The sequence below is a fragment of the Ricinus communis genome, chromosome 10 (genome assembly GCF_019578655.1).
Source record: "Ricinus communis isolate WT05 ecotype wild-type chromosome 10, ASM1957865v1, whole genome shotgun sequence".
Classification (NCBI taxonomy): domain Eukaryota; kingdom Viridiplantae; phylum Streptophyta; class Magnoliopsida; order Malpighiales; family Euphorbiaceae; genus Ricinus; species Ricinus communis.
This window is the reverse complement of record NC_063265.1, coordinates 4,350,121-4,494,299: the sequence shown is the minus strand read 5'-3', so window position 1 is coordinate 4,494,299 and position 144,179 is coordinate 4,350,121. Positions and strand designations below refer to the sequence as shown.

The 144,179-nt window shown below is 30.2% G+C and overlaps 13 protein-coding genes and 1 non-coding gene across 16 annotated transcripts in view; 11 read left to right on the top strand and 3 right to left on the bottom strand.

The window, feature by feature from the left end:
* Window positions 1–1,791, top strand: part of LOC8258381 (aspartic proteinase PCS1) — a 2,066-nt gene extending 275 nt beyond the window's left edge. The window contains exon 1 of the mRNA XM_002531514.4: window positions 1–1,791. This exon is cut by the window's left edge and continues 275 nt beyond it. Coding sequence (XP_002531560.2) covers window positions 79–1,407 — 1,329 coding nt within the window. The 5' untranslated portion in view covers window positions 1–78 and the 3' untranslated portion in view covers window positions 1,408–1,791.
* A 4,308-nt stretch (window positions 1,792–6,099) lies between these two features.
* LOC8258382 (laccase-17) lies at window positions 6,100–10,502 on the top strand. The gene is made up of 6 exons (XM_002531515.4): window positions 6,100–6,274; window positions 6,373–6,524; window positions 6,618–6,862; window positions 6,981–7,109; window positions 7,193–8,155; window positions 10,039–10,502. The coding sequence occupies exons 1-6, from the start codon at window positions 6,176–6,178 to the stop codon at window positions 10,167–10,169; spliced, it is 1,719 nt and encodes a 572-aa protein (XP_002531561.3). The 5' UTR covers window positions 6,100–6,175; the 3' UTR covers window positions 10,170–10,502.
* Window positions 10,503–12,909: 2,407 nt separating this feature from the next.
* On the top strand, window positions 12,910–15,691 carry LOC8258383 (laccase-4). The gene is made up of 6 exons (XM_025159520.2): window positions 12,910–13,272; window positions 13,402–13,553; window positions 13,667–13,911; window positions 14,015–14,143; window positions 14,238–15,206; window positions 15,312–15,691. Exons 1-6 carry the CDS (start codon window positions 13,141–13,143, stop codon window positions 15,440–15,442), a joined length of 1,758 nt encoding a protein of 585 aa, XP_025015288.2. The 5' UTR covers window positions 12,910–13,140; the 3' UTR covers window positions 15,443–15,691.
* A 19,990-nt stretch (window positions 15,692–35,681) lies between these two features.
* Window positions 35,682–39,810, top strand: LOC8258384 (probable protein S-acyltransferase 16). The gene is made up of 7 exons (XM_002531517.4): window positions 35,682–36,113; window positions 37,305–37,397; window positions 37,483–37,584; window positions 37,801–37,878; window positions 37,957–38,055; window positions 38,148–38,243; window positions 39,031–39,810. The coding sequence occupies exons 1-7, from the start codon at window positions 35,841–35,843 to the stop codon at window positions 39,142–39,144; spliced, it is 855 nt and encodes a 284-aa protein (XP_002531563.2). The 5' UTR covers window positions 35,682–35,840; the 3' UTR covers window positions 39,145–39,810.
* An 8,620-nt stretch (window positions 39,811–48,430) lies between these two features.
* LOC8258385 (protein FAR-RED ELONGATED HYPOCOTYL 1) lies at window positions 48,431–50,485 on the top strand. Of its 2 annotated transcripts, none has more exons than XM_002531518.3 (3): window positions 48,431–48,608; window positions 49,474–50,144; window positions 50,277–50,485. In XM_002531518.3, exons 1-3 carry the CDS (start codon window positions 48,568–48,570, stop codon window positions 50,348–50,350), a joined length of 786 nt encoding a protein of 261 aa, XP_002531564.2. In that variant the 5' UTR covers window positions 48,431–48,567; the 3' UTR covers window positions 50,351–50,485. The 2 variants fall into 2 exon arrangements, with proteins under 2 accessions (XP_002531564.2, XP_048226117.1); XM_048370160.1 differs by having other exon boundaries at window positions 48,593–48,722.
* A 411-nt stretch (window positions 50,486–50,896) lies between these two features.
* Window positions 50,897–50,967, bottom strand: TRNAG-GCC. The gene has a single exon. It is a non-coding gene; the product is annotated as a tRNA-Gly (tRNA).
* Window positions 50,968–51,299: 332 nt separating this feature from the next.
* Window positions 51,300–54,320, bottom strand: LOC8258389 (laccase-17). Its single transcript, XM_002531519.3, has 6 exons — window positions 54,019–54,320; window positions 53,746–53,897; window positions 53,340–53,584; window positions 53,126–53,254; window positions 51,767–52,723; window positions 51,300–51,662 (listed from the first exon to the last, which is right to left on the bottom strand). Exons 1-6 carry the CDS (start codon window positions 54,136–54,138, stop codon window positions 51,532–51,534), a joined length of 1,734 nt encoding a protein of 577 aa, XP_002531565.1. The 5' UTR covers window positions 54,139–54,320; the 3' UTR covers window positions 51,300–51,531.
* Window positions 54,321–58,395: 4,075 nt separating this feature from the next.
* LOC8258387 (cyclin-dependent protein kinase inhibitor SMR4) lies at window positions 58,396–58,980 on the bottom strand. Its single transcript, XM_002531520.4, has one exon. The coding sequence runs from the start codon at window positions 58,782–58,784 to the stop codon at window positions 58,563–58,565; it is 222 nt and encodes a 73-aa protein (XP_002531566.1). The 5' UTR covers window positions 58,785–58,980; the 3' UTR covers window positions 58,396–58,562.
* An 11,178-nt stretch (window positions 58,981–70,158) lies between these two features.
* LOC8260247 (probable WRKY transcription factor 49) lies at window positions 70,159–73,321 on the top strand. The gene is made up of 3 exons (XM_002530944.4): window positions 70,159–70,623; window positions 70,738–70,890; window positions 72,701–73,321. The coding sequence occupies exons 1-3, from the start codon at window positions 70,367–70,369 to the stop codon at window positions 73,179–73,181; spliced, it is 891 nt and encodes a 296-aa protein (XP_002530990.1). The 5' UTR covers window positions 70,159–70,366; the 3' UTR covers window positions 73,182–73,321.
* A 21,192-nt stretch (window positions 73,322–94,513) lies between these two features.
* Window positions 94,514–103,390, top strand: LOC8260246 (ATP-dependent zinc metalloprotease FTSH 10, mitochondrial). Its single transcript, XM_015726485.3, has 8 exons — window positions 94,514–94,755; window positions 94,847–95,138; window positions 95,252–95,323; window positions 96,486–96,625; window positions 97,617–98,099; window positions 98,382–99,149; window positions 100,419–100,646; window positions 102,768–103,390. Exons 1-8 carry the CDS (start codon window positions 94,708–94,710, stop codon window positions 103,245–103,247), a joined length of 2,511 nt encoding a protein of 836 aa, XP_015581971.1. The 5' UTR covers window positions 94,514–94,707; the 3' UTR covers window positions 103,248–103,390.
* A 15,956-nt stretch (window positions 103,391–119,346) lies between these two features.
* LOC8260245 lies at window positions 119,347–122,166 on the top strand. The gene is made up of 8 exons (XM_048370197.1): window positions 119,347–119,500; window positions 120,315–120,389; window positions 120,481–120,546; window positions 120,644–120,741; window positions 120,845–120,970; window positions 121,082–121,435; window positions 121,540–121,605; window positions 121,724–122,166. The coding sequence occupies exons 2-8, from the start codon at window positions 120,329–120,331 to the stop codon at window positions 121,874–121,876; spliced, it is 924 nt and encodes a 307-aa protein (XP_048226154.1). The 5' UTR covers window positions 119,347–119,500; window positions 120,315–120,328; the 3' UTR covers window positions 121,877–122,166.
* A 9,943-nt stretch (window positions 122,167–132,109) lies between these two features.
* Window positions 132,110–135,433, top strand: LOC8260244 (uncharacterized protein At5g02240). Its single transcript, XM_002530941.4, has 7 exons — window positions 132,110–132,582; window positions 133,310–133,581; window positions 133,673–133,709; window positions 133,808–133,905; window positions 134,082–134,143; window positions 134,862–134,985; window positions 135,127–135,433. The coding sequence occupies exons 1-7, from the start codon at window positions 132,324–132,326 to the stop codon at window positions 135,244–135,246; spliced, it is 972 nt and encodes a 323-aa protein (XP_002530987.1). The 5' UTR covers window positions 132,110–132,323; the 3' UTR covers window positions 135,247–135,433.
* Window positions 135,434–136,346: 913 nt separating this feature from the next.
* LOC8260243 (UPF0161 protein At3g09310) lies at window positions 136,347–139,350 on the top strand. 2 transcript variants are annotated; one of them, XM_015726484.3, is made up of 5 exons: window positions 136,347–136,959; window positions 137,037–137,096; window positions 137,173–137,313; window positions 137,431–137,523; window positions 138,241–139,350. In XM_015726484.3, exons 1-4 carry the CDS (start codon window positions 136,692–136,694, stop codon window positions 137,487–137,489), a joined length of 528 nt encoding a protein of 175 aa, XP_015581970.2. In that variant the 5' UTR covers window positions 136,347–136,691; the 3' UTR covers window positions 137,490–137,523; window positions 138,241–139,350. The 2 variants fall into 2 exon arrangements, with proteins under 2 accessions (XP_015581970.2, XP_002530986.2); XM_002530940.4 differs by lacking the exon at window positions 138,241–139,350 and having other exon boundaries at window positions 136,348–136,959; window positions 137,431–137,661.
* Window positions 139,351–141,042: 1,692 nt separating this feature from the next.
* Window positions 141,043–143,921, top strand: LOC8260242 (pentatricopeptide repeat-containing protein At2g37230). The gene has a single exon (XM_002530939.4). It carries the CDS (start codon window positions 141,284–141,286, stop codon window positions 143,549–143,551), a length of 2,268 nt encoding a protein of 755 aa, XP_002530985.2. The 5' UTR covers window positions 141,043–141,283; the 3' UTR covers window positions 143,552–143,921.
* The last annotated feature ends 258 nt before the right edge of the window (window positions 143,922–144,179 follow it).

Here is a 144,179-nt window from a genome sequence, read left to right as displayed (position 1 = left end):
CAGTCACCACTACCAAATCTCGATCTCTTCTCTTTTTCACACACCTAATACATTCTACCAAAATTAATATCCATAACCATGAACAGCAATAGTAATGATAATAATATTATTAATGCATACCCTTTTGTTCTTCTTCTTCTGTTTCACATAATGTTTATGGTTCACAAAGTTTCATCCGCAGAAATGCTCATTTTGCCACTCAGGACTGAAGAAATTCCATCAAACTCATTCCCTAGATCTCCAAACAAACTTCCTTTCCGCCATAACATAAGCCTCACTGTCTCTCTCACCGTCGGCACTCCACCTCAAAATGTCTCCATGGTTATTGACACTGGCAGTGAACTAAGTTGGCTCTACTGCAACAAAACTACCACCACCACTTCTTACCCGACCACTTTTAACCAGACCCGATCCATTTCCTACCGACCCATTCCTTGTTCTTCTTCAACCTGCACTAACCAAACACGAGATTTCTCTATACCCGCTTCTTGTGATTCTAACAGCCTCTGCCACGCCACTCTTTCTTATGCTGATGCTTCTTCTTCTGAAGGAAATCTCGCCTCCGATACTTTCCACATGGGTGCCTCCGATATTCCGGGCATGGTTTTCGGCTGTATGGATTCTGTTTTCAGTTCTAATTCTGATGAAGATTCCAAGAACACGGGGTTAATGGGTATGAATAGAGGCTCACTCTCTTTTGTTTCTCAAATGGGTTTCCCGAAATTTTCTTATTGTATTTCCGGTACCGATTTCTCGGGCATGTTGCTTCTCGGTGAATCCAATTTTACGTGGGCTGTGCCACTGAATTACACTCCTCTTGTTCAAATTTCAACCCCATTACCGTACTTCGACCGGATTGCTTATACAGTTCAACTTGAAGGAATTAAAGTGTCCGATAGGTTGCTCCCCATACCAAAATCAGTCTTTGAACCGGATCATACTGGGGCAGGTCAAACCATGGTTGATTCGGGCACCCAGTTCACATTCTTACTCGGGCCGGCTTACACTGCTTTAAGGAGCGAGTTCTTGAACCAAACAACTGGGTTTCTAAGGGTTTTAGAGGATCCAGATTTTGTGTTTCAGGGAGCTATGGATTTATGTTATCGGGTCCCGATTAGTCAACGGGTTTTACCACGGTTACCAACTGTAAGTTTGGTGTTTAACGGAGCTGAAATGACTGTAGCGGATGAGCGGGTATTGTATCGGGTTCCAGGTGAAATTCGGGGAAATGATTCCGTGCATTGCTTATCATTTGGGAACTCGGATTTGTTAGGCGTGGAAGCGTACGTGATTGGTCATCACCATCAGCAAAACGTGTGGATGGAATTTGATCTTGAGAGATCAAGGATTGGATTGGCACAGGTGCGGTGTGATTTGGCTGGTAAGAGATTTGGTCTGGCCCTGTAACGGGCCCACATGTTTAGGATCAGATACCCACGTGGGAGCATTAGGCAACACGTGTGATAGATTTTTGGAGTTTCAGTTGTGATTGATTGATGGGTTGTTAGGTTGTTATAATGTAGTTTAAGGGCCATGGTAATTAACATGCTCCTGCAAGTTCGTACTGTCCATCTCGTGGCCCCCACCAGATATGGAAGGCTTACACTGCTTTATTAGGGAAGCGGTGATGAAAATAATTGATTGAAAAGTGTTAAAGACATATTAGGTAACCGTTCAAAAAGAGAAAAAAACTTACGAGATAAAATGGGTAATTAGAAGATGATTTTCCCTTCTAATGTATAACATTGTTTAGTTTGTGATAATATTAGTAAAATTGATTTTGTTTTCTAACCGCTATAGTCTTACAGTTCGAAAAAAGAAATTATAATAAGATTTCTCTGTAGTCCTTATATTTTTAAAATTATCCTAACATTAGTATTTAGTTAATTAAAAATTATTTTAGAACTGATATGAGATTTATTTTATTAATAAAATTATCTAAGAATTTCTGTCTTTTAGAAATTCTATAAAAATAAATTAAATCAATCACAAACAGTCAAATAAATATATAATATATTAAATTAAAAAATAATATAATATCTTATTATTTATATTTTATATTTATTTTTATATATTTAATTTTTTTCATAATAATAAATTAGATATTATTTTGATAATAATTAAATATTATTATTTGTGTCAATAATAAATAGAATTTGATTTTTGATTCGCACTGAGTCAAACAATATGTAAAAGATAATTATACATATTTTCACTCTCATTTTTAACATTAAATTAAATGAGGCATTAGAAAAAAATTAATTTTATTACTATAAAAAAATTATAGTTTTTTTCTTATAACAAGTAGTATGAAAATAACTTTTTAATATTTAATATAATTAATTAATACAACATGTAAAAACTAACTAAACATATATGTTAAGATCTTCTTATATATATATATATATATATTATAAATCTCAAGGAAAATATTACATTGAGAAAAGGGATGACATAATTTTAAAATAATCTCAAAAATATTTTAACTTCAATAAAGTGTCTATTCTATAGATACATGTAAATCACACACTCATTTATCAGTAAAATCGGATTTATTTGAGCCAAACATTATAAGTTGTGTATTAAATTGATCTAAAAAGGTCAAAATGAGTTATTTGATCTTTTCCAATAAGTTTAGGGAGCAAGTTGAACCTTATTCCAAGAAATAAATTATAATATCAACTACTTTATACAAATGTCTTTTTTTGAATTTTTAAACCTTTAATGTAACATGTTATATATTCTTTTATATATATCTATAATTGTTACTATGTGGAGTAAATTTTCTTAAAATATAACCTAAAAGAATTAAAATTTATACTTATTTATAACTTGTTCAAATTAAGATTAAATTTTTTAATATTATATATAAATTATTTTTATATAATATATAACTATAAATAGGTTTTACTGTAAAAAAAAATTAAAAATTGTTCAATTAGGAGTAGAAAGAATCTTTTTATTTTTATTTGCTTGTAATTTTGATGTGCTTGCCATACTATCTGATATCAACCAAGAAAATAAAATGTTATTAATAGGTAAAAATAGACATGAATTGTAGTCTACTAAAAAAAAGACATGAATCTTAGTAAAATGTCTATGACTAAATTAGCAATAGATTGTGTTAGTCGTTAAGGTGGATAACTTGGTTGCTGATTTAAAAGACAATAGTTACTTCATTAGTTATCGGCAAACTATCCGTTGGTAATTATTGCGATAGCATTACAATTCATTACTAAATTAAATTTTTAGAAAAAAGAAAACATGATGGTTTCACATCCGAAACTTATTGAATTGAAACCATTAATTTCTTTTTCAAAACAAACTTCATACATCCCAAACTTATTGAATGGAGACCATTAGTAAAAAAAGAAAGAAAGGTAAATGGTGGTTTTACACAAATAATCTCCTAAATGTGTACAAAACAAAGGGAATGGGCATGGTAGGCCAGATTAAGGCATATCTTGGAAGGAATAGGGAAGTTTTGACTACTGCCAAACTGTAAATCACATTGTGGTGGGGGGAATTGGTAAAACGATGGCTCTCAGTCTGTGGGTTCCCAGAAAAGAACCCATCAAAAACTACTTTGGTCTTTGAGAGAAGATTTCTTGTAATGGGACATAGAGTTGGTACAACTACAAATTTTTTAACTTCGTGTGAATTTTGATAGTTTTCCATGAACATCAAAGATGGGCCGGAGATTGCCAACATCCTAATCAAAAACTCAATTTTTTTAATTAAATCTTCTCATTACTTCTTTTTAATTAATCATCAATTTGGTCCATTGCTTACAAATTCCTTCAAGCACAACTTCTCAACTAACAGAAGTTGTGTATTTAATTCTTATTTTGAAAACTGTATTTATGAAAGTGATAAGCTAGGACTAGCTAGTTGCTAAAATAACCAGACTTTAGGCATCCTAATCCTTATCCTCATAAGAAACAAAGATGTTGAACCCTAGCTTGATTAATAGCCAGTGTCCCAACACATTCAACTATCAATTACATGTTAATGTCCTGAAACGATTAGTTTTCATAAATATATAAAATATTTATTCAATATATTGTTTATAATATAAAATTTATTTTATCATAATTTTAAAAATAAAAATTTTATATATTAAAATAAATATAAATGTGTAAATATTTATCTAAGAAATATATATATATATATATATATATATATATATATATAATTCAAAAATAATTATAGAATTAAAATAAATCAAACTGAATTGAATTAAAATAGAAAAAAATCTTATTTTAATTATTATTTTAATTAAAATAATTACGAAAGTCGTATAACACATAAATAAACGATAAATTTTTATAAATATATAGAAATTTATTTAATATATAATTTTTAATATAATATTAATTTTATATATTTATATTATTATAATTTAAAGAAAAGGAGTGGGGACAAAAGTCTCCGCAGGTAAAATCTTTACAAAGAAAAGAATAAAGAAATAGAGATAAAAGTCCCCGCACATATATCATAGTTTTCTAATCCATGATACACGGTACAAATAACATTAAATAGTATTTAATTTATTATTTATTTAAAATATTATGAATACTTATAAAATATTAAAAATTACTTAATTTTATTTATAAACTCAATTTATATTATTAAAAGTAAATAATTATAAAAGTAGTACAAAGTGCAAGTAAAATTTAATTTTTATAAATTTAAAAGAATTTATTTAATATATAATTTATTTAATATAATATTAATTATATAATTTATTTTATCATAATTATAAAAAGAAAGAAAAGAAGCAAGGACCGTTGTCCTCGTACATATGACCTGCTTCCGAACCAGAGTGAAAAATGATTCGAGGTGCATATTATAAGAATTAGCGCCGGTCTTTAAACAATCACTAAAAAATTTTAAACTTTGCTAGTTTAATAATAATATTTTTATATTTAATTGTGGATAAAAATTTATGGATAACTTTTTGATAATTCTTTATATATAATCAAATCATAAAAATCAGGTGAATTCTAATGGTTCGAGCTTAGCAATAACTTGTTAGGATAAATTATATTGGTTGTTACTAAATTATGCATTTTGTAATAAAAAGATATTAAATTTTTAATTTAAACTAAAAAAATACTAAATTTTAATTTAAATAACATTAATAAATTTTTTCAGTAAATGTGAGAATAAATTACATGAGCGATCATCACACTTTTTAACAAAAAGATATTAAAATTAAAATTTTAAAAAATTAGTACATTTTTATAACAAATTAAAAGTTTGATATATTTTTATTACAAAGTACCGAATTGGGTCATTATTTATATAATTTATTTTTTAAATGTGTCGAAAAAATCTATCGGTGTTATTAAAATTTAATAACCATTTAATTATAAATAAAAAATTTAGTATATTTTTATTACAAAATGTAAAATTTGATAATCCCCTAACATATTGGAAATCCTACATGAAATGCACTTTAACCGAGTGTAGCTTTTAATTTTGCAATTCAATTTCTTGTCGAAGAATAATACACAGAAGAAGGAAATAATAGGATTTAACATGGAATCCTTCAAAATGCCAACAAAAGAAGAAGAAAAAAAAAGAAAAAGAAGAATACTTGGCTTTGAAGGGTAGGTAGATAGTAGACCGTAGATATGCAAATTTTCTGTGTTTACTTAAGTAGAAAGTAATTATTTAAGTAATTAAATCTGTCCATCTCACTCATCAAACACTATACTTTAGATGTTCGTTGTCAAGAATAGATTACTATGCACCTAAAACTAAAGAGAAAGATATTGTCTTTGTGCATCCATAAAAGAAGTAAAGTCATGTCTAAGCCCCTAATTAATTGGAAACTAGGGACTAGTGCATATTATATGGAAGGAAAGTTTACAGAGGAAGAAAAAAAAGGCAGGTCAAACACATAGATTTTCTTCGACAGCACTCTAAAGTTGTTCTCAAACTCAAGCACTGTCCTGTCCTTTTGAGATTTTAATTTTCCTTCATAAATCCATATATTGACTTAACACCTATTCTTGACCCCTCTCTCTCTCTCTCTCTATATATATATATATATATATATATACAATGTCATAAGCTTTGGTTCAATACATAATTTCTCAAGTTTGAGACCTACCCACTAGACATTGTTACCTTCTCTGCACAGGCAAACTCATCATCCTGAGAGAGAATGAGAGAGAAGATAGCTATTCTTCTTTTTTCATTCCTGAACTTGTGTCTGCTTAGTGAGCTTACTCTAGCTGGTCTAACCAGGCACTACAAGTTTGATGTATGTATAGCAGCCCAGCTCTATGTACAAAAGGTTTTCATTTTTCTTTGATTTATTCATTTTGTTTCAACAATTTATATGTTACAATTCATATGTAGATTAAATTGAAAAACGTGACGCGGCTATGTAACACAACGACTATCGTTACAGTCAATGGAAAGTTTCCAGGGCCTCGGATCATTATCAGAGAAGGTGATCGCCTTGTTGTCAAAGTCGTTAACCATTCTCCGAAAAATGTCTCCATTCATTGGTATAATAATTGTTCCAAAAATTTAATCTTCTGCTACCAAAAAGCCTTTACTCGAACTAACCATAAGAAATGATTAATTCTGCTCTTAAACAGGCATGGCGTTCGACAGCTTCAAACTGGGTGGTATGACGGGCCAGCTTATGTAACGCAGTGTCCTATTCCGCCGGGTCAAAGTTATGTGTACAACTTTACCATTACTGGCCAAAGAGGCACATTATTTTGGCATGCACATATTACATGGCTAAGAGCCACTCTTTATGGCCCCATTATCATTCTACCAAAACTTGGTGTCCCTTATCCATTTCCTAAACCTTACAAGCAAGTCCCCATCATTTTTGGTAAGTAGCTCCTGCCAGCAAAAAGTAGATGACTATATTGTTGCTTTATGATCACTAACATTTAGACAGTCAGTTAATGTTACTGATATATTATGTATGCGCTTTGCTTGCCTTACAGGAGAATGGTTTAAGACAGATCCTGATGCAATAATTAACCAGTCCCTGCAAACAGGCGGAGGCCCAAATGTTTCTGATGCTTATACCATTAATGGACTTCCAGGGCCATTATATAACTGCTCTGCCAAGGGTATAGACGCAGTAGTTAGATTTATTTTGGTTACTGATTAATTAGATTTATTTAAATTGGTGTTATTGATTATATCTTGCCAGATACATACAAGCTGAAGGTTAAGCCTGGAAAGTCCTATCTTCTCCGTCTGATCAACGCAGCACTCAATGACGAACTTTTCATCAGTATTGCAAATCATACAGTGACCGTAGTTGAAGTTGATGCTACTTATGTCAAACCTTTTGAAACAGATAAATTCCTCATAACACCAGGACAAACTATGAACGTTCTACTTAAAACCAAACCCTTTTTCCCTAAGGCTACCTTCTTCATGTCAGCAAGACCATACGCAACCGGGAGTGGCACATTCGACAACTCCACTGTTGCTGCTATACTTGAATATGAACCACCAGCTCATAGTCGTCTATCAACTAACCAACTTCCTCTTTTAAAACCAATCCTGCCTGCTTTTAATGATACTCCATTTGCTTTCAGTTTTTCGAACAGGCTGCGTAGTTTAGCAAGTGCTGAATATCCTGCTACTGTGCCTAAGACAGTGGATAGACGTTTCTTTTTCACTGTAGGATTAGGAACTAATCCTTGCCCAAAAAACCAAACTTGCCAAGGACCCAATGGAACTAAGTTTTCAGCTTCTGTTAATAATATATCCTTTGCACTCCCTACTTCAGCTATGCTCCAATCCTACTTTTTTGGGAGATCCAACGGTGTTTACACTACAGACTTTCCTAGTAAGCCAATTATCCCGTTTGATTATACGGGTACTCCGCCCAATAACACAATGGTGATTAACGGAACTAAGGCCGTTGTTCTTCCATTTAACACTAGTGTGGAATTAGTGTTGCAGGATACTAGCATTCTTGGTAATGAAAGCCATCCTCTCCATTTGCATGGTTTTAACTTCTACGTCGTAGCATCAGGATTTGGAAACTTTGATCCGAATAATCATCCTACAAAATTCAACCTTATTGATCCTGTTGAAAGAAACACTGTTGGTGTGCCTTCTGGCGGTTGGGTTGCGATTCGATTTCAAGCAGATAATCCTGGTGAGCATGAAAGAAAAGTTAATTATCATTAATACTATTTCCTGATAGATATATGATGCTCACTAATTATTATGTAGCTAGAATAAGATGACTAAAACATCAAAGAAGTCCATAATCTACTGTAGTTAAATCGAATTGTATCTGTCACCAAGCTTTTAATTTTAGTTTTCAAAGGTCCCTCTTCACCTACATGGACAATCAGCAAATGATTAGATTCGGAAAGATCGATGAAACATGACACTTGACAACAGCTATGCTTATACCGTATTTCCAAATTTCTCCTATAGATTTCTTCTACAAGAAAATGTTAGTTCTTTATATTTTTAATGGTTACTTCTTTTCTTTTCTTTTTTAACCAGATTTTAATATTTACTTCTATTAGTATCATTTTTTTAACTAGAGGATATTAATTAACTCAGTCGATGCAGACAAAATATTATGCTCTAATGATTCAGCTCCTCTCAATTTATATATATTAATTTCTGACACTTAATTTTTTTTTTATATGTATGCTTAATTTTTAATACATAAGTTTTTCTATTTTGACACATGAGATTCAAACTTATTTATAATTTTATAGTTTTTCTATCAATTTATTAATTAATAAGTTACATTCCTAACTAAATTCTTATTGTAATCCTAAGACATAACATATTAATAATAAATTAGTTTTCTAATTAGATAATAATTCTAATTATAGAAAATAATATTTTTAAATACTATAATAAATTAATTAGTTTCTCAAATATTTTTTTTGACATGTATGATTAATTTTTAACATATAAGATACGTATAATTTTATAGTTTTTCTATTAGTTTATTGATTAATATGTTATATTCTTAATTAAACGCTGATTTTAATTCTAAATAGTAATATATTAATAATAAATTAATTTTTAATTAGATAATGATTAGTTCTCTAATTATAGAAAATAATATTTTAAATATTATATTCACTAATAAATTAATTTTTAATTATATAATATTTTTTAATTTTAAAAGAAGTAGTAATATTAATTATATTAATAGTATTACTTTTTAATTAATAATATTAAATTCAAAATTTCTATTTTTTAAAAGTAGGCTAATGATTTGATCAATTTTCCATAGAAAATTTATTTCTAAAAAGATTCTACTACATATTTGAGGAACATATAAACACATTAAAAATTGTCTTTAATTGCGTATTTTCCTTTAAATAACTTTAAAGTATTTTCTTTGTAATTTATTTAGATAACTTTTAAGGCAAATATGAAAAATATCAAAACATGTAGATTAATGTGAAAATAAAAACAAAAAAAACTAATATAATTGAACTAATACATTTTAGTAAAGTGAAACATATTAGCAGCAAACATCAGGATTCAATTCGCACCACCTAAAACAAAAAACTAATACATGCACCAAATGAAGTGCAAATATAAATAAATTATAGTGCAAAAATCTCTACCCATATAATAATCAATTTAGGAAAAAAAAGTTAAACATTAATTTGCTGAAACATATGAATTGTACAGTTAAAAGCTCTAACTATAGTTTAATTTGGGAACTGTAAGATATATTAGATTACATTAACTCTCTAATTAACTATATAGATTATATTGATTCACCATGTAGTCAAATAATAGCCTTGTTTCAAAGTATGTGGTCCCTATATGGGAAATGCTTAAGGGATCAAATTGGGTCCAAATTAACATTATTAAAGAATTGATCATTATTATAGATGCCGTTTTTTTAAGGGAATAAAAATATATTAATATCAAATTAAAGTAGTATTGAGAAGAAAGTTTAATTAGAAAATTGTTTGTCCATGTCATCTCATAATTTTTTTTTATAAGGAGCAATAATGATCCGAGTTTAATTGTTTAATGATGGTAATACAGGAGTGTGGTTAATGCATTGTCACTTTGACGTCCACCTGAGCTGGGGATTGAGAATGGCTTGGATTGTATTAGATGGAAAGCTTCCTAATCAGAAACTGCCTCCTCCTCCAAAGGATCTTCCCAAGTGTTGATGCCAATCCCTCTCTGCCATCACCTTTCACAACTTTTCTGATTGTGATTTACTTTTATTTTTTTCCCGGCATTTCAGCTTCAGGCCCAGGCACTTTCCAATTTTTCTTTCTTTCCATTTTTTTACCCTTAAAGTTTCTGGGTCATCATTCCTGTGATCATTCCTGTGCCAGGGAATAACTTGATTCGTGCTTTTTCTTTTTTCCTTGTTATACACATAAGAGTTGTTTGACCTCTCCCCTTTGAGGAAAGCATGATACATACAGGCTATATATGAAAATAATTTTGTGTCTTTATTATTTTAATTGAGTGAAATTTTACGGTTTTAATTGTCTGTTTTGTTCTCTGTACTTGGCACTTAAATTTTATTCACTATACTGATTAAGATCTTTCTATAGATTATGAGATAAGAAGTGTAGACCCTTCATGATGGATCGAATATAATTATAATAAATATTTATTGACGATTTTAATACCTCTATAATTACAATAATTTGAATTGTATTTCTTTGACAATCTCATTAGTTTAGAATTATGTTTAATTTTTTATTTTTTATTCTTATTAAGTTATTTGTTAAATGATCAGATTTTAGATAATTAATGAACTCAGCTCAATTTCATTGACATGAACAGATTTTTGCTAATTTTTGCATTTTTTCCTTATAGGTTTTGTTTTAATCTTTTTAGTGCATCATGTAATCATTGGGTTTTTATTTAAAAGAAAATTAATAGTTATGAATAATTAGACTCATTGTTATTTTCCTAATAAAAAAAAATCTTTACTTAATATAAAATAATGTAATTTTAAGTATTGCACGTGACTCTTTGTATTTATAATATGCAAATTATTTTGTTAAAATTGAATTTAGAAAGTAAGCAAATTGATATACAAATATTATATTTTCATATTTAAATGAAATATATAAATAGTTAAATAAAATATACATGGCAATATATAATAATTCATTTAAGATTGACTAAAAATTAGAAAATATAAAGTCAAGACTTAATAGTAATTTATATACTAAAAAAAATTAATGTCGCATTAGATATATAAAAGTAATAGCAAATTAAAATTTTTTAATTTGAGAAAAATACTATTACTAATATCGAATGGAAGGAGCAACTCTTTTTAGAAAAGAATATTACTAGGAATTAGTAATAATTAAATTCTTCTAAATCATGTTTTATTTCTTCAATTTGAATCTTGATTCTCATTTGATATTTTAATACATGTAGTAATAATGTACTTTTACTCTTTTCTAAACCTCCAAATTATCTACCAAAATTAATATTTTATATATTAATTGTTAATAATCTCTTAAACATAATTAATTTTAACTAATATTAATGTTTAATTACAATCAGTTACTATATAAATTTTATTGTTTATACCATATCTTAATTTTAATGCCTTATTGTTAATTTTCTTAGTATGATTCTTTAAAAAGCAATTTAAGCCATTGGAGAAAATAATTTAAGTTGAAAAATACATTTTTGTATTTGTTATCATCAATTTTAGATGAGATGTGACACGTCAGTTTTTCATCTATCAATTTAACGGAATTAGATAATAGGAGATTTAGTGCTACTCTAATTAAAATTTAAAAAATTTAGGGTTATAAATTAAAATTTAAGGATTTTAATGATATTAAATTCAAAATTGAGGGGAGGTTTTTACCCTGAATTTTAACCATATATTTCTATTTGTTTGAAAAAAAATAAGAGATTTTTTTACTTATCCCTTTTAATATATATATTGTATTATATATAAAAAAGCTTATTACGAAAACAGTTAAGAATATTTTATACTGTTATCATTTTCTAAAATATGATAAATAAATTTAGAATTTTGGATTTCTTGTACTAAATATATTCTACATCTTACTGATAATAATGAATTTGCTATGCATTATTATAATATAATTATTTTCACTAAGATTTGCATTAATCGGTGGCGTATTATCCCTTCTCTATGAAGTAGCTAATATATGAACCATGTATGGGCCAATAATTTCTTAAGAATTAACAGGATTACCAGCTTGAATTTGGAAACCACACCAGGATCAACAAGGCTGAAATTTTGAAGGATCCTTATTATTTTCTGTCATTCAGATCGAAGTTTCCAAATCCTGATGCTAAGACGTACGATAATAATACCATGCAAGTGAAGAGGATGGCTTTCGTTACCAAGAAAGAAGACTGACCAAATTCTAGTTCCGGTTTAAGCCTAGTGGCGATGGTGGGATTTAAGACATGAAACTCATATGGATTTTTATAAGTCGATCGTTTTTTACCCTTCACTGACAAAGTTCTCGGAGAGCAAAAGGCCAACCAACATGAGAAAATCAACGCCCAAGTAACATCAAAATCTGTTAAAGAGTTTTCCCGAAAGTAACAACCAACAACTAACAAGATCCATCAGCACCATTGCTTACTCTTTTTTTTTCCTTTACCCTTGATTACCAAGTATTAACTGCAAGAGGTTGAGAGGCTCCCATTACCAAGCACCACATGGTCTTCACGACTTGCGATTCTAATAACAACATGCCATGGAACCACCAAGGAAAGTTCTTGTTATAGTTCACAACAGTTGGACTAATCCTCATTTTTCCCATTGTTGTTGAGTTAATTCTCAGGTGTCAGCCCTTAAAATCTATCTATCCTAGACACTAAACTAATCTATATAGCTTAGGTATCACTCTAATATTTTGGTTGACCAGCTGCTAATTCTACCCAATTTGCAATTTGTTGCTGTAAGGCGTAGGCATTGCATAATCTGTAGTCACCTAATAACAAGCCTGATGCCACCAGTTAGGAAACACACTATAAAAGCACAGTCTTTTCGTCTTTCTCTGCATCCAATCATCTGTGTTACAAGCTTGGACAGACTCCTAGCTTTAAAAATTTCTTACGATCATTTAATTTCCTTTTCTTCTCGAGGGAAAATATCAGAAATCTTCTTTCAGAGAGATGGGTTTTAACAGTCATCTGACAAGAGCCATGTTAATAAGAGCTACTGTGTTCGCTCTGTTTAGTCTCTGTATTTTTCCTGAGATGATAGTTGCAAAGCATGCAGGCATTACTAGGCACTACAAGTTCACTGTATGTATCATTAATTTGCAGCAACGTATATGTACACTGAATTTCATGCCTACATTGCTCTTAAGGAATTTTCAAACTCTTTTTCTGTTTTTTTTTTTTTTTTTTTTTTTTTTTTTTTATCTTTTGCAGATCATACTGCAAAATGCGACAAGATTGTGCCAGACAAAGAGTATTGTCACTGTGAATGGGCAGTTCCCTGGACCTAGAATTATAGCAAGGGAAGGCGATAGACTCTTGATTAAGGTCGTTAACCATGTTCAGTACAATGTCACCCTCCATTGGTATGAAAACCAAATAATCCTCACTTTTTCTTTTCAATAGAAAAAAAAGAAAAAGAAAATTGCATTTCTCAATTGTTCTCTATATTAAAAAAATTTAGTTGTTGAATACATAGGCATGGAGTTAGACAACTGAGGAGCGGATGGGCAGACGGACCTGCCTACATCGCACAGTGCCCAATTCAAACAGGACAGAGTTATGTTTACAATTTCACAGTAACTGGTCAAAGAGGAACCTTGTTTTGGCATGCTCACATCTCTTGGCTAAGAGCGAGTCTTTATGGTCCCATTGTCATCCTACCTAAGAAGGATGCTTCTTACCCATTTCCCCAGCCTCACAAAGAAGTCCCTATCATTTTTGGTAATTCAATGTGAATTTACATTCGCAATATTATTCGTGCTATTTCAATAATCCAGTTTTGTATTTGTATTTTCCTAACAGTAAAAATTACCTCAAATTGCAGGGGAATGGTGGAAAGCAGACACAGAAGTCATTATAAACCAAGCAATGCGAACAGGAGGAGCACCAAATGTCTCTGATGCCTTCACTATTAATGGTCTTCCAGGACCTTTATATAATTGTTCTGCCAAAGGTATTGGCAACTAATTTATAATTTTTATATTAACATGTATGAACACGTCAGGATTATTTGGAATAAATGATGGTGACTGTCGTATTCCTTGTAGATACATTTAAGCTGAAGGTGAAGCCTGGAAAAACATATATGCTTCGTTTAATCAATGCCGCACTGAACGATGAACTCTTCTTCAGCATTGCAAACCACACTCTCACTGTTGTTGAAACTGATGCAGTTTATGTCAAACCCTTTAAAACCCACACCGTCATAATCACTCCAGGACAAACCACAAATGTCCTCCTCAAGGCCAAAGCCAAGGCACCTAATGCTACCTTTTTAATGGCAGCAAGACCTTATGCCACTGGTCCAGCTGCTTTTGATAACACAACCACCGCTGGAATACTAGAATATGAGAATCCTTCTCTCTCAAGCTCCAAGAACAAGAGCAAGAAATTTCCACTTCTGAAACCTTCACTTCCAATGTTTAATGACACCGCATTTTCCATGAGATTCTCTAAGAAAGTCCGTAGCCTCGCAACTGTAAAATTCCCAGCTAAAGTCCCCCAAAAGGTTGATAGGCATTTCTTTTTCACAGTTGGGCTAGGGATACTCCCTTGCTCAAGAAACCAAACCTGCCAAGGACCCAACAACACTAGAGTAGCAGCTTCTATCAACAATGTGTCATTTGTGCAGCCAAACATAGCTCTTCTGCAAGCTCACTTCTTTGACCAATCAAAGGGTGTGTATACAACTGATTTTCCGGCCAACCCACCATTCAAATTTAACTACACAGGAACACCGCCCACCAATATTATGGCAACAAGTGGCACCAAGGTGGTTGTACTGCCTTTTAATACCAATGTGGAACTAGTATTGCAAGACACTGGTATTATTAGTGCAGAGAGCCATCCTCTGCATCTCCATGGTTTTAACTTCTTTGTAGTGGGACAAGGTTTTGGCAATTTTGACGCCAAGAATGACCCTGCCAAGTTCAATCTTTTCGACCCTGCTGAGAGAAATACTATAGGTGTACCTTCTGGTGGTTGGGTTGCTATAAGGTTCCTTGCAGATAATCCAGGTTAGCTATTAGTCATTGTTTTCTTATTTGCATTACTTGTAATCCGACAAATTTGTCTCATTTATTGTCCAAAATCTAAGTTTTTACAATTTTTGAATGATACAGGCGCTTGGTTCATGCACTGTCATCTAGAAGTACACACTAGCTGGGGCCTCAAGATGGCCTGGATTGTGACAGACGGGAAGCGGCCTCATCAGAAGCTGCCCCCTCCGCCCTCTGATCTCCCCAAATGTTAACTTTCCCACAAATTTAGCTTTGTGACTTATCAAATTTTCTTTACCTCTTTCTCATAAACGTTTCTTCTAGTTCCCAACAAAGGTAAACCATGAAAGATTTGTAGGGTCATTGTTTATGATAATTACTCTCCTGTACCAACCCAGTGAAAGAAATGGATGGGTTTTAGAGTAGCCTATTAAACTTTAACACTGTTCATTCAATTATTGTATTTGGGAAAACATATTGAATAAGATACCATTCTTGCATGTCGATTGTCTTCCAAGACTAATTTGAGCTCTGTTTTTGGTGTAATTTTATGCCGTTTCATTTTCTTTTCTTGAAATAAATTTTCAAAACAATTTCTCAGAAAATGCAGTTAGTAATTAATGCGTTGTCACCTGATGTAGAGAATGGGAGATTATTAGTGGATTTATTCTTTTCTATTGGTCCAAAATAAACATATATATAACTATCGTTTTCATCAGTTATTTAAATTCAAAAACTTTATTTTTTAATTTTCAACTTAATTTTTTAATTAGTTTTTTAAAATAAACAAATGAAATACGAGAATTAATAGTTTTTATTTTTCTTTAGAAATGTGAGAATAAAAGTTAAAATTAAAAAAAATCTATAAGATCTATATAAAAAAAATGGTAAGTTTTCCAATGAGTTTCTATGTGGCAAAATTTTATGAAGTCAATGTCATATTGTTTTTCAATAAGAAATGACATATGGCAATATTCATACAAATATTAACTTATAAATATTTATAAAAGAATTAATGTGATCTTAAACAATGCTAATAATGAATTTAGTATTTTTAATTTATTTAAATATAAGATTACTATATTCTTAAAATGATTATAATGAAAATAATTAGTAAAGGTACTCCATATTAATAATAAATCTTATTATCTTTCTAATATATATATATATATAAACAAAAAATTAATGAAATAGTAAAAGAATAGAAATTTATATTTGGATCATAAAAATAATTAAAAGAAATTCGTGACATATTAAAGAATTTATTAGTCCAATATAATAAAAAAAAATTAATCTATATATATATGATATAAATAAAATAATAAAAAAATAAATAGCAAAAATTCTAACAATCTTATTTATTGAAATAAGTATTATATAAATATATGAGAACTTATTAGTGTAATGAAACAGTTAAGTGTAACACCCCCATCACATGTTAACCAATAAACATTAGCCGGGGAAGCATACAAGCGTCGTAGAATATATACTACACGTAGATAGGTCAATATGTAGGTTGATAAGAATCCAGGACACAAGGTTATTAACATATAAACATATGATTATACTTAAACATCATTTAACAAGTATTACAAACATCTTCTTATGCCTTATAAGACATACTTCCATATATATCACATAACTGCATACAAAAATGCATCGGGAGGAGACTTCACAAAACGGCCCAACTTGAGCTGCTAAAAGCTAGACTTCGCATACAACCAACGGATGCACTACTATTTACAAACCTGAAAAGAAAAATTTTGGAGAGGGGTGAGCCTCCATTTCGGTAAATAAATAATCAACATAATCTATATCACATACACTTAATACAATTTCCACCCAATCACATAATTTTCCATGATATTCATAGTTTAGGTATAAAGTCATACCATTCTACTCAATTCATTACAACCATCATAGAAGAAATACAATTCAACAATTATGGTTAGTTCTCATAGTTTGTGGATCCCCTTTAATGTGCTGCTCCGCCTCATCCTCACATATCACACACGTAAGCTGCTCCGCCTCATCTCACATTATACACTTTTATAGCCTCTCTAGGCTTTAGCCTCCCAAGGCTTTATATATATATATATTTTTTTTTTCACAGGGGAATCCACCATTCACATGCACATATGCACTTAACATCACAATTCAATCATTTCACTTATATCATATTTCAGCAATAACAATTGTTCCACTCAACACCAATCATTTCCATCTCAGTCATTCAAACATAAACAATATTAAGCAAAACGCAACCATTTCGCGGAACATTTGATTAAATATATGAACATAGCAAATATTAACTATTTACTTACTCAAAATATACTTATTCCTTTAGCATATAAGAACCTCCTTTCTCCACAACTTCCTTTCCAGGCCTTTGAGTACCTGTCAACACATTCATCAATTCACATTTCATGCATATTACAAATATTCATGTAAATGCGAGTTCTAATGCATTACAAAATCATCCCCTCTCTAATTCATAGGTCTAACTCTTCCTCTAAGACTCTCAATTACTGTTTTAATATCCTATAAACATTTCCCATCTAGTTAAATACCAATTTAACTCAAATTAACATCAATAAATTGCATAAAATTAATCTCCAACATTTCTGTTTTCTAGACAGAATTTAGTACCAAGGTATATTTATTGCTGGGCAAAATTGGCTTAATACAAAAATCTCATATTAAATAAAAATATCCATTTATGCGTCTAGTTTCATCTCCAAGAAGAATTACTTAATTCCGACTTCTATAGATTTAATTATTTTCAAATTACTGAGCAAGGGTCATACAGCTACTTGTACCCGAGCAGCAATCTGTTTGCTCAATTTAAGCAACCAAAACGGCAAAAATAGCGAAATAACAAAACTAAAAAGTTATAGAGGACTCTTTAAAATTTCCATAGATACCAATTAAGCTTAATTTGGACTTATATAACCCATGTTATGCCTAAAATACAGAACATCAAGGTTGCTGGAATTTTGACAGTTTTCTATCTTAACATACTTAAACTTAAATCAAGCTTAATCTTTATGCAATCATTCAATACTCTACTAATTCATGATAATCAGACCTTTAAATAATCAATGAGAGCATCAAATAAAGTTTTTCCAATTTATAATCAAGAACCCTAATGACAAATTAATAACACTCAAGTAACAACTTACCAATTTCAGCTTTTGGGTTGCTAATATGCTTAAATCCTTTAGCTTTAGCTTGGCTCCTTCAATAGTTGGCAAAATCCTATCTTAATCTTAATTTTTTCTAGGTATTCCACTCCTCTCTCTTATTCCAAATTTTGTGTTTTTGGCCATGTACGAATTTTAGAGAAATGAAGAGGTAAAATGAGCTTGCTCATGGTTCCAATTCCAATATTCCTCTCTTAATGCCACCACCTACTAAACTATTTTTATCACCCTAAATTAATTCTTACTAACCATATATAGGTACTAACTTTTAATTGTATCTTTTAAGTCCAATCTATTTACCCAACCTTCAACTATTGGTTCAATTAAGTCTTAAGGCTTAATACACATAACCCAAGTACTTAATCAACTTATCTAAATTAATAATCTAATATCATGCTTCTTATTCTCTACTTATAATTAATATATATATGTTCTCATAAAATAAAAATATCATTGATATACCATCATATGCCCAATGATTAAATGTAAATGCACATAACATGGATGATGAGAAAATGCGCTATAACTCTCCCTTCCTTAAGAAATTTCGTCCCCGAAATTTTAACAACTCACCAACATTACAATGGAATAGATGCGGATACTTCTGTCTCATATGCTCTTCTACTTCCCAAGTTTCTTCTCTTGGTGAATGATGACTCCACTTAATTTTGACCATAGGAATGTCTTTCTTTCTCAATTTCTTAACCCTTCGATCAAGAATTTTTATCGGCTCTTCCACATATGTCAACTTTTCTGTGATTTCTATCTCTGGCTCTAGAATGATATGACTAGGATCTGATCTATATCGCCTCAACATAGAAACGTGAAAAACATCATGAATAGAAGACAACTCTATAGGTAATGCTAACCTATAAGCCAATGGTCCAACTCTTTCAATAATTTCATAAGGTCCTACATACCTCGGACTCAATTTTCCTTGTTTACCAAACCTTAATATTCCTTTCCATGGTGATACCCGTAAGAAAACTTTATCACCCACAATATATTCCATTTCCCTTCAATGCAAATCAGCATAACTCTTTTGTCTGTCCTGTGCTACTTTCAAATTCTTTTTAACTATCTCTATTTTATCCACTGTTTCTTGTACCAATTCTGGACCTTCAAGCTGTCTTAAACCTTCAACATCCCAGCAAACTGGACTTCTACATTTCCTCCCATACAAAGCTTCATAAGGAGCCATACCGATACTAGAATGAAAACTGTTGTTATAAATTCCATCTGTGGTATGTAATCATCCCAGTTACCCTTGAACTCAAGTGTGCAAGCCCTCATCATATCTTCTAATGTCTGAATAGTTCTTTCTGATTGCCCATCTGTTTGAGGATGAAAAGCTGTACTGAAATGAAGCTTAGTACCATATGCTTTCTGCAAACTCTCCCAAAACGAAGTAAATCCGGGATCCCTATCGTCAATAGATATAGGCACACCATGCAATCTAACAATCTCGGAAATATACAATTCAAGCAAGTTTATCAAGTGAATCATTTTGCTTCACAGGGTAAGAAATGAGCACATTTAGTAAGTCGATCAACAATTACCCAAATAGCATCATGCTTGTTAAATGTACGCGGCAATCCCATAACAAAATCCATAGTAATCTTATCCCACTTCCACACAGGTATAGATAAAGAATGAAGTTTACCTGCGGTGCACAGTGCTCTCCTTTCACTTCGACATGTCAAACACTTACTCACAAATTCGCCACATCCTTCTTCATTGCCACCAATAATAAGGCTTCAAATTTTTGTACATTTTGGTACTTCCAGGATGCATTGCATAAGGTGCATAGTGCGCTTCATGCATGATTTCCTTTCTCAAATTTCCTACATCAGGTACACATACATGATTTCTATTCAATAACACACCATCATCTTTCAACACAAATTGTGTATTCTTTCCTTCTTGTACTCTACCCTTCATCCTTTGCAAATAAGAATCTTCACACTGTGCATCTTTAATTTTATCTCTAATCAAAGGCTTTACTTGTAATGTGGCTAACAGATCATCATCATAAACATAAAACTTCACATCCATAGCTCTAAGTGCAACTAAATATTCTACATTGTAACAAATCATACTTGAAAAATTTTCCACTGACTTCCTACTTAAAGCATCAGCAACAACATTTGCTTTTCCAGGATGATAATCAATAGTGCAATCATAATCCTTTAGAAGCTCAATCCATCTTCGTTGTCTCATATTCAACTCTTTCTGCGTAGGGATATATTTCAAACTCTTATGATCAGTAAATATCTGAAATGTCTCCCCGTATAAATAATGTCGCCATATCTTCAATGCATGTACAATAGCTGCTAATTCAAGATCATGTGTAGGATAATTCAGCTCATGAGGTCGTAATTGTCTTGGAAGCATAAGCTATAACCTTCCCATGCTGCATTAAGACACATCCAAGTCCTTGCCTAGAAGCATCGATATACAACATAACCTCCATTTCGGATGGCAATGCGAGTATCGGTGTAGTAGTAAGCCTTTTCTTCAACTCTTGAAAATTTTGATCACATAACTCCGTCCACCGGAATGGCACATTCTTCTTTACTGTTAGAGGCTTAGCAATAACCGAAAAATCTTTTACAAATCTTCTATAATAGCCTAACCCAAGAAAACTTGAACTTGGGAAACATTTCTAGGCGGTTCCCATTCAATAATTGCTTTAATCTTTGATGAATCTGGTTGCACTCCATGTTTAGAAATAATATGCCCTAAGAATGCAATTTCCTCCATCCAAAACTCGCATTTGTTGAATTTTGCATACAACTCATTTTTCCCTCAAAATATGTAAAACAATTCTCAAGTGTTGTTCATGCTCTTCCGGGCTTCTAGAGTAAATCGGAATATCATCAATGAACACAATAACAAAGTGATCTAAATATGGTACGGAAAGTCTTGTTCATCGATGACATAAAAGCAGGGAGCATTTGTTAAACCAAATGGCATCACAATAAATTCATAGTGCCCATACCTTGTTCGAATCTTTGTCTTGGCAATAGATTTCTCTTGACCCGGAGTTGCCAATAACTGATCTTAAAACAATTTTAGAGAACACGGTTGCACCTTTTAACCGATCAAGCAAATCATCAATTCTCGGCAATGGATATTTATTCTTCAACGTAATCCTATTCAATTGCCTATAATCAATACATAATCGCATACTACCATCCTTTTCTTCACAAATGGTGCTCCCCAAGGGTGAAGTACTTGGCCCCGATGAAACCTTTATCAAGTAACTCTTCTAATTGCTTCTTTAATTCTTTCAATTCTAATGGAGCCATTCTGTATGGTGCAATGGAAATAGGTGCGATACCGGGGATGATGTCAATCTCAAAATCAACCTCTCGATTTGGTGGCAAACCGGGCAAATCATCTAAGAATATGTTAGGAAATTCTCCGACCACTGGAATGTCTAATACCCTAGTGACCTTAGTAGTATCTATAAAACTAATTAGATATGCTTCACATCCATTTTAATTAAGCGTACATGATCTTCGAAATCAAACAATTAGGAATTGTCTTCCTTTCACCCACCATTACTATTTTCATTTCTCCTTGTATTTCCATAGCCACTTCCTTCGTTTTACAATCAACAATAGCATGATTTCTTGACAACCAATCCATCCCCAAAATAACATCAAACTCTCTAAGATTAATAACAACCAAATCTGCATGTAGTTTGACATTATCTACTACTACAGGACATGATCTCACTATCGTATTTACTGTGATAATACCCCCAGCAGGCATAGATACATATATATCATAACCTAATGCCTCTATATTAGCATGAACATGCGATGCAAAATCATTTGATATGAATGAACATGTGGATCCAGGATCAATAAGAACATGTGCATCAGAATCATGAATAGAAGGTATACCAGTAACAATTTCAGGTGCTACAAATGCTTCATTTCTAGTAGTAGCAAATACTCTAGCTTGTGCTTGTGGTTGACCAATTTGTTCTGATGGTATTGCTGAAATAGTTAAACCTCCTCTGCTACCCCTTCCTCTGCCTCTACCTAAACCAACTGGAATATTTTCACCAACACTACTCTAACCCACTGTATAAGATTCTCCAGCATTATTTCTTCTCATAGGACAATCTCTAGAATAATGTCCTGGCCTACGACAAGTAAAACATACTACTGGTCTAGGTCCCCAACATTCTCCAGTATGTCTCTTGTTGCACGTGGGACAAACAGGGAGCAAACCCTCTTGGGCTGAAACTTGTCCTCCCTCAAGTCCTGGATGAATTGTATCCACCTCTACTATAAGGTACTGTGGAGGATCTACTAGGCCCGACCACCAAACCCTCGTCCACGATAACTACTCCATTTGTGAATTAGAGCCTCTAAACGAAGAAATACTAATATGTCTTGGAGGATTACTATAAGCATCAATGATCTTCTTCTTTTTAGCTTCCATAATATTCCTTTCAAATGATGTTTCTTCAGCTCTCAAAGCAGCTTCAATTAAGGCATTGTAATTATGAGGTTTCAACGCCATTTTCTCACGAATGTCAAGCCTCAAACCCATCTCAAATTTCTTCCTTTTCAGTTCTTCAGTGGCTATTTCTTCTGGTGCATACTTACATAATCTCACAAATTGAACTTCGTACTCTGCAATTGACATATCATTCTGTTTCAAATCAAGAAATTCAAGCTTCTTTCTGTCTCTATAAATTTCACGGAGTATACTTCTCAAAGTAAATTCTCTCAAGAAATCATTCCAAGTCAAAGTCATTGGTCGATCTTTGCTTCTTAAAACTGTTTCCCACCAATCAAGTGTATCTTTTCTATTAAAGATCACGTATATAGAAGCCTTTGTTCGGATGTGCAATTAAATCTATCCAACACCCTTTCCGTATTTCGTAACCATTCTTGACCTCAGTAGGATCGGTAGTACCTTGAAAACATTAGCACCTTGTTTCCTAACTCTTTCATAATTCTTATCTATCACGACCTTTTGTTGTTGAGTCCGGTGCTTGTTGTTGTTTCCGTTGCATCGGAAAATTCATAAACTGCTTCCATAACATTTTGTACATTCGATTGTGCGGCATTTTCGAATGTAGCTCATGCTCATCATGTCGATCATGTTCGGATGCATTTTCATGACCATGCAGGACTCTAATGACTTATCCGGGCCGATTCGCGTGTTCTCCTTGTCTCTCCATCTATATATATGAAATGCAAATATTCAGTCAAGTTCAAAGAACATATATCATATGCTTAATAATGTGCAACATGAATCTACTCCCAATGAATCTAATCCCTGCTCGATACCACTAAAATGTAACACCCCCATCACATGTTAACCAATAAACATTAGCCGGGGAAGCATACAAGCGTCGTAGAATATATACTACAGGTAGATAGGTCAATATGTAGGTTGATAAGAATCCGGACACAAGGTTATTAACATATAAACATATGATTATACTTAAACATCATTTAACAAGTATTACAAACATCTTCTTATGCCTTATAAGGCATACTTCCATATATATCACATAACTGCATACAAAAATGCATCGGAGGAGACTTCGCACAAAAGCTAGACTTCGCATACAACCAACGGATGCACTACTATTTACAAACCTGAAAAGAAAAATTTTGGAGAGGGGTGAGCCTCCATTTCGGTAAATAAATAATCAACATAATCTATATCACATACACTTAATACAATTTCCACCCAATCACATAACTTTCCATGATATTCATAGTTTAGGTATAAAGTCATACCATTCTACTCAATTCATTACAACCATCATAGAAGAAATACAATTCAACAATTATGGTTAGTTCTCATGGTTTGTGGATCCCCTTTAATGTGCTGCTCCGCCTCATCCTCACATATCACACACGTAAGCTGCTCCGCCTCATCTCACATTATACACTTTTATAGCCTCTCTAGGCTTTAGCCTCCCAAGGCTTTATATATACATATTTTTTTTTCACAGGGGAATCTACCATTCACATGCACATATGCACTTAACATCACAATTCAATCATTTCACTTATATCATATTTCAGCAATAACAATTGTTCCACTCAACACCAATCATTTCCATCTCAATCATTCAAACATAAACAATATTAAGCAAACGCAACCATTTGCGGAACATTTGATTAAATATATGAACATAGCAAATATTAACTATTTACTTACTCAAAATATACTTATTCCTTTAGCATATAAGAACCTCCTTTCTCCACAACTTCCTTTCCAGGCCTTTGAGTACCTGTTAACATATTCATCAATTCACATTTCATGCATATTACAAATATTCATGTAAATGCGAGTTCTAATGCATTACAAGATCATCCCCTCTCTAATTCATAGGTCTAACTCTTCCTCTAAGACTCTCAATTACTGTTTTAATATCCTATAAACATTTTTCATCTAGTTAAATACCAATTTAACTCAAATTAACATCAATAAATTGCATAAAATTAATCTCCAACATTTCTGTTTTCTAGACAGAATTTAGTACCAAGGTATATTTATTGCTGGGTAAAATTGGCTTAATAGAAAAATCTCATATTAAATAAAAATATCCATTTATGTGTCTAGTTTCATCTCCAAGAAGAATTACTCAATTCCGACTTCTATAGATTTAATTATTTTCAAATTACTGAGCAAGGGTCATACAGCTACTTGTACCCGAGCAGCAATCTGTTTGCTCAATTTAAGCAACCAAAACGGCAAAAATAGTGAAATAACAAAACTAAAAAGTTATAGAGGAATCTTTAAAATTTTCATAGACACCAATTAAACTTAATTTGGACTTATATAACCCATGTTATGCCTAAAATACAGAACATCAAGGTTGCTGGAATTTTGACAGTTTTCTATCTTAACATACTTAAACTTAAATCAAGCTTAATCTTTATGCAATCATTCAATACTCTACTAATTCATGATAATCAGACCTTTAAATAATCAATGAGAGCATCAAATAAAGTTTTTCCAATTTGTAATCAAGAACCCTAATGACAAATTAATAACACTCAAGTAACAACTTACCAATTTCAGCTTTTGGGTTGCTAATATGCTTAAATCCTTTAGCTTTAGCTTGGCTCCTTCAATAGTTGGCAAAATCCTATCTTAATCTTAAGTTTTTCTAGGTATTCCACTCCTCTCTCTTATTCCAAATTTTGTGTTTTTGGCCATGTACGAATTTTAGAGAAATGAAGAGGTAAAATGAGCTTGCTCATGGTTCCAATTTCCAATATTCCTCTCTTAATGCCACCACCTACTAAACTATTTTTATCACCCTAAATTAATTCTTACTAACCATATATAGGTACTAACTTTTAATTGTATCTTTTAAGTCCAATCTATTTACCCAACCTTCAACTATTGGTTCAATTAAGTCTTAAGGCTTAATACACATAACCCAAGTACTTAATCAACTTATCTAAATTAATAATCTAATATCATGCTTCTTATTCTCTACTTATAATTAATATATATATGTTCTCATAAAATAAAAATATCATTGATATACCATCATATGCCTAATGATTAAATGTAAATGCACATAACATGGATGATGAGAAAATGCAGGCGTTACATTAAGAGTTAAAATTGATAAGAATATATATATATATTTCTTATGTTTATTTACCTTAGCATATTGATAGGTCCATATTATGTATATATATTTAAGGTATTTTAGTGATTTATTAGTATGTTTTATATACATGATATATGCTTATTATCTCACTTTACTCTTATTGTCTAATTTTAGGTGTTAATAGCCAAAAAAGGAAAATATGAGCTAAATATACATAAATGGGCTTAAATTGGACCGTTGCTGCGAAGGCTCAAAATAGAACGCGTGAACTACTGATAGCTGAAAAATACAAGGCCACAAGGAAAAATTAATTAGTTATTATATAATTAAGAATAATTACTTTTAAGTTGTTTATTTTATTTAGGATAGTTAAGATGATAACTATAGAAGTGTTGTGCTTAGAGAATAACTCTAAAAAAGAAATCTCTATAAGTGGTGGAGACCAATTAAACAAGAAAAAGTTTACACATATTTTTTTTTTCTCTCTGCAAATTCTCTGCAATTCATCTTTTACAAACACTTTAGTTAGTTTTGTATTATTCTTTCAAGATCGAAGGAGCTTTTCAAGACGCGAAGAGTGAGGACCAATCATCTCCATATCTTGAAGAACTTCTGGAACTTGATGGAGCTTTAGTTTTTCTTTTATTTTCTATGTCTTTCTATTTAATTACAATGACTTTTGGATTAAATATGTCAAGCTAATTTCCATAAGTGTTTAGTTTAGCTTTTTACTTATGTATGAACCTTATATATTTATGAGTTAATGAATGATTTCTTTACCTTCATAACTTTATTAGTTGCATCTATTATTGTTAATTGACCATTATATCAATTTAATAATAATATTCGTTATGAAAATCTTTAAGTTAAAAGTATTAAAAACACCATCTTTACTTTAATCATGTTGGTATAAGAAAACCTAGGTTGCATCATTAGCTTGAGTGACTTAGGAAAAATACACATCGCCATCTCATTCATTAGATTTGGACTTAAGGAAAAATAAGAGGATTATTAAGTATAGACTAGATTAAATACTATTTTATTATATAATTTACATTAATAATTCTATTTCCATATTACTTTCTAGTTTATTTAATTTCTTTTACAAAACCTTAAACTATTCTCAAAATATTAGCCGAGAGTGTTTAGATTTATTTTTATTATTTTTATGTGATAGTTGGTCTTTATAGAATTTACTCTATAGTTCTTGGTGAGATCGATCTCGTGGTGAACTTGCCCATACTATCATTCGGTCCGTACACTTGCAAGTACTAAGTTTGAGACATCAAATTTTTAGCGTCGTTGCCGGAGAACTATGTTAATATTATATTGATTAATTTTCAAGTTTTGTTTCTTATATTTTTTTTGTGTTGTATGTTTATGTGTTTTTATTTTGTCTTTAAATTTTACTTGTAAGTTTTTAAATTTAAAATTTTTCCTTTGATTTTGTATGCCTAGCAGGAAAACACTATCATGTGATTCATCAACTCAAAATTCTTATAACTTGAGATCAATTATTAAAAAGGCAGAAAAAGACCAAAACGTAGAGAGTGAGTTTGTACCTCCAAAAAAAGAAGAAGAATTTGAAGAAAAGCTAGAAGAAGAATCTGAAGAAGAGGTTAAAAATAATGGCTAATCATCAAAGAAAAATAGTTGTTGAAAGGCAAATGACTATGACGGATTATGCTCGGCCTATAATTGGTAACACTACTTCATACATAATTCTAGGTGATGCATCTAAAAATTATGAACTTAGGAACATCCATTTTAATATGCTCTGTTCATTTTATGGTATGCCTAATGAAGATGCATTGACATTTTATTAGGGAATTTTATGCTATAGTTCATACTTTTTCATTATCTTGACCAATTAAGGATGAGATGTTTTCCTTACACATTGAAAGAAAAAGTAAAGGCTTGGTTGATGACCTTGCCTCCTAATTCTTTGAGAACTTGGGATGAAGTATATAAAAAATTTATGAGTAAATTTTACTCACATCAAAAGACCAAAGAGTTAAGTGCTGAAATTTTTAACATTTATCGAAAGGATATTAAATCCTTTCATGAGGTATGGGATCGCTTCAAGTCACTTTTATTGCAATATCCACACCATGGATACCCACTTCCTGTAACTAACCAATCATTCTATGATGGTTTAATACAACAATATCAATGTATGATTTATAATGTAACTGGGAGTGCTATGTTAGAAAAAATCGCTGATGAGGTTTATAATATCTTTGAGATATTAGGAGCTAATTTGCAACAAAAGAGTGTGAGAACAAAAAGAGTAGGAGTGAATGAAGTTGTGTCTAATAACGAGATGGCTATGCAAATAGCTGAATTAACTAAACAAGTTAAAATACTTGCTTTAACTAATTATGTACTAAGCAATGAAGTTTATGGTATATGTGATGTTTAAAGTCATGGTGCTAATATTTTCTCATCTAATGAGAATTATGAAAGAAATGATTATGAACAGATTAATTTGATGGAATCTTATCAGCCTAGGCAACCTAGGAATAATCCATATTCCAATACATATAATCTAGGTTAGAGAAACCATCCAAATTTTTTCTAGAGAAAAAATGACCACAATCTACCACAGTTATTGAGAAACCAAAATCAACCCTAGTATCAAACCTAAGAGCCTCAATACCCTCCATTCCAAAATCAATGACAAGCTCCTTAAAGAAAACCAAGCTTAGAGGAAACACTCCAATCTTTTATGATAGCTACCCATGATAGATTAGAAAGGAATGAAAAGAAAATTGATCGCATTGAAGCTTCAATAAAGCGATTGGAAACTCAAATTAGGAAAATTGTTGAAGCTGTATAAGAAAACAAGAAATGAAAATTACCAAATCAACTTGAGCAAGTTAAAGCTATCACCATTCTAAAGGATGGTGAGTTATTTGATAATAATATTGAAACCTTAATAGAGAAAGATTCTTCTTATACAGGAATATAAAAAAAAATGGACTAGTTAATATGGAAATAACTGAAGGAGGTGTACAAAATGAGAGAAGAGTGAAGCCCAATCTTAGGCAAAAGAAGAAAGATAAGGAGGTATTTTCAGGACCTGAGTTCCATAAGGCAGCTAAGCCTTATAAGAAAGCAAACAAGATAAGCAATTTTCTGAAATCTTTGATATACTTTCTAAAGTTAACATTAATTTGCCTTTGTTGGATGTTATTAGAAGTATGCCAGCTTATGCCAAGTTCTTCAAGGAGCTTAATTTCAATAAAAGGAGATATAGGAATAATAAGAAAGTTATGGTCTCTGAAACAGCAAGTACCGTTCTCCAACAACAACTACTCCCTAAAATGAAAGATCCTAGAAAGTTGCTAAAGCCATATTTGATTTAGGAGCAAGCATGAGCTTGATGCCATATTCAATATATGTACAAATTGGCTTGGGAGAATTAAAACCAACTACTATGTCTCTAAAACTAGCTGATAGATCAATAAAGTATCCAAGAGGCATAGTGGAGGATTTACTTATTCAGGTAGAAAAACTGATAATCCCTGCCGATTTTATAGTTCTTGACATGAAAAATACACCAGCAAGGGATAAGGAGCAAACAATACTCCTTGGTAGATCCTTTATGGAAACTACCAAAATAGTTATTGATGTGCACAATGGGAAGCTGACTATGGCAGTCTTGGGAGAGAATATAGAATTTAAAGTGTTTATTTCTCTAACTCTATCTCTTAGCACTTCAATTGATGAATGTTCATATGTTGATTGTTTGGATTATTTTGTTTATGAAACATACTTACAGGATAGGGACGATAAGTTAGAGGTTGCATTAATATTGGAAAGAATAAAAGAAAACTTAGATGAGGAAGTCTTACACTTTCATGATAAGTTAGATGAAGCTATTCCAATGTCCCTTAATGAAAGCACCATTGAACCTTTAGATTCTCCAGTCGAAAATGAAATAGAAATTATTAATGGACCACCTAAACTTGAGCTTAAGGAGTTTCCTGGCATACTTAAATATGTCTTCTTAGAAAAAGGGAATACATACCCAATAATTGTAGCTTCTGATATTTTCCCTTAAGAAGAAGAGGCAACTATAAGAGAATTAAGAAGACTTTAGAAAGCCATTGGATGAGAAATTTCTGAAATCAAGGGTATTAGTCCAACAATGTGTATACATAAGATTATTGTAGAGGACAATGCCAAGGCTATTAGAGATACCTAAAGAAGGCTTAATCCTAGCATAAAAGAGGTGGTGAAAAAGAAAGTCTAAAAACTATTAGATGAGGGTATTATATATCCTATACTTGATAATAATTGGGTAAGTCCTATTCACGTAGTGCCTAAAAAGTCAAGTATTACAGTTGTTAAAAATGAAAAAGGAGAGTTAGTTCCCATAAGAATGACTACAGAGCGGAGAATGTGTATTGACTATAGAAAACTAAACGCTGCAACAAAGAATGATTATTTTTTCTTTCTTTTTATTGATAACATTTTAGAGCATTTAGCAAGACGTGGATTTTACTATTTTCTTGATGGACTTTCAGGCTATTATCAGGTACCCATTGCACTTGAAGATTAAGAAAAGACAACTTTCACATTGTCATTTTAAAACTTTTGCATTTAGAAGGATGTCATTTGGACTTTGCAACGCACCTGCAACATTTCGGAGATGTATGTTTTCTATTTTCTCTGATATATTAGAAGATTGCATCGAGATATTTATGTATGATTTTTTAGTTTTTGACTCCTCCTTATTTGATGCATGTCAAAGTAACTTGACTCGTGTGCTTGAAAGATGCATTGAGTGTAATTTGACTTTGAATTGGAAAAAGAGCCATTTTATGCTTAAACATGGTATTGTGCTAGGACATGTGGTTTCTAATAAAGGTATTGAAGTCGACAAGGCAATGATTGATTTAATTACTAAATTGCCCCCGCCTGCTTCAGTAAAGGGCATTATAAGTTTTCTTGGCCATGTAGGATTTTTATAGGTGTTTTATTAAAGACTTTTCTAAAATTGCTCGTCCTTTAACTGAGTTCCTGGCTAAAGAGTTAACTTTATTTTTTATGATGCATGCCTTTCTACTTTTAATACTATGAAAGAAAAGTTGACTAGTGTACCTATTATTATGGCACCTGATTAGTCTTTTTCCTTTGAAACAATGTGTGATGTATCTGATTATGCTATAGGAGCAGTTCTAGGCCAAAGAGGTGATAAAGCTTTACATATCATATATTATGCTAACAAAACTCTTGTTGATGCCTAAATGAACTATTCAACAAATAAAAAAGAATTCCTACTCGTAGTATTTTCACTATAAAAATTTAGATCTTACTTGGTGGGATCTAAATTTATTATGCATTCAGATCATGTAGCTTTGAGTTATCCTTTAACTAAGTCTAATGCTAAACCATGACTTATTAGGTGGGTGTTCTTATTGTAAGAATTTGATATAGAAATAAAAGATCAAAAGGATAGTGAAAATGTGGTTGCTAATCACCATTTTAGGTTGATTTCCGACTTTGATAATCTTGGTTCTAAAAAAGTAGTTAATGAGACCTTTGCTGATGAACTATTGTTTGATGTAAATCATGAGCCATGGTATGCTGATATTATAAATTACTTAGCTTGTGGTATTATGGGACCTGATTTAACATGGCAAGAAAATAAAAGATTTTTATCTATTTGTAGGCATTATTATTGGGATGACCTCCATTTGTTTAAACATTGTTCGGGGCAAATGATTAGAAGATGTGTTTCTGAAGATGATCAACAAAGTATTCTTGCTTTTTGCCATGTCTTTCTATTTAATTACAATGACCGTTGGATTAGATATGTCAGGCTAATTTCCATAAGTATTTAGTTTAGCTTTTTATTTATGTATGAACCTTATTAATTTATGAATTTAATGAATGATTTCTTTACCTTCATAACTTTATTAATTGTAGCTATTATTGTTAATTGATCATCATATCAATTTAATAATAGTATTTGTTATGAAAATCTTTAGGTTAAAAGTATTAGAAATACCATCTTTACTTTAATCTATGTTGATATAAGAAACCTAGGTTGCATCATTAACTTGAGTGATTTAGAGAAAAGGCACATCACAATCTCATTTATTAGATTTGGACTTGAGGGAAAATAAGGGGATTACTAAGTATAGGCTAGACTAGATACTGTTTTGTCATATAATTTATATTAATCATTCCATTTGCATATTTACTTTCTAGTTTATTTAATTTTTTTTATATACCTTAAACTATTCTCAAACTATAGGCTTAGAGTGTTTAGATTTATTTTTAGTATTTTTGTGTGAAAGTTGGTCTTTATAGTATATGCTCTATAGTTCTTTGTGAGATCGATCTCATGGTAAATTTATCCGTACTATCATCGGTTCGTACACTTACGGGTATTAAGTTTGAAACATCACATATAAAAATAGAAAAATTTCATAATAATGTATTATGATTTTTATAAAATACTAATATATATATATATATATATATATATATAAATATCATCAAATAAAATAAAAAATTATTTTTATACTAATATAATTATAAATTGAATTATATAATATATAAAATAAAATTTTTAAATACAAAATAAGAAATTTTATGTAAAAAAGAAGGTACTTAAGAAAGAAAAAAACACCTTAAGAGAAAAAAAGAGAGAACTTAAGAAAGCTAAATACCTCATAAAAGAAAGAAAGTTAAAAAGTTTAGGTGAGATAAAGTCTCGTAAGTAACTCATTTTAAGAGAAGAAAGAGGGAGCTTAAAAAAAAATTATAAAAATAATTGATATAAATTAAGAGAAATATTTTTAAAAATAGGCTAAAAACTATTTTATTATAGATAAATATAGATATAGATTTATGCTTTGCACATAACTTAATTAAATATTTTATTAGTAAATTATTTATGTTTTATTTATAATTAATCTTATATTTATACTTTATGGTTAAATTTCTTATACTTTCTATAATAATTATGTTAATAAATTTTTATCTAAATTATTATAATTTTAACATAAATTAAATAATTAATAGAATATATGTGTTAAATATTTTCTATTGATATTAATTTGTATATCAAATATAAATATAATAATTATCCTAGCATATATAAAAGTAGACGTTATGGCAATGGATCCGCCTGGTTCTCGGTCACAGTTCTAATTTCAACCGGTTCTAACCAATTTTTTAAAAGTAAAAATTAATTAAAATAATTTATTTTATTTTATGAGTTAGAATTAGAACCAATAGTTTCAGTCTTAGCTAAGGAAAAACCTATCTTGAACCAGTCTCTTTATTTTAAGCCGATTTTGATCCATTTTGATCTGTTCTGTTCTGTTATCTAACTTATAAATTATTAACTTGAATGTTGGAAATTAATATAAATAATGTGAGAATATATATGAAATATAAAAAGAAATTAAAAAATTATACTTAAGCTTTAATTTCATTGACAATATAAATTATGCATAAACAAATATAATTAATTATTCAATACTAATTAACTTTGCATAATATATAAGATATATAGAAGCATGGAGAGAAAAAATAGTTAATACTGTTTAAGAAAAATTTAAATAGCTATAATACCTTCATACTAAAATAAATTTTCTTTTTTCCAAGACAATTATAGGTAGAAATCATAAAATATTATAAAATTATATAATATTTATAGACAATTTTTCTATGATTAATAAATAGAAAAATAAATCACTGAAAAAGAAAAAATAAAAAGCTATAAATAAATATAAAGTTTGAATTAAAATGAATAATATAAAAATAAAAAATAACTAAACTATAAAAAAGTACAAAACTCATTAACGAACTCAAATTAGTAAATAAAGAAAAATATAAATAAAAAAGATATTTATCAAATGAATAATTAAGTTTAAAGCAAAATTTAATTTTATAATATAACAAGAAATATCATGAAAAAATAAAATAAAATAAAATAAAATAATTAATTAAAATAATAACATAAGAAGTGCATGTAAAAATTTAAATTTAAGAAGTTGTTATTTTTAAAATTATAGATTGAAATAAAAAATAATTATTATTTATAAATTAGTATTTATAAAAAAAAGTGATAAATGTTATGTTTTAGTAATCTTATGTGGCAAGTTTTGGTTAAACCATTATCTTTATTTTAGCTTTAATAAAATAACATCATGCATTGCACGATTATTTCAATTATAAAATCAAGTTAATAGGTACAATTTAATAAAAATTTTAGTATTTAATATTAATTATAATATTTTAAAATAATAGTAAATTAATTATTTTTAAATATTCTTTTTAATTTTTTAAAATTTTATTATTATATAAATTAATATAAATTAATACTATTAATATAATTGATATTATTATTTTTTTAGGATTAAAAACTTATTATGTAATTAAAAAATTAATTTAATTGTTCAATATAATATCAAAAAATATAATTTAAGATGCCTATTTTTGAAATTAGAATTATTATCTAATTAGAGAATTAATTTAATTAGTTAATATAATATTAAAATATAATTAATATGTTATTTCTTATGATAGAATTAGTTTCATTATTTGATTAGGAAACTATTTATTAGATAATATAATATTAAAATATAATTAATATGTTATTTCTTATGATAGGATTAATACCATTATCTGATTTAAAAACTATTAGTTAGTCAAATATAATATTAAAATATAATTAATATATTATTTTTTAATATTAGAGTCAATATTTAATTAAAAATATTACTTAATAATCAATAAATTAATAGAATAAACCATAAAATTATATGTAAGTTTGCTTTTTATGCATTAAAAATAAATATACATATCAAAATAAAAATTTTATGTTCAAAAGTTAAGTACACATATTTAAAATAGTTAATATATAAATTATGTGTCAAAATAAAGATTTTATGTGTCATTAACCCCTAAGTTTTTATGTGATATATAAACTGCACTTATATTTTATTTATTGCACTAAAATATTTTTACATTTTAGAAGTCAATGTAATCAAATATCTAAATTGATAAAAAAATAATTTGATCTTCAAATTTCTTATCAAAGTTATAAGTCTAATATAACAAAATTAATAATAATAATAATACTATCTATTTTATTTTAATAATTTAAAATTAAATCATATGAATTTTTAATATTTTAATTAATATAAGTACTTTTAAAATATTTAAATTTTACTGGAATTTAATTATGCTAAAAATTAAAGTAATTATTAATTAATTATTTTTACAAACATTAAAATTGATTTTTATATAAAAATTAGATAATGGAGTTTTAATATAACAAATAAACTATAAGGGGAAATTTGTATATTACATTAAAGATCAAAAGCAAATAATATAAATCAAACCTAGTTAATGGTTGTTTAACGAAAATTTAAACGGAAGAGGTTTTTAGTATAAAATTATAAAATAAAAAAATAAAAAATATAATTTTTAAATATTAAAAGTAATTAGTATAATATACACAAACGAGGGGGGCAAATAGTAAATTATTCCTTATTTAAAATATAAGGTTATATTTTGGTCCAAAAAGAACTTCAGGGTCCCATTTAACAAATGGAGTAAAGCATCAGGATCATTTTTCAAACTAATCGACTCTTCAGACTGTAAAAACAAAGAGACCCAAAGGCTATTTAAGTAATAAAAGAAGAAACTAACGCAGCATCTAGAACGCACAGACCGCCAACAACCCCTTCACCTCCATATTTCCTGTCCCCCAACAAAAAAATAAGAAATAACGAATCCTAACAAGGAACTCAGGGGACGCCGTCGTTTCGGACGCCGGTGCCTCTGGTGACCAGTTAACAAACAATGAAGCGAAGTTCGGGTTTCTCTGTACCGGTAACCGTCGTCGTTTTGGCAATAATCTACATTTACTTTTCGACGCTGTTTGTGTTTATAGAAGGTTGGTTCGGTCTTATGACCTCGCCTGGAATCATGAACGCCGTTGTCTTCACTGCTATGGCTTTCATGTGTATTCTCAACTATGCTTACGCTATCTACACGGATCCGGGTCGGGTCCCATCAACTTACACGCCTGATATTGAAGATGCCGATAACCCTGTCCATGAGATCAAACGCAAAGTACTGTAGTTTAATACTTTATCTTTGTTTATATATATATAATGTAAATGTTTAATCTTTTCAATCGTTATATTTACGTTTAAACATTTTGTTTTTATCAGTTTTGGCTGATTTTGTTAAAAGAAATCAAAGGGCTCCTTTTTGTGTTTGTTATTATTTTGTAGAAGATTTTAAATTTACTGTGTTAGGAGCCAGATAGGTATTATTTATTTGAGAAATGGTAGGTTCCATAGTATTTAGAATCTTGGCAATCTTAAATTCCTAAAAACGGTGAAATGTTTTTTAGATTATGAACATTTCTGATCCATAAATGGAAGAAATGTTTTTGTTAAAGGACTTCAAATAGAATTAGTAAAGAAAGTTAACTCTCTTATTGGCCAGCTGGATCTTTAGATTCTTTAATAGGTTAAGTCCGTCAAATTGTTAACTTATGATCCAGGATCGTGAGTTAATGTGATATTTTCACCTGTCATTTAGGCTTATTGGTGTCTAGTTTTGGTTCTTGGATTTACCTTTATATATCACTGTTGTAACTTTTGACGGATGACAGTATGTATTAGTGATTAGCCATGGAAGAAAGCATTTGTCTTCATATGCTGCAATGCTACTTAATTGCTGATTTGGAAAGTTAACAGATTAGAACAGTTCAGTTGTATTTTATTGGTATTTAATTATAGCTTTTGTCATTTTGAAAACGATGCTCTTGGATTGATGATATAATAACAATTTATTAATACTGCAAGAGGTGCTCGCATAAATGGAGGCCATCACATATTCTTGATACTGTGCGTTAATTAGGCTTCTAGAGATTTATGGTTTGGACACTAATAATCTCTTAAGTTGTGCCTTTAAGCAACCAGCCTGCCACATGTTTTTGTTCAAGTTTAAAGTTTCGTATATATGCTCTTTGTTGAAATATATGAATAATCTATCTGGAGATTGGATTTCATTCACCATCCGAAAGTGGTGGAATGGTCAGAATATATATTTTTTTTTATTGGGATCTATTGCTATCTTAATTTTCTGCTGTTACCATCATAACTTGTGGTTGTTTTATCACATCATGATTGCTCTGGACTGATTTCTTCCAATGAGTTATTGAACTATGCTACATTACTCTTGCTTATCTATCTTTTTATCAGTGTGTAATAGTCCTTCATGCAAGTATTGTCTATTTTGTTATTGTTGCAGGGGGGAGACTTGCGATTTTGCCAGAAGTGTTCTCACTTTAAACCCCCCCGTGCTCATCATTGCCGTGTTTGCAAAAGATGTGTGTTGCGAATGGTACGCTTGATCTATGCTTTCATTTATGTGTAACTACAAATATCACTGGTTTATGTATTGAAGTGCGTCTCCTATTGATTGTAAGGACCACCATTGCATTTGGATAAATAACTGCGTTGGCCATGCGAACTATAAGGTGTTCTTCGTGTTCGTTATATATGCTGTGATTTCATGCATCTACTCCCTGGTATGTCTTTTTTATCACTCCAAACATGAATTTAACTCCTGCTGCAGTTGCTGTTCCTCTATAATTGCGTTTGAACATGTGGCTTGTCATTATCCTTCATTTTGTGAGGGATTGGATGTTTCCTCATGATTTCTCACATTACTGATTAGCAATTCCATAACCATAAATTCTTTGTCCTAATTTTACTTTTATCATCCACTTGAACAAAATTTTCAGGTCTTGCTCATTGGTAGTCTGACTATTGACCCTCAAAAGGATGAGCAACAAAGCAGTGGCTCTTTCAGGAGTATATATGTATGTGCCAATAATCATTCTTCTGGTTGTAGCTAGTACTTAATAGATTGGTCAGTCACTCTTCATTTACTATTTCAGGTCATATCTGGGGTGTTGTTAATCCCCCTAAGTGTGGCACTTGGTATTCTTTTGGGTTGGCATGTCTACCTCATTTTGCAAAATAAAACCACCATTGAGGTCAGTAAGATTAATTATCTCTGCTATAGTGTTCCTTTCTAATTGTCTATCTGATCTAAGCATGGATGGTGTTGGTATTTGGTATTTGGCAGTATCATGAAGGAGTCAGAGCTATGTGGCTTGCAGAGAAAGGAGGGGATGTCTATAAGCATCCATATGATATCGGAGCCTATGAAAACCTGACAATGGTAAGAATGTTATGCCCTTTTTCCTTTTCTAATTAAGTAAAAGTGTAAATAATGTATTTTCATTTTGACATATCCTGGAAGATTTAAGAATTTGGAATCCAGCATAATGATCAAAATGTATGTGCCACTGTATTGCTATTTCATCCATTTCCCCTACTTCTGCTTCTTCATGATCATGACAAATGGAAAATTTTTAGCCGTTAGGTTGTTGCTTCTGCATTCACCCCACATCCAATTGAGTCTGCACAGATCTGCTTTAGCTATCTTAACCGTCTAGTGGCATAGCAGTGAGCCTGAGAAAAATTCAGACTTAAAATCTAAGAAGTTGGTTCTTAGTATGAATTTCGTTTTTTATTATTCTTGCCTTGTAAAACAGATTCATCATTCTAGCATTATGGTGGACTCTGCCTTAGACTCCAGTTTCCTATATACCTAGTTGCTTGCGCGCATTTTCACAAAACTTGAAGATTTTGTATTGCATGCAAGTATTGCACTACTCAGTTCTATTATACAGATTGTAAGTGGCCTCACAAACTGTAGAACTGCACATGCTTTATTGGCAAGTAAATGAGCGTCATCTCGTGCACTATCTCTTGCTGCCTGTCCTACCATGGAATGACCGATTGGCTTCTTAGACATGGTTCTAGGTTGTTGTTATATATTGTCCTGGGTCAAGGCCTGTGCCTGCCTAGGCATGTGTCTTGTAATTTATTAAAACTGATTTAATTTACTCATTGCTAAAGCCTTGTTTTGCATTTTTAAACTGATTATTGTTGAATTGCTTCAGGTACTGGGTCCAAGTATCTTCTGTTGGGCATGTCCCACATCAGGACATGTTGGCTCAGGTCTTCGCTTCAGGACAGCCTATGATAATCCTACTGTTGCATCCACATCCAAATAAAGTTCCATTTTGCTTGTGTCGTCTCATCGGATTGGCAATAGCACAATGCGGAGTCTTTAACTGCCAAATGTTGGGTGAGTATTGATGCTGAGATTATAATATCCGGCTGTGTGTCCTACCATGTGTACTTTTTCTTAAACTTGCCTGCCTTTCTTGAGGAAAAAAGAAAATCTTTTAAGTCGTAACAGCAGCCAGGGTCTGGTAAAAGATGTCTTCTGCAAGTTAGGTGACACAAGGAGAGGAAATGGGTGCAAAGTGTCGTGGGTTTTCTTTGACTCGAACTGAACCAAATACTGCAAGGGCTTGTTAGGTCCAAATCAGTGAGATGAAACCTGTCAATAGTTGAAATTAGGTGTGCAGGCTTGGAAGGAATTAGGGATAGGGAAGCAGCTTTTACCATTATACGGTTTTCTTTCTTTCTTTTGTTGTTTTGGGTCCTGTGGGGGAGTTTTTGGAGAATGTAGATCCTGTAAAGCTGACAACTATGCGTCCAGTCAATACTTTTGTGTATAAAGAGGGTATGTGAAAACTGCTTACCAACAAGATTACTTAGAAGAGATGATGAGAGCCTGTAACAACAAGTATATTATCCTTGTAACTTAGAATTGTGATCTTTGTAACATCGATCAATAAATGAAAGCTGTGAAGCAGTTTTGGTTGTTTGCATCCTCCTACATCATCACTTTCAGAAGAAATCTCCTACAATTTTTGCTAGAACAAATTTGAGCTTCACTAAATTTCTACATGATCGGCCGTGCTCCTTCCGGGATGGGCAAAAATTTTCAAGGGGCTTGGAGGAAAGAAAATTATACCTCAGGATCATTTTTTCGTTTCCTGTTAAATCATTAAGAGGTAAAACTCCTCTGATACCAATTCATACTTTTGGAGGGCTTTATATCTCATTAGACTTGTTCAAAGTGAGGGCCAGTTCCATCCGAGCTCGAGAGCTTTGCAACACTTACCATATTTGTATCAACACTTAATTTAATTTGAGTCTATCTAAGAATTATTCCAACAGGATAGATAACTGAGAATGAATTTGTGGTGTCCAAATTCATGAACAAGTTTATATTTTAATATTCAGAAATCTTTATCTGCTAGTATACACAGGATAACTATGATTTCTCCCTTCAGCTTTAACATATTAGACTAATCAGGAACTTGCTTTCAGTATTATACTAATCCTCTCTTATAATTTATCATAATATACTAACTCTTTCTTCTATTAATTTTTCCATATGTTTTGCTGTTAAGAAGGAAAAAGAATTAAAAATCATCTAATTGACTCGAATAAATTATAACTAGGTAATTACTGTTTTTTCTCTCGGATTTGCATATTAAATTGGTCAACTCAAATCTCTTATACTTTGTAATAAAATACTAACCAGATGTTTTCTTGCACGTTGTACGACTATTATAATTATTCTAACTATAAATAATAATATAAATTAAAATTATAAATACAAGTTAATAAATTTTTAAGAAAAGTAATAATAAACTAAATATTTTTTTAAATATTTTTTAATATTTTAAAATTTTATTGGTTTTTTTAAAAAATCATTAGTGTAATAATATGATTTTTTAAAAATGTTTATTAATTGAATTTTATTATTATGTAAATTAATATTATAAATATTAATGTATTCTAGAATTATAAAATTTTTGTATAATAAAAAATATAAAGTTAATAAAAATATTAAAAGTATAATTAAAATGTTATTTTTTAGAGTTGAAGTTATTGTTTAATTAAAAATTATTTATAAGTTAATAATTTAATAGAAAAAATGATAAAATTATATAAATTATTCAAATTTGAATTTTATATATTAAAAATAAATGCACATATCAAAAAATTTATGTTTTTAATTTTATATATATATATATATATATATATATATATATATATATATATATATATCTGTTTGTCACGTTCTTTTTATATTTTTATATATGTATATTTTTCAAATAATGATGTAAATCCTATCTATTTAATAACTAAATTAGTATTTTTAATAAAATATTAACTAATTATATTATATTAATTAAATCTTATAATTTACTTAAATTATATAAAACTATACAATAAATAAATAATGTAAATAAGTAATAATTATGTTAATGTTGTTAACATATGAATTCTAATTGTTACATATTTAAATCATAATTCTGCTTAGAGTAAAAACTAAATTACTTTTAATTATTTTGAGAATTAATCGGTACATATTATGTATATATATTTAAAGTGTTTTAATGATTTATTGGTATGTTTTATATACATAATATGTGGAAAAATATGTTTATTACCTCAGTTTAGCATTATTGTCTAATTTCAGGTGTTAATAGCCAAAAAAGAAGAATATGAGCTAAATATATATAAATGGGTTGAAATTGGACAGTCAATGCTAGGGTTCAGAATAAAGATGCGTGGACTATTAATTTCACAAGCCTAGCCGAAAAATATAAGACCCATAAGGAGAAATTAATTAGTTTATTATGTAACTATAGATAACTACTTTTAAGTTGTTGTTTTTTTAGGATAGTTAAGAGGATAACTATTGAAGTATTGTGCTTAGAAAAGGACTCTATAAAAGAAATCTCTACAAGTAGTAGAGATCAACTAAACAAGAGAGAGTTCAGTCTGCTCATGTCTATCAGTCTTCTCTCTGCAATTTCTCTACAGTTCATCTTCTACAAACACTCTAATTAGTTTTTCCATTACTCTTTAAAGATCTAAAAAGCTTTTCAAGAAGTGGAGAGTGAGGATCAATCATCTTCATACTTGAAGAAATTCTGGATTTTAAGGTAGCTTTAATTTTCAGTTTTATTTTTATGTCTTTCTATTTAATTGCAATGATCATTGAATTAAATATGTCAGGCTAATTTTCATAAGTGTTTAGTTTAACTTTTTACTTATGTATGAACCTTATTTATTTATGAGTTTAATGAATGATTTTTTTACCTTCATAACTCTATTAATTTCATCTATTATTGTTAACCATCATATCAATTTAATAATTATATTTGTTATGAAAATCTTTAGGTTAAAAGTATTAAAGACACCATATTTACTTTAATCTATGTTGGTATAAGAAACTTAGAGTACATCGTTAGCTTAATTGACTCAGGAAAAAGGCACATCACCATCTCATTCATTAGATTTAGGCTTAAGGGAGAATAAACGATTACTAAGTATTGGCTAGACTAAATACTATTTTATTATATAGTTTTCATTATCATTCCATTTGTATCTCTACTTTATAGTTTGTTTAATTTCTTTTATAAACATTAATCTATTCTCAAACATTGGCTTAGAGTATTTAGATTTATTTTTCAGTATTCTGTGTGTGATAATGCTCTACAGTTCCTTATAAGATCGACCTCGTGGTGAACTTGCCCGTACTATCATTCGAGTTCGTACCCTTACGAGTACTAAGTTTGAGACATCAAAAATCTTAGTGACAACTAAAATTTTTAGTAAATAATTAGAAATTTATAATCTTAAACATATTGCTAAAATAATTACTGATTTATATTTTAATTATTCTTTATAAATTTAAATAATTTTAGTAAATTATTCAGGTTAATGAATCTGATATGAAATTTGATAGGTTAATAATTTTATTGCAAGATATTCAATCTAATCATTAAACTTAAGAAATATATATTGTAAATTTAAAATATAAAATAAAAAAATTAAATTGATTAAATTAGGAAAGTAATGCTTCAGCTAAAATAAGTCGAAATTCATAAAAGAAATAATAAAATAAACATATTATTTTTTTAATAATTAAAATTGTTGGATCAGATTAGAAGACTCAGAGGCCTGAAGGAATTACAAAGAAAAAAGAATAGCAACTAAAGGAACTATTAGGCCCATAAGGGACAAGTCTCGAACAATAACAATAAAAAAAAATTCAATATTAAAGGGTACAAACCCATAAAATGGGGCTTATACCCAACTATAAATCGACACAAAAGGTTACATATGCAGAAAACTTGCATTTTAGCCTTTGAAAAACTATATCTCTCTAAAAAAATATATTTCTCTTTCTTTAGAAACTCTATCAACACCAAATCCACAGTCTCAATCCTTCTGTTGCACCCATTTACTAAGAAACTACCAGGACTTGAACCAAAATAACAAAAGCACATAGTTTGTAACACTAAAGCACATCCACCAGAAACTATTTGAGACAGTAGAGAGCTTGACGCATTGTCATTAGCTAAACCACCATAAGATCTCTGATTTTGGAGGAACAAAGCTAAAAAAAAAAAAGTAATCGATCTGGATAAGATCAACTTCTATTTCTATTATTGCGACTCCAATAGCTTTACCTCTCCTTACCATATTTTCTAAGTGACTGATTATTAATGTCTTTACCTGCATGTGCACAGGATAACTAAATATAAGATAGTGAATTAAGGTCAATCCCACGAGGATATTATCTATTACTCGTCTAAGAATTGTGTGAAATGGTTAATGAGATTTAATAAATAAAAACTCTTTAAAACTAAGAAAACAAAAAAAAAGGTAGAAACTCATAGATTATATTACTAGATATCTGAATTTCATCTAATGGAATTAACTATGAATATCAATTTATTTTCCAACTCTCAAATGCAATTGTTCCATCAACATACTAATTTTTTTTTCAAGTAATTAGAGTGTAACTAATTAAGAAACTATCAATTCTCAAAGATAATTATCTAATCCAATCTATTGAGCAACAATTATTGCATTATAATAATCAAATATATTTCTTTACCTAAATTATTATGTCTATTCTTCTAAATCTAGATTCATATTTCTCCTTTCAGTTCATCATATAAACCTTAAGATAAAAATACCATGGTGGCTAATCAAAACATTTACAATAAACATATGAATAAGAAATCAAGAAAAAAAAAACTTATATTGAATTCATAATCAATTTATAGATTACATCTTTCTCTTTAGTATGAGAGATTAGTTATCCATGATTAATAAACAACGAAAGTATAAAAGAACTAAAGAAAACATATCAAGACAAAAGTTTAGTTAAATACTACTTTAATTTCCAAAAGTTGAAAAATCTTCTTCAATCTTGTAGCAATTGCAAAATCTCTTTTCAAAAGTGTTTCTCTCTAAAAGTTGAATAATTCCCTAAAACTAGCATAAAAGATAGTATTTATAAAAACAAACCTCCAAACCCTTTTAAAATAATAAGATATACAATTAAAACACATCTCGTGATAACCATCCTAATATCAATATGTCCTAATTTATCTATGTGATGTGAACCGGTTGATAAACCGATTAAGAACAATAAGAAATACCCTTCCTTGACTGAACATAACCAGTGTCGGCTCACTAAACTAACCAAAACCGGTTAAGCACAAAAAACTATTAATATCTCCTAATATTCAACTAACACTGGTTCATCTTCTTTCCATAAAACCGGTTGTAGGACCGTTTCACTTCAACAAGTCTCTTATGGCTTACTCTCAGCTTGATCGATGCTCCATAATTCTTTCGGATCGGATCATGAATCTGTTTACCTTAAAATATGATTTATGACTCAATTTAAAACACCTTGCATCCATTCCTCAATCCTCCACCCATCCATACTTGAGTTACTCTTCTATATGTCATTAAACGTCCAAAAACGTCTGATAAAGACAAATAACACATTAAGTAATAAAATACACTTAAACTCTATAAATATAAGCATATTACCTAATAAAACACGCCAAATAACAATACTTATATGCTTATAAAATGGAGTTATCATCTACAAGTTCTTAAAGACACTGACGGGCTTGCGATGTAGAAAAAGCTACACTACCAAATCTAGTAGCAGTTAGAACATAGCAAACCTGCAACAACGGTTATGGTAACATCAAGCTTCTTTATGATATCTATTTTATTCCTAGTTTTTCATAAAATTTTTGTTAAGTGTTGGATAGTTAGGTAATGGTTATTCTCTCTTATTTAATGATGGTACATGTGTTATAAGAGACAAAAAAAATTAGGTCATATAATAGATGATGTTTTTATAACTAAGAATAAGTTGTTTCCTCTTAAAATCTCTAGTGTCAAGAGTCATGCTCATATTGTGAAGGAGAATAATGAACATAGAATTGGCACCTACAATATGAGCATCTAAATATCATGGGTTAAAATTGTTGCGTTAGAAGAAGATAATTTTTGAGTTGCCAAAAATTGAATCTTTAGATTTATATGAAGGGAGTATTTATGGGAAATAAAGTAGAAAATTATTTCTCATAGAAAAATCTAGAAGAGCCTCAAATTGTTTTGATATTGTTCATGCTCAGCTTTGTAGGCCTATGAAAACAAAACCCTTTAGTGGACATCGATATTTCTTCTATTTACAATAATTTCAGTTGGATGGGTTAGGTGTATTTTTGACAAAACAATCAAAGACGTGTGAAACCTTTAAAAAATTCAAAGCATTTATTGAAAAGCAAAATGAAATAAGCATAAAGACCTTACGGACTGATAGAGAAGGTGAGTTTGTATCTCGTAATTTAAAAAAAAATTGTGAAGAACATGGCGTGCATAGAGAAGTGACAACACCTTATACGTTGGAGCAAAATGACGTTGCTGAAAGAAAAAATGGCATAGTTATAGAGATGGCAAGAAGTCTCTGGAAAGCCAAAGGACTTCGAAATACATTTTGGGCAGAAGCAATTACCATAACCATCTATTATCGTAACCGTCATGAATCAAACACCATATGACGCTTGGAATGGTTGAAGGCCATGGGTAAGCCACTTGAAGATTTTTAATTGTATTACCTATGCTTTGGTAGATTCTCACAAGCGTAGTAAACTTGATGAAAAATCTGCCAAATGTATTTTAGTTGGTTATTGCTCTAAATCCAAAACATATAGGTTATATAATTCTGATAGTGGCAAAGAAATTGTAAGAAAAAAATGTTATATTTGACGAAGAGGCTAGCTGGAATTGGGGTGAAAATAAAGAAGTTGTAAAAATTGAAATTGTAATGAAAGTGAAGATTCACTAACTACTGCAGCAAATCAAACTCTTACAAGATCACCAAGTTTGTCATCATCTTCATCAAGTAGCAGAATTTCTACTTCTTAAGCATCCTGAGGTGAAACTCTACCAAGAAAGTTCATATCATTAAGAGACGTTTATGAGATTACACAAACTTGGTTTCTATATGATCCTATATGTTTTAGAGAAACATAGACGAAGAAGAACGATAAAACGCCATCAAAGAAATGTTAGAGGAGATTCAAAAAAATGAGATGCAGGAATTGGTGGACCTGCTTGAAGGATAAAACATGATTGATGTCAAATGGGTATTTAGAATGAAGTACAATGCAGATGGAGAAGTTTAGAAACATAAGACGCAACTTGTGGCAAAAGGATATTCACAGCAGCAAGGTACAACGAAACTTTTTCTCCAGTAGCACAGTTTGAAACGGTAAGAATGATTCTAACCATGGTTGCACACCTGAGGTGGTATGCTTACCAATTTGATGTAAAGTCTGCATTTTTGAACGGAAACTAAAAGAAGAGGCCTATGTCATCCAACCATATGGATTCATTATTCACGGTGGAGAAGAAAAGGTATACAAATTAAAGAAAGCATTCTACAGCTTAAAGCAAACTCTACGAGCATGGTACATTAAGATAGACTCTTATTTTTATCAAAATGGCTTTGAGAGGAGTAAGAATGAGCCCATATTTTATTTGAAGAGAAATCGTGACAATAAACTTTTCATTGTTTGTTTACATGTTAATGATATACTTTATAGGAATAAGTATATAAAAGTATCTTGTGGTTTCATCATTTGACAACTTTGAGTATGTGGTTTATTTTTTAAGCAAAAAGAGGTATATGATTACAAATCATGACAAAAAAGATACCTCACTATTAAAAAGTCTCGATTTGCAATGATCCAGCCACCTTTATGCCAATCAGCCATTATTATCATGTTCTCTATATATGATAATGCAAGTTTGGAGCTTAACAATTTATAATTTCGATATTTGACCGTTAAATAGTGATTTAAGAAGTCATTGATCCAATGATATTAATTAACTATAAAACAATGGCGTTTTGAGTTGTTAACCTCTAAACCCATATTATCGAAAACGAGACATATAATAATGATGGCTGATCGAAATGAAGATGGCTAAATCCTTGCCAATTGAAACTGTTTAACAGTGAGATTTTTTTTCTTGACATAATTTGCAACTACATTCCTTTTCTTGTCTGAAAAAATCACATACTTAAAGTTGTCAATGATGAAACTACATATTACTTTTATATACTTATCCCTGATTTATATTTGCTCTTCTTCTTCTCTCATTGAAGAGTTTAAATTTTGCATTTTGAAAAAAAATTGATATATTATCTAACTTTATTGCATTATTTTCTTAGTTTGGAAGTGCAACAAGCTAAAGAAAGGAAATATGCAACTAAATTTCTTAAGAGGTTTAACATGTTCAATTATAAAATTGGCCACACTAATGAATGTGAATGAAAAGTTTCAACTTAAACGATGATATTGAACCAACAAATGCAAAATACTTTAGAAGTTTAGTGAGAGATATGATGTATTTAACTCATACTCGGTTTGGATACAACTTTTCTTATTGGAATAATTTCCAGATTTATGTATTCTCCCTTAAAGCATCATTTTAGAGCAGCAATGAGAGTTTGGCGTTATATAACTGGAACACTTGAATTTGGATGATATATAATATTTTAATAATATTTTTAAATTTTTAAATTAATTTTTTAATATTTATTTATTTATTTCTTCATTATTAATATCACAAAATCAAATAAAATATAATATATAAAAATTTAAATGTGTTCTAAATTCATTTTCTTTTAAAATTATATTGAATGTACATATTTTTTTTTAAATATTCAACATATATTTTTCCATCTAAACAATTAAATCAGATATTTTTATAAATAAAATTTTATTTTAAAAATATTTCTACAGACAAATTTTTTTTAATATTTTTATAAATAAAATCTTATTTTAATATTTTTATTATCAGTAATTTTTATAGATATCTTTATAATTATCTTTATTTTTATGACATTTAAAAAAATCCTTTGAAACAGCCGAACGGGGCCGATATATCGAAGCAGCTCACGTGCAGACGAGGTGGTCTTATCCAGGGACAGTATTACTTGTACGGGCTTATGACACGAGACAACGCAAACTAGTTGGAGATGATATGGTAGCATATGATTGGGACGTGTAATAAACGCTCCACTGAGAGCATAAACTTGAAGTGTGAATTAGCTAGTTGCAGACAAACAGATGATTGAGATAGAAAAAGATAGAAAGAGAGGGAATGCTTCATGAAGCAGTGAATTCTTTCATTTTCATTATCTTTGTTTCAATAATCTCTACCTGACTGAGTTAATGGATGAACAAGATAACCGAAACCCATATGCAACTAACAGGTTTCTCTCCTTTTCCTTTTATCTCTGTATATTTTCAGTTTTTCTTGTTTCTTTTTATTATGAATGTTAAGTATTTACTGCGGGAGTGAGACCTCTGAATTATGATCCCACAGGGTATGAACATTTTTCTTTGTTATTATGATTTTATCTCTTTATGTGTTTCCAAATTGATTGTTTTTAGTTTGTGATATCATCATCAAGAAACAGGTAGTAGCAGCATGGGAGACTAAGATCCACTTTTTAAGTGATTGGATCTTGTTGCTTGATTCCAATTTATGTATTCCCAAAGACCCTTTTCTAGTGCTTTTACTGAAATTTCACTTTTCTTTCTCCCCTTTCCTTTTTTTTCTATTGGGGATTGTCTTTAATTTGCCAAGCAGAGAAAGATGTACGGAGAGCAGCTTTAAGGCATGTTTTTGCGGTGTAATAGAATGGGACAATTCAGTAGGCTGATATAGTGATATGTCCATGAATTATAGCTTAGTCCTCCATCTTGTTTGGTTATCCAAGGCTTGTTTGAGTTCACTTCAGCTAATTGTTAGCTTCTTATGGTGCTGTCGTCTACCCTTGACCTAATTCAAAAAGTTATAAAAGAAGAAGCACTAATTAGTAATTCATGGGAGAAATTAACTCTCTTCATATTTATGATTCAGTTGGTTTCTTGGTGGTCTACGGTTTCTTTACCTGGAATGTATATTTAAAATGGATTTTACAGTAGAGTTGGATGCAAAATGCCTTGAAATATCAAATAATGAAATGACTGTTGATCTATTAAACTTGTTATGTGCTCTTCGCCATGTGTAATATTGCGAGTATAGGTGCTGGGATACTGTTTTTTTGCCTCTTACTGTATCATTCTTTTCAGCTTCCATATCAATAAAGCACTCAATGGGAGCATGTTTGACTTGAACAAGAAAAGAAAGCTACAGGCTGAGCAATTGGTTTTGCCTATTTCAAAGCATAAGTGCTGGGATCATCGCATAATCTACAGGCCCCCCTCAATACTGGAAGAAAACCAAGAAGCAGATGACTTGATCGCACACGTAACTCAGGAAAATGCAGAGAGACAAGCCATAGAGGATGTATCAGATCCTGAATCAGCAAAGGATAGCAATAGTTTTGTTGGTGATTCTGAATCTATCATGTCTGTACATGGTGAAGCAAAATTTGAAACAGAGGTTTCAAAGCAATGGCCTCCTCTTAATGGACCTTCCGCTTCATCTAATTGCGGCTGCAACAATTTGAAGGAAACTCAATGTTCTATGGACGATGTTACACCAACAGGAGGCACAGGCAAAGATGAACTGCCTTTTTTAGCAGGGGAGCATGATCTCTACCATCATTATAATGAATTACATCAGAATCTTGAAGAGGCCACTGAAGAATTCAGGAACCATTCTGACTACATGTGCTCAGAACATGGTATTGAGAGCATTGAGCCATGTACAGATAATGTGCCTGATGATATGCTCTCTGCCAACGAGGCGAATCCGAATATGTTCATTCTGTCATCAGGAAGATGGACGGTTAACCAAGGTAATGGAGTCTTCGCATGCTGGGGTTAATTTATCCCATCTTCTTCCTACTGTTTTGTTTGCTTAAATGACTTCATAAATCTGAGTATCAGCAACTTTTATTCTCCTTAATTGGCTGAAATTGTGAATGCAGATGCTCAACCAGGCACTATAAAACCAACAATTGATCAAGAATTTGAGCAGTACTTTTCAATGCTTATGCTGTAGCAGAGAACACTTCCATGGAAATCCGAAATGTATAATCTTTCTTAGTACACATCTGTTGTATGCGATACATTAGACTCGAGTAACCTGAAATAAAAAAGAAAAAAAGAAAAAAAAGTAGCTTCTTGTTTCTGGTTATCATAGTCTCTGAAACTTTAATAATCGCCAGAATTTTATTCAGAGGTGTCATTTCAATTTTGTTCTAGAACAAGAGTTTGGTGGGGAGCATGCATGGCACAAAGATTCTACAATGAAGTGCTTTTTTCACCCAATCTGCTTGACCATTGTCTTGCCATTTCCTTCTGCTAGACTTGTTAGCAAAGAGAATCTTATCTTACTATGATAATAAGCTCAAAGCAGAACGTCCTTTCTACTCTAAACCTCTGTCCCAACCAATGCTGGGGATTGAGAATTATTTGATGTTTGTCTTTCATTTGAGGATGAGGATTCCATTTTTCTTTTCTTTTTAGTAACGTTTCTGCTTTCACTGGGATTATGAAAAATTGCAGTTCAGAACTTGGAAGAGTCAGGAAAGAAATAAAATAGAAATGCACCAGCCGGGAATCGAACCCGGGTCTGTACCGTGGCAGGGTACTATTCTACCACTAGACCACTGGTGCCTCTTTGAATTTGATATTGAAACAAATCTAAAAGACTTTAAATAGAGCCAGAAAATAGCTTCCACTGCTAATTGTTTCCTCCTCACTTTTGTTTATATTGCTATCGACTCGTATTAAATGTATCCTGTTGGTCTTTCAGATTAGGAGCAAATGTGACTGTTAATAAACAAAGTTGAGGTCAATTAGGACTAATCCAGATGAAGACAATATGCTTATTTTAGGCATTAATTTCACCTTTTTCTAGCCTTAACAAGGGAGTTTAATTCAGTATCAGTCTAATCAAGACTCCTTCAGTTAAAAGCAAATAAGTACAATTAGGAAGGAATTTAGAGTTAAAATTGGGACAACCATAACAAAAATCTTATTGATTAACCCATCCGATGTTTACAACTCAGCTGCTCTTCCCAACTCTCTGTCTTTGACTTTCGACCAACTAAGGTGCATGTTACAACCAAACAATTCAAAAACCTTATTGGCATTACAAAAAATAAAAAATAAAAAATAAAAAAAAAAAAGACAAAAGAGTAAGATTGCCAATCCAGACCATTAATGGTCAATCAAAAATCAACACTTCGGAAGATCAGACGGTGGTGGTTGCAGCTTCTGATTCGGTTGTGGTCCATTCAATACTAGCCATGCCATCCTTAGTCCCCAGCTTGTATGAACATCTAGGTGACAGTGCATGAACCACACCCCTATTCACAAGTTTTTCAGTAAGAATCATAATGATTAATAAGAAACGTTTATAGATGGGAAATAAGAGCATAATGTAATGGAATGTAATCAGGAACATGGATACCTGGATTGTCGGCTAGGAAGCGGATAGCAACCCAACCTCCAGCGGGTACTCCGACAGTGTTTCTCTCCATGGGGTCGACCAAGTTAAAATTGGCAGGATCTTTGTTGGAATTATAGTTTCCAAAACCTTGTCCAACAACGAAGAAATTGAATCCATGCAGATGTAAAGGGTGGCTTTCGGCACCAAGTATACTGGTATCCTGCATTACCAATTCCACACTCGTATTGAATCGTAACATCAGTGCTCGTGTTCCATTGCTGACATTAGTATTGTTTGGTGGTGTACCAGTGTAGTTGAATGGTGTGGGTGGGTTTTGAGGAAAATCAGCTGTAAATATGCCGTTAGATTTACCAAAGTAATAGGATTGGAGAAGAGATACAGAAGGCATTAAAAATGATACGTTGTTAATGGAAGCGGAAAATTTGGTGGTATTGGTAGGTCCTTGACAAGTTGTGTTGGCAGGGCAAGGATTAGTTCCAAGTCCTACTGTAAAGAAAAATTTCCTGTCCACATTTTGTGGTACATTAGCAGGAAATTTTGCATTTGCTAAGCTGCGGAATCTCCTGGTGATATTGGCAACAAATCCTGTAGCATTGATTGGTGGCAGAGTGGGCTTAAATAAGGGAAGTTGTCTTGAGATATTTGATGGGTGCTTGTATTCAAGAATGGCGGCAGCGGTGGAGTTGTCAAAGGTTCCTTGGCCTGTGAAATACGGCCTAGCTGCCATTAAATAGGTTGCATTAGGGAGACTAGGCTTGGTTTTGAGGAGAACATTTGTGGTTTGGCCTGGGGTAATGAGGAGTGTGTCAGTCTCAAAAGGCTTGGTATAAATGGCATCGGCTTCAACGACAGTCAGAGTGTGGCTAGCAATGCTGAAGAATAGCTCGTCGTTGAGTGCAGCGTTGATTATTCGGAGAAGGTAGGTTTTCCCTGGCTTTACTTTCAGCTTGAATGTATCTGCAACATTAAAAAAAAAGATAACATGTGCATTGTTTCTTTCTTAAAAATGTGACAAGTCCAGCATTCCCCCTGACTATTCCTCAAATACTAAAATTGATTGCCGCATTTGCTACTCTCAAACAGAACCCTTTGCCCTCCGACTACTCTATTGAGACAATTCTAGTTGCAAATGTGAATTTGATTCTTCAATCATACTTTTCCTTGGTTTTTTCTTTCATCTATTACAAGAACCTTGTATCTTAAGGTTCCTTTTTAAAAAAAAAAAAAAAAAAAGAACACTTTATGTGCGATAGCATATAGTATATTACTGAATTGGCATGCAACGCAAGAGAACTAGTGCCTATGAGAATGCCAGATTAAGCTGCATTACATGTTAATATTAAGCAAGTGAAACTGTACCCTTAGAAGAACAATTGTATAAGGGCCCTGGGAGGCCGTTGATAGTGTATGCATCTGAAACATTTGGACCAGCTCCTATCTGAAGAGCCTGTGCAATTACAGCCTCTGGATCTACGTTAAACCACTCTCCTGTAATTCCAAATCCTCTATGCATATGTAAAATGACTAAATTAAAATCTTGAAACCCATATTAACAATAAAAAACTGTAATTACCTAAGAGGATGGGGATTTCCTTGTAAGGTTTCTGAAACGGATAAGATTCATTGCGCCTGGGGAAAATAATAATGGGTCCATAAAGAGAAGATCTTAGCCAAGAAATGTGAGCATGCCATAAGAGAGTTCCTCGCTGCCCTGTAATGGTGAAGTTGTAAGTGTATGACTGTCCAGTTTGTATAGGACATTGTGTTATATAGGCAGGTCCATCTGCCCAACCGGTCGTAAGCTGCCTTATCCCATGCCTGTGTATCCACACCACCAGAAAAGGAAAAATGTCAAAAATACTGTACTTAAGGCAATGGTCAAGTTTTTATCTAATATAATATAAGAGGTAAAGAAGGGAAAAAAAAAACAAAATCAATGTAATGCAATAAATTAAGCTAAGTGCTGGATAGATTCATACCAGTGGATGGTAACATTGCTTGAAACATGATTAACAACCTTGATGATAACACGATCACCTTCCCTTGCTACCAAGCGAGGCCCAGGGAACTTGCCATTTACAGTCAAAACACTCCTTGTATGGCATAATCTCGTAATGGTTTGGTTTACAATCTTTAGTTAAGGGAAAGAAATGAATCAGAATATAGAAAAGAAAAAGGAAATACTGAATATACGTTACGTAAATAATAATAATAAGTTCAATGCTTTTAGTAGTAGTAATTAGTGAATGTACGTTGAAGGTGTAATGCCTAGTTACGGCCACTGCAAAGTTTGGCAACAGTGACAAAATGCAGAAAGTAAAGGCCAGAGCTGCCGCCATGGAAGGAAATGAAGAACGATGGGAGTTACCCATTACTCTCTATGCACTCTTTGATCTTTCTCTCTCTCTCTCTCTCTGTTTGGTGTAGATATGGAAGAGCAGTGAAGAAGCAAATGTGTGAGGAATATTGGGACAGCGAAGGAGTCTTTATAGTAAGTATTATAGAGAGATTAGGTGAGAAGACTAACATATGTACAACACAAGGAAGATTTTATGGAACTAAATTCCATGTTCGATGGTTCAGATTGGTCACTTTGTATCCATAGGTTTGCTTTTGTTTTTTCTTTTTTTTCTTTCTTTTTTTTGGTTGAGCTGAATTTTAGAGTGCTGATTAAGTAAGAAATATTTTTCCTAAATTTTGATTATCAGAATGACCTTAGCTTATTGGAGCGTTCTAGTATCATGAAGTAGACTGCAATAACAAAGTATGCAAAAACTGTCTTCACACATAAATATATTTTGTTAGTGATCAAGAATGACAGACTTGTGCTCTTCACCAAACTAAGTAATAAAGAAATTATAATCTCAGGGTATCAGTTATAGCCTTTTGGAGTTCCAGAAAAATAGAAGTATACATTTGCATCCAAGGAGGTTGGTGAGTTCAAAGAAACAAAAAAACAAAAAGAAAAATCCAAAATGCTACACTTAAAGGAACATGATCACCAATTTAGTTTATTTAAATCATATGGGAATTGCAAGGATGTTGATGAATCCTTCAATCATGTCCTTCCATGAATACATGAGGAATAATAGCTAAATAATCAGAAGTTGACATAATAAGCCAGATTTTTGAATGGAGACAACTATATCAAATTCAATATATAAATATATATATATATAGTAGAGGATAATGAGAGCGTAGCTTGTTTGTGAGGGTTGCTGGGTAGCTGAAACCTACTGGGGTAAGCTGATATGTAACATTAATGCTGCTTGTTTCCATAATAGTATCAAGCTTGGAGTTGGAGCACATGGTCATCAGAGACACGAACATAATGGTGTTCTGATGGTTTGTGCTGAGGCACAGAGGCCGTTGGCCTTCGTGAGGCACTTTCGTGGGTGTTTTCTCTGCATCTTCATAATGTCCTGTTTGAGCTTGACTGTGGGAAGGTTGTGGATGATGTTCTCCCCTACTGCTGTTGATTTGACTGAGTTGGGTTCTGTTATTCCTGAGTTTAATTTGTTGTGTTCTTTTTTAGGCAGTAATTTTCTCAAGTTTCCTTCGTTAACAGACAAAGCTAATGCATCCTGTCTAGTTGGGCCTTTTCACACCTATTATGTCTTTGAAACTAAGGAATATTATTAATTTAATTTCTTTAACTATTTATTTTTTGAACGGTAATGATTACATTCAATATTCGTCAAAATTTATAAAATATAGTATGATTTTCATATAAGCAAGCGAAACATATATGTATAGTTAGGTTCACGTCCAACTAAAACATCATCGGTCAAAAATTCCTAAAACATTTCTGAATAATAAGATTTTATGAGATGTTTCACCTTGTAATTCCCTGCACATGTCTGATATTGATTGTGCTTTTTTCTTTTTTAATTGTGTTTGAACCAATTAAAGACAAAAAAATCTTTAGAAAAAAAAAAAAGAAAGAAGAAGAAAAGAAATCATAGTCACTTAATTGGTAATATATTTTTAATGTCATTGTTTTTGTCGGTGATGTTCCTTTGTGGTAACTCGTTGGGAGAGAGTGATGTGTCAACTGAACCTTGTCATGGTTCGGTTCCACGGTTGTAATTTTTGTGGAGGGTTTACTCTCTTTACATCTTCTTCTTTTTTTCTAACAGTCGGGAGTGTCACGGGTGATCTCATGACTCATAGCCATAGAGGGGTGAAATTAACACAGCCTTCCTTAGGTTTACCCTAAAAGAACATCTTATTTAAGAAATACACCTGATTTAAGGGCGTCTTTAGAATTGTTATTGGGTATTAAAAAATAATTTTAAATTTTTTATTTAATATATTATAAATTATTTATTTCATCCTGTTTTTTGAAGAGGTTTTAATTTATCTATTTTTTATAAAAACTATTTTAAAAACTAAAAAATAATATACAATAAGAATTTTGATTAGAAAAATAATTTTCTAACTTTAATGTCAAACACAGTTTAAGAGGACGTTTGGTTCAGAGATTTTATGCAACTGGTAGTTGTTTCTCACTCAACAGTTATATTAAGCGTTTGATAAAGATCTAAAAATCACCAGCTGATAACTGATTTAGAGGGTGTTTGGTTCAGAGGTTTGATGCAGCTGATAGTTATTTCTTATTGAACAGATATATTAAAACGTTTGTTAAAGATTTAAAAAATAACAGCTGATATTTGATCCCAATCAATTAATAATTGTATCCGCTCTATTTTAAAGCTTATCAGCTATCTGATTTGGTTTTTTATTTATTTGGACATTATTATCTTTATTAAAACTTATGAACAATAATTTATTTTAAATTGATCTCATATAATTAGAATTTTATATTTTAAAATAAATAATTATTATTTTAAATTTATATTTAATAGTTAAATAATTATAATATTTAAAATTATGATATTTGAAATTAGAAATTGTTATTAGTAGAATTTAACTTTAAATTTCTACTTTTAAAATAAATTTTATAAATATTTTTAATAATAAATACAATTGAGCTAAGGAAAATTAACTATAAAATTTTTAATTTTTACAAGTTGCTTTTATTAATTTGTACCATTAAATATAATATAATAAAATAGAATATGTTTAACGGTAAATAATACATTCAATAGTCATTTAACATACTAACAGCAGCCGCTAATAAGATTTTACCAAACAATTTAACTTATCAATCATCAACTACTAGCTATCAGCCACCAGCTACCACCTATCAGCCGTCAGCTACCAGTTGCTTTGATCAATTAAACTAAATAAGCCATTAATTCCAATCAGTTGTTGATTACATTAACTCTATTTTATAGTTTTTTTTCTTATCAACTGATAGTTGATTTAATTTTTTATTTATTTAAACGACAATATCTTTATTAAAACTTATTAATAATAACTTACTTTAAATTGATCTCATATATTAATTTTTTATAATTCGTAATAAATAATAATTATTTTAAAATTACTTAATAGTTCAATAATTATGATGTTTATAATTACGACATTTGAAATAATTAATCTTTTATTAATGAAATTTAAATCTTGATTTCTACTTTTAAAGTAATTTTTATAAATATTCTTAATAATAAATACAATCTAGCTAAGTAAAAATTAGTTATGATATTTTTAATTATTATGAGTTATTTCTATTGATTTGTATCATTAAAAATAATAAAATAAAATAAAATAAATTTAAATATAAATTATACCCTTAATAATCTTTTAACATACTAACGGCAATTATTTAAAAAAATTTATCAAACAATTTAATTTATCAGCTATCAGTTATATTGATCAGCCGAACTAAATAAATCTAAATCTTGTAAAATAGTTTTAGTCTCTCGAATTCTCCGCAGACATTTTAATTTTAATTTTATACTCAACAATATCTTTTTTTTTTAATATTTTATTTCATTAAATTCTTTATCAAAATGTTTTCTTTTTAAATTTCCCAATTATTTACTTTATAATAAGACTAACAAGTTTTACTCTCTAATATCAATTAATGCAATTAATCGTAAAAAGAAATAGAAAGAATACTTAAATAAATAACTTTTAATATAGATTATAAATGAAAAAGATTACAAGAAATATAATCCTGGGAGAGAAACCCAATTTGTTCAATTTAGTGCATAATTACTATTACTGAAGTAAAACTAGACTACTACAACCTTAACTTCCTTCTTCATAACTTGAAGATTTGGGTCAGTTGTCAAAATCTAGAATTTAGATATTATCAAACCAACCTTAAGCTAAGCGTGTTTGAAGTTTTGCTTAAGATCGATGCTCTAATACCTTTTTTATATTATTATTATTGTTTATTTCCAAATTCTGAAACTTTTCAATGGTAACCTCGTTCTTTCCACGTCAGTTTAAAGATCATGAATTAATTAAGACCATTAATTATAGAAACCAAATGTCTTTTCTTTCCATCAAAGAAACTTCCACCGCTGAAAATGCTGAGATTTCACCCAACTCTATCTAATTATTTCCCCGCAGTTGTGTCCGTATCACATTACACAAAGATTACTCCTGATTAATTAGTCACTTCTACTCTTTTATATTTTCATTTAAATGACAAGCACAAAGGAACATCAGTTTATTACAAACAATTTTTGTTTTTCTAAATTAGTGACACTATCTGAAGAGGAAATTATATTATTATCTTCCAACTGAGTCTAGAGTTTCTAAATATGGAATAATAAGGTACCAAAACGAATCTATATACAGAAGGTAAGCATAATTCAATACTGAATCACAAAAATAAGTAATTATAAGGCATAAACAACATATAGAAACTCTAAGCTAATTAAACCCATGCTTTGCGTGGCGGCACAGAAAGCAGAAGATCAAGATCAGGCGGTTGAAAATACCCGTTCTTAGGTGGGTCTCGCTTCGTTCCAGTTGCAGATTTCTTCCTCGGAGGCGGCGGACAAACAAAAACAAGCGGTATCCGGCATTCTCTGCTCCTCGGTGTACGACACTCTTCTCCTCCTCCGTTACTATCACGAAACCTCTCTTCTATATTCATTTTGAGAAGCAGTTAATGAATATTGAAGAGGAATGCAAAATTTAAATCTCATCTGAAGACTTCAAAATTTTGAAAATGTGGAAAGCGAGGGAATTGAATTTTTTGGGGGTGACAGACTGGAAACGGATGGTGGTGGTGGCACCGAACCGACGTGGGCTCTAAAAACTTGCAGGTCTGGGGTGGGTTACACTTACAGACGTGTCCCAATCATAACCGCGTTTTGGTCATATTTTATTTATTTTTCTATTTTTCTTCTTTATATATGGCGGCGCCAGTGTTCGCGCGGGAAAATTAATGGGCTTTTGAATTATGTTATTTTTTGGGATTATGGGCCGTAGGTTAAGAGTGAATTGTAGAGGGACATGATATGATTCTACTGTCATCAATCGGCCCATTTTCTACTGTGAAATAAATTATGGCCCAGGCCATTATCCTCAATAAAATTCAAATTATTTCAGTGACCAGTTTGAGCCAGGCTCTGAGTTTGTCATACTTGCCGAAGCATCACAAGGACAGCTCTAAAAATCCCATTTCGTAGAACTCCAAACAGATGAAATTCTCTTTGTAATTATTGACTGGTAGTGCTGAGCTTTGTACTAAAGGAAATTCGTTAAAGCTTTCAATTGTTAAATTAATGTTCTAAACAATATGCTATTTTTTCAATTTGAATGATTCGGATTTTTATAATCTTCTACTCATTCTAAATATACTATAAGAATTTGTCAATTTAGAGGTGGATTTTTCTGTCGCTGACTGGAGTAAATTCTACGCTAATTAGACTTAGAGATGGATTTGCGGCAGAAAATCCGTCACTAAAATGCTCATCACAGCAAAAGAACGATATATTCTTTTATCACTATAATTACCGATAGAATAATGACAAATTGTCTGTCGTTAAATGGCAGGCGAGATAAATCTATCGCTAGAAGTTATGATATTTCTATAGTACACGAGCAATTTAGTATATTGATATCGTTCTCACAAGAATTGTAGTTTATCCACCTATATACTCAACTTTTAATTGTTTAAGGCTAACAACAAGTGATAAAGATTCCAATACTGGGAACAAAATAATTTAAATAATTAACAATTTACTTAATATAACAATAGTAAAAATAATTTAAAAAATATAAAATTGATGAAAATTTTAAAATTTCATTTTTATTATACAAAATAATTTAATTAACTATTTTCGACTCAATATATCCTAAAGCATATTGACCCCTCTCTAGAGGTTTACTATGATAAACTAAAAGAATAAAGTTAAATCTTTCGATCTTCAACTCAATTCCTCTACTTTAACACATTAAGCTATTATGTAATTCTATAGATAATTGATGAGAAAATTATGATCTCTCTATAAGAACCTCACCAACTAGTTGTCCATAGATCCTACTATACATCTAATTTTCATTGACAAGTATAATATAAAATAAAGAATCAAGTACAATGAACAACACAAACTTCATTAATTAAAATACAAAACATAAAAAATAATTCAAGATGAAATTCTTAGAAAAGTAATTTAGCCGTATGGGTAACATTTACAACATACTAATTTTTCTTAAAATGAAAAGAATAGTAAATTTAAACTTGTTATAAAGCTCAGAAAAAATTGAAAGAGAAGTTGTTTTTGCTTTTGGTCTTCCACCCCTTCTTATTGTCCTTTTGCTTTATTCTTTAGCCTTCTTATACTTGTCAAGAATCTCTTCATGTTCCTTGAGAGAGTAGTTAGCTTCTTGAGGAATTTGTAATTGAAAGTGCAACGAAAATTCATTATTAAATTTGTTGAACTTTCCAGTCATGGTCTTGATTAAAATCGTGATATCGATAGAAAATTTTGGCTACTTTCTTTTTTTGTCACAATCTCGATTGAGAATTTTAGTTTTCAATACTTACTATCTTTTAAACATGATTACAACTCATGCATTAAGCATCAATTACCACCATATTTAAGTCCATATATAACTCAAATCACTTTTTTATTCTTTTTAACCTACACATTCATATATTTTACTAATTACACACACATCACCTGCACATAAATCACCTAATTAAATAAAATTAACTTAAAAATACACTAGTTAATATTAAATCACTAGATTTAGCAACGGATTATCTGTCACTATACTTAGCAATAGATAAATTTCATCTCTGTATTGGTGACCGAATAATTTTGTTGCTAATTGGGCTAGGACCAAGTTGTATTTAGTGACGAACAAGCGTCGCTAGTCCGTCACTGTTTTGATATATTTTTATTTTTATTTTTTAGATATTATTTATAATATTTTTAAATATTGATTTATAGATATTAATTAATAAATTAAATTTCATATAAATATAAAAAAATCTAATAAAGAAAAATAAAATCTAATAACAAAAAAATACATAAAATATTATTTAGACTATGTAGCATATAAATCCGGCCATATATACAAAGAACAAGAAAATAACATATATTACCAATGTTTGTTTTATTGCCCCTTGTCATCCTACTGCTGTTGTACTACATCGGAGGAGGATGTGTCCGGAGTTAAAAATCAGTGAAGACCTCTTTGATGAGCTATCTGACCTTTGTCCACATACCAAAGGTAACCTCTTTCTGCTCCTAGCAGGAGATAAGTCTCTCTTCATCTAGCATAGACCGCACCTGCTGTTGCATGGTCTTGATGACTCAAGACTTCATAAGATCTAGTATGTTTGCTATATGGGACCTAACAGTGAAGCTGCAAGAGAATCCATGTCCGAAGTTATAAATCTCTTCTTCTTCTCTTTCTTCTTTTTCTAAATCTAAAATTAGTGCAGAAAAATACATTATAGATCACAAAGATTATTTACCAAATAATTTTTAATATTTATCTCTTTTTCTGCTTCTTCTCATTTTTCCATAATTTAAATTAAAAAAGTTATATTAAATTGAAAAAAATCACAACAAAATAGAACTTAACTTTTTCTTTTTTTTTTCTTCTTCTTCTTCTTTTTTCACTGTCATTGGCACTTCTAGAGAGAGAGAGAGAGGTCAAAAGAGAAGAAAGACTGAAAGACACAGAGAGAGTGCAAAAGAGAGAGACACAAAAGGAGGCAAGAAGGAATTTAGGATATTAATTTAGAGAATCAGAGAGGATAAGAAATTTAAGGATTTTGAGGTGGGGAAGACGGGCTGTATTATTTTATCTATTCCCATATTTGTCTGTCGCTAATATGGCAATAAGTAAAATGATGCATTTACTTATTAGCTCGCAACAGATTAGATCCGTCATTAACTACAATCCCAAGTAAATACACTTGCATTATTAGCGACGAAAAAAAACATATGTCTGCTAACATAGTTCGTCGCTATATAATGATTGTTACTCTCTCGCTAACATTTTTGCCATTTGTTGGTGCCAACATTAGTGAATGATCTCATCCATCGCTATAATCCGTCGCAAATTCAGAAGCATTCTATTGCTAAAATCTTTTTCATTTTCTCTATAATAGTCTGTTATTAGCTCCTTTTCTATTCCTTCACTAATATCCTGTCAGTAAACTGCCAGATTTTAATATTGATAGCGTCTCATTATAAGAGTCTAATTAGTTTAGTCGTCGATAGTAACCAATAGTTGGTAGCTGATTAAATATGAAATATTTAATAAAATTAGTTGTTGCTATTAGTTTATCAAATGACCGTTAATAATATGAAATTAGTTAAAATAGAATATACAAATTAAAACAATATAAGTATTTCTATTGCATAATATCATAAAATTTAGGTTATTTTAAAAGGGAGTGTCAAAAATTTCAAACTTTAACATTATAAATTTATTTGTCTAAAAATTCTATAAATATAATATCATTATTAATAAAATATTATAATTATATTTATTATGAATGAAAAAATTAATTTATTATTAATTATTCTTGGTAATGATGATATAATTCAGAAGAAAAAGAATTTCAAATAAGCTACCACTTAATGGAAAATTGAAGTTGAAAAATAGATATCAGATAGGTTACCAAATATCGGTTGCTAGTCTTTTAATTTACCAAATAGTTAAATAGTTGTTAGAGAAATAAATAACTATGAAATATCAAACACTTACCTATGTTACAGAGAAAAATACAATATCTAATGGTTACATGCACGGGCAGAGAACCATGTATAGTGTTGACTTTTGAATCAAAATTGATTTATTTTACTTGATTATCATTGTTGATTTAAAGAAAAAAAAATAAGGTTAAATACTATTTACCTGAATAGTTTGGTCCAATATATAATTCGGTTCTTATATTTTCTATTACATTAATTTTTTTTTTAAGTTTTAATAAAACTAACTATTACTAGCTTTTGTGTTAATCAAATGAATAAATTGGTAATTTAATATTAAAATTTAATCATTCAACTTATTATTAAATATTAAACTCGTCCAAAATAATTTTTAACTATTTATTTTATTTAAAAATCTAAAATTAAACTATAAAGTAATTTAATAATACTAAATAAAAAATAATTATTTTTAATGTGTTTAATTTTTTCTTAGAAGTGAATTATTCTAAAAGATTAAAAGATATAAACAAGTTAAATAATACTAAATTTACTATTTTAATTAGACACTAAATTAAATTGTGTTAAAAATAAGATTTTACTTTAATTTTTAATTTTAAATGAGTTTATACTTGATAATAAGTTTTAAAGATCAAATTACAATATTAAATTACCAGTTTAATCATTTGACTAATACTGAGAAAGAGATAGTAGTTAATTTTATTAAAACTCAAAAATTATTTTAATATAATAAAAAATATAAAAACTGAGTTATATATAAGACCAAATCTTAAGAATAAATAATATTTAATCCAAAAATATATTATCTTTTAATTAATATTCAGGTAAGTTGGGCTAATCTCATATTAATAATTTTTATATACTTAATATAAAATTTAATTTTGAATCATTCAATTTAAACTGAAATCAAAATCATTGTTAGATTTTTTGAAAAATCTATAATTTTCTATTGAAAAATTTAAATCATCAAATACGACTCTAATAATGTTATTATATATCGAATAACACGTTAAAAAGAAAATCATTTTCACTTGAAAGTTTACACGTACATGACATCTAAAATTAAAAAAGATCTCACTGGGTTATCAACTTTAAGTTATTTTTTATTTTCAATTGTCTTGTTTTAGTTCCCCTTAAGGTTGAATTTACTTGCGGATCTATGGCTCTAGGCTAGGGGGCCTTGTCGAAGAAGGGAGGGGAAGACGTTGAACCGCTCCATTCTTCTGTTGAGATTCCACATGTGAAATTCAGATCCAACACACACGAGTCCTCACAATCAGAAACACACACGGTCCCACCTAATTAAGTGTTGACTTTTTTTTCTTTTGTAGCAGATGTGTAGAGGAGTTATTGGTTTTTCTTCAATCTGCGCCCACTTGTGGTTTTGTCTTAACAAACGACGCCCGCACCAGCAGAAACCCAAACCTAAGCCCACTTCTGACAGTCAACCTCACAAACAAACAAATGAAGCAAACGTTTTTTGTCCCTGTGCATGGAGGTTGGCTGTGTTCTAAAATCTTTTCACCATTTCTCAAAAGTCAAACCCACATACAGCCATAACTTCCCTCACTTTGAAGCAACCACTCGAGGAATCTCCATTTCTCTCTCTCTCTCTCTCTCTCTCTCTCTCTCTCTCTCTCTCTCTCTCTTTTCTTATTTCTATATTTTTTCTGTTGAGACATAAAAGATTTTTAGTATTTAGGTTGCAAGCTTATGGTTAATTTAACATAGTGGGTTGAATTCGTATCCTTTCTGTAGATTTTGCCTCAACTAAGACCATTCTTTTTTAGTTGTCCATTTCTTCAAATGCATATGAATTCGTGTGCCACATTGCCTATAGTATATATGCCTTATCTACTCAATTTTATTATATGGGTTTGACTTTGGTTTTTTATTTTTGTCTTTTCTGTGTTGAAGTGAAAGTGAAGTGCAAATTGATGCAGTAATTCTTTCATAAGTTTTTTTACTGTTTAACTTTCACAAGTGTTAATTTTTCCAATTGAATTTCTTTTTAATAAAAAAAAGACAAATACGATTGAATACCTTTTACATTAATATATGATTAGCTATATACTAACTGCTTAAATTTTGGCTACATAAGAATTCTTTTGAACTCATTTGGCATGTGTATATAAATAAACTACGGACTAGCTTAATAAAACAGTAATAATTGGATTTTATTATTTATAATTATAATAAATATCCATCTAAACTTAATTATTACATGCACACACACACACACACACACACACATATATATATATATATATATATATATATATATATATATATATATATATATATATATATAACTTTAGAATATGTACTGCAAATATAATATAATGAATTGATAGTATATGAAACATATGATTACAAAGAATCAATCTTCCTAAATATATTATAAATTTTACAATAAATAGTTTACTTGTTTTACGAATTGATTAAAAAAAACTATGAAATTTTTTCAAGAAATATTCTAAAATTAATAAAATAATATTATTTTTATATAAATTTTTTCCAAAAATATTATTTTTTAACTATTTTTAAAATTTATTTTTATTATTTTTCAGTTAATTTTTTAGTTATTTTTCTAAAAAATAATAAGAGAAAACTAAGAATCAATCAAAATTCTAAATTTAAAAAATTAAAACTGTAGTTTTAATATTTTAACACAATAAAAATTAAAAAATTAAAAAAATTTGTAAACTTTAATAGATAAATTAAAAGAACATATTTCTGATATTTTTCCTAAAATTATTTGCAACTAAATTCATTGAACAATTTTGGTTCAATTAAGAGCCATGAATTGTACAAGTATATTGGAATCTACTCGACTCAGAACCCTATATGAAAGCCACATGTATCAAGCTGACACAGAGAATTGGCTGAAAAGTGTCTTCTCTAAGACTGCTTCTTTTAAAAAGTCTTTGCATAATCAAAGGAGACAAAATCTTGTAAATGAAAAAGAGAGCAATCATAAGATAAAGAAACATAAAGTTCATTCGGTATAAGAAAGAAGATAAATATACGAGACATTAGATAAAACAAGCTGAGAAGTCCCATAATTAGCATTATATCTAATACCATTAAAAATGACATTTTTCAATTCAAGAATACGAAAGGATAAAAGTTTTTTCTAGTTTAATTAAAATTTCAAATTTAAATTTTAATTATCTAGTTGCATTAATACTGTTAAAATAATATTTTATTATCTGTAATATATTTTAAATTAGTTTTAAATATATGCACACTGATAACTTCCACGTCGGATGCAATTTGGCATGTACCCGAGACAATTAGACCTGCCTCCAAATCTGACCCTTAAATCTGAATCAAATTGATAGCCTGGATACACTCTTCACCACCACAATCTCTTGCCAATAGCAAACCTTCCTTCGCAATGAGTTCACCGATTAGAATAGAAAAACACTGCAGCACAGGTTATGCAGTAGCCACTGAATAATTTTTATTATATTTTATTATATTTTTATTATTTAGAACATCGTTTTAAATTTTATTAAATTTAATATTGCATACTTGAATTTAATTAGTTTATATTTTTATATTTATTAATTTTTATTAATATATTTTAAAATTTAATTATTATAAACGGGTTCGGTAAATAAATATCTATTTAATTACTCGAATGTTCATATAAATAGATACAGTGTCCATTTAGACTATGTTTAATTATTTTTTTATGAAATTTTTTATGGAAAGAAATGTAAAAGCATTTGATTGCAAAATTTTGAGAAGTCAATTTTGATAGGAAAAGTGTCAGGTTCATATAATTTTATAAAGTCAGACACAGAAGATATATATATATATCGGTTTTATATAGCTTTAGACTATATTTGGTATGATGTGATAAAATATATAATTAAATTACCATTACATTACATGTTTCATTACTTTATTTATTATTATTTTTTGAATATAATAATGACAGATACATCATTTATCAATTTATTTATAATTTGATGTAATACTTAATACATACAAAATTTATATAATCATAATTATTTATAATATATTTATATTTATTTATTTTATCTATATAATTTAAATACCTTTAATCACTACCCACATCGCCACCATCCGACAGCCAGTAATAGAGGATTCCGATGGCTGACCAAATTTCAAAAACCAATAATATTTTAAAAAATAATAATTTTAATATTTTATTTCCATATTAACTATTATAAATAAATTATATATTAAAATATAGATTATAATTATATTACATTACATATTTTTTTGTTAAATTACATATTATATACTCAATCACTTCTTTTTATATATATATATAATAAAGGTGGAAAAAATTCAAAAAACTAAGCAGCAACTAAGAATATCTGCACTCCGTTACTTTTTTGATTTTATTACTTAATTGAGTATATTACATTTTATTACGCTCTACCAAACATAATCATAATGTCAATCATAAAATATTAGAATGTCTCTCATGATTTAAACCTATTTGCACTTTTTATATTACTTTTATAGTTTTTTGCATCTAATAATAATAAATTAAATATAATTATATTTTTCAAAAACTAAATATTATTTTAGTGTCAATGATAAATAAAATTAGATTCTTATTTCACACTTAACCAAACTATATATATATATATATATATATATATATATATATATATATATATATATATATATATATATATATATATATATGTAATTGTTTATATTGCATTCTTCTTTATTTCTATTTCCATTTCTATTCTCGTTCTCAAACAAAATGAAACGAGTCCTTATTTTCTATATGCTTACCTCAAGCATTACATTCAATTTTAACAAAGTATATTTTTAAATTCTTAAATTTTTCAGTTTTACTTCATTGAGCCATTTAATTTTTATTTTATTCCATTAAGTTATTATACTTTTATATTTACTTTTATTGAAGACCTAATAGTCCTTAATCAAAGCAAAAATAAAATTTCAAAGTCCTCAATAAAACAAACAAAAGTCTTATGAAATATGTATAAAAAGTTCTTAATAAAACTATAAAAAAAAAAATATAATGGCTCAATAGAATAAAATAAGCATTTAAGGACTCAAAAGAATAAAATGGAAGATTCAAGGACTTAATAATGGATTTTACCTTCAATTTTCAAAATAAAGATTGATGTCCTTATTGAAACAAAAGTTAATAATTTATGAACTGAAATATGAATTTTGCCCTTATTAGACGTGAACTATAAAATAATTTGTTTAACCTGTTTAAATTTTCTAAGTCAAAATAGATATTTATATGATATAAGCACATTTAAAATTATTTTAAACATGTTTAAACATAATAGTTATACAAAATATAAATAATATATTAAATAAAAATATAATTAAAATAACATATAATAACCCATTGATTGATTCGAAACGTTTACTCTTATATGATAAGAAAATAAAATATCCATATAATGTAAGTCTAGAATATTAATTTATCATGTCTTACATAAAATTTCAATACCAAAATAGTATGGCCCCGAAGAAAGAAAATGGAGAAGACTTTTGTTTATGTTACATTTATATTCATGAGGTGGAAATTACCCGTCAAAATTGGGGGCAAAACGAATTTTCGATTGAAGTGAATTAGGTATTGCCAATTTACCATCTCTACCTCCTTTTATTTGTGGTAGAGGTGAAAAAAAAAAAAAGAGAAATTATTTTTTCCGATGGCAAGTTTTAAATCACATTGCAGTATTATATATATATATATATATATATATATATATATATAAAGAATGCTAGTAACACTTTTTCTTAAATACTTTTTTAGATAATTATTTTTATTAATTTATTTTATTTAAATTTTCAATTAAATAACTTGCTATCTAATTAACGAGTTAAACTAATTTTATATTTTTTAATAAATAAAAATAAAATAAATTTATTTACTAACGATCAATTTTAGAAATATCTCATTATGTAAATTTTTAGTTTTAAAAATTTTAAATAGATTATATTTTTATATAAATTATTTTAAAAGTATAAAAATTATTAAAAATAAAAAATATTATTATTTATGTAATAAAATAATTTTAAAATATGAAATTCACATAGTAAATTTTAAATTATAATATATTGAATATGTGAAAGAAATTTATCTTTTCGTTAGTAAATAAATTTATTTTACTTATATTTACTAAGAAGAAATATAAAATAAATTTAATTTATTAAATAGGTAAAGTTAATAAAAAAATAATTGTCTAAGAGAGTCTTACTAAAGAAAAGTGTTACTATTTATATACATATATATAATATAAAATGGGAAATTCAACTGCCCTGAAGAATTTAGCAAAGGACAAAACACAAAACTTATGCATACAAGTTTCAAAAATAGATTTATAAAATCATTCTTTAATGGTTGACTCTGATAGGTAGGGTGAGGCTGAAAGGTCCACCTTAATTCACTTATCCCATCAAACCATTACAACAAAGACAAACAACACACTAAATGAAAATCACAGCTACCGTAGATGCCAAAGTCCAACACATTAATCACCGTACGAAAATGTATGCAAGAATTGCAAGGACTGGCTACTACCCTCTCTGTTTAGCATGAGTTTTAATAGTAAATAACTTTCTAAATACAATTTATGAGGTGGTGACCCATTGTACATCCTTACAGGGTCACGGAATTCTCATCAAAGTCAACGTAGAAAATATTATTCTATTATCCCAATTAAATTTCTATTTCTAGCTCGAAGCTTCACAAATTTGTGTTTGAATTTGCTAATTAGGGGTCATTAATTAACACTCCAACCTAACTAATTAAATTGGTTTTCAAAAGAGCAGCTATAGCTGTTACTTGATGCACAATCTCTCAAGAAATTTACTAACAGTGAGCTCACTATTCAAATTTGATATTAAAGTTTTGGTATTAATTTTATACCCTTTCTCAGAGTGAATAAAGAATTTTGAATTGAATTTTAAGTCTTAATATATGTAAGTAGGAATCAAGTCTTCTCTTCTTTTGTATTTATATGTATTTATTTATAGAAATTTTTTATTTATTTCTAATATATACGCTACAATTATAAGAGAATGATACGCATGTATCAGTATTTTTAAAATATATTTTATTATTTAAAGTTAATAAATATATGACAATTATCTAACGATTTAATATATAAAATAAAATATACACTAAAATTAAGTAATATATTTTCTTTCTTTATTGAGTTTACGAATAATGGTAGATTCATTCTATTCAAAGAAAATTATTTTGACTTAGATTTATACAGACTTCCAACAAAATATTTTTAAAAGAAAAATGAAATATCTAAAGTTCAACATGGCACGTAGGCGTCACAACTCTCTCTTCATCTACTCCACTCTCTCATATCCTACATAAAAACCTTTCTCTTACAATACTCACTTCTTATCACTTTCTTTTGGCTTCTTCTTGTGCGAGTTAGTAGTGGCTACAAGTAGTACATATATTCTTCTTCTTCTTCCTCTTACTGATGAACAACTAAATTGAGTTGGCAAAAGCAACAATAATAGTATAATAATAATAATGGAAGAAGTAAAGGAGAACTGGGTTATTAATGGGTCTGAAGATGAGCTTATTGTAAGAGAGCTTCTTGATGATGAGTCTCCTTTCTTTCTTTTGCCAAATGAACTTCCTCTTCAATCCAAACTCACATCTCCAGATGACCATACTAATCGCCTCATCTCCACAGTCTATTCTGGGCCAACAATTCATGATATTGAGAATGCTTTATCGTTCACAGCAAGCCACAAGGATCACTCCCAGGCAATTTCACAAGCCAGGTTTGCTCTCAATCTCATTTTTATATAATTTTTATACAAGGGGTCACAATCTCCTTGTACTGATGAATTTCCTGTTATAATGACTTTGAAGCTAATTGTTCCTCCTTGTTACAGAATTTCGATATTGGAAAAGGGTCTGGGATTGAGTAAGACTGATAATAACAAGTATACTCTGAAACTCAAGACCTGTGGCAATGGGATGGCTGATGATGGTTATAAATGGAGAAAGTATGGCCAAAAATCTATTAAGAACAGTCCATTTCCTAGGTAACTGCTATTAAACTATTCTATTTTTATCTCATAGTTAACATAACCTTTTTTTTTTTAAATATGTATCCAAGCTCACCCACGTTGATTAAAAAAGAAAGAAAGAATAGTAATAATCATCATCATAGTGACATAAAGTTTGACCTGAAGAAACACCTTTTTTTTTGTTATCCTGGTAATAGAGTTCTCTCATTTTTCAAGTCAATGCCAGTAAAAAAAAGTTACAAATTTACCCATTAGGTTAATTTGACATTAAAATTAATTCTATGCTTCCTTCATTTTCATGTGCATCTCAAAAGAAAGGAATCTTTTTATTATTGTCCCTGAATCGTCTCTTTCATTCTTCTTATGGTAACCTGTGATAATGTTCTACCACACCTCACGTGCATTTTGGCCACCTTCCTATGTAGTAAAACATTATTCATTTATGATTGCTGTGCATTCATTTGGGTGAATAGCAATTGACAATACTATCGTCAAGCATGTGTAAATGAACAGTTTGGCATGCCTTGGTTCTTTCTTGAAAGAAGTTTACCATGACTTAACAAAGAATATTTTTGAAAATAAATGTTTGATATGCCAGGATTGAATTAATGGAGCATTCGCTGTACAATAAAAGATAATTATTCCTTTACATTCATTATAAAAGTTATAGCATGTAGAAAGAAGAGGTTTTCATCAAAATAAAATCATTTCTTTTAATTCATACTTATCATAAATATTTAATCTATTATAATATTTTTATACCGGAATGCATACGCAAACACTTAAATTTTAATCATTTAATTTTTTGAACACTTTATTTTTAATTTGATTTAAAAAAAATCTGAATTCTATTTTTCAAAACCTTTTAAATGCCTTTGATTTTTTTATTCAATGCAACAGACATCTTAGTTTTATTTTTTAAATAACTTTTACATATGTATGCATATTATATATAGGCATTTTGAATAAACCTATATGTCAAAGAGTATTGAAATATCACAGGAAATTAAGTTGAAATGTGTATCAAATTATATCAAAAATTAAAATGTTATGAAATATTCATTTGGCCTATTTTTATTTCCATCTATTTTCCAATGTCACTGTTGCATTAATTGGTACTCTTCTTTAACTTATTTGCAAAAAAGGGTCAGAACAGAAGAGAGGCATAGAAGAATGATATGACATCTTAGTTGACTTATAAGATGTGGACTTGGGGACCTTCCTAATGTATTCAACTTAGAATTTAAAGCATGATATATATATATTATGAACTGTTTCATTATCACTTTGTGTTAAATTAATTTACTTCTGAACTTGTAATCAGCTTTTGGACTTACATTTACCTTAATTAGTGACAGTAAAATACATTAATTACACAGTAATTAATTAACCCCTCCGCCGAGTTAAGTATGTGGGCAGTGTACTAAATGATCCATAATTTTTATAACATTGATAGTGGGTTTCAGTATTACTGCTAAAGGTTGGTGTTACACCTAATACTTTGTCATTATTCATTCATCAATTCTGCTCATCCATAGCATTACATTGAATTAGCAATTTAATTGTTAGACATTTATCCTGAAATAAATGGTAGCTGGTTTGAAAATGCAGTTGGCAAGACCATTTTAAAATTTACTTTTAAAGAAAAACAGGTATATTAAGTATAATATTTGATAAAAATAATTATTAAAAATAAAAAATAATATTGTTAATAAAAAAAAGTAGACATGTTCTTTAACACCCAACAACAATCCTAAGATGCAATGAAAGTAAAATAAAATGACATATTTTCTTTTGGTTGTTGACATTTTTGTTATGGTAACAGGAGCTATTACAGATGCACAAACCCAAGATGCAGTGCCAAAAAGCAGGTAGAAAGATCAAGTGAGGATCAAGACACACTTGTAATCACTTATGAAGGACTCCATTTACATTTTGCTTACCCATATTTTCTAGTAGACCAAGCTAATCATCTTAAGCCCCCATTAAAAAAGCCCAAGAAGAGCACATCAAAAGCTGAAGAAACCCAACAAACACAAGAGGATGAGGCCCAAGAATGTCCATCACAAGAAGCAAGTGCAACCCTAACTAGCTCACTTGATGACTGCCCACAAGGATCAGGAGGTCCTCAGGGCCTGCTTGAAGATGTGGTTCCTTTCATGATCAGGAATCCATCAAACACTAACAATATTGCATCTTCCATGTCTTCTTGTTCGCCTCCTACTTCACCTTCTTCCCTGTCTTGGTCCCCTATTCAATCCCATTCATGTTTTGATTTTGGCATAAGCACTAGTATTAGCCATTAGGTGAATGAATGTACAATTATATGTGTGGGTCGAAAGCCCCACAACCCCTCTACTTTTTGGTTTGTTATGGATGATAATAGTTTGTTCTAATAATGTAAAATTTTATTAATTAGATATACATTTCATTAATTACAAAGCTATATTCTTTAGTTATGCTGGTTTATGGTGCATCGTCAAATCATAAATAAGACGAATTACAATAATTGTAATGCACATAATACTTATATTATTTATCATTAGAAATGGTGAACAATCGATCGGTTCAATTCAGTTTTGATAAAAATTGAATAATTAAATATTTTAATTTTATTAATTGATCAATAATGATAAAAAGTATTTAAATATATAAATAAATATATTTTTATATCAAATAAATTAATTTTTATATAGACAAATAAATAAATAATATTTTAAATATTAATAAAAATTTCGGTTGATTAGATTTTGGGTAAAAACTAAACCGAACCAGTTTTAGAAATAATCAAATTTCAGTTTAGTTTAGTCGTATTAATAAAATTAGCAACTTTGCCTGCACATTGCGCGATTAGTATAATTTAAATATTAATAAAATAATTTAAGACATTCAAATTTTATCATATGATTATATATTAAATAAAAAATTTCATATATTGATAAGAATTTGTTATATTAATTATAAAATTTTAATATCAATAAAAACAAATCAAATTATTATTTCAATCAGTATTTATTCTAAAAAGATAAATATTAACTATTTATTAAAATTATTGTAGCTAAATTTTTGATAAAACATAATATACTAAAAAAGATATATTGTTACTTATTTATGCTTGAAGAAAAATGATTATTTTTATTACCTTTAACAATACAAAAATAAATTATACAATATCATTAATATTACATGTATAATTTTTAATTTTGAACACATCAAAAAGGATTGTAGCTAATCATCTGTACTTGATAGAAATAATTGTTTATAATATATATATATATATATATATATATTAAATTGCATTATATTGTATTAGTTTGGTGAGATAATAATTCTCATGTGGCATCATGGTATATTAAATTTTAATTATAAATAATTTATTAATTTTCAAAATTTTTTAAATATCTTTATAAGATCCCATCTTTTTTTGGATGTATTAATTCTAATCATATTATTTTAAAAATATTTTTTAATATTTTTAACATAAAGCAAATAATTAATTAAAACTATGCTTTACTTTGTGTATCTATTGCATAAATAAAATAGCATATTCAAAAATAGAATCAAATTAATAACCATGTAATCATCATCAGAATTTCATATTATCAAAGTAAAAACCAGGTGATTGATGGTCTAAGAATCATAAAAATTATACTAATAGGAGCTAAAGAAAAATAAAAAAATTTAATTTTTGAATGTTAAACGGAATAAGGCATGAAAAATAAGTAAAGAGATCTCTAATAATGACCCAAGGTTTCTTATGTGATGTGGATAACTAACTACTAACAATTTTGTTTAGTATTATTATTCTTAACAAGTAATATTTAATTATCATTGATGCATATAAATAAAGATGAATGCATGAGTGTAAAGATGGATTCAAGAGTTAAGGACTTAAATACTCGAGTCAATATGACCATTAAGATAAAATCATGAAGTAATAAAGATGACAAGAGTAATATAATATATAAGCGCAAAGCAAATAGCATGTGGAGTCAAAAAAAACTCATGTGAACAAGTATGATCTCCATGGAATAAATCGATTGCTAAAGTTTGAAGAATAAACTTATTACTTGGAAGAGTTTATGAGGGCAAAGCCATATATGGATGGATAGCTACATTAGTCCACTTTCAGGAACAAAAATTAGAATAATTTTTGGAGCTAGAAAAATTGAGTTTTGGATTTTTGGGTAAATTATGCTCAAGCTGTCATATCGGATTGCAGCATATAAGATTAATTAGAATTAGTGACATTATTTTTATAGGAGGAATTCTAATATGCCTTTCTCCAGATTTATAGTCCTAGGAGTATAGTTTCATATGGAAAAGGTCTTACATCAATCCAAAGTGTATGGAAAGCGAAATGGCCGAAATACTGAAGCATGTCCAAAGTGCCAAGACTAGATGAGCAATAAAATGTTCTGATTTTTTGAAGTATGAAGACTACTGATTTTTTAAATGGTCACGCCCGTGACTAAACAATAGAAAATCCACAAAAGCATTCAGAGCCAACCTTCCCACTCGTGAAAGTAGACTTTCACGACCATGAACAAATCTTTCTAGGCCATGAAAAAAAGAATCCGAGCTGTGAACAAAGATTTATGCCCGTGAAGAACTTTTTGCTCACAAGTCCAGTAGCTTTCAGGGCCAAAGTTCACAGCCGTGAAAGAAGACATTCTTGGTCATGAAAGCCAAAATTTCCAGCCATGAAGAATTGTTCATGGCAATGATGGGTTGTAGTTTTCAAATATGTTTTTTGTGCCGAGGCTTCACGGTCGTGAAGGATTGTTCTCACCCGCGAAGCTGCATTTAAGAAGGTCGTTAAAATGGCTATATTTTTATTTAATGAAGGTAATAACGTCTTTATTTCACCTAGGACTATTTAAGCTTCATTTTTAATGGTTCTAGGTCAAGCAAGAGCATTGACTTGAGCCTCCTATTATAATATCTCTCAATAAACTTTATTTATTCATTAAATTCATTTTGTATTGAAGATTCAAAAGAGGGCTTGAATCATTGAGTAGTTGAGTGATTGATATATATATTCAAAGTTCAAAAAGGTTAGGTTGAGCATTTTGGTAAGGGATTGATTACTCTTGTAACTAAGACTAAAAAGTTTAGATTAGGTTAGAGTTTGAGCCTTGAGAAAACACTTGGGTTAGAGTGTTAGCTATTAGAACACTTATAAGAAACTTGAGTGTGAGCTTGGAAACACTTGAGTTTGATCTCGCACTCATAAAAGGATCATTGATAGTGAAAATCTCAAGTACAGCTTGAGGAGTGGATGTAGGCAGGAGTTGGCTGAACCACTACAAACTCTTGAGTTTGATTTTCTCTTCCCTAAGCTCTTTTATTTTACTTGTGTTTACTTTATTGCTTACATTATCATATTGAATTGGTTAATTGCTTCCGCTAATATTATTTTTACTACTAAAAATTTTTAGTTAAAATTGATTCTTGTAAACAACCAATTCACCCCTCCCCCATTTTGGTTGCCATAAGGTATTTCATTAATTTTAAGAGTCCAACCTTTTATGCTTTGATTTATCATTTGATCTTACAATATTAACAAATAGACAATATAACGTCATATCTTTTGGTAATTAGTTTGCATCTTAAGGAAAAAGCCTCAAATTTGAATTTCTTATGAACTCTATAACCACATTACAACATATAAATATTATAATTTGCAACAATTGAGTTTCAGATTTTGAAACATGTCAATTCCTGTAGAATTTTTATGGGAGATACTTGCAAAGTTACCTATCAAGTCTTTGATAAGATTCAAGAGTGTCTGTAAATTTTTCCACTCCATATCATCGACCCAGAATATTGTGAAATTGCACTCTAGACCAAGTAGATTGTCGTTGGTTACGTATAGTTCCGAATTGGAATACGTAACCATTGAAGCACTTTTAGAAAATAACAATGTCAACCATGTAATAAAGACTCTTGATGTTCCTTAGAACAAAGATTTGCCATATGGCATTGGTTTCTTTTTGCATGGTTCATGCAACAGTTTGATATGTTTAAGTGTAGATGAGTGGTTAATTTTAACAAAATAAATAGTTTAGATGATTGGTTTAATTTAGATGGTGCATGCACTATTGTTGCAAAATTTTATTTATGGAACCCAACAATAGGAGATTTTATGATATTGCCTACAACATCTAATGTTTCTAATGATTATAACAACAGTTTTGGTTAAAATAAATCCATTGATGATTACAAGGTGGTGGCAGTAGATTATGACAGAATGTCATACGATTCTCAAAAAAAGAGAATTTATAATTTTCTCTCGAAACAAATTCTTGGAGAAGGAAAGAGATTTAGGATTTGAAATACGACAATATTCAATCTGAAGAAAGGTTCCTCTGCAATGGTGCTCTTTAGTCGATTACTTGTTCTAAAACCCATGGGAGGTCTGTTTTGGCCTATAATTTGGCAAAGGAGGAAATGGTGGAGCTACCGCAACCAGATACTAATAATGTATTATATGATGTAACCACCATTGACGACAAGATTTTTCTATGCTATGAGCTATCTAATCGGAGTTGGAGTCGGAGCTATGAGATGTGGATGATGAGGGAGTACGGTGTAAAAGCCTCTTAGACCAAGTTGACGGCTAATAAGGTGGATAGGAAACTATCCCAAATGGTACCATAACTATTTAGTATATATCTAATTGGTACCAGTTTTTTAATTTTTTTCCAATTGGTAACTAACCTTTAATTTTCATTTCAATTAGGGGTAGAAAAGGGCTTTCCAGCCAATTTAATATGATATGGCAATCAGAATATTTAAATCCCTCAAATCATCGACACATCAGTATATATTATTACTACCTCAATCCATAATATTGTAAATTACTATTTTTACCTAAACTTAAAAACCCTAAGTTGTCCATCCCTTATCATCTCTCTCTTTGTAATTGATTTATGTTAATCCCTAAATTAAAGTAAACAATCAACAACTATTTTGCACATATAGATATGGAGGATGAATCAAGTGAGTTGCTTGATGCTAGAGATATAATTGCTAGAATGCAAGTTTCTCGTTATGTTTGTGGTAATCGGCCTCGTTTGAGAATCTTAAGGACTGAAAAAAAATCCTAGTCCTAAATTTTGGGGATGCCCTTACACTAATGTAAGTTAGTTGAAATTGGTTGTATTTTCTTACAATATTTGTGTTTTGAAAGAGTTTCCTTTTTGTTTGAAGGCTTCTAGTTGCAAATTTTTATGTGGCATGATGAATGGGTTAATGAGAGGAATTTAATAGTGCTAACAAAGCTTAGGAGGCTAAATTCATTCATGGAGAGGTTTTAGACTGAATTTACGGTGTTGCTTCAAGTGAGGACTCAAGGGCGTTGAAGATGGAAAGTAATATCCTAAAATCGAAGTTGGAAAATATAACAAATGTTGTGGGGGAAATGAAGGGAAGAAGGGACTTATTTAGATTAGGTTTTATGCGATGGCTGGTTTATTTGTGTGAAATATGTATTATCTTAAGATTTAATGAAGTGTTTTGTACTAGTTATGAGCCAGAATTAGCAATTGGGTATGCGTAGCATGTTATGAACTAGTATTTTGTATTGGTTCTATATTTTATCATTTTACTTTGATATGAATGAAATTGCTCCTGTTTTCACCTAATGTTTGAATTTAGTCATCTAACAAATCTATAATTTAATCATATAACATAACTGAATAAGAAAAATGAGACAGATATGTTAACAGCAAAATGGAATGGTCCATTCATTAATAAAATAATTGGGACCATAAAATATATTCATTGTTGGATTCTTGTGTAATAAAATATGCTAAACATATCAAAATACATAAATAAATCTTTCTGAAAAGTACAAGACCATCAAAGAATCTTTAAACCAGAAAAGACACGTCACAAAACAATAAAGGTATGCCACCAACCAAGAAAACAGTCAAGTAGTGAGTATTTAAAACAAAATATAGGTCCCCGCATGGTTGTCATCTTGCAAAAACCTAATATGGAGGCAAACAAGATTTCTTGTCTTTCCCTTTCTCTTCACAAGCCTTCTTTTTTGGAGGTGCTTCCTTAAGCTTATCTTTTTCTTTTGTTTTAGGAGCAACTGTTTTTTGTTCAATTTTAAAGAGGGGCAATAGCTTTTGGAGCTGTTGTTAGAGATACTTGAGCTTGAGAAGCTTGCTTCATAGATCTAGCAAGTTGCTTCATAGAAGTAGGAGCTTGCTTCACATATCTTTCAGCTTGAAATTGTTGTTCTCTGCTCTTTTATGTTTCTTTGTATTTCATGTTAGTAGCTCTGTCCTTTGTTTTAAATTTTGTGGTAGTAGATGCCTTTTGGACTTGTCCTAATAGTTCATAAATGCTCTTCATGTGAGTTGGTGTCATAATTCCTGGATTATCAATCGTAAATTCTAGTGTCATCACATGTTGCAATTCAGATAAGTCCACCATATGCCTAGGCAGTACGTGTAGTAGCTTTGGTTGACTAATGTTAAGATTGGCAAGCTGTAGGAACAAAAATACATTTAGTGAGATGCTTTAACTAAGTAACTTAATATTTTATGCCTATGAGCTTGGGATAATGGGAGAGAGATTTTCTAAAGTAGAGGCAAGTAGTTCATCATGATTTAGAGGTGTAACTTCCTCTTGGTCTGGTGTTGTGTTAGTATTTTAAGCACTATTTTTTCTAGTAGTCTACTTTCTTTTAACTTTTCAATAATTTTTTTGCATTACAGATATATGGAATTATCGATACATTTTCTGTCACGACCCCATCCGTGGGCCCATGACCGACACTAGGGAATGGGTAGGCGTAAGGCCACCAAATCCTGTAGTAAGCCTGACACTCACTAACTCAAACCAACCTCAACTCAAATTTTACTATTATTAATATCACAATTTACAGTAACATTAAATTTTACACAATTAAATCGGTCTGCCAGAAGAATTAGGCGAGACCCGAAACTACAAAAAATTACCACTGATATCCCTACTATTACTACTGCGGAGAATCTAAGATTTACCAATTTACATACCAAATCAAACACCACCGGATGATGAAGGAGTCGGGTTACTGAATAAGAGTCGCGGGAAGACTAACAGTCACGAATATGAAAAACAGTAAATGGAGACTGTCACTCTCGAGAGTGAGCTAAAATCATATATCTAAAACAGTTTCAAACATCTCAATATCACATTATTTAACTTTAAAAATAATTAATAAATCATGCTAACTATACGTGTCATGCATGCTTACCCAAAAATAATTCCACATGCAACGGGACGGAGTACTTCAGTAGAACCTTAATCCCAACTCTAACATCTCGATTTATTTCAACACTTATGTTTCAACTAACCTCAACTCTAACATCTCAAACGTCTCATTCCAATAGGACTGGTGCCTAGAGAGCAAAGCTCGACCAAGGACCGTACCTCTAGTCCGGTCACTTAACTCTCAGCCTTAGCCTTTCGGCTCTCTTATCCAATAAGACTGGCGCACAGAGAGCATAGCTCGACCAGAGACCTTACCTCCAGTCTGGTCACTTAAATTTCCAAATAAGCCGGCACCCAGAGAGCAATGTTCGACCAGGGACCTTTACTCCGGCAACCACACTCTACTAAGCCTAGAGAGCGATGCTCGACCAGGGCAGATCCTAATCTTTCTTTCTTAAAACTTTACCTATTTGTCCTTTCTCTATCTCATCTCTCTCAGAGTTATACTGCAACACTCATCCAACTCCTATGTTCTACTGCCGTCCCATCCCGAGTCATCATGCATTATTAAAATTGGTGATAAAGGAAAAACATATTTAAATGGTAATTAAAAGCATCATACAAATAATAATAATAATAATTAAATGAAAGATTGAAATTGCAAATGAATAATCACAGTAACAAATCAAATTTTATGCATGACACATGCATAAGCGATATATGACTTTAACTCACAGATTTGGCGACCTCCTAACTCTCCTCTGGCGCCTCGGTTGGAGCGAGCCGAACAAATGGACTATCTAGTCACGGAAAATAATTTATCAAAACGCTGAAACAATCGATCATTAATCCTAGGTCTAGACTCCTAGGACTGACTGTCTAAGAATCTCGACTCGGGAGAATTCTACCGAAAATCCGGCAGAACCTCCCCTACAACACGGACATTACCCCCCGTAAAAACGGGTCCAGGACCTGCCAGAAAAACACTTCAAATATTTAACAATTCAAACAATAGGAGTCGGGTCCCCAAACTTCACTATTTTTCCCGACTCCGCCACACAGCACAAAAACACAACTATGGCAGGCAGTCCGACAAATAATTATTTTTGACTCACAAATATCATCAAATACTCAACACAATCAATAGACACACAAATTAAATCCAAGAATTCCAAAATTACGGGCCAGAGAAAAATTACCGAGACGCTCGGTCGCTCGGTCGACTCGCCTCCGGCCGCCGAAGTTCGATCGACGATCCAAACACACCATCGGACTCACAACGACGCGCTGATGACGATCCCCACTTCCGATTTTTCGATCTGACACCCGATCATCCGGAGAAATTTACGGACGATCTCGGCCGTCGATTTGCAAATGAAGTCCGATCGCCACGAGACTGGTGCCATTTCGAAGCTTGAGCTGAGAAGAGTCGGGATATGTTATCCGATCATCCATAGCTCGCCGAAAATGCCCAAAAACCTCGGCTGCTTCCATTTTCTCTCTCCACTGTGAACCTCTGTTTCCGGCCACCATTGTCTACACCGCCGCCGCAAAAACAAAGGTAAGGCCAAGAGGAGTCGATCGGCACCAAGATCAGCGACCACCGCCAAGCGGCCAAGGAAGCCATCTTCCTCTTCGCTCGCCCGTCAGTGTGCCATGACCCCCCGACGGATGGCCCCGACGCCGCAGCTCCTTCCTCCGCGCACTCCTCTCTCTCCCCCGACATCTCTCTTCCTTTTTCTTCTTCTTTCCCGATTTTCTTTCCCTTCAATATCGACATTTGACCCCTGAACTTTTTATTATTACAATTTAGTCCCTCAACTTCCTTAATTACTTACAATTTCATCTTGCAGAATTTCAATTTAACCCCTAAACTTTCCTTTATCCTTTCAATTAAGCCTCTAACTATTTAATTTGGGCCAAATTAGAATTATTGAAAATACACAATTACATAAATACCCCTGACCGACATATTTATTTACGAAAATACCAAACTCACAAATTTTCATTAAAACCCCATAAAAATAAAATTATACTTTCAATCCTTATTCCAAAATAAATTTCCAATTTAGTCCTAACACACAATTAAATTAAATAACCAATTTACTAATTATTTTCCAACTTAAATTTTAATACCACTAGTTAATTAAAATACAAATTTCTCCAAAATTCTGTTATAAAAACATCCTTTACAATTTCTTCCAAAATTTTCCAATATATATAATTTTATTTATACATATACATATACATTGGGGAAATATTAGAATAACCAAAAATATATTCTACCCTTTAAATAATTTACTTAATTAATTCTTAAAATCTCAACTAATTGGATATAGAAAAATAATTCATTTAATTGACTAACCTCATTAAATCATTTCAAATTAAACCAAATAAAAATAAGGTTAAATTAATTTAAATAAAAACTCATTTATTAATCATTATTAATATTATCTCTATTAAAGAAAAAAATTCATGTATTACATTCTCCCCCCCCTAACAAAAATTCGTCCTCGAATTTAAAAGAAAAGGGGCTTCACTCAAGACTGAAACTAATTAAGAACCTCTCATCTCCACTCGGCTTCTCGAGAACTTTTCCTCGGCAGAAATAAACTCAACCACAAGACTCATCGACAAAACCCTTAAACATAACTCGCGAACCTGAAAATTCGCGATCCTCACTTACTACTCCTTGGAAACCAAATCTTCACTTGCTTCCACGCACTAAGGGTCCAACACGAGCAAAAGATCGAAAATACACTTCCTCAACTCAGACTTACAAACAACAGGATTGACCTCAGAGAACATTACTTGGCAGCAAGTCCAACTTACATGCCACCTCACCAACCTGCCGACAAAACCAAGGGTCTCCATAACAAGAAGGGCCAACTGTGATCCTGCCAAAAATTCACTCACCAACTCCCTTTCTAATGACATGCCCCTTGCACGCGCAAAAAATTCTTAACATCCACATCACATCATCCTCGACATAACATCCATCTGATCGCATCAACCGACACAACCCATGCCATCTTGACACAAGATTCCTCTTTGACTAAAATCCAAAAGCCTCCTTTATAATCCAACATGGGGCTTACAGCTCCACAGACTTACTCTCTCAGCAACTCAGCTCGTCATCGAGAGAATTCCTAAGCTAACACAATTTACTTTGAAAAATTTACTTATTTATTTACTTTATAATCATCACTGATAAAGCTTTATCATCTTGGAAAAACACTTTTGTAAAATCATAAAATCTCCAGCCATTTCTCTTTATATAAAATTCTACAATATCGCCCACCAGGGTGATGATGCCCCTATCACCAAGGGTTGCAATGCATGATGTATGATGCATGCCTAACAGTGAAATGCCATAATGCATTCTTATGGGACTGGGCGCAATATTGTATTTTAAAATACTTGTTCTACTTAGAAAAATAAATAATGTTCGCTTAAGTTTCTCTGGATTCCGAGCATCCGAAAATACTCCTGCCACCTTTCTTAAGCTTCTTACAATCAGCAACTCAACCATAAAAGCTCTGACATCCGCTCGACTTCCCAGGAACTAACTTCGGCGCTACTCAATAAGGCGATGCCTGATGCGATGTGAGGCCCATGACACGATCGCAACCACGCTCAAAGATCGAAATAACAATCAAAGCTTCCAAAGGCGGATTGCACTAATCACTTGATGAAAACGGCACGAGTCTACCATGCTTCGGATCTTCCCATCGCTACAAAGCTCATTCTCAGCACAGTATCAAAGACAAGCTCACGAAAAAAGAATGACAGACTCTCTAATAGAGAAGCCTGAGACACTAGAGTCAATGAAAATAACAAGACAGACTTGATCCTAGCTCCACAGTACCAAGAAAAATCTTAACTTAGGTCGAAGGAAATCTAAACCTAAGCTCTGATACCAACTTTATCATGACCCCATCCGTGGGCCCGTGACCGACACTAGGGAATGGGTAGGCGTAAGGCCACCGAATCCCGTAGTAAGCCTGACACTCACTAACTCAAACCAACCTCAACTCAAATTGTACTATTATTATTATCACAATTTACAATAACATTAAATTTTACACAATTAAATCGGTATGCCCGAAGAATTAGTCGAGACCCGAAACTACAGAAAATTACCACTGATATCCCTATTATTACTACTGCGGAGAATCTAAGATTTACCAATTTACATACCAAATCAAACACCACCGGATGATGAAGGAGTCGGGTTACTGAATAAGAGTCGCGGGAAGACTAACAGTCACGAATATGAAAAACAGTAAATAGAGACTGTCACTCTCGAGAGTGAGCTAAAATTATATAACTAAAACAGTTTCAAACATCTCAATATCACATTATTTAGTTTTAAATATAATTAATAAATTATGCTAACCATACGTGTCATGCCATGCTTACCCAAAAATAATTCCACATGCAATGGGACGGAGTACTTCAGTAGAACCCTAATCCCAACTCTAACATCTCGATTTATTTCAACACTTATGTCTCAACTAACCTCAACTCTAACATCTCAAACCTCTCATTCCAACAGGACTAGCGCCTAGAGAGCAAAGCTCGACCAGGGACCTTACCTCCAGTCCGGTCACTTAACTCTCAGCCTTAGTCTTTCGGCTCTCTTATCCAATAAGACTGGCGCCCAAAGAGCATAGCTCGACCAGGGACCTTACCTCCAGTCCGGTCACTTAAATTTCCAAATAAGCCGGCGCCTAGAGAGCAATGCTCGACCAGGGACCTTTACTCCGGCAACCACACTCTACTAAGCCTAGAGAGCGATGCTCACCGTATGATCCTAATCTTTCTTTCTTAAAACTTTACCTATTTGTCCTTTCTCTATCTCATCTCTCTCAGAGTTATACTGCAACACTCATCCAACTCCTATGTTCTACTGCCGTCCCATCCCGAGTCATCATGCATTATTAAAATTGGTGATAAAGGAAAAACATATTTAAATGGTAATTAAAAGCATCATGCAAATAATAAAAATAATTAAATGAAAGATTGAAATTGCAAATGAATAATCACAGTAACAAATCAAATTTTATGCATAACAGGTGCATAAGCGATATATGACTTTAACTCACAGATTTGACGACCTCCTAACTCTGCTCCGGTGCCTCGGTTGGAGCGAGCCGAACAAACAGACTATCTAGTCACGGAAAACAATTTATCAAAACACTGAAACAATCGATCATTAATCCTAGGTCTAGACTCCTAGGATTGACTGTCTAAGAATCTCGAATAGGGAGATACCAACTTTGTCACGACCCCATCCGTGGGCCCGTGACCGGCACTAGGGAATGGGTAGGCGTAAGGCCACTGAATCCCGTAGTAAGCCTGACACTCACTAACTCAAACCAACCTCAACTCAAATTCTACTATTATTAATATCACAATTTACAGTAACATTAAATTTTAAACAATTAAATCGGTCTGCCCGAAGAATTAGGCGAGACCCCAAACTACAGAAAATTACCACTGATATCCCTACTATTACTACTCCGGAGAATCTAAGATTTTTACAATTTGACATTCCAAATCAAACACTACCCGATGATGCTACTAAGTAAGAGTCAGCGGGAAGATTATGGAGTCCGAGAGTGAGCTAAAATCATATATCTAAAATAGTTTCAAACATCTCAATATCACATTATTTAATTTTTAAAATAATTAATAAATCATGCTAACCATACGTGTCATGCCATGCTTACCCAAAAATAATTCCACATGCAACGGGATGAAGTACTTCAGTAGAACCCTAATCCCAACACTAACATCTCGATTTATTTCAACACTTATGTCTCAACTAACCTCAACTCTAACATCTCAAACCTCTCATTCCAACAGGACTGGCGCCCAGAGAGCAAAGCTCGACCAGAGACCTTACCTCCAGTCTGGTCACTTAACCCTCAGCCTTAGCCTTTCGGCTCTCTTATCCAATAAGACTGGCGCCCAGAGAGCATAGCTCGACCGGGGACCTTACCTCCAGTCTGGTCACTTAAATTTCCAAATAAGCCGGCGCCTAGAGAGCAATGCTCGACCAGGGACCTTTACTCCGGCAACCACACTCTACTAAGCCTAGAGAGCGATGCTCGACCAGGGCAGATCCTAATCTTTCTTTCTTAAAACTTTACCTATTTGTCCTTTCTCTATCTCATCTCTCTCAGAGTTATACTGCAACACTCATCCAACTCCTATGTTCTACTGCCGTCCTATCCCGAGTCATCATGCATTATTAAAATTGGTAATAAAGAAAAAATATATTTAAATGGCAATTAAAAGCATCATGCAAATAATAATAATAATTAAATGAAAGATTGAAATTGCAAATGAATAATCACAGTAACAAATCAAATTTTATGCATGACACGTGCATAAACGATATATAACTTTAACTCACAGATTTCGCGACCTCCTAACTCTGCTCCGGTGCCTCGGTTGGAGCGAGCCGAACAAACGGACTATCTCATAACGGAAAACAATTTATCAAAACGCTGAAACAATCGATCATTAATCCTAGGTCTAGACTCCTAGGACTAACTGTCTACGAATCTCGACTCGGGAGAATTCTACCGAAAATCCGGCAGAACCTCCCCTACAACACGGACATTACCCCCCATAAAAACGGGTCTAGAACCTGCCAGAAAAACACTTCAAATATTCAACAATTCAAACAATGGGAGTCGGGTCCCCAAACTTCACTATTTTTCCCGACTCCGCCACACATCACAAAAACACGACTATGGCAGGCAGTCCGACAAATAATTATTTTGACTCACAAATATCATCAAATACTCAACACAATCAATAGACACATAAATTAAATCCAAGAATTCTAAAATTACGGGCCATAGAAAAATTACCGAGACGCTCGGTTGCTCGGTCGACTCGCCTCCGGCCGCCAGAGTCCGATCGACGATCTGAACACACCATCGGACTCACAACGACGCGCTGATGAAAATCCATGCTTCCGATTTTCCGATCTAACACCCGATCGTCCGGAGAAATTTACGGACGATCTCGGCCGTCGATTTACAAATGAAGTCTGATCGCCACGAAACCGGTGCCATTTTGAAGCTTGAGCTGAGGAGAGTCGGGATATGTCCTCTGATCATCTTAGCTCGCTGGAGCTCGCCGGAAATGCCCAAAAACCTCGGTTGCCTCCATTTTCTCTCTCCACCGTGAACCTCCGTTTCTGGCCACCATTGTTGACACCGCTGCCGCCAAAACAAAGTTAAAGCCGAGAGGAGTCGATCGCGCGGTGGTAAGGAAGCTTCACCATCTTCCTCCTCGCACCACTGACCCCGCGCCCGGACGGACGGCCCCGACGCCACAGCTCCATCCTCCGCGCACTGCTCTCTCTCCCCCGACATCTCTCTTCCTTTTTCTTCTTCTTCCCTGATTTTCTTTCCCTTCAATATCGACATTTGACCCCTGAACTTTTTCTTATTACAATTTGGTCCCTCAACTTCCTTAATTACTTACAATTTCATCCTGCAGAATTTCAATTTAACCCCTAAACTTTCATTTATCCTTTCAATTAAGCCTCTAACTATTTAATTTTAGCCAAATTAGAATTATTGAAAATACACAATTACATAAATACCTCTGACCGACATATTTATTTACGAAAATACCAAACTCACAAATTTCCATTAAAACCCCATAAAAATAAAATTATACTTTCAATCCTTATTTCAAAATAAATTTCCAATTTAGTCCTAACACACAATTAAATTAAATAACCAATTTACTAATTATTTTTCAACTTAAATTTTAATACCACTAGTTAATTAAAATATAAATTTCTCCAAAATTCTTTTATAAAAACATCCTTTACAATTTCTTCTAAAATTTTCCAATATATATAATTTTATTTATACATAAACATATACATTGGGGAAAATTAGAATAACCAAAAATATATTCTACCCTTCAAATAATTTACTTAATTAATTCTTAAAATTTCAATTAATTGGGTATAGAAAAATAATTCATTTAATTGACTAATATTAAAATTCTCATTAAATCATTTCAAATTAAGCCAAATAAAAATAAGGTTAAATTAATTTAAGTAAAAACTCATTTATTAATCATTATTAATATTATCTCTATTAAAGAAAAAAAAATTTCGGGTATTACATTTTCATAAAATAAAAATAGAATGCAAATCACTTACATGAAGCTTTTGTCTAGTATATGAGGTCTATAATGGGGGTTGTGAGGGGGTTTATGATGTTGTATTGTTCTTTCCATGGAACCTCTTGTTATGTCCTTTTGTCTCACATATTGTATAGGTCATAATTAATCCTTTCATCTCTACTTTTTCATTTTTATCAATTATTCCTTCTCCTCATCTTTCATTCTTCTCTTTGTAGGCATTTTTCCTTTTTTTTGGTTGAACAGGTATAGGTGGAATGCTTGGAGGGCTAGTAGCTTTTGGCCAAAATTCCTTGCTGGTGGTTGGGTTAAGGAGGTGGCTATAACACCATAAATATGTTTCGACATTATGATAGTGATCTAAAAAGTTTTTAGGCTTGTCATTGTTGTACCAGATGTCATTCATAGCATGACAACATGGAATTCTTATTAAATTCCATCTTCTACATGTACATGTCGTCTATTTCTTGTCTACAACAAACCGACCTTTAGGATCTACCACTTGAGATTTGTCACCCCCAAACCATTATGCTTTGTACATCCAACTAAACTCTTTAAATTTCTCTAATTTCTTCAACATTTTTAGGCAATAACCAATGGCAACTCTCCTAATTGCATCTCTTTTTTGTGAATTCTCTTCATTAGCTTAGTCATAATGATCTCATTCATAGTGATAACTCCTTTTATTCTAGCATTTAAGATGAAGCTATTAACACACTCGCAAAGGTTATTTAAAAGCATGTCACATTTTGGAGTTGGTCGGAAATAGGACCTAGACCAATAATGAGATGCAGTGTTGTTCATGTAATTATGTGCATGTTTGGAATCCTTAGCTATAGTATCCATAATCTTTTGAAAGATCTGCACATAGCTAGCTAGCTCTAGCAGGTCCAAACACAAAGCCTTAAGCCCTAATTTGTGAAACCTTTTCCTAAAATTGGTGTATATATACCTAATGCAAAACCTATGTTTAGAGTTGGGAAATTGTTCTTCAACAACTGGTATGAGTCCCTATTGTGTAGGATATAACAAATCTAATGTATTAATTATTATGTAAAAGATATGCTTTAAGAATGAAATTCACATGCATAGGCAGAAATGGAAAAAGGAAGCTAACCTTTTGTCTCTCACTCTTCCATGCCCATTAATAATTATTGTTTATGTCAAATTCATCAGCAAGTAGTTATAGGAACCATTTCCAACAGGCCTTGTTCTCTTTCTCTACCACAACCCATGCCATTAATAATTCCCATTAACACCCACAGCTGTAAAAAGCTACTCCTCATAAATGCCCTTTAGCCAACACGCATTAAAACTAATCAATGGCATGCATGTTTCCTTTAATCCATTTTTTGAAGTAGCAAAATAGACATACATGCCTTTCAAGACATACTCTTCAAACTAAAATACTATAGTATATCCTGGATTACTCCTCAGCGGCTCTAACTTATAGTTATGCAATCTTGCAAGTTGTAAATTTTTCATCCTCATTAATGAATTTCAAAGTAGTGTTCCTAGCCCTCTATGCTTTAGCCTAGAAACATCAATCTCCAAATCTTCTTTCATTGCTTGAATGATTCCATCTATTACCAAAGTAGGATTTGCCCTAAACCTTTCAACATAGTGCTTTGTTAACCATTTTGCCTTTACATGCCTGTTGTATTGCTCCTTCGAGCAACTATGTTGGAAATTGGCATACTTGATTTGCACTATACTCTTGTCCCTATTCATAGTCTAGGCCCAAATGAAAAAAGGACAATTTCTCTTACACTTTGCTTTACATTTTTACTTTGTATTAAGCCCAAAGATTACTTAATTTCTACTCATAATAGAACTCTATTTCACAACTTCTTTAAATTGTGCGAAAGAACTAAATAACATCCCCAAGCTTCAATCTAAGGTTTGCCGTATCATTTTTCTCATTAAATTGAGGCCGCCTATGCCTCTTTGAATCTCTAGTAGATTCATCAGTAAATGAACATCAGAGTAACTCATCTGCATTAACATACACAATCTCATCAGAATCAACATCTTTTGTTCTCTCTTTATTCCTATTATTGCTCATCTCAGCTCTATCTCTTTTTTATTCCTTATAAATAAATTGATCAAATATCACATCATCGTCAGAGACGTCATCATCTTTCAAGTCATAATCACTATCAACAAAGTCACTATCTCTTTCTAGAGGTTCACTCTCATTATCACTATTGTCATCATCATTGTTCTGCCCACTCATAGTTGTCCCTTTCAACTTCATTAACCTCCTCATTCTTTTCCACATTCACTTCAATAACTTCCTCACCTCATGCATTTCAGCTACATTCCTACCATATACATGCATTATTCTAGAGTCATTCATAAAAAAAGGCATCTCCACAACATCATTGTGATTATCTTGGTTTCTCAAACCATCTGGGTGATCCTTTTTAGGATGCTTTAAATAAATCTGTAGAATTCAGGTCTCAACCGTAGTTCCTTAATCTCTAAATAAGAGATCCTATTAGATGAGCAAAAATCAATCCAACTGACATCGGTTGTCAAAATACTACTATTAGCACTGCATATGAAAAATAATAGCACATCAAACACTAACTCAAGATAATATTTATATATTAAATCAAATTTGTATGCAATATGGACATTTGAATAGTGCATTTCCACTTTCAAGTTAAAAGTAGATAATGTCAACATTTCCAACCTAATTACTATCGTAACAAAGCATAGAAACACATAAAATCTATTTGCATTAAACCCTAACATCTAACATTGTTTCGACTTACAGTATTCAGGTGCTGGTTCATATAGCATTCTTCTTTGCCAATCTAGCGTCATTGTTGCGACTCAAACCATTGCTTCTCACAAACAATATGAGAACACGAAGGATGCTTGCACTTTAGTGTTCAAATAAATATCAGTGTTTAGGTAAGAGTGTGAAAAGCAATTTCTTTTCTATATAAAAAGCCAAAGCTACAATTATCGGTTTTAGGTTTCTTTTTGGGGATTTTGGTAAAATTGTAATTTTTGTTTCTTGTTAGCTAGTGGTGGGCCATTAGTGTCTAGGATGTAATTTATAATATTTCCCAGTGAGGTGGTAATGATATATGCTAATGTGTCGATAATTTAAGGGATTTAAATATTCTAGTTGCCACATCATATTAAATTGGTTGGAAACTCCTTTTTATTCCTAATTGAAATAGAAATTAAAAGTTAGGTACTAATTGAAAAAAATTTAAAGAGTTGGTACCAATTGGATACATACTCAATAATTTTGGTACCAATTTCAGATAGTTACCCTAAGGTAGATTTTAGACCAGCTTGCTTTTTAGCAAATGGTTGAGTGGCACCTATCTTTGATAAAGCAAAATTAGTGAAGTATGATCCTGAGAAGGGGATGACGGTGCCTATTTCGTATAATCCATGTGGCTGCACAATTATTCCTTACAATTAGAGTTTTGTTTCATTGAATTGAATGATCAAGTGACATGATGATTATATTATTTTCTTTTATTTTTTTATTTTTATAAGAGAATGTTTAGTATTGCCTTTTTATTCCATTATGCCGTGGACTACATAATAAATAGTTTTAAGGAGATGACTTAAATTTAAAACCACTCCCTCCCAAAGCTATTTGAGCTTCCTATATAGGAGGCTCATGTCAAAATTTCTTTTACCACTTTAGGTGTTTAGTCCTACGATGATGGATTCAAATATAATTAATAAACTAATTTTAATTGGATTGAATTAGTACAGAAAGAGTAATATAGAAATTTTGGACTTGAGCACCTCAATTTTAAACTTTTATTAATCAAGTCCATGAATTTCTTTTTGAAATTGAACCCTTGTAAAATTTTTCTTTCTTTTCTTTTATTTCAATGAGTTTGTATTTGAATTTTTTCACTTTTCATATAAAATCTTCGTTATATTTTACTATTCTCTATTTTTAACCAATAATTTAATTTTTCTTATGATTTCTAATATTATAACCAATTTACATGGTTAAATATTTATTTCAATAATAAAAATAATTTATTCTTCTCATAATTGTTAATTTGATACATATTTATTAAACAAATATTTTTTAGTACATGCATATTTTTCATTTTTCTTATAGGTATGCTATCAATGCTCTTTCTTGGATATATATATATATATATATATATATATCCTTAAAATTGTTTGTATCAAAATGATACATAACCTCAAAGTTCGACTTAAAACAAGAAGCCCATTAAAAGCACAAATGACAAAAACTGCATGATGTTGTCGGAAGAAAAACCTCTAATATATTACTTATGAAAATATTTTTTCCTTTTAATAAGTTATGATAGATAAGCTATAATTAAGAACTTACTTTTCCATAACTGCAAATTAGAAAACACTACTAATTTACTTATACGTTGTATGACTGTTATTATTATTTTGATCATAAAATTAAATTGATAGATACAATTTAATAAAATTATTAATATTTAATATTAATTTATAATATTTTAAAAAGTAATAGTAAACTAACTATTTTTAAATATATTTTTAATTTTTAAAATTTTATAATTTTATTAGTGCAATAATATAAATTATTTTAAAAATATTTATTAATAAATTTTAGTATTATATAAATTAATACTATCAATTTCTTAAGATTAACATTTATTATATAATTAAAAAATTAATTTACTATTGAATACAATATTAAAAATATAATCTAAGATGTTATATTCTAGAATTAGAATCTATATAATAATGGACTTAAACAAAATGAAAGTAGAGAGATGGAGGGTCTTATGGAGACTTTTAGGGATAGTTAAATGAAAAGAAAAAAAAAAAAAAAAAAGCGAAAAAGAAAGATCGAAGAGAGACAAACTCAAGCATTTCCATTTTCTTCTTGTTTCTCATCTCCACTATTACTTAAATTAACTTTGCAAGGTGGTAACGGAGAACGACACAAATATTCATAACAAAATGCACTAACAGGGAATTTTGTTGCTAGAATCTGTCCACAAAGATGATTAATTTCAATCCAATAACATTCCAAATTCCTTGATAAATCCATCATTTTATTAACATCCTTAACTTACCTATATCAAACTTTAACTTGTTCGTTGATGCCCAAAACCCAATCTGTCATGTTTAGTATTCAGATTGGACTACCTGAAATTTCATTCTCAAATAAATCAATGTAGTCATAGACAGAAGTCTTCTTTGGCTTCCAGTCATTTAAGTTCATCTGGATCCCACATTTTGCTAACTTGAGAGAGTAAATAATAGGAGAAGAAGTGACTCAATTGGGTATTTGTTTAAGATGGAACCGATTATAAGACAAATCAAGAGAGTCTATCTCTTTTACATTCATTACAGGAAATACATCTGCAAGAAAATTGCAAGAAAGGTCAAGATTGAAGATTTTTTTTGGATTACTATAACTTTTTGGCACTCTTCCTGTCAAGTTATTCCATGGAAGATCTAAAAAAAAAAAAGAGCAGCAAGCTTTTGCTGCATCTTTTATCTCGTAATAAGGCTCTACCATATTTCTTCTTATTGCTTTTGGCCTCTTGTCTCTCTTCATTCTCAATGACTTTGCTGTCTTTTGCTTTTTGTTCTTTTCTTATTTTTTTTGGATTTCTTATTCAGTTTGCACCTTTGGTCTAAAGCATTTCGAGAAATTGATTGAAAAAGTTTCAGCCGCCAAAGCTTCACAATATCAAATCTCCCTCTTCTGGCGACGGTAACGGCTAAAATTATGGGCATTCATCTAGTCTCCTCTTGGGTTTTCTTACACTTCATAGTGCTACACATAGGAACTAACAGAAGAATAGGAAGAGCTATTGAAGAAAATTGAGGAGCTTGAAATATGGTTCTTTCTCAAAAAAACATTAAAAAAAAAAGTGAAAGGAGTAAAAATATAAGGGATTAAAGTCAGAAATATTTTTGAAAAAAAAATGTGTAATTTCCTCAAAATCATATATACAACAAATTTTCAAATAGGCCCATCCAGACTGTAAGAAGTGAAATGGGCTCAAGTGATTATACATTAAACTAAAACTATAATCCAGCCCATTTAGCTATCTGTATGGACCTAATGAAGCAGTTGTGGCTTATCAATCTGCCGCAAACAATTCTTCCTTGGCAACGTGACTGAACCACTTTAAAGAACGAAACTACCCTTATTAATTTAAGCCCCTAAAGCAAAATATGTCGGGGCAAATACGTAACGACAGATAAGTAAGTGCTTCCTGTCTTCCGATGTTCCCTAAATTCAGCCCGAGTCCAGACCCTGTAAGCCAATCTTGTGATTACACTCAAAATCAGAAAACCTATGAATTCTCAGTCAATTTAAGTTTCTTGCTATCCAAACAGAAGACTTTTCCGATTCACTTCTTATTATAAACTCAAAAGTCTATTTGTTAATTTATTAATGTCATTATCATCCATACAACAATGATTCTCTCAAGAATTGCTCGCTCTTCTCGTTCCACCTTCCAAAGAGTACGATCTCTCTCCTTCCTTTTCTAATACTTTTATTTTTAAAATTCTCTATCATTTGTTTGATTGATTTTCAATTACTTGTTTTTTTTAGAATGTGATTGCAAGTAAGGGAAGTGGCCGTATTCTTCCAACAAAGGAATCAATTTTGCCGCCGACAATACTAGAGAACGCGTGTAACTCACGCGTTCATGGAGGACTAGGGATTGTAAGAGATTATTATTCAAGTTGTGGTGGTGTAATTAGAGGTTATTTAACTTGTTCTGGAGGTGGTGGTGCTGGTAAGCAGCTGCTGTTATCGAAAACGAACTTTTCTAATTCCAATTCTATCCTTGCAAACCCTAGAGTTCGTTTATTCTTCTCTACTCAAGCTCCGAAGAAGAGAAGTAAGTGAGATTTTTAATTAATTAATAACTATTATTATTATTCTCTTTATAAGATGCTGGCGTGGTTTTTGTGTCTGTTTTCTGCAATGATTTCTTTCTCTTGGCTAATGTAGGTTACGAGAATTACCATCCCAAAGGCAAAAAGGAAATTCCAAAAGAAAATGAGGGAAACTCTGCAAATAGAGGTCTGCCTTTTTGGTTTTTTTGCTACTCGTCTTTTTTCAACTCTATAACATTTTAGTTACTCATAAAAAGTAAATGAAAGTTAGTAAAAAACTTTTTATATTATTTGCATTATAGTTGCCATTGGAAACGTCAATTTTTTTTTTTTAAATGACAAGCATAAGAAATGTGTGATTAAGGCCTTTCAAATTAATTTTTAGTCATGCTTCAGTGATACTTTTGATGCAATTTTTTTCCAAGTGAACATCGTTTTGGTTTCTTTACCTTTATAATTTCTTAATATGTTGAATTATATGATGTATTGCATTCCCTTGCAGGTTGAATGGGTAAGACAGCATAACATGATTTTTGTAATTTGATTCTGAGTTACAGCTTTGATTGCAATGTACCCAGTGTGTCCTTGGTGTTTCTTGCTTATTTTAAGCATTTAGGTCTTAAATCTATCGTCCTTTTTGCCTGAAAAGCTGGTATCATTAATTCTGTTTCTTTTACAATTTCTGTATCCATTTGAGTTTGTACTTTCCATGAACCTGTGGATATATGAGAGAGAAATGAGGAAGCGAAAAGGGCAGGGGTTTTTCTACCTGATCCGAATTATGGATGATCTTGAAGTATTAGTTTACAGTTCACACTTATAACATGTTCAATCTTAATTGAACTTGTCTTAGCTTGTAGAGTCTTGTTATGCAGGATTATTGATTTTTTTTGTTTCTAGGAATTATTCAATTTTTTCTTGTTTATTTGGTTTATATTTTCCATATTTAATTTGTTTAGGTTTCTTTTCCATCATTATGTAGGATTCTTGTTTAAGGAGGGTTATATATTTTTTTTTTATATATATAGTATGTTAGGATTAGTTTTCAGTCTAAGATAGGATTTATCCTAAAGTATTCATTAAATTAATAGCGATTTGAAAGAAACCTAAACAAGCTGAATAAGGAAAATATAAACCAAAGAAATAAGGAAAACTAACTAAGAGAAAACTGAACAAAATTCTATTTTGAATAAGATACTCCTGCTTCACTCACAACTTGTTTAATTATTAATTCATTATCTATGACGCTGCACTTCAACTGTTTCTGCTCCTCTAACCTCTGGTAATTTATTTCATGCAATGAAGTACTTTGAGAGGCTATGACTGAGTAACATTTTCTGCTCCTGCAGAGGATTCAGGTGGCGGTGCTGGTGCTGGTGGTGGAAATCCCCAGAACTTCATGAAGCCGTTTCAAAATTTTATTGCTCCTTTATTATTTATTGCCTTTTTGTCTTCATCAGTTCTCTTTGGTGCTCAGGAGCCGAACCAGGTTAGAGATTCTGCACACTCTTTCAGAAATTGGTTTCTTGTTTTTAATAACTATATAGTAACTCGATAACATCTTTATCTTTTTGAATTGCCAAATTTGGTTTGAATTGGTTTGGAAATTTACATTTTATGATACCCATAAACTTGTTTTGCCATGCTTCTGTTGCTACTGCAGTTTTTTTTCCTTGGTCAGAAGTTGCTACTGCAGATTGTACTGCTTCTATGGCTTGATATTTGATGTTGTTAGAAAAATGATGAATTATTCTGAGATTGAAATTTTTAAGTGGTCCAGCTTCTTTGCACCTACAACTTATATGTAGTTTTGTTACAACTATGCAACATGTTAAAAATCTAAAGTTTCCAGTGCTATGTTGAGCTTATTATGCACTATTCTTACATGTTTATATATGTACACTCACTTGATCATCCAGTATTTACTCATATTTTAAAGATAGTGAGCCACTCTATGGTAAAAGAAAATTTTAAATAAGAGTCTTCAGCATCTTCTTGAAGAATAATTGGCAACTAGCTTATTATTTTCATAATATCCTGTAAGAGGCTAATGGGGTACACTATAGTTTGATGACAGTAGCTTGTGTATATCTGGTTATTGTTTTGCAATTATTTAAAGTGTTTCTGCTCAATCATTCTGGTGAACTTTCACGTATATATACAACTTGTGTGAAAAAAATAGATTTGTGGTCTCTGTTGATTTTTGCCCTATTTTTATGTTATACATGGCAAGAATTTTAAAAGTATGTTTGGGACACCCAATGGGTGTTAAATGAGCTTTTGCCCACTCAATCCAAAACGAGGCTTAAGTCAATATATTTTTTAACCCAATCTTAGCCCTTCTATTTTCTCTCCTGCTTTGTGCCTTTTTCTGAAGAATCTTACTTCACCAAACTGTATACTATTTTTTATTTTATGCTGCTACTGTATGTATTAGACCTTTTCTTTTCCAGTCCTAAATTGTTTGATATGTTCCTCAGATTAGCTTCCAAGAGTTCAAAACCAAGCTACTTGAACCTGGCCTGGTGGATCGTATTGTTGTTTCAAATAAATCAGTTGCAAAGGTGTACGTAAGGAGCTTACCAAAGAATGTAAATCAAACTGGTGATGATATTGTTGTTCAGGTCCCTGCCAGTGGTAGTCCTGACAGAAGGAGTCCCAGGCAATACCACTTTACCATTGGAAGTGTTGAATCTTTTGAGGAGAAGCTGGAGGAGGCACAGCAAGCACTTGGAGTAGATCCCCATGATTATGTCCCTGTAACTTATATGAATGAAGTGAACTGGTCTCAAGAATTGATGAGGTTTGCTCCAACTGCTTTACTTCTAGGAACCCTTTGGTTCATGGGGCGAAGAATGCAGAGTGGCCTTGGAGTTGGTGGTTCTGGTGGACGAGGAGGCCGTGGAATATTTAACATGGGAAAGGCGCACGTCACAAAATTAGATAAGAACGCTAAAGATAAGGTTAGCCACGCACATTATAAGCCTGTAGGCAGAAGTCATGAGAATATATTGGCTGTTATCAGAACTTTGTTCTATTGTCTATGTTGTGCATGTTCCACTGGAGAACAGATTTACAGCAGACTAGGAACTAAATAAAAGTTTTCCCCACACTGCCCCCTCATATTCATCTTATTACTTTGTCTTTTTATATGCTTTGACCTTATATCTCTTACAGAAAGTAATGTGCTAAAAAGTGCAAAATGATCAGCATGATAATTCTTTATGATGCTTCATTTGGTGTAGATATTCTTTAAAGATGTTGCTGGCTGTGATGAAGCAAAACAAGAAATTATGGAGTTTGTGCACTTCCTCAAGAATCCAAAGAAATACGAGGAATTGGGAGCAAAAATTCCAAAAGGTGCCCTTCTGGTAGGACCTCCTGGCACAGGGAAGACACTTCTTGCAAAGGCAACTGCTGGTGAATCTGGTGTGCCCTTCCTATCAATATCTGGGTCAGATTTCATGGAAATGTTTGTTGGAGTCGGGCCATCCAGGGTGAGAAGCTTATTTCAGGAAGCAAGACAATGTGCACCTAGTATTGTGTTCATTGATGAAATAGATGCCATTGGTCGAGCAAGGGGGCGTGGAGGATTTTCGGGTGGCAATGATGAGCGTGAAAGCACCCTTAACCAGTTGCTTGTAGAAATGGATGGATTTGGGACCACCTCTGGAGTAGTTGTACTTGCTGGCACAAATAGGCCTGATATCTTAGACAAAGCTCTATTGCGACCTGGTCGGTTTGATCGTCAAATTACAATTGACAAACCTGACATCAAAGGCCGTGACCAGATTTTCCAGATATATCTTAAAAAGCTAAAACTTGATAATGATCCTCCTTATTACTCTCAGCGACTTGCTGCTTTGACTCCTGGATTTGCTGGAGCTGACATTGCAAATGTTTGCAATGAGGCTGCTTTAATTGCTGCAAGGAATGAGAGTGCGCAAGTGACAATGCAACACTTTGAATCAGCAATCGACAGGGTAATTGGTGGCTTGGAAAAGAAGAATAAGGTATCTTGCCTTTTGGGTCTTGCATTTTTTATTCAGTATTAGCATGTAGGATTTTGTCATTCTCTTCTCACTTTTCATGGGCATGGCTTATTTATGTATGGCGGTTCATAGTAAAACTAGTTCACATTAATTTAATTATTCCTTTATTGTGTCTGTACAATAGTAAGAGTGATTTTAATGATTTTGCTACTAACTTGCATCTTAATTGCATTCATGGTGTTACAAAGGTAGGATAAGTGATAATCAATCTGCTTGGTTCTCGCTTTCATGTACAAAGCCAAATTGTTTTAATAAATTTTTACGGGGGTATATTCCGAGTTGTGTCCTGCTGATATATGATGTAATAAGCTTAGTTACATTATCCAAGTTTTGAGCTATTTGTTTCTACAAAAGAGTCCCAGAACATGTAACTCGGAACATACTGAAGAAAACATTTGGTTGTCACTGTTATTTTGTGATGCCTGATAAATGACATCATTTTTCAAAGTGGACATGAGATATTGTATTTCTCCTGTCTGGTCATTACTTTTTTTGTGATCTTCAAAATTGGATCAGGGCTGGCTGGTTCAACCGAATAGCTGATCTGAGTACCAAATGAATATCTGATATGGTTCAAGCCTCAAACACGGTTTTACCAAGCCCTAATCAAACATGGATGAACCAGACAGGCAACCCAGTCACTGCTCATTGTTTGAGAGATTGGTCTTAAGGCGATGTGACACTCTCATAGGATGCCATATCGCCTTTAATTTTCTCTGTCTTTTTTTTTTTTTTTTTATAGAAAAGTTCCAAGTTGCTGTCTGTTGGATTTGATTCTTCCAACAAATTTCCATTGGCTTCTTCAATCAAACCACATCTCAAACTCTGCTACAGTTTTTTAAGTAAAACCATATCATGTTTGTAAGATAATTTTTTTTATTTTATTTTTATCCTAAATTGCAAATTGACATAAACTTTTATATCTTTATTTGATTTTAAGTTATTTGCAACATGAAGTTTATTTTTTAAAAATTTATTATAGGCTATTTGGTGATTCATCTTCGATACACATTACTGTAAGTATTTTTATATTAGTTGGGGTAATTGATAGATTTTATTAAAAATGTGTATCATTCTTTTTGTATAATTTATAATTAGACATTAAGATGATGTTTCAATTCCGGTTAGATTCTGATTGAACATCTGATTAAAACCTTTTTTTCTTTGTTTTATTGAATTCTTCCATGGTTTATGAAAGTAGAATTAATGTATACATCTTTTTTTGTAAAGGTGATTAGCAAGCTTGAAAGGCGGACTGTCGCTTACCATGAATCTGGTCATGCTGTTACTGGTTGGTTTTTGGAACATGCAGAACCCTTACTTAAGGTAACAATTGTTCCACGTGGTACTGCAGCTCTGGGGTTTGCTCAGTATGTTCCCAATGAGAATCTTTTGATGACCAAAGAGCAACTTTTTGATGTGACTTGCATGACACTTGGTGGTCGAGCTGCTGAGCAGGTGATTCCTCCAGTCTTTTTCTTTTCTTTCTATGCCTTTAGGGATGAGTGAGTTCTTTGGATGTTGGAAATCTTGAGGTATCAAGTGTTGGATGTCATTAGTGGTGCATTCTGAGTTTATGCGCAACAATAAATGATTTGGGCTGAGCCTTCTTTCTGCGTGAGTTGCGGGAACCGGAAAATTGAAAGTTTATCTGTTTTTACAACTTCATGCTGCATGCTTTGAGCATTCTGGAACCTGATTTTAAGATGCTTGCAAAAGTTTAGCTTCTTGGATGATATTAAATGAGACCTCAGGCACAGGCCTTTGGAACGTATCATATTCTTTATTCTATTATTGACTTGCCCCTTGTCTTCATAAAACATATAGTACTGCAAGGTCGTTGCCATGCTTGTGGAACTCCTGCTTCTTTTTGGGCTCCAATTGTTGTGCCCTAAAAACTTGGGGCCAAATGCATGTGCAATGGCATCCCAAACCTGCCTATATGTAAAAGCCTACTCAGATATACGAAGTCAAGACACAATCATTAGGTCCTTTTGCAGCCATACTTGAATTATGGAATAGGCACAAATGGCTCGGAGTTGTGTTGCTGAATTTGCTTTGGTGGAGACAAATCTGTTCCATCAACAAGTCCTGATGGTTGTGATAAGTTAGAATGGGAATAACTGGGGTTTCCAATGCTAAATAATTTTTGGAGTGAAACTGGGTTGAAGTAGTGACAAGTCACAAGAGGTTGGATTTAGGATGTAAGAAGAATTGGTTTTTGCCATCTCTAGGGCTTGGTACCATGTTGAAATCAATGAAAACTGAGCAGGGAAAAACTCATTATATCTTGCTATTTTAATCACTGATACAATATTTGACTATTCAATACTATAACAGTTGATTAAATGATATACACAGTCAATCAAAGTCCATATCGTGCTGCTATATTTATTTGTGTTGATATCTGGAATCTAGAAATTTTACTTGTATCTTTTTGGCAACATTTGAGTGACAAATGAAGTATATGAAATAATTTCAAGGTTATTGGTTATTCAACGGCACCAGTTTGATACTATTTGGCAGGAAGTATGATTTGGCTATTGTGGTTATTCTAACATGGTCTTAAATGCCTTACTTTTAGGTTCTTTTTTTCTCTTCAATAAAAAATATGGATGTTATCTGGAAGCTTGAAACAGTGTGCTCATTCTAATGATATTTGATTTTTGGCAATAGCTTGTGATTTGCAGTAAGAAAGTCATATACAAAAATCTCTCTGTAGTGATACTCTATATAGGAATAATCTCTACACATATGTGATAAATAATTACAGTCCAAATTTACGCCAGTTATAAATAGGAATAAACTCTCTATTGTAATAAGTTATAAATATTTTACGTCCCGTTTTTCTTAAAATATTCCTCTATATAGTAATATTTATATATAACTTTAAAAGATATATGGTATGCCATGTTTTGTTTTACTGTAGTATTGTTTTGTCTCATCAATTTTATTTGTATAATATGATAAAATATTAACGTATCTTATCTCTGGTTTCTATTATTTCATCTATAAGATTAAGTATTAAGTCCAAAAAAAAAAAAGTTTTAGTACTCAAACTTCCATTAAGTTTTAACTTCCTCATAGTCATAAATCTTATTTGGTCCCAAGTGTGTGACTATAGAAAGATTTTACTGTATTCAACAACTGCTCTCCAGATGCCAGTTTAAATGCACTTTTATGTGAAATTTTTAGCCTATAGTGTTATTTTATGCTCTTATAAGTCGTATCACAATGCACACAATTTTATGATTTCTGCTAGGTTGTGAAAATTGAACGCAAGCTAAGATTATTCTTGTTTTTTTTCTTTCTCTAATCATATATTTTGCACAAACTCAAATTCCTTACTCCATAATGGTTGTGCAATATGTATATATTCATATCATTAGTATAAACTACAGTTAAAGAAAAGGAGTACAAACTACAGTGCATGCAAACTCTAATTGATCAAACGGATTTGTGCTTGTACTTTAGCCTATTCCCTAGCTGATCAAAATGTACATGTTCCCCTCTTCATTGGCATACTTCTATAAGTTTATTAATGTGAACCTCAGATTTGCGGTGGTTTTCCTTGGATAGGTTTTGCTGGGTAAGATTTCAACTGGAGCCCAGAATGACTTGGAGAAAGTAACAAAGATGACTTATGCTCAGGTAGCAGTTTATGGTTTCAGTGACAAGGTCGGTCTTCTTTCCTTTCCCCAAAGGGATGATACCTTTGAGATGAGCAAGCCCTATAGTAGCAAGACGGGTGCAATTATAGACAGTGAAGTAAGAGAATGGGTGGGAAAGGCGTATCAGCGCACCCTTCAGTTGGTGGAGGAACACAAAGAGCATATTGCTGAAATTGCAGAGCTGCTGCTCGAGAAGGAAGTGCTTCATCAAGAAGACTTAATTCGGGTTTTGGGTGAGCGTCCATTCAAGTCAAGTGAGCCCACAAATTACGATAGGTTTAAGGAAGGATTTCAAGAAGACGACAAGGAGTCTAAAGAAACAACAAAGGGTGGGACCTTGGACGATGATGGGTCAACAACCTTGGAACCACAGGTTGCTCCAGCTTAGCAGTTAAAAGAAGTTTTTGCTTGTGTAAATGGGATTTTTCAACAAATCATTTTGTAAGTTCTACTTTACATGAACTAAGGGCCATTGTACAATTCAAGAAATGTGCAAATAATGCTATTATCTTCGATAAAATTTCTCCTTTATTCTTTTTCTTTCTTTTGGCCGAATTGATATCCTGATATGAGAAAGGCCAGTAGCTTTTTTGTCACAATAATAGTTTAAAGGTAACAATGGCTTACTTTCCACTCTCATTAATTTGGAAGATGCCATTGCAGAAGTAGAAGCCAAAAGAGTGATTGATGAACACAGGCAATGTGCAAAGAAATGCTTGGCGTAATTTCCAGCATCTTTGATTCTAAGTTTTGGACTGGAGCTGCAATTTCTCTACTAGAAAAGCAGTGGGTGCACGGTGCCGATATGCCTTTCTCATTAAAATAGTAATTATTAAATGCCTGATTGACTGTGACTTGCCTTTTAAGAAAAACAAAAGAATTTGGAGCTTTCAAAGCGATTTACATCAACAGCTCTGTCTGTGGTGTGCGATAGTTTCCCCCTGCACAGGGTTTTGTATAATAATTAATCACGTCTGTCTTGTACAGAAATAACAAGCATAAAATACTCCCAACCTCAAAATTCTTGGCTGGTTTCTTTCTGATAATGGCATGAAATGGAAATGGAAATGGAAATGGAAGGCTGAAACTTGGTCTCTTTGAGGATTGAAAGAGATATGTTGCCTTCATGACAGATATCTCATATATTTACACGAAATGTTAATCAACCACACAGCAATATGATACTGAATTCTGATAGATATGACAAATGGCTGCGTGGAGCTCTTTATTTTTTAATCTTTTAAAGACTCGCTCCAGAAAAAATATTTGCCATTTCTTTTCAAAAAAGGTTCAATCAAGATGGATAAAACTCCAAAATTGATATTTTTTTTGGGTATATCAGAAAGTAAGGTAGAAAGGGGTGTCAAGATATTGAATCCAAAACCCCCTACATGATAAGACTCCATATATGAAATGTGTTTTCTTTTTTGCTAATTTGGCACTCAAGAGTTTAGATTTCATTAGGGTTTAGACTAATAATGGAGGGTCACAACTGAGTGGGCTACCTGGAGATCACACTGGACAAACAGTTGCTGCCATTTCTGCTTAAAAGCCTACCCACCCATAAGTTCCAAAGTTAATGGCCTCCTTGTTGGAAAGCAAACACAAAAACAAAAAGGGGGGGGGTGGGGGTGGGAGAGAGAATATATATATATATTCACTTTCCCAAATGGACTAATAATTCACCACCAATCATTTGTGTTCCTTTTAGCTTTGCTTATTTTCCATGACTTGTTGGAAAATTGTTCTTGGGATAATGATGCTATGGAGGAAATTTGGATTGGAATGATCCCAAAAAAGAGCACAAACTTTAGTTTGCGGCGGCATAATAATAATCCATAAAAAAATGTTTTTTTGTGTTACTTTTTCTTTTCCTAATACCATAAACCAACCATTTGGAATGCTTCTCTAACAATTATTGGTGGAATAAATAAGTGGGACTTGCCCTTTTTTTTGGCAGTTTATTTTATTTTGTTATTCTTTTTTGAACTTAATTGTTTAATCAACTTCGCATAGTTTTCTAATTAATCTTGAAAGGGTAGTAACCATGACAATGTTGAATATACTAATAAATGACATTACATAAAGCATCAAGTATCTGTATAATACTCACTCAATCTATATATACATTTAGACAAAAACTTTGCCAATCTCCATAGACTTCTAAACCAATTAGGACAAGAACAGTTTATAGTCATTTATACAAGACAAAAATGTATAGTAATTGTTTTTTTTTTTTCTTTTCTCTCAAATACTCAGGAACTCCACAACTGTAAGGAAAATGTATAATGAAACAAAAATGGCTGTAATTTCATAAGATGTTACCTTTTAATAATGAATGAATAATTTAATAGTATTTATAGTTGGTAGAAATTTAGAAAAGGAAAAAGTGTTGAAAGTAGCTTAATTTGTTGTGTGCGGTTCATTCTAACTTTTGGCATGAATAATTCAGTCAAATGAGAGATCTTAAAGCTACCATATAAGAGTTTCATGAAATCAAGCATAGTATTCAATGACTGACTTGTATAAATTCATTGGTCAATTTATTAGGTGGATTTGCACCTATTTTTCACTCTCAAAATTTTACAGTAATTGTCACTTTTTAATAATTCATTCGAATTAAAATAATATTTAATAGAGTCAATTATAAAAAAGAAACTAACTAAATTAGACTAACTTATCCTTTTAAAAATATTGTAAAATTTATACACATATTTCAACACAAAGAATAAAATATATTGGACGTATAAAAGCGATAAATAATAAAAAAAAATTCTGATTTAAGAAAAAAACAGTTAATATGAAATGAAAAATGTATTCTTTTATTAAATTCTCATACCAAATATACTATCTTTAAAAAAAATGTTAATGATTAAATATTGGTTAGGCCAATATTCAAATGTTGAATTATTCTAAATAAAACTTAAGATTATATTACCGAAAATATGAGATGGAAATCATACTTTTGAGACAAAAGTTGTCTCATGAGGTTGGATGTGTTCAAAGCTATCAAAATTAGTATGAGCTTGCTTTCGAAGAAAAGAGGCACATCTTTCCAAACTTCAAAGTAAATTACGTACATATTATTACAAATCAAATTTTTATACAATTTCATCATTTTGGACTAATGAAAAAGTAAATTATCTATTTAAGAATTAAGAGATTTCTTTTGAAAAAAAAATAAACAATCAAAGATAGTTTAATATTGCGGATGGATACTCTATTTTTAACAAAAATTGCACAATTATGAAAAAAGAATATATAAGAAATAAAAAGATGGAAAAGGGTAATACCAACTCTATATCAGAATCTAAAATGCCATCTTCAGGTATTATCTTAAACCTTAGTGCAAAACATAATTACAACACTTAAGGATCTCCATTGCTGTACCTTTCTCAGTCAACCGCCCTCACCTAATGAAAGCAATGAGACATCATTAAAATACCCAAATAATTAGAAAGAAAGAAAATAAGAAACTAATTAGAAATCTATAAATATAGAAGTCATTTAATAATAATAATAATAATAATAATAAAGAAAATGGAGAGAAAAGGTCATAGTCATAGCCAACCCAAGTTGTGAGAAATTATTGAGGAAAGAGTTAGAAATGGAGCTTTCAGAAGACCCCATGGCCACCTCCACCTCAAATCTTTTCTTTTATTTTTCTTATTACTACGTAACTTTCTACTGCAAATTTGAATGAGAAAGAATCACTAAACAAAGTTTCTCTTTATATATCCATTTCTCTTGTACTTTTGCACACCATGAAATCTTTTAAATTGGGCTTCAATTATTTCCTCCTCCACCTCATTCTTCTTTTTTATTTGTTTTTCTCTTCTGAATACATGAATCTTCAGAGGCTGTGTTTGGGTTAGTCGTTTTCATCAAATCATGTGGCGGCATAAACCCCCAATTATGTCTATGTTGCATATATATATTTTTTTAAATATATTAAGCTGATAGATATTTAATATATTTTTATATAAAATTCTTATAATATTTATTATTTATTTATTTATTATGGTATATATACCAAATCTAAATAAAAAGTATTTTATATTTTATTGTTTGATGGTATCTTGAGCTTGAATACTAATTACCAATAACTCCATCAAAATGCAATTAAGAATGTGTTTTATTTAGTTATAAAAATATGATAGCGGACTCATATTAAATATTTGACAGATTATTATTAATTGTTGTTGACATAATATTTAATTAGCAATATAGATATCAAACTAAAATATAATATTATAATTTTATTGAGATATTTTAATCATATAATAAATAGAAATATGGTATCATATATTATTATAATCTTATAAAGAAAAAAAATAAAAGAATATCTTATTTCATTGTTTAAACAATTTTAAATTAAGAAATAAATTAATTCGTTATTTCTTTATAAAGAAAATCAAATTAAGTTATTATAAGTCAAAGTTAGAAAATAGTAAATAAGATATAAAATAATAAAAATTGATTTATTTTAGTCGTTTTAAAAATAAAGAAACGCTGATGAGAAATTCTAAATTAGTTGTTTAATGTCCTAATAACGTTCAAAAAATTAATTAAACACTTTGACACTGCTCTAAAGCAATTCTTATAACATCCACCTCGGACCACTTCCACTGTGGTCCCGATGCGAGTCATGCATGCGGCAACAACAGTTTCCACTTCTTTTCTTTTTCTTCTTTTTTTGATTTATAATTATAATAAAATTAATTATGAAATTAATATTATATTCAAAAATTATATATTAAATAGATTTTTTATATTTATAAAAATTAATTTCTAATAGCACGTTGTATGACTATTTTAATTATTTTAATTTTAAATAATAATATAAATTGAGATTATAAATAAAATTAATAGAAATTTTAATATTTTATAATATTTAAAAATAATAATACATTAAATATTATTTAATTAATAACGTATATCATGGACTATAAAATTATGATACACTTTCTTTTATAAAAATCATACATGTAGAGACTTTTGTGTCAGCTCTTTTTTTTTAATTATAATAAAATAAATATATATAAGTTGAAATTATATAAAAATTTGTTCAAAAATTTATATATCAAATAAATTTTTATATATTTATAAAAACTAGTCTTTTATCCACGTGTTATATGATTGTCATAATTTTTTAATTATAAATAATGACTAAAATAATTATTTTTTATTTTAATTCAATTCAGTTTGATTCCTTCTACTCCTATAATTATTTGAATTATATATATTTATTTATTCAAATTTCTTTATATATGTTGTTATTTTGAAAATTTTATTTTGACATGTATAATTATTTTTAACACATAGAAGTTTTATTTTAAAATTATGATAAAATAAATTTAAGAAATTATTATTATATGAAAAATAAGATATTGAATAAATATTTTTATATATTTGTAAAAACTGGTCGTTTATCCACTTGGATGACTGTCGTAATTATTTTGATTATAAATAATAATATAGATTGAATTTATATAAAATTAAATAAATTTTTAATATTTTATAATTATTAAAAATATTAAAAATAAGAATTAATTAAATATTTTTTATGTCTTCATTAGTTTTTTTATATTTTAAGATTTTTAATAAAATAATACAAAAATTATTAATAAATTAATAGAAAAAATTATAATATTATACATGAAATTAGATTTTATATATCAATAATAAATATACGTGTCAAAATGAAGATCCTATGTGTCAGAATATAGTAACACATGTCAAACAATTTTTATTAGACCATGTACATATTAATATTCTTTTGTTCATTTACATATACTAAAAAGTTTATTTTCTATATGTATAATATTCATTAAATGTAATATTCTATAATAATTAATTCTCTTTATATTTAAATATTCATGATCTGTAAACTTAGTATTCATTACAGTTAATATTCATGTATATTTTGTTTCAGGTATTATTTAGCAGTGTTAATATTAATATTCATTATTTGATAACTGTAATGTTCATTGTCTGTATATATATTGTTCATCAATATTCTGAAATGAAAAAATTGATTATTTATGAAGATTTTCATTATTGTTGTTATGCATATTGAAATATTTTTATGATTGATATAAACACTCATCATTCACAGGCATAATATTTATTAGTTTATTAATGGATATTCTATTAATGAAAATTATATTTATTTCATTCATTTAAATTGACATACATAATATAAATATAACTTAAATCTTCGTTACACATTTAGTAAATAAAAAAATATCAAACTAAATTATACTAAATATTTATATCACTAGCAATATGCTTGTGCTGCACAATTATTGATAAGTTTATGATACAAATTTTTAATTTAAAATATTTTATTTTAATAAAAATATTTTATTATAAAAATAATTTTATTTAATTATTATTCTATTTTAATAGCACTTAATTATAAATATATTATATTATAAAAAATAATTATATTTGATTGTATTTTACTTTAATAAGTATTTAATATTACTATTTTACTTTAATAACTTTAAGTTTAATAAAAAGATATATAGTAAATTATTAGCATTGTATAATCATTAATTTTTTAATTATATTTAGCTATTATTTTATTTTAATAAATATTTTAATTATATTATTTTACTTGATTAGTATTTAATATTAGAATAAATTTAATATAATTATTATTTTTGGTTAGTATTTAATATCACAATAAATTATTATATAACTACATTAAAGACATATTTCTTTGAAACTCCACATGATGTGACTTTATAAAATATTGCAAAGTGGGAGCTTCATGGGAAAACTTGCTATTCTTTGTATATATACTAGTTATATTCCCGCACGCTGCATGTCCATTATTATTATTTTGACTATAAAATTATATCAATAGATAAAAGTTAATAAAAATTTTAATTTTCAATATTAGTTTGTAATATTTTTTAAAAAATAGCAAATTAACTATTTTTATATATCATTCTTAATTTTCTTAAAATTTTAAAATTTCATTAATTTAATAATATAAAAATTATTTTAAAAATATTTATTAATTAATTTTAGTATTATATGAATTAATACTATTAATATAATTAATATTATTATTTTTTAGGATACAAATTTATTATATAATTAAAAAATTAATTCATTATTGAATATAATATTAAAAGTATAATTTAAGATGTTATTTTCTAAAACTATAATTATTATCCGATTAGAAAATAAATTTATTAGTTAATATAATAATAAAATATAATTAATATGTTATTTCTTATAATAGAATTAGTATCTTTATCTAATTAGGAAATGTATTTATTAGTTAATATAATATTAAAATATAATTAGTATGCTATTTCTTAAAATTAGAGTCAGTATTTAATTATGAATGTAATCTATTAATGAATAAATTAATTGAAAAAACTATAAAATTACACATAAGCTTGAATTTTATATGTAAAAAATAAGTACACATATCAAAATAAATAAGTACATATGTCAAAATAAAAATTCTATCTGTGAAAAATTAAGTACATATGTAAAAATATTTTAAGCCTCAAAAATTAATATATATTAGTCGTTTACCTTTGCGTTGCACAACCGTTATTATTATTTCAATTATAGATTCAGATTTATAGATATAATTTAATAAGTTTTGAAATATTTAATATTGATTTATAATATTTTTAAAAATAATAGCAAACTAACTATTTTTAAAAGTCTTTAATTTATTTTGAATTTTATTAATATAATAATATAAAAACTATTTTTAGAATATTTATCTATTAATTTTAATATTATATAAATTAATACTATCAATATAATTAATATTATTATTTTAGAATTAGAAAGTATTATAATAAATTAAAAATTAATTTAATAATGAATATAATATCTAAAAATATTATTTTTATAATTAAAAATATTATATAATTAGAAAACTAATTTATTAGTTAATATAATATTAAAAATATAATTAATATGCTATTTTTAGAATAATTATTATCTAATTAGAAAATTAATTTATTATTAATATTTTTTAGAATGAGTGTTTAATTAGGAATATAATTTATTAATCAATAAATTAATAGAAAAATAATAAAAGTATATATAAGTTTGAGTCCCATATGTCAAAAATAAGTAAACATATTAAGACAACAATTCTATATATCAAAAACTAAGCACATATGTTAAAAAAAATATTAGATTTCACAAATTAATATATATATATATATAAATTATAAACGGTACACATATTCAATCAATAAAAATTAAATAATAAATATTTGACGTCTAAACATTAAACATTTAATATATATTTAATAAATATAAATTAATTAATATTTAATATAAATTTAATCGATATAATTTTTTTTAAAAATATGTGTTAATGCCATCTGGCGTATGTCAGTTTTTAACACATTACATAAGCGTTGGTCCCACGCATATATTTACATATAAACCACATAGCTTCGTGAAACGGATTCCACGATAAATTACATATAGACCACATATACCTTCACAAAACAGATTCTATGTTATAATTTACCGCTTTAAAGAACTAAAACGTTATATTAACTTTATATTTGAATATCAAATACAATTGCAACAGAAATAAATATATTTTCATCCCCCTCTTTTTCTTTTTAAAAAATAATCTTGATTGATAATATGGTATAGCACACTCACTTTTTACCAATAATTGTAAAAATATTAAATCCGCTAGTTTAAATATTGAATAGCATTAAAAAACTTAAATTCGAAACTTTTCAATTATCATGAGAGTACCTTTCAATTACTTCCAAAATTGAGTAATTTTTAAATTTTCATATAAATATATCTAATTTGGATTTTGACATAAATGGTTTATTTCTTCTAGAATCGCTGTGAAATTCCCTGAGGATAAAAACAAAAATAAAACCAACTTTTAGTCTTAGATTGTACATGAAATGCCACAAATTAAGCTTTAAAAATCACCAACTAAGGAAACCAATTTATGTTATATAGGCAAGTGTTTGGGATGTTAAACATTAAAATTACGTGTCTTGCAAGAATTTCCCAATAATTATTTGCTGTAATTAGTCCTAATTAATATTATGAGATGATCGTAGATATATTAACAAGACGTGAGTCTTTTGTCTTCCTCTTCAATTATATGCTCTTGCCATAAGGAACAATCTTATTTAACTTTAAAAGGTTGACACCTCACCTACCCCTTATCATTGCTCACCGGATTAATGCTTCATTCACCAAAACAAAACAAAACAAAAAACAAAAACAGAAACTTCTTTTCCAATGATCTACGTCACTTCTTTATTGGTAAATCTAAAACATATACCATCGTAAATTAATCATTTTCAGAACAAAAATACATTAATTATAAATTATTCTGATGAAAATCCATGTCAAAAATAATATTTTTAATTCACCATATCATACTTATATTTAAATTTTGGTATTTAAATGTTTAATTAATTTAATTTATATTTAAATTTATTTTTGTGATTTTAATATTTTTAATATATATCTTTATTTACACGTCTACATATATCGTATAAATTTCTTTAAATTATCAGAAAATAAAATATAAATATATATTAAGTTTAAATTAAAAATATTAGTAGATTAACTTAAAAGTTAACGTATTAAATAGACTAACTAATATAAATTTAGAGATATAAATATGTATTAAATATTTTTTTTTTCGAGGACAGTACCATATTTTGGACAATTTGATACATATTTCTAAATTAGTTAGTTATTTTTAAATAATAATAATTTATTTTTTAAAAATATCTAGATTTAAAAGTTATTTTCCAAGTTATACAAAATTTAGAAAATTATAAATTATAAAAATTACTCTAAGAACTATGCTAAAACGGAGTTTTAATTAGAAAATTAAAAAAATGAAGGAGTTTTTTTTTTGTAAAAGTATGGGAAATCTTTGACAAACTTTTATTTTTTATATATTTTTAGTATATTTTTTTGACTAATTTTTTTTTAAAAAAATAATTAAAAATTAACAATTAAATCCATAATAATAAAAATTTAAAATAATATTATTTCGATATATATTTTTAATATTTTTTTGGACGAAATTTTAAAAAGAAAATCTATTAATACACAAATAAACTTTTGGTATATTTTGAGTATATTTTTAATATTTTTTCTGATTAAAATTTAAAAAATATAAACACTGATTTCATAAAATATAAATTAAAAAATCCTTTAATACTTTTTAAGTATACTGTAGACTTTTTTTAATGAATTTTTATTAAAAAATTGTATAAAATATAATTATAATAAATTAATAGAGAAAATAATTTTATTATTTTAGAAAAAGTAGTACCAGAACTAGTTGATGACAGTTAACATTAATCAACACAGAAATATCTAAATCAGTTGAAATGTTGTCACTAGTGGAATTATATATAAATATATATATATTATAGACACTTGGCAAACTCAAAAGTACTTCGGAGTTCAAAGTACAAAAAGGATATTTATATATTATTTTTCTAAAAGAAGAAGAATTATTTGATTGACCGATTCTTGTCCATCTTGTCCATTATTAAATGGAATCATTAATATATACACACTATAATATCGAATATGTGACATTCATTTATATATTAGGATAACTATATTATTATTATTATTATTATTGTCAAGCAAATGTTTTCAAATTGAGATTTCAACTTAGAATTATTATATTTTCAATCCATTTGAGAGATTGTAAAATTTACTGGTCTGATCATACAAAACAATTACTTGAACCCTTTCTTTGGGACAGTTTTTAGAGTGGAAAGAAAATAAAGAAAAAAAAAAGTTCTATTTTGCTTTTATTATTTTCTTTTCTTATGTTTGGATAAAGAATGAAAAAAAATAAATATATTTTCCTTTGTTTGGAAAGTGAAATAAAAAAGGAAAGAAAATTATTATTTTATAAATTTACTACTATGCCTTTCATGTAATCAAATAATATAACACACTAATTAAGGAGATAACAAAATAAACAAATAAAATTTAAAATTTTCATTTTTTGAAAGGAATATTATTACATGAATATATATCAAATTGAATATGATTATTTAGAAAATAAAAATAGACTTTTTATAATTATAATATATTATTAAAACAATCTAGAAATAATAATATAAGAAATTAAACACCATATGAGATATAACGAAGTAGAGAGGGTAAAAGAGAAATAAAAGTTTATGATACCAGAAATAAAAATTGAGCAATCAAAAAAATTTAATTTTTTTTGGAGAGAAAAAAAATCATTTTAAAGAAACAATAAAGAAGAAATTACCTCTTTAAACTTTTAAATCTAGCTTAAAATAGATCCATCGGTAATTTTACTTTCTTATTAAAATTATAATAAAAAATTAACAGTAAAATAGATTTTTTTTTTCTCTAGCTGGTTAGTATAAAAAATAAAAAATAAAAAAGAAAAGAAAAGAGTAGAATAATAAATACACCATGAACAATTCGCTCTTATTATTTTCTCTTTATTTTAGAGAGAAAATAAGAAAAAATAATAATTTTTTTCTCTCTTTATTATTTTCCCCTCTTCCCAATAGGAAAAAGTGTAAATTCTCTCTTATTTTTCATCTTTATTTTTCCTCCCCTTATTTTCCCTCGTTCCAAACATTGGGTAAGATTCTATTTGAGGTTGTTTATTAGATCTGCTTTGTGTTTGTGCTTATATTATTTGCTGTAAGGTTTTGTCCATTTTGATAAATTTCAAAACTTTCTCTTGTTAGTTTATATTCTTTTCTTTTCAAAATAAAAGCTCTTTAATTCTTTATCCACCGCAAATCATAATTTATTTTATTAATTTCATTATTTTTAGTAAGTAACTATTAAATATATCATTCACTAATTAATATAGTTATCATCATATATAATTAGTTTTTCACATTTTATACTTTAAAATTGTTGGTTTCCATAAAAAGTTCATAAAAGTAATTTGGAGAAATACTAATAAAAATTGATAATATTATTAAAATTATTAACATTTCTTAATTTGTGTTTTTGTGTCTCCTATGTATGAAGGGGTTCATATACTGTGTGAGGGTTCTCCATTCCTGCTATGAATGAAATATTCATTTTTGATAGAAATAATTTATACAAATAACATTTTTACCTATTTTTATCATAAATAAATGTGAGAATTCATGTGATGCATAGCAAAAATAACATTTTCCTAATCTAAGAGATGAGATGAAATCATCATCTCTCCTTTATGTGTATTATTTAAAATAAGAATTGCTAAAACGCTATCATATTGCAATGTATAATTAACCAACATATATAATAAAGGAACAAATAAGAAAAAATACCCTATAATTTCACTGGTCTATAATTTTTTAGTATGGTTTTTTTAGATAAAAAGAGTGATTACACATTTTCATAAAAAATATCTCATTGTTACAAAGTCTCGATTTATAAAAATTTAATAGCAATACGTTCTGATCAGTCATCGTTATCGTATTTTCTGTATTTGATAATATAAGTTTGGAACTTAACAACTTCTAATTCTATTATTTGACCGTCAAATTGCGGTTTAAAAAATTATTGGTCCAATGAAATAAATTTAAAGATTAAACAATAAAATTTTAAGTTATTAAATTCTAAATTTATTTTATCAAATACAAAAAATATAATAATGATCAATTATGAGAGTGAAAATAACTAAATTCTAACTAATCAAATTTTTAGCAATAAAATACTATTTTTGTTATAATTTTTTACTACATATATATTTTTTTTATCTGAAAATATTATGACATACTAAAAATTAACAAATGTTTAAATTATAACATATTTTCTTTTTATACTTATTCCTATAATAAATACGTGTCGCCTGGCTACTTGATATATATTGCATTAGTCGCACCTCAAATTTATAGTAAATATATTTGAATTTTATTTCAAGTGCAATTGGATAGAGTGTGATACTTATTCAATTAAATTGAGATAATTGAATTATTTATTTATTTTTTTATTTTTCAAACAGAACCAATCTTAAATCGTTTAAAAGTAGTATTAATTTTTATAATAAGAGTAATTCCTTTCTTTTTTTTCCCTTTTACAGAATCCTCGACGTAGAAATTATATTGAAAACTCTTACCCTTTAAGCTTTAAGAGAACCAAATTTGACAAGAAGAAAACTAATTTAGTAAATAGGTGGTGCTATTGTTATATATTTTCAAAATAAAAATGACATTGATGAGCAGAGCAGTGATCAAATCACTAACTCCCTGATACAAATATTTTAAATGCACAAATGAATGGCAAAGGAAATTTCCAAGAATGTAACACAGAAAGGACCTTACCGTTTATTAATTGTCTAAGAAAAACTCTGTGTGGCCAAGACCATGTGCCCAGAAAAGTCCAGATAAATCTGCTCTGATCTGTTCCACATTATTACAATACAAGAGTTAGCATCTTTCTCTTCCTTTTTAATCTTTTGATCAATCCCATAGTCCTTTTATGAAATATTTTATACCAGGACAAAATACCATATAAATAAAAGGATAATTCTTTATTTAAAAAGTAGATTAAAATATTTAAAAAAAAAAAAAAGAAACAGAGGAGGGATCTTCATTTTTGATTACTTTCACATCCACTCTAGACTTGTTTATACGCAAACACTTAGAGAAAAGTAGTTTAAAAATTGGAAAAAAGGTTATAACGAAACCACTCTTTTTAGGTAAACAAGCAAAAGCATCTCTCTATAACTATTCTTTTTAGCTGTCTCTCGGTATTTTCTGCCCTTCTGTACAGCTGTGTGCTCCTCTTTTTATTATTTCTTCATTCATTGTTTTGTTTTGTTTTGCCACGTCACTTATTTTCCATTATTTAGATTTTTGCAACCATATATTATATTATTTGGACGGATGAATGGGAGATTTCTACAATAAAAAACGTGAAAGGAAAAACACATATTTTATCTCCTGTATTTTTATATTTTTTTGACAGCTACTTTCTGCAGTTTTATTTATAATATTAAATTTTTTTTGAAAAAGTAAATTAGTCCGCGTGATACACACTCCGTTAACGAGAATGAGAGTGATTTTTTTCAAAATTTTTATACCTTTATTCCTTGTATTTTTATTTTTTCACATTAAATTCTTATATTGCCTTTTTCTAATTTTTATTAACATATACATAATTTATTCTTAATATATCACTAATAGTTAAAAATAATATATGATTATTAAGATTATAGAAAAAAAAACATTTAAATGGACCTTCAACTTTCATAACATATATATAGTATATAAAAATACTAAGACTCAAAGTCAAAAGTTAAAGGTTCATGGGCAAACATTAAAAAGAGTTTAATACAGAAAATCTAATAATTCAATGGAGGGTGTGAAATACTAAGCTCCAATAAAAAAAAATCTAATATTGATAAAAAAGTAAGATATAGAAACTCAATATGGACAAATAATTTGTCAAAAATAATAAAAATGCAAGAGACTAATTACCCATTTCTCCAAATGTAATTTATGTTTTACTCCAATTGTCTCATTAATTTATAGCAAAAAAGATTATGGTTCGTCTATCTTAATTGAATCTAATAATATTGTTTCATTTGTGAGATTTCTTTTTGAAGAATTTTCACATCGCACTGTGATTTGAAAAGATTTTATTCGTTTACAGTAAAAAATTGTTTTACAATTTTTTCAAAGAAAATATTTATTGTTATTTTTCAATTTGTTTTACAGTTTCTTTTCTATGATTTTGTCAGAAAAAAATATAAAAAATATACCTACAAGATATTTAAATGATATTTTTTAAAAATTTGTATTATTGTAATTTCAGTTTTTATTTTATATATTCTTTTATTTTTTTCAGATTTGTCAGAAAAAAATATTAAAAATATATTTAAGAGATACCGAAAGAAAAATATATTAAAAATATATCTATAGGATACCAAAAGGATATTATTTTTAATTTTTATTTTAGATTTTTTTATTTTTCATAATTTCGTCAGAAAAATATTAAAAATATACATAAAAAATTACAAAAAGTTTATTTTATCTTAATTTGTATTATTATAAATTTATATTTTAGAGTTTCGTACTAAAAAAATATTAAATATATACCTATAAAATACTAATAAGATACTATGAAATTATCAAAATGATATATATTTATGGTTATTATTTTATTTCTTTACGTTTGATATTCGTGAATTGAATGATATTGTATTTTTTTTTATAGCAACTAGCGTGTTTTGTTGACATGAAGATATGTGTTTTAAAAAATATCATAATATATAAAAAAATATATTAAATACAATCTAAAATATATAAATATAATTAAAATAAAATTTAAAAATATATTCAACAATAATAAAAAAACTAAAAGGATATCAATAAAATATCAAAAGAATACAATAATGCAATTAAAAAAAAACTGTATAACTAATTTTTTTTGAAAAAAAAAGTAGAAAAAGGACTATAAAAATAAAATTTTCAATGTGTGTTCCCATATTTATATAAATGTCTTTTTTTTTTTTTTTTAATAAAAGACTCAATAGGCCGTAGGCTACACAACAAGAGATAGCCATCTCCTTACATCGGTCATAAAAGCAAAATCTAATTTAGTGAGAAGGTGATAAAAGCAAAATCTAATTTAGTGAGAAGGTGAAGATTTGAATTTAAGACCTTTATCTTTTAAGTACAATCGCTCTTATCACTTAAATCAGACCTGAAGAGTTTATTCGTAAGATTTGTAGCAGGTTCCTTAAATCATACGATAATCTTAATTAAATAAGTTAAATTAATGTACTATTCAAAGCAAAACAAATTAGTTCTCTTTGGGTATCTTTTTATTTAGTAACAAAATAAACATAATTTTTATATTTTCATAAATTCTTCTTGCTCGGTGAAAACATTACAGTTTCTTATTATAAGAAAAAATACATTTATCTTTTTCTTTTATAAATTAGCAAATTGTCTCTCTTATCTTATAAAAACTCACAATAAAGTAATAAATAAAAAATAAATCTACTCCTTATTTATATGGATGGGTGATACATTTTTATTTATACGATAGTTGATGATAAAAATAAAAGTATTTTTTAATGCTCAGAAATGAAAATGCTAGGTATTTATCCGGATTTTAAATATTAATTTATTGATAATATAGAATTAAAAATATTCATGGTAAGAATATTTATTTTTGTTAAAATATTGTTTTTATGTTAAGTTAATTTTCTAGGAACTACAAATTACATTAAAAGATTTTCCTTCTTTTTTTTTTTTTTTCATTTTATCTTGCTATTTCCATGTATCTTACTCTTCTTTTTCCTTTGCGTATTCAGCTAACTTTCAAGTTGTCATTTCGGATTAAAATTTATTAAACGTGGTTAAGTTGAAGTCAAATAAAACGATGTTAAGAAAATAATTTATTAATCGTTTAATAATAGCCATGGCAAAAGAGGCAATAATAATTGGTCATGAAGCTGGCCTATATAAACCCCTTGTATGCCACAATGCTTCCTCCCCCTCCTTCTCTCCCTCTTTCTTTTCCTTTCACCAGTTACTGTTCAACCTCTGCTCTTTCCCTTCTCTGTAACTCTTACACCTCTTTCTTTCTGCTTTTATTTCTCGTTCATTTGCACGAGAAATTTTTAATCAGCTGGTATGGTATTCATGTCCCTCTTGTGTTTTCTATAGACTTGCATTTTGTTTCTTTTTAAAGACAATTAGTTTTTATAACACTTTTGAGAGCTTTCAGCATCTGGGTTTTAATCATAATGGTCTTTTTTCTTTTTCTTTTGGTACTTTGAGATCTTTTAGCATCTGGGTTTTAATCATAACGGTCCTTTTTTTTTTTTCTTTTGGTATATGATGAAGTTTTGCTTAAATGCCACTTGAGAACCTGATCAAGTACAGGGATATATTTTGGCTTCTTTAATGGACCCTTTTCATTAAAAAATTTCTCTACTTTCTCCTTTTGGCTTCTTTAACAAAACCTTTTCAGTTCAACTAAAAAAAGTGTGATGTATTGTCGATATTTATTTCTTAAAAGCTATGGTTATAAAATTGTGACCATAGCTTTGAGCCCTTTTCTCTGTTTTAGACTTGAACTTTCTCATGATTATGAACAACTCTTTTTTACTTGTATTACTGTATTTAAAATGTAGAGTTTTAAATCCCATAAAGTTGTGTCCACTCATTTGTTGATACAATCTGTTGTAGTGGTTGTGGATTGTCCACTCATGAACTCACCAAGGCCTTATCTTAACTACTTGGGAATGGCTAGTGTTTTGTCCACTTTTCTAGTCATTTCCCTGCTTATTGTGCTAATTTGAATAGATTGGAAGCCTTATATTATTTTATCATAAACCATGAGCATTTACATTCTGAGAGTTAAACTGAACCTTCATCTTAGATAGTGTGGATTTAAGTTATCATTGAACTTGGCACTCATTCCTTTTGTTTGTACGCTCAAGGTTTCTTGATCAAAATGGAGTTCGACGATCGCTATCTCCAGGCACAAAGGCCTAAATATGATTGCCTTTTGTTTGGTAAGATGATCATCTCCAGGACATTTGATGAACTAAAGACAGACATTCCTAAAATTAGTTATTTAACTAAGAATTATTTTGAATTTTGCAGATCTAGATGATACTCTTTATCCGTTTAGTTCTGGAATTGCAGCAGCATGTGGCCAGAATATTAAAGGTATACAAGCAATGTTATTACTAATGGGTACCCTTTTCTCATATTATATTATAAATATACATACTAAACTGATGCATCTGTTTATTTTCTTATGTAGATTATATGGTTGAAAATCTTGGCATAGACAAGAGCAAAATTGCTGAATTGGGTAATCTGCTGTACAAGAACTATGGGACAACAATGGCTGGCCTAAGGGTATAGCATTTGATGATTTTTTTTAATTTCTCCTTCAAGACCTTTTCTTAAATTTCATTGGTTGTATTTTAATGGTTTTTTAAAAAAAAAAAATCTACCGCAGGCAATTGGGTATGACTTTGACTACGATGAGTACCACAATTATGTTCATGGGAGATTACCTTATGACAACTTAAAGCCAGATCCTGTTCTAAGGAGTCTTTTGCTCAGCTTGCCTATTAGAAAAGTTGTAAGTACTTCATCGCTAAGAGATGAATATGTAGTTAACGCAGTAAAATCCAGCTAACCCTTTTCTTATGCAACCTCTTTCTGCATGTATGTTGCAAAAAAATAAAATTAGATCTTCACAAATGCGGACAAAGTACATGCCCTGAAAGTTCTTGCCAAGCTTGGATTGGAGGATTGTTTTGAAGGGATTATTTGTTTTGAGACACTAAATCCTACCCATAAGAGCACAATTTCTGATGATGAGGACGACATAGAATTCATAGGATCAGTTCCTGCTGCTACTGCTACCACAACCAATGGCAGTAGCACAGCTGCTAGTAATGGTCCTCAAATTTTTGACATTATTGGACATTTTGCTCAACCGAACCCAAGCTCAATATTACCGAAGACTCCTATTATCTGCAAGCCATCAGAAACTGCCATTGAACGTGCTCTGGAAATAGCCAATATCAATCCTCAAAGAACTGTAAGTTCAAGACCTTTTTCAAGATCACAAAACTGGGTTTTTCTTATTTTTCTTATTTTTCCTCTCTTTTGGCACTAATAATTGATCTTGTGGCCTCTCTGCAGTTGTTCTTTGAGGATAGTGTCCGCAACATACAAGCTGGAAAGCGAGTTGGTCTGTATACCGTTCTGGTAAGCAAACAAAGCCGTGTTTGTATAGAACTGCTGATTAGAGCAATAAAATAAATAAATAAAAATAATTTTTTTTTTAATCTTTTGTTTGTTTGTTTGTTTGTTTGTTTGTTTGCAGGTGGGGACTTCTCAAAGAGTTAAAGGTGCAGATTATGCATTAGAAAGCATCCACAACTTAAGGGAAGCAGTGCCTGAACTTTGGGAGGCTGATATCAAGTCTGAAGTTAATTATCCAAGAAAGGTCTCAAGGGAGACACCTGTCACTGCTTAGAAAATCAAAACCAAGATATGATTTTAGGATCTGTCTGTCTTAGTTCCCATATCCACTTTACCTATAATCACAGATCCAAAATTAAATCTCGCAATACAATCCTTTCAAAAGAGCAGAGAATTGAGATGTAATCTGTCCAAAACAAAAATTTCCCAATTTTATGTTTCAAGCATATGATGTAAATGTTTCTTTCTAATCATTTATATATGTTTGAAAATTTTCAAAAAAAAAAAAAAGAAAAAGAAAAAGAAAAAGAAAAAGGGAAATAAAGACTTATCTTTTCTTTTTTTTTTTCTCTTTTTCTTTCTTATTCTCCTCAAATCTTTTATTTCTTTTTGTGGCTGTACTTCAATGTTACACGTGTCGGTTCCAGTTGCTTCCCCTCATTTATGGATCCCTTCTTCACTGGAGTCATAATCAATTTACAATCACGAATTGAGGTTTGGATTTGGAAGGATGTGATATATTATTTATATATAATATATAATAGAAATGACATCAATAAGATCCTTAATAAATAATAATTATGCATTATACTAGATCTAGTGGAAGATTTGTTGGCCGATTAATAACGAGATAATCACTTGTTTAATTAATGTAATTAGAGCTAAATTATTGATGCATGGGATTATTTTATGCTTACCAAGTAGATAGACAAGAACATTTTCAATTTTTAAAAGGGAATTTCAAAATCCTAATCTTATGTCATTGGCCTAACAGTCTAACATAATTGAGTGTCCTCTTATAATAATGTTGGATGATTAAATTTTGACATTTTTGCTTTTATGATTTCTTTTTTTTTTTTAATTCTTTTTATACAAAAAATCGACACATAATCACTCATATACCAAGCATTAAATTGAGACCAGACAATTCAGGCTGATAACAAAGCACTATAGTACATGATATTCTTTTACCTTTATTTATAAATTTGAATTATTAGGTGTGTTAATTTTTTAATATAGTAGTATAACATTCATTTCCATTAAAAAGGGTAGTGTTCAATTCTAGGATATACTCCATGTGAAATTTAAAATTATAACAAAAATAATGGAACAAGCTAAAATAGCAAAAAAGTTGGATATATACTTCATCCATTATCTACATAATTAGATTTACATGGGACTTAGATATAAAATTCAAATTTATAATTTAGCATCATCATAGAAAAGAAATATAATTAGATATCGAATTATTGATTTAATCAACTACTAGATTTATAATTGCTTAATCAATTGTTGGATATGCTTTGATACCATTATGATATGGAACTAAAAAATCATTTTTCAAAACTCTCATTAAGTTGTATAATGAGTAAGAAGACAACTTGTAAATAATAGAAATGAAGAAAGCAAATAAGTCTTAAAGAAAATTAGAATAAATTGTCACATTTGATACTTGTAAGAATAAATTGTAAAAATTAGAATAAATCATATGAAGGATAAAATCATGTCAGAATCTTCAAAAGAAAATTAACAAAAAAATGAATTGATAAATCAAATACAATGATCTTTAAAGATATAGTATCTGCCAACAAGTAAAACAATAGAATCATAAGAGATAGAATTCATTCTGATACAAGTAAAAAAGAAAAAAAAGTTATAAAATGAATGTAAGATACCAATGATGCAGATTAAGCTTAGTCCTTATTCATATAAAGATAAAACTCATCTCCAAGTTTATCGAATTTGTCCCTTAAAATCTCCAGATGAATAGTCCTTCTGTAAGCATTACTGGAATTAGATGAGCTGTCATTTAAACACGTTGTTCGGAATTTATCTATTGATCAAGAGTGATGCGGCCAGAGATTGAGATGTGACATAATACTAACAACTGAACAGAAGTAGGTGGATTTTGTAATGTTAAAAAAATGGCTCTATAAGAACATTGTCCACACACACACATACCCATCATGTTTCTCCCCAACAACTGCTGAATCCCGGCAAGAGGACTACTCAAAATTGTCATTCCTAATCCTTCTAGCATTGAACTCGAAAGATCCAAAAAAACCATATCAGGAAAAAAAAAAAAACAAGAAAGGGAGAAGTACATACCAAAAACAAAAAAGAAAAGGAGATACCATATTGAACTCATGGAACTGGAAATAGAACCAAACAAATTCAAGCTGGCAAGCAACACAGCAGAATATCATTGACAATTCTGATAAAGGATGGTACATAGAAGCTGGAAAGTATAGTAGCTACCTAACAATATCAGAGTTGGCATAAATAAATAATGTTAGGTGCTTACACAGAATTTGACAATTAAGTAGCACTCACTGCTGATCAAACCCCATGATTTGTTTTTATTTGGATTCATCCGATGCTTAACAGACTCTAATCTAAAGAACAGAAGTAGTTATTCCTTTTACTCAGCTTACGAGTGATCCTGATAACATGTTTTAATAATAATACACTTTTGTCCAAACGTTAGATATATCTCACCAACCCCACGCATCACTCCAATTGCTCCTAAAATGACTCTTCATGCATGGTTGTACCTTCTTGAATGATTGCTATCCTTTATTGGTTTAACATATAGCTGGAATACAAATATCTATCAACCAATCATGGATTATATCAGTCAAATATCTGATATATATATATATATATATATATATATAAATAGCTTCTTGTCCATTCATATAATATCTATGCATGATTTTAGTTTCCAAAATTGATAAATAATTGGTGTGGAATGAGTAAAATAAATTTAAAAACCGTAATAACTTGGATTAAATTTGATGAGGAGATTACATCGTACACCTTCTTTTTTATATCATTTATTTTTATACGTTGGCTTATGAAGAAGTTTATATTTTTGCTAAATCTTTCTTTTTTTCTTATGCTTTTTGTATCTTAAATCTTTCTTTTTGCTCTTCAACTCATCGCGATTTTCATGGGATTTATACCATGTTCATCATGTTCTTTTCTTACTTTGGTCTCCATCCCTGATAAGTGTAATTACTCATTTTTCTGGTCTTTTATAGGTTTTGATAAAGTGTTTGGTTTTGGGATTTGTACTCTCTTCATCCCAATTTTTTCTTGTGTTTGATCTCCATCATTACTGGTGAATATAATTACCCATTCTTTTATTTTGTTTTTATAGATTTTGATTAAATGCTAATAAATTTGATTGCTTGAATTGATTTTTATCTTTTGAAAATTGATGATATTTAGTAGTTGGTGATTTAGATTCTCTTTATTACAAAAAGGACTTCCAATTGGTTTAACATGTTCAAAGAATTTTTGAATTTATTCCCTCTGCTATTATTAAAGATATTAACTTCTTTTTCTATCTCGTTAATAGTTTTCTTAATTATTGATGAATGCACTATAAGTATTTGATTTGAAACTTTTGATTTTGGATTTGTATTATTGTTGAATATAGTTCAAGTGTTTGATGAAATGCAAAACTGTTGCAATAAAAAAAAAAGAAAAGTATATGTGTGGTTTGAGAGTTTAGAAACTAAGAAGGTAAGGAGAATATAAAATAGAATAGTACGAGTTGGTTGTTTCTTGTAGGCGCTAAGACCTGAATTTCAGGTCACACTCTTTATTTTTTTCTTTTTACTTTATTATTATTGTTTTGGATTTAATTATTATAATGGTAATGGTAATAAATATTTATAATATACTGTTAATTGTATTTTTTATTTTAAATTTTTTAATATGTAGCCTAAATCCTTATATATATTGTGATTATATGTTAGCTTTTTATTCTGCAACCCTCAGACAACATGAATGAGAGCCTTAAAGATAATGGTCATATTGCGATCATATTGTTCTCTTATAAAAATCCAATGAAGATGAAGGTTTGATAATGAGATTGAATCATAGTGCAAGCTTAAGGAGGTATACAGGCTAAACAAGATTTGGAGAATGATAGGTCCAAATTATGTATATATATTTAAGATGTTCTAGTGCTTTAATAATATATTTTTTTTATATAATATGGTGAAAATAAATATTTATACCTCAATTAAGTTTAATTATCTATTTTCAGGTTATATCAACCAAAAGAGGAGAATATGGAAAAAATACTAAAAAAAAGGAGCTTAATTGGATATGTTCATATCAATACTCAAGATTAAGACGCGTGGACTGCTATTTGTTGGGCTGCCCAATTCTACTATTTATCTAAGGGATATTTTAGTTATTTTCTATTATTCTTATGATTTATATTAAAAGTTATTTATGGGCTAATATTTGATGGAGATAAAGATACCTATGGTCTTATCTATTACATAGACTTACATTAATACTTATCTTTAGGTAAACTTACTTTGGTGGATGACTCTTCTCTATATATATCTCTACAAATCTAGTTCTAATAAGAGGAAGAGAGTTTTCTCCTATATGCTTTCTGCTACATCTCCCACTTACATCTGTCCAACATTCTTTTCTCTGTAATTCTCTACAGCTCTACACAAACACTTTAGTTTAGTTATTCACTGTTCTTTTAAAATCTAAGGAGCTTTTCAAGAAGTGGAGAGTGAGTACCAATCATCTTCCTACTTGAAGGAGTTTGGATTTCAAGAGAGTTTTTATTTTCTGTTTTGTATTATGTTTTTCCATTTAATACCATAATAATTGGGTTAAATATGTTAGGCTAATTTTCATAAGCATTTAGTTTAGCTTTTTTTACATATGTATGAACCTTGTTATTTATTTATTTAATGAATGATTTCTTTACCTTCATACCTTTATTAGTTTCAGTTATTATTATTAGTTAACTATCATATTAATTTAATAATAATAATTGTTATGAAAATATTTAGGTTGAATGTATTAGAGACACCATCTTTGCTTCAATCTACGTTAGTAGAAGAAATTTTAGTTGTATCATTAGTTTGAGTGGACAAAAGAAAAGACACATCACCATCTCATTTATTAGATCTAGGCTAAAGTAAAATAAGAAAATTATTGAGTAATTGGCTAGCCTAATACTGTCTTTATCATATAGTTTTAAATCATAAGCATTTGTATTGCATATTTATTTTATAGTTTACTTAATTTCTTTTATGAATATTCTATTTTTTTCAAAATACTGGTTTAGAGTGTTTAAGTTATTTTTATTGTTTTGTATTGATGATTAGTTTTTATAATATTTGGCCTTATAGTTCCTTAAAAAATCGACCTCGTGGTGAACTTACCCTTACTATAGAAACAGTTTATGCACTTGCGAGTACTAACTTAGAAACATCATAAAAGAAACTTAATATAGCTATCATATAATTTTTCTATTGATATGTTGTACATGATGGACAAGTATTTTTATGGTTTTATTACTAGGTTTAGTAATAGAATTGGTGACTTTGATTTATACATATTTTAATTTATAGATTTTAATTTATTTAAATTTATTATGAATGATTTATTGATATATAGAAAGTTTAATATTTTAGTTTAAATGTTTAATTGTTAGTCTTTTTGTCTATTAAAAGTATTTTTTTTATATAAGCATATTTCAATATAAATTGAATATACTCATAATATACTACAATGATACTCTTGATATACCCAAAAGAAATTTTGGGTTAACTATTTCTTTTTAATTTTTCTTTTTTACTTCCTTTAGCTATTTAATGTTGCAGTTTTACATATTGTTTATTGTATACATGAGTTGCATTTATTTTATAAAAAGAATTAATTTTATAATTTAACAACTTGATCATCACATTTATTAGTTGAGAAATATTAATAGCTTTTAGATTCGATTTCATGATTTAGTTTCATAAATTAAAATTTATATAATAAATAGTTTTTATAATTAGTTAATAGTTATTATGAGTGATTAAAGTTTTTTATTAGAATGTATTCTACTCATACAATATATATATATATATATATATATATATATATATATATATATATATATATATATATAAATGTTTAATGAACTTAAAAATAGTAGTAGATATTTATTATATATTTATGATATACTCAGATATATATATATATATATATATATAAATGTTTAATGAACTTAAAAATAGTAGTAGATATTTATTATATATTTATGATATACTCAGATATATATATATATATATATATAAATGTTTAATGAACTTAAAAATAGTAGTAGATATTTATTATATATTTATGATATACTCAGAGTATTACCATATGTCGTTAAGTTTATAAGACTGTTGTAACAAAAGTTGAATGTACTCGATAATATCCTTTGTATACTCGAAATATATTTGGTATTAATATTTCTCATGATATTTATATTTTGCTTCTCTAAATTCGTCCAACAACTTTTTTTTGTTATTAGATTTGCATAGTGAATGTAATCTGAAATAATTCTTATTTGTTTAGATATTTTTAGAAATTGTTATTGATTATTTATTAAAATTTTTGGTACTTGTACACTAAATATATAGATTTTAATGAATTTGAAAATAGCATTATATACTCATAATATACTCAAAATACACTATATACTGTTAAGTATATAAGTTTTTTTGAATGTAATTCGAATATACTCATAATATATTTTGACAATACCCGTTGTATACTAGAAATAAACTTGGTTTAATCCATTTCTTGTTACTTTTTTTTATCCACTTCTTTTATATATTTTAATGTTATTTTATATAATTTTCTAATGTGTATATGAGTCTATTTCTTATATTTTTTGATATTTTTAAGAACCAGTTAATATTCTCATTCAAGCAATACAAATAGTATTTGCCTTTGACGACATTTGGTTATCTTATATTGGAATTGGTTGTTGATCTGGGCTGATTTCAAAAGTTTTCTTTGCTTGCATAAGCTTGGCTAAGCCTTTGGCGATATTTGGTTATCTTATATTGGAAGTGGTTGTTGATGCATAAAAACCCATGGCAAATTTCAAGTTATCTTTGCTTGCATAAACTTGACTAACTTCAATTTATTTGTGCCTTGGATAGGTTATGATTGATTTCACATTGTACTTTTTCAATTTGTTAACGACGATTTCGTTATCAAACTTGTGTTGTCTTTTATTTGTAATGGTGGTTAACTATTTTTTGCTTAATATTGGATCTCTATTCTTATTTTCTTCATTTTGATTTTAATTTGTTATGATATTATTTCTATGAGATTTATAAATTTGTTGTTTGGTATTAGATGTCATTTGCATCAAAATTATATATACCTCATATTTTCTTCCCAATGTCTATTATGGTGAAGAACAATAAATATTATATTCATATATGTTTGTAAAAAAAATAATAGACGATTTAAAATCTAAATGGAGAAAATTCAATAAGAATTAAAGTATCATAAGATAAACTCATTATATAAGAATCAAAGTATCATAAAATAAACTCGTTATATACCTAGTATATATTGTTTACTATATCCATTAAAAAGAATTATGTTTTGTTAAAATTTTATTTTTTATAATATATAATTTATGGTTTCTTTTATTTATTTATAATCGTATCTGTGGTTGAATTTTTGCAGTAGTTATACACAAAGGGTTTTTGGTGAAGTCACATTTTATCAACTTTAACACTAAATAGAATAAGATGCTTGCATTTTCTTCTATTTGTAGTTATGGACAATCGTGTTTGACTTCATATCAAATCCCATTCTTATTTTTTTCATTTGAATTTTGATTTTTTTTATATTATTTTCATGAGGTTTGTAAAGTTATTGTCTATGAGTACTAGAATGTCTTTTGCGTCATAGTTTACGTATATATCTTATATTTTCTTTCCAATGTCTACTATGATGAAGAAAAATAGGTATTTTATTCATATCTATTTATAAAAAAACATAAAAGATGATTTAAAAATCTGTATATGAAAAAATCAATAAGAATCTAAGTATCATATACATAGAATAAACTGGTTATGTACTTAGTATATACTATTTAATGTATGCTTTAAAAACGATTTTATATTTTATTTAAAAAATAATTTTCTATAATGTATAATTGATATTTCTTTTTATTTATTTATATTTATAAAATAGTTAATATACAAGAATCTCTCAATATATATATATATATATATATATATATATATATATATATATATCAAATAAATATAATTAAAATATAAATTTTTAAAATATATATACTTATGATATACCTCTATATACTTGATATATACTATTTTTTAGATTTTCTACAAAATAGATATAATTCCTTAGTTTTCCATGGATTTGAGTTTTAAAATTCAATATTCACTTTTTACAATTTTTTAAATACTTAAAAACACATATAATATAGTGGTTTTTGAAAAATTTTGATGTAATAAAATTCAAACACAAAATCAACTAAATATATATATATGAAATTGGATTACCTCTTCTGAAGTTGAAATATTGAAGAATCTACCTTTAAAAAGTTTCTCATATTTCGTTTTAGTGTTTATTGTTGTCTATTCATGATTTGTTGATAAGATTACTCTTTAATTTATTGCGATTTTATCAGGTTTAGCATTGTGATCATTTGACTTTTGATTCGGATAGTTTGAAGAAGAAAACATGTGTGCTTCTAATGCTAAGTAAAATAGTTAGTTTATTGTACTTTAAGCATATTTTTGTTAAATTTTAGAATTGTTAATATAAAATATAGTGGGTTTAGCTTTTTAGATATTTATATAAAATTCTGTAAATTTGATTCACCGTGAAATCATAAAGTGAAATTAACCTTATCTGTAGTTTTTAAAATTATTATTTTGTAGTTATCAATATAATATATCGAACAATGTCATTTACTAATCATCTTTGATCATTTTTTTTTCAAGAAAAGAAAAAAGAAAAAGAAAACAAAAGTAATACTTGGTGTCAATTGTTGCTAATATTTAACAATGTATCTAGCTAGCATCCTTAATATGCGTCTTTTCTACTAATGCTATTCCATCCTTATATTTGGTGCCATAGCGACAACATGTAATTCTCGCTAAATTATATTACTCATTCATTGCTGATATTTAAATAATTCAGCAATTCATTACAAATTTGTCAATAATCTGTCTTTCACTAAAGATAGATTGTGTTACTATTTTTTTTATAGTAAGAGAATTTCATTAGTAATCACAACTTAAAAGAGACAAGTAAACGTTCAATAAATAGAAAAAAATCTTATTATAAAATGAGCTTTTTTTTCTAAACTTTATTAACCATGTTGATAGAACAATTTGTGTTTGACACATTGGCTACAAACTCATTCTACTGTATAGTTATATTGAGTTACAAATCGACACCATTATCATTTAACGAATTCTTAATAAATCAAATATTTGAATATTATACTCAAACTCCTCTTAACTCATAGAAGAAAAATTAACTTTTATAAAAAAAAGAGACGCAATTTATCACCTAAATTTAAAATAATTAAGAAATATAGATCTACCAAAAGATTCTATAAATGACTTTTTAATCAAATAATTTTATCTCTTAATATCAATACATTAACAATCATAAAATCTTTTTTGATATATCTTTCATTTGAAATTTATTTCTCCAAATGCATTACTTAAAAAGCATAAGACATTTCACTATCATAAAAAATATACTTTGACAAATTCATGCATATAAATTGGAGACATGATTTGATTTTTCTTTTTTCTATTTTATCTAAAAAGAATAAACAACAAGAGGAGAAAGAGAAAAAAAAAAGAGGAGAGAAGATTTAGGATTAGCTATCTCTCATGGCAAAAAAGAATAATTTATTTATTTTTTTAATAAAATTTCTTATATGAAAAGAGTTGATCTTCTATAAAAATTGATTTAGAAGATTCAAAATAAAATATAGTGATATTTTCTAGGAATAAGGTAATGGAGGCAATCAATTCATACGGATTATTTCTAATACGGCTTTAAATTCGACCTAACGGTTACAAAAGGAAAGTATTAATAAATAAATAAATAGATAAAGAGATGATATTGCAACCCGCAGTCTGAATTCCACTTAAATCATTTGGGCCTGAGGCTCAGTTCTTTAAGAAGAAATTATGATGGACTTTGGATGGGCTTAAGTAGGGCCAATACTGATTCACGCCCAAGTTAGAGCTTGTCTGTTTCATATTTTCGTAACAAAAGACAAATTATTCAGGAGAAAAGAAAAGCTTGATTTTTATTACTAAGGATATTATCTTATTATTATTTTTTTTTAAAAGGAAAAATATTCAAAGGGCGTGGCAGGAGTAATTAATCCTGACAGCATGGTGGAAACTCAAGACAGATAAGATAGCTGATTGGCGTAAATAGGAGATTAAATGAAAAATAAAATTAAAAAGAAAAAAAGGAAAATTTAAAACCAAAAGGATAAGAAGACGAACAACCAGCTAAGTTAACGGCTACGACAGTGAAGCAGAAGCAAAAACACAAGCGTAGCATTTATCTCACCGTCGCAAACTCTCCGGCGATACGCATATGGAAACCACTACAGTACTTATTCAATTCTAACAACCAACCAACTAACTAACTAGAAGAGTCCACATCCAATGGCAACAGCAACACGTGTCCCAATTCGTTTCCCTAATAATAAATACGCTTGCGTGGCACCATCCTCACCCTTGTTCTACCTACCTTGTACAGCATTTACTTCGTTTCCACTTCCAGAGTCTTCTGCTCTCTCTTTTCCTTCACTCTCAAAAACACACAATTGCAAAGCTGGTTTTAGGAAATTAGTAGCGGTTTCAGCGTCAATGACGGATTCCACTTCAAGCACTGTCCTTGTCACCGGAGCTGGTGGTAGAACTGGTAAAATGTTTTTATATTTTAATTCAAGGTTTTTCTCCTTGTTTGTTTGTTTTGTATTGATGGTTTTATATTTTATAACTGATTCGATCCTCTTGCTTACTACGTTTTGTCACTCAAATCGCATAAGCTTTGCTCAAATTAACAAGCACTAAAATATAAATAAAAGAAATAAGTTAACTACTTAGTTCTTGTTAGATTCTTTTGTGGTTATAAACCCATGTGCTCTCTGTTTCTTGTTCTATATGCGATCGGAATCTGTAGTTACTTCCAAGCCTTCAAATGTAACTGTAAGATTTGAGCGTAAATTGATCTTAAATGAAAGAACTACTAAGAAAAGAAAAAAGGAAATAATTGAGCAACAATATAGTTATTTAGTTCAAAGTAAGGCTTGTAATTACATTAAGTAATTGATTTCCACAGTGTTAAACCCCAAAACGCAATTGTATTTCTAGAAAATCTTGCTTGTTTATAAGTTAATTGCCGGTAATATTCTAATTACAATATGATTTTATGATCTGTGCTCAGCTAACTTCATTCAATCTACAAGTTTCTAATGCTTAAGCGTATATGTATGTGTACTGTGTTAGCATTTTTTTCTTTCACTGCTAAAGCCAAAATCAGATGAGATAATGATATAATACCATTCCTTTGTTCTTGTTGTTTAATGAAGAGATGGATTGTTGATTCTTCTTCCTTTAATATGATATTGTGGCTCAAACTGTGGCAGGTTCAATAGTTTATAAGAAATTAAAGGAGAGGTCTGGCCAATATGTTGCAAGAGGTTTGGTCAGGACTCAAGAGAGTAAGGATAAAATTAGCGGAGCAGAGGATGTTTTTATTGGCGATATAAGGGAAACCGAAAGCATTGTTCCTGCTATCCAAGGAATTGATGCTCTCATTATTCTCACAAGTGCAGTGCCAAAGATGAAACCTGGGTTTGACCCAACTAAAGGCGGAAGGCCTGAGTTTTATTTTGAAGACGGAGCATATCCTGAACAGGTAGTCTCCTACTCTTCTCCAATGTTGGATCCACTTAGCTCATTTGTTTCTGTTTCTTGACAATACTTGATGTATGATTTTTCTGTCTCAGGTTGACTGGACTGGTCAGAAAAATCAAATTGATGCTGGTGTGATTCCATTTCATTGTTTCACTGATTCATTTTTTTTTTTAGTAATTACATTTATTTTTTCCTTTTGCTGAATTATATTTGATCAATTTGAACAGCTAAGGCTGCAGGAGTAAAGCAAATTGTGTTGGTTGGTTCTATGGGTGGAACAAATCTTAATCACCCCTTGAACAGTTTGGGCAATGGGAATATATTAGTATGTGATTAATTTCTACATCGCTTCTAAAATTACTTCCTTTTAGTGGTAGCTTAACTTGTGAGATACTCTTGGTTTTATTGATTGGACTTCTATTTCTTTTGTGTTCTTTCATTGATACCTATTTTTACTCCATTTCATTGCCAGGCTAACTTCATATCTCTGCGGTTTTATAGGTCTGGAAGAGAAAGGCTGAACAGTATTTGGCTGACTCTGGCATTCCATACACAATTATAAGGTAGACTCTTACCAGGTCATTTCTTCTTATATGGAATCTTTCCCATTTGAAATTTGATCATGATTCACTTTTGTACATAATTTTTTATGTTCTGTTGGAGTATTTATCTAGTAAATGGCAGAAACAGCTATGATTATGCTGTATGGCGATTTTTGCTCCCAAATTTGTACATCCTGCCAAAATTATGTTTTATGCACCATACAGCCTCATCTCTCTATTTGAAACATCACAGCTACCTTATCTTACTCCCTTGGTGGCCTATTCTTGTTCTCAGTTCACTACTACAGCAGCCTGTTTAGTATGTACCTGAAACTCATGTGAACTACCGAACATGATCAAAATACATTATCACTATGTTTGGTGATCAAGACTTTTGGATTCGAACAAATGTTTTGTCTGGTAACCACATAAATTTCTATTAATGATGTTTTCAAACAGAACGACAAAAAACAGAGAAGTGCTATATATATTTGAAATAATATTTAACAATTTATTATTTCAAATACTTGTTTCAAAATTTGATATTTCAAATTCAGAATTTCAGATACAAATGCATGAATCCAAACACAAGGTAAAGCTCTTATTGCAGCAATCAAAGAGTGTAAGAGCAAACAAATACAATGCAGGCAAAACTTGCCAAACAGCAGAAGAAAACACAAAAACTTGTTAACTTTTTATGTTAGCTCGCCAATTGACACGGAACATTTTGGCTGAACAGGGCCGGAGGACTACAGGACAAAGAAGGAGGTGTGCGAGAATTACTCATTGGGAAGGATGATGAGCTTCTTCAGACAGAGACTAGAACCATTGCTAGGGCTGATGTTGCAGAAGTCTGCATTCAGGTACTAATTGTTAAGGCATTTGAACCTTTTGTTTCTTCCAGATTTGCACTGGTTCCTTCGGCTCCTTGTACTTGCTCACTTTTATAACTCCTTGTACTTGCTCACTTTTATAAAACTCCCCCTTGCTTTCTCTTTATACAGGCATTGCAGTTTGAGGAAGCTAAATTTAAGGCATTTGACCTGGCCTCCAAGCCAGAGGGGACCGGCAGTCCGACCAAAGATTTTAAGGCTCTTTTTTCCCAAGTCACTACCCGATTTTGATTCTTACTGGACCATTATCATTGGTCTTGGATTATTGCTGTCTTTCTGTGCTTTAAATCAGAATGTTGTGTTTGCTTTCAATATTGTAATACCCTTCAGTTGATTAGGAGAAAGAGCATGATCAGAGGATCAAGCATATCAGCTGTCTTTCTATAACTAGCAATAAAATGATGCATATGCTGTATTATTTTGAGCAAGCTAAATTGAGAAACCCCGCCCCCCCCCCCCCCCCCCCCCCCCCCCCCCCCCCCCCTCAAAAAAAAAAAAAAAAAAAGTGTCCAAACACAAGGTAGAGTGACTTAAAATCTTCAAAATACAGATACTTTACGGATGGTAAAACCAATTTATAAAATGAATACTCGGAATCTGTGATGCTAATCTCTCAATCAATATTAAAAGATAGCTTGGAATACAATCACATGTAAAAAGAATTGAAAAGAGAACAGTTGTATTAAGACAAAATGCAACTCCAACATTTTCAATGATAAAATAGTTGTTATACGGACACAAATATATAAATGATAACCGACCACGAATGATCGAGTAATAATTGAAATTTGTGCATAAATAATCAGTGAGATCAAAAAAGATAAATAATAATGGAACATAAACAATTGAGCAAGCTATTACCCAATACAGTCAGTCAATCCAACAAAGCATCACGGAGTGAGGGTTTCACCCCTTTCTATAGAAAATAAGAGATTATATATATTTTTTGTTGAGCTAATAAGAGAGTATTGTCACGCCGGCCTCATCCTTGGGCGATGTCCATGCGACACATAGTGCTAAGAGTGCTGGAGTAATGCGGAATTCCCCTAGAACACTCTAAAATACTCTAGAATGGTCTAGACACTTCTAAAATAATTTAGAATAGTATAAATACTTTTAAAACATTCTAAAAGAATAGGGACAATTCTTGTACATACTAGATTAGTCTAGAATATTCTAGACCTATGTAGGTTACTCTAGAATATTCTAGACATATACATGTGATATGTGTGGAGAATTTTAGAAGAATGAATTGTGGCCACAAGTTGAAGAGTTGGGAAGTCTATAAATTCCCCTTCCATCATCATTTGTAACAACAAGATACAACAAGAAGAACAACAAGAACAGCATACAAGAAGAGGAAGGTTGGAAACTTAATAAAGCTCTCTATATTTTCAAAACTCAAATGCTTTCAACTCTTTACCCTATCTAAGTCCTAAACCCCTACTGCCTACTTTATTCCCCTAAAATTGCTCCCAACTCTCATATAGGCTTACTTAGTTCAACTTCGTCCAGTAAGTTAACTAAGTGCCGCGCGACTTGACTAACCTCTAAGCCGAAGTTTCGTGACAGCAAGCGCATACTTTCTGTCCCTCATTCATATCCTCATTTCCTCCCCACTCTTTTTTTAAAAAAATGTAGAAAAGAAGAAAAAAAATGAAGAAAAAATGTAAGATATGGCAAACGATGTCGTAGAAACCAATTATACAGATTGTGCAACTCACAGTACCAACCAGAATCCAGATATGGCGTTAGTTATCTCCTTAAACAATCCAGGGCCACTCTGTTTTATGGCGATTGTACCTAAAAAATCCCTGAACACTACAATTGAAAGCCGTCGCTGTAGCTTTAGAATATCTATTAAAAGCCTAAGGCCAAAGCACCGCAGTCGCAGATTAGTCGTCAATAAATTGGATACAAGCTCTAACCAAAACAATCAACAAGGTTCTCTCTTTCTCTCTCTCTAGAATTGAATATCGAAGTGGAAATTTGAAATTGGTCCTTTATGTTTCTTTTATCAGATGAGGAAGTTAACAATTTAGGAGTTAAAGCTGCATTATCTATGCTCAAATTCTACAAAAGTAAGTTTCTCTTGTTTGTTTATAAATGTAATACACTATTTACTTTGACTGCAAAATTAATGAAGTGAAAGTGCAGGGGAAATCTCGCCGCTGTTACCGAACAGCTGTAGATATGTTCCTACCTGCAGTGAGTATTCGATGATTGCTTACAAGAAGTATGGTGTTGTCAAAGGCACCGTCTTGACTGCTTGGCGTCTCTGTCGCTGTAATCCCCTTGGTAAATTCTATCATCTTTTTACTCTATAATCTTCGGTCGTGCAAACTCAATTCTCATTACCTCATTTGTCATTTCATTTCTAAATGCATTGACACTGTTTAGTTTGTTTACTTTTAGGTGGATCTGGATTTGATCCTCCACGATGGTTTGATGAGAAAATTCCACCTCAAGAATGAGATGGATCTTTCTATTTGCCTGCAAACATTTAAGGTTCTTTTTCTTTTACATTTTGGGTTTGTAAATTCACTTTGTAAACTTCAAAGGATATAATGTTTTACATAGAAATGAATATTAGATTTCCTGTAATCAATACAAATGATTAATGCAGAACAATTTATTTAGGTTAAATATGTCAAAAAAATAGAGAAATCAAACTATTTTTTACTAACTTTTGGCCTGAGCCTATGTTCATAAGTAAATGGATAATGAAATCCATTAATTAAATTAAAAAGGCGCAAACATAATAGAGAGTACTACTCAAGCCTTAAACCTAAGTACACTTGATAAGCTCAACTCTCCCAAAATATTTAGGGTAAGTTAAACAACGAACAATTGAACAAAATTTATTTACCGGACCTAAATGATGAGGAATTCTGAAAAAGTAATCTCATATTAAACTGCCACGTTGATGGTTATTTATATCCTGCCATGACTCTTTTGCACTAAGTTCATGGATCTTGACTTTCATGCAAAGTCAGGTGATCTCTAATTGACTTGCTTGCCCAGTTGTCCAAATTGGCCATCAAATTTGCATGAATGATCTTGTACTTTGAAGGCTATAATCAAATTCAAGTCATTGTTATGAAATTATGATCTTGTAATTTGAAGTCTATAATTGAATTCAAGCCATCTTTATGAAATTCAACCTTATATAATATTTTGTGTTCTCATAGAATCAGTAGACCTCACTCCCCCTTCTCTATATAGGTCCCTAAGGTAACTTGAGTTCTACCATGGACCCTAAAGTATAAGACTATTACTCATGTGAACTTGGTGTACCGTCCTTTTAATGAAGACCAAGTTCACCGAACCTGGTTCCAAGCCTTCAACGACAATAAAGAGTTCTTCAAGCAATTTTTTCAATGCAAGGAATATTTGTGTTAGGTTCTCCCATTTACGTCCAGCAAAATATTGTTATAGTTGCGTGATAAAGGAGTACCTAATATCTGTAAGGATTGACATATATCTAGTAATAACATTGATATAAGATATTATTTTATAAGTTTCTTTGATACGAAGGGATTATTGGCCTGCTTACTTTTAAAATAAAGTAATAAGGGCTTGAGCCTGCTCGGAACTCTTTGGTTAACTGGTGGATTTTACTTCCCCTTCAACTGTCCATAGGCTTACACCAAACCGTGCAAATTTTTAGGTACCCAGAGTTTCAGCTGTCCACTTAAAGGGTTTTCTCCTTTTACTTTCTGTGTTCATAGATTCACCTTCATATTTATAGATTCAGTCTTGTAGATATACATAAAGATAAGATTTTCCACATTTGACATGAAAAGGGAAGAAAAGATTTCCAGGGTTGAAGTTAAAGAAAGAAGGTTCAACGTTTTCCATTTTGCTTTAGTGGATTGGCCTTTATTTCTTTTTCACTATAGTTGCGAAGGATGACAATTCACTTCAACCATGGTGGTAGCAGTCAACAATTGATGCATCGTCGTCATTCGCAAAAGTACTATACGCTCTTTAAAAAAGTCCAAGACTTTCTCTATAGTGGTTTTTGTGTGACTTAGTTGATACTGCGCTTTCAATTATCTAGATAGGAGTTCTAAACAAGTAGTTTGTATGTCTTGTTGGTGTTGTGCCTTGAGGAAGTTTGTGAAATTATAAATAGATAATGCAAAAATAAACATAGGTACTGGAACTTCCTTTACTATTTGCCTTTTCACATGTAACTTTGTTTATATGCTAATAAAACTTGTTTAAATATGAACAGACAGATTCTTTGGATGCTAAAAGTGTCTGACAAATTACAACTGTGATAAAAATTACTCAAATAGTCTTTATTATTGAATATGTTTAAATGTGAAAATTAGTTTTTGGCTGTTTCAGTTATTGGATCTTTCATACACATCGATCTTTATGCTAATATACCTGATTAAGGGTTATGGCAAGACCTAGCAGAGTGCTTTCATCGTAGGTGTTCTTTTCAATCTCTGCATTTTACCGTCCACCGGAAATTCTCTCTGCCGTACTGCTTTTGACAAGGCTGCTATTTGTCAAGTGAAAACTGTCACCATTTTGAAGAAGTCTTTCTCTGGTCAATGATAGAACTGGTTTGTTTTAGAATTGTTTGCTGCCACTTGATTTAGAGGTGATTAAGATACAAAATTTCTGGGAAGAACAAAGTTCACTGTCTTGACCTTGTTTACAAGAAGAATTGAAAGCCAGTTCTGGATCCTGCTTCAGCCACCACGTATCAGCTTATCAGGCATAGGTAGGGAAATTGTCATAATGGATATATATGACAGTAGCTTATGCAATGTTTTGATATCGTCAGTGGGCTTCCTGTAGCTGAAATTTAAAACAATGGCATTTTCATTTTCATGCCAAAGCGATACAATCAAACAAACTAGTGATGTATTTTTCAGTCACAGCAATTTATCTGTCAGTGAATTTATACCTGCTTCCAAGACTAATGCGAAACTCTTTAACGTAATTCATTGAGTTGAAAGTGGTACAATAGCTTCACACAAAAAAACTCGAGAGAGATACATATGGAGAGAGATTTGTGCAGGACAATGTTGGCTTAATCTTATTCATGACTTGCATAATGCCTCCAATGGGGCGGAACCTCAATCAAAGCCCCCGATGCGAAGTCGATTCTAGATGCTGCTATCTTCCAATGTGAGGAATTTCAGGCAGAATAATATCCTTAGCTCCCTTTCCCAATTTAGAATGAAAGCCCCCCTGAGTCTGGTATGAAACTCAACTTAGATGGAGCTGTGTTTAAGAGACTTAACAAGGGGAGGACTGCTGCGGTTGCTAAGGATTCTAACTGTTTTATGATATCTTGGTGCTCTAAGGCGTTAGCTTGCCAAACGGACCCCCTAATCTTAGAGTCCTTGGCACTTCGAGAGGCTTGCTTGTTTTTTTCCTTTTTTTTTTTCCGACAGAGAGGCTCGCTTGTTGGCTCACAGGAAGAGTTTCACTATCCTAATTATTGCAAGTGATTGGAAAATTGCAGTGGGTCTGTCAATGGTGCTTGCCTCCATCTGCTGGCATTTTTTGTTGACATTTCTAGTTTGGCTAGTTCCTTTTCTCCAATGTAATTTCACTTTTGTTAAAAGGCAACGATTTAGCTAAATGTGCTCTCAATACTCTCTTTTTAACCAGGTGCCTTGACCTGGTAAACTGTTTGTAATCCTTTTGATTTCAATGAACTCTCTCTTCGGATGCATTGGCTCATTATTCAATCAGTGACAAGAGGCATAAAATTGTATTAGATAATGATTATTTATATTCTTTTTTCATAAATATTTGACTTCCTCTAACTCATGTGAGACTAATTAATTACAAAAGGAAAAGATTTAGGTTTCTAATAATATCAACTTCAATTGTTCCTTTCCAATTTCAAATGCTTCTAGTAATTGACCCTCTAATTTTTTAAGATTCAGACACTTGAACCATTTTTTATCAAAATCTCCCAAATAATATATTTATATAGCCCATACTTAAGGTCCGACAGATGGCTTTACAGGAAATAATATATCCCAGCCCATCCCAGCTCACTGCTTCTTCTGTGTTGTACTCTCACTAGAGTACAACCCACAGAACCCTTGAACTACGACAATCAAAACCCTCAATTCAAACCAAAAAAAGAATCCCAAAACCCTAGCTCTGTACTAAGTTTGTTCTATTTTCACTTTCATGTATGCTAATGTATGCTGATGTAGATCAAAACTAAAAAGAAGCAAAACAAAAACCATATATCTAAGACCTTCTAATTTCCTAAAAGAAAAAAATGGCATATTTATCCCTCTCTAAGCCCTACAAATCTCGTGTTTATCACACTATCCCCAGACTGTCACTCCATTTCTGCACTTTAACTCAAGATCCAATCCCCTCTGTAACCCAAATCTCCAATCCCCAATCTGAGACATTAAATGATGCAGCAGCAGCAGCAGCAGCAGCAGCAACTCAAGAGAATCAAACCCAAACTTACCAGCGAATCCCTCGAGGTAAGCGCCCAGACCCAGAAAAAGTAGAAGATACAATCTCTAGAATGATGGCTAACCGACCCTGGACGACCCGTTTACAGAACTCAATTAGGAATTTAGTTCCTCATTTTGATCATTCTCTAGTTTATAATGTTCTGCACGCTGCTCGTAACTCCGAGCACGCGCTACAGTTCTTCAGGTGGGTCGAGCGAGCCGGGTTGTTTAAAAACGACCGCGATACCCATATGAAGATCATTGAGATTCTTGGTCGAGCTTCAAAACTTAATCATGCTCGTTGTATTCTTTTGGATATGCCTAAAAAGGGTGTTGAATGGGATGAGTATATGTTTGTTGTGTTAATTGAGAGTTATGGTAAGGCTGGGATAGTTCAAGAGGCTGTTAAGATTTTTAATAAAATGAATGAATTGGGTGTTGAGAGGAGTATTAAGAGTTATGATGCTTTGTTCAAGGTGATTTTGAGAAGAGGTCGGTATATGATGGCTAAAAGGGTTTTCAACAAGATGTTGAATGATGGGATTCAGCCAACTAGACATACTTATAATATTATGCTTTGGGGATTTTTCTTGTCGCTGAGGTTAGAGACTGCGATGAGGTTTTATGACGATATGAAGAATAGAGGGATATCACCTGATGTGGTTACTTATAATACTATGATTAATGGGTTTTATAGGTTTAAGAAGATGGAGGAGGCAGAGAAGTTGTTTGTGGAGATGAAGGGGAAGAATATAGCGCCTACAGTTATAAGTTATACCACTATGATTAAAGGTTATGTTGCAGTTGATAGAGTGGATGATGGGTTGAGGTTGCTTGAGGAGATGAAATCATTTAATATCAAACCTAATGTTCATACTTATTCGACTTTGTTGCCGGGGCTTTGCGATGCTGGGAAAATGACTGAGGCTAAGGATATTTTGATAGAGATGGTGGCAAGACATCTTGCTCCAAAGGATAATTCAATTTTTTTGAGGTTGTTATCTTGTCAGTGCAAGGCTGGGGATTTGAGAGCTGCTGAGGATGTGCTAAATACAATGATGCGACTGCACATACCAACAGAGGCTGGACATTATGGTGTCTTGATAGCGAATTTCTGCAAGGCTGAGGAGTATGATCGGGCAGTGAAGTATTTGGACAAGCTTATTGAGAAAGAAATTATTTTGAGGCCACAGAGTACGTTGGAAATAGAATCCAATGCTTATAACCCAATGATTCAGTATTTATGCAGTCATGGGCAAACAGGAAAAGCAGAAATCTTTTTCCGGCAGTTGATGAAAAAGGGTGTTCAGGATCCACTTGCCTTTAATAATTTGATCTGTGGGCATGCCAAAGAAGGTTATCCTGATTCTGCCTTTGAAATTGTCAAAATTATGGGTAAAAGAGGGGTTCCTCGAGATGCAGATGCTTACAGGTTAATCATTGAGAGCTACTTGAGGAAAGGTGAGCCAGCTGATGCCAAAACAGCTTTGGATGGTATGCTTGAAGATGGGCATGTTCCAGATCCATCTGTGTTCAGGTCAGTGATGGAGAGTCTGTTTGAAGATGGAAGAGTTCAGACTGCTAGCCGTGTTATGAAGAGTATGGTCGAAAAGGGGGTGAAGGAAAATATGGACTTGGTAGGTAAGATTTTGGAAGCTCTCCTCATGAGAGGTCATGTTGAGGAAGCCCTTGGACGAATTGAGCTGCTAATGCAGAGTGGTTTTCATGTCAATTTTGATGATCTTCTGTCTGTTCTTAGTGAGAAAGGGAAGACAATAGCTGCTCTTAAGTTGCTAGATTTTGCTTTGGAAAGAGACTTTAACTTGGACTTTAAAAGCTATGATAAAGTGCTGGATGCTCTCTTAGCTGCAGGGAAGACTCTCAATGCATATTCAATACTGTGTAAAATCATGCAGAAAGGAGGGGTCTCAGATTGGAGTAGCAGCAAGGATTTGATTAAGAGCCTTAATCAGGAGGGAAACACGAAGCAGGCTGATATCCTGTCAAGAATGATAAAGGGAGGGGAAAAATCTCATGAAAACAAGAAAGGAAAGAAACAAGCTTCTTTTGCAGCCTAACGGCGATGCTTCAATATTTTTTCTTTCCTTTTTTTGGTTTAGAGGTCAGAATATGGTTGAATGGTCAGTGGAGATCGATAACTAGTTTCAAATTTCAGCAAAATAAATGTTAAGGAAATCAATTTAACATGTTTTGCTTAATCATATTTGACACTGTTATCCTGTTAAAAATATTCATTGTTCTCGATTTGATTATTGTTGGAGACTGAAAGAATTACATTGCGAACTTGAGAATATGGTTCTGATGTCCAAGGATTGAAGAGGATGGATGGCTTCCGATAGCTCCTTTTCCTATTCTTTTCTTTGTGCCATTCTTATTCACAGACGCTGTATGGGAAATTTTGAATAAATTCTTTATACTCTTAATTTATTTGTTAGAATTTTTTTTTTTTCTTCTCTTAATATCTCTGATTAAAATAACTATCATGATGATATATTGTTGCCATGAAGTGTTTCAGAGCTCTGAATACAAGAGGAAAGGAACAGGCTTCTTTTATGGTCTGACTATGTTGGTTTTTAAGTTTTCTTTGAATTAGATGTCAGAAAATGAGAATATGGTTGAATCACGGATGGTTAATAATGGAGTAATTCTGACTTTTATCTTAAAAAGTTTGCATGGAACATGAGG

Bases quoted from the DNA above. Each gene is read 5' to 3' on its own strand.
- LOC8258382 (XM_002531515.4), top strand. From the start codon at position 6,176: ATGAGAGAGAAGATAGCTATTCTTCTTTTTTCATTCCTGAACTTGTGT. The intron at 6,863-6,980 runs GTAAGTAGCTCC...CTTGCCTTACAG, and splicing joins GCAAGTCCCCATCATTTTTG to GAGAATGGTTTAAGACAGAT. The intron at 7,110-7,192 runs GTATAGACGCAG...ATATCTTGCCAG, and splicing joins ATATAACTGCTCTGCCAAGG to ATACATACAAGCTGAAGGTT.
- LOC8258383 (XM_025159520.2), top strand. From the start codon at position 13,141: ATGGGTTTTAACAGTCATCTGACAAGAGCCATGTTAATAAGAGCTACT. The intron at 13,912-14,014 runs GTAATTCAATGT...CTCAAATTGCAG, and splicing joins AGAAGTCCCTATCATTTTTG to GGGAATGGTGGAAAGCAGAC. The intron at 15,207-15,311 runs GTTAGCTATTAG...TGAATGATACAG, and splicing joins GTTCCTTGCAGATAATCCAG to GCGCTTGGTTCATGCACTGT.
- LOC8258384 (XM_002531517.4), top strand. From the start codon at position 35,841: ATGAAGCGAAGTTCGGGTTTCTCTGTACCGGTAACCGTCGTCGTTTTG. The intron at 37,585-37,800 runs GTATGTCTTTTT...CAAAATTTTCAG, and splicing joins TTTCATGCATCTACTCCCTG to GTCTTGCTCATTGGTAGTCT. The intron at 38,056-38,147 runs GTCAGTAAGATT...GGTATTTGGCAG, and splicing joins AAAATAAAACCACCATTGAG to TATCATGAAGGAGTCAGAGC.
- LOC8258385 (XM_002531518.3), top strand. From the start codon at position 48,568: ATGGATGAACAAGATAACCGAAACCCATATGCAACTAACAG. The intron at 48,609-49,473 runs GTTTCTCTCCTT...CATTCTTTTCAG, and splicing joins AACCCATATGCAACTAACAG to CTTCCATATCAATAAAGCAC. The intron at 50,145-50,276 runs GTAATGGAGTCT...TTGTGAATGCAG, and splicing joins AAGATGGACGGTTAACCAAG to ATGCTCAACCAGGCACTATA.
- LOC8258389 (XM_002531519.3), bottom strand. From the start codon at position 54,138: ATGGGTAACTCCCATCGTTCTTCATTTCCTTCCATGGCGGCAGCTCTG. The intron at 53,898-54,018 runs GTACATTCACTA...CCTTAACTAAAG, and splicing joins CTAGGCATTACACCTTCAAC to ATTGTAAACCAAACCATTAC. The intron at 53,585-53,745 runs GTATGAATCTAT...GTGGATACACAG, and splicing joins AGCAATGTTACCATCCACTG to GCATGGGATAAGGCAGCTTA.
- LOC8258387 (XM_002531520.4), bottom strand. From the start codon at position 58,784: ATGAATATAGAAGAGAGGTTTCGTGATAGTAACGGAGGAGGAGAAGAG.
- LOC8260247 (XM_002530944.4), top strand. From the start codon at position 70,367: ATGGAAGAAGTAAAGGAGAACTGGGTTATTAATGGGTCTGAAGATGAG. The intron at 70,624-70,737 runs GTTTGCTCTCAA...TCCTTGTTACAG, and splicing joins CAGGCAATTTCACAAGCCAG to AATTTCGATATTGGAAAAGG. The intron at 70,891-72,700 runs GTAACTGCTATT...TTATGGTAACAG, and splicing joins AAGAACAGTCCATTTCCTAG to GAGCTATTACAGATGCACAA.
- LOC8260246 (XM_015726485.3), top strand. From the start codon at position 94,708: ATGATTCTCTCAAGAATTGCTCGCTCTTCTCGTTCCACCTTCCAAAGA. The intron at 95,139-95,251 runs GTAAGTGAGATT...TGGCTAATGTAG, and splicing joins TCAAGCTCCGAAGAAGAGAA to GTTACGAGAATTACCATCCC. The intron at 99,150-100,418 runs GTATCTTGCCTT...TTTTTTGTAAAG, and splicing joins GCTTGGAAAAGAAGAATAAG to GTGATTAGCAAGCTTGAAAG.
- LOC8260245 (XM_048370197.1), top strand. From the start codon at position 120,329: ATGGAGTTCGACGATCGCTATCTCCAGGCACAAAGGCCTAAATATGAT. The intron at 120,971-121,081 runs GTAAGTACTTCA...AAATAAAATTAG, and splicing joins GCTTGCCTATTAGAAAAGTT to ATCTTCACAAATGCGGACAA. The intron at 121,606-121,723 runs GTAAGCAAACAA...GTTTGTTTGCAG, and splicing joins TTGGTCTGTATACCGTTCTG to GTGGGGACTTCTCAAAGAGT.
- LOC8260244 (XM_002530941.4), top strand. From the start codon at position 132,324: ATGGCAACAGCAACACGTGTCCCAATTCGTTTCCCTAATAATAAATAC. The intron at 133,582-133,672 runs GTAGTCTCCTAC...TTTCTGTCTCAG, and splicing joins ACGGAGCATATCCTGAACAG to GTTGACTGGACTGGTCAGAA. The intron at 133,710-133,807 runs GTGTGATTCCAT...CAATTTGAACAG, and splicing joins GAAAAATCAAATTGATGCTG to CTAAGGCTGCAGGAGTAAAG.
- LOC8260243 (XM_015726484.3), top strand. From the start codon at position 136,692: ATGGCAAACGATGTCGTAGAAACCAATTATACAGATTGTGCAACTCAC. The intron at 136,960-137,036 runs GTTCTCTCTTTC...TTCTTTTATCAG, and splicing joins TAACCAAAACAATCAACAAG to ATGAGGAAGTTAACAATTTA. The intron at 137,314-137,430 runs GTAAATTCTATC...GTTTACTTTTAG, and splicing joins CTGTCGCTGTAATCCCCTTG to GTGGATCTGGATTTGATCCT.
- LOC8260242 (XM_002530939.4), top strand. From the start codon at position 141,284: ATGGCATATTTATCCCTCTCTAAGCCCTACAAATCTCGTGTTTATCAC.